Below are 144,179 nucleotides of genomic sequence, written 5' to 3'. Positions count from 1 at the left end.
ACATCAGAAGTAGGGAAAATAATACATTCAAAGCAAGGTGCTGCTGTTCAGTTCCACATGCAGAAACTTAGATGGGGTTTTTCCTTTCTTGTAGCCAAAGTTTTAGGAAGATGTTGTTCATGGCTGAAATTTCAGATTTATAGTTCATATTTTTCCAAGCTGGGGCTCGAAGTAATGAAGGCATCCTCTTGAAAATGGAACCTAAAAAGGGCAATTTGTGATATCAGTGGTGTGGACTGATGAAAACATTACTCAAACATCCATGCAGAGAGGCACTAGAGGGCTGAATGGTTAGACCAGCAGAGAAGACCCACCCCCCGAACAGTGCTATCATTTCCAGTTTGTTCAGAATATCCAGAAAGATCAGATGCAGCCTAAAAAAGTCCTCAGGCTGTGTACATGACATACATTTAAAACACATGTCTTCCCCCAAAGAATCCTGGGAACTGTAGTTTACCCCTCATGGAGCTACAGTTCCCAGCACTCTTAACAAACTACATTTTCCAGGATTCTTTGCAGGGAAGTCATGCATTTTAAATGTATGTAAGTCACCTAGAGACCACTAGGTATGAGGTGACTAACAAATTAAATAAATAATAAATAAATAATATTATGTATATGCAGCCTCAGTCTGCAAGTCATGCCCCTTCCAGGGTATTAAGTTTATTAGGGGTGACATGCCTGAAGGTATCCAAAATCCTGAAGCCAGCACTGCATCCAGGAAATAGAATTAAAAGCCTACTCATCAATTAAAATGAAATGTCCTCTTTTAAATCATGTTCTTGGATGAGGAGGTGCAGGGAGTGCTTATTAAATTTGCAAATGACACAAAATTGGGTGGGATAGCTAATACCCTGGAAGTGAACTTGATAGGCTGGAGCATTGGGCTGAAAACAACAGAATGAAATTTAACAGGAATAAAAAGTTCTACACCTAGGAAAAAGAAACCAAATGCACAGTTATAAGATGTGGGATACTTGGCTCAGCAATACTACATGTGAGAAGGATCTTGGAATTGTTGTTGATCACAAGCTGAATATGAGCCAACAGTACAATATGGCTGCAAAAAAGGCAAATGCTATTTTAGGCTGCATTAAATTTGTATAGTTTCCAGATTGCATGAAGTATTAGTTCCTCTTTATTCACCACTGGTTAGGCCTCATCTTGAGTACTGTATCCAGTTCTGGACACAGCACTTTAAGAAGGATGTAGGCAAACTGGAACAGGTTCAGAGGAGGGCAACAAGGGTGATCAGGGGACTGGAAACAAAGCCCTATGAGAGCAGAATGAAAGAACTGGGCATGTTTAGCCTTGAGAAGAGAAGATTGAGTGGAGATATGATAGCACTCTGCAAGTCCTTGAAAGGTTGTCACACAGAGGAGGGCTGGGATTTCTTCTTGATCATCCCAGAGTGCGGGGCATAGAATAATAGGTTCAAGTTACAGGAAGCCAGATTTCAACTGAACATGAGGAAAAACCTCTTAACTGTTGCAGCGGCACGACAATGGAATCAATTCTGTCGGGAGGTGGTGGGCTTTCCAACACTGGAGGCATTCAAGTATTCCAGCCACCTGTCAGGTATGTTTCAATTTGGATTCCTGCATCGAGCAGGGGGTTTGACTGAACAGCCTTATAGGCCCCTTCCATCTCTACTATTCTATGATTCCATTATTTTGTGATCACCATAATCATCTGAATTGTTTCAGTTATCACAGGAGAAACATAGCTAAGAATTTGTTATATCACTTTTAAATATGTCCTCATACTTCACAGGTCTGATTGATTGCTCAATGAAGAGGCATGTGACAATATAATTATACCCATTTCCTAGTGTTCTTTGGCAGAAATATTAAAATTTGCATCAGTCTGACAAAAAAAAAATTCTCATAGAAGATCCATGGATGACCTTTTACCTACTCTGCAAGCACATCCCTATGCAATAACTATAATTCTATCTGCCATAATAATGTCACTAAAGAAAATAAACCAATCTCTAATTACAAAGATTATTTACCTTGCAATTAAACCGGTGCCAGTAGCTCTGTTTTTTCTTAATATAATTCTCATCTGTAGAAAAGAAAAATTCTAACGGTAAATTCTCAGGCTAACAGGACAGAGAAAGTCTTTTGTTTTCCAATTGTCAAAGTGGCACATGAGCAACAACAGTAAGCTTTGAATGTTCTACCAAACTAAAACTTCAGGGTCACTCCTAGAAATGGGAAAGCAGTTTCTTTCCCAAGCAAATTAACAAGCAACCATTTGACAAAGCTGGACTGGATTTAGGAGAACTCAGGAGTATGTGGTTAGTATCATTGCGTAGTTTAGTCACTAGGTGGCACTGAACTAGCTGGGTGGAGTCAGTAGTTTCCTGTCCTGCCCTGTTCCTGCTCTACCTTGTTGCTGCTCTGTCTTGTTTAGCTTCCTGACCGGTGTGTCCTCTGAGCCGTCCATGACAGGAAGAAGATGCAACTGCCTTTCTCCTACATGTCCTACGCATGTTAACAAGGCTACAGTCAGTTCACCCATGCAGCCACATACCTGGATAGCTGTTTCTAATGCAGTCACAAACGCCTCCATCACTTTGATTCAGGGTAACAGGGCTTGTGATGGAATGACTGAAATCAAAGCAGTTGTATGTGTGGATCTACTATACACAGTGTACTATGTAGAGCCACACTGTTCCTTCTGTGGAACCAAAGGGAAGGGATTGAGATATTTCTGTCCCCAGGATTTGATTCGTGTTTTTCCTCTTTCCCTGCCAAACCACTACCTAAACCACTGATCCCTTGAGATCAGCCCAGGAATCTGGGTCTCCTCCCACCTACCCACCCTCCAAACCACCACCACCACCACTTACTGAGAATTGAGGTGAAAGATCCTGGACGTTACTTGAGGCAAATCTGATTTTTCCATTATGATGCAAATTCTATGAGACAACTGAATCCTCTACAAAATGCTTTTCTGACACATTTGAATATATCCCATAAATTACCAAGGACTATCTCAAATAAAAGACAGAGAATGTTACTTTGCAACACAAAATTTCTCCCTATGGGTTTGTAAAGACAATCCATGCCCCCCCCCCTCCATATATAAAGGATGAGTTTGCTACAACCAAGAGGAGCAGTAAATTAGGATTTATTATCACTTTTATCATTCCTGGCAATCCTTCCAGCAGACAGTCCAGTCCTTGAACTGTGTATGGCTTTCCCGGAGCTCACATATTCCACAACTTCAAATTTGGGAACTAAAATTTACAGCCTCTTGTCAGGCTGGTATGGAAGGGAAAGGTCACCTCCCTTGGTTCCTGGGACAGTTCAGCACACATGTGGAAGCTGAATAACTTTCTCTTTGCAGCAGCAAGAAGAATTCTTTACCCTGATGTTTTTGATCAATTCAGTATTGCAAACCACAGTGCAAAATTGCCATCATTTTTATAAATGTGTGTATTTCATTCCTTTCATGCACACCTGCAGACATGTAGGAGTCACTTCCCAGTGGTCCATTCCAACAGAGCTGAAGTAATTGTGTGAATGCCACATTGGTGTCTTAAGTCATATGGGTGTTTCCCACCCAACTGTCATTCAGCCTGCCCATTAGCTTCCAGGCCAAGTTCAGGGTTCTAGTTTTGGTGTACAAAGCCCTACACAGCTTGGGACCAGGATATCTGAAATATCATCTTACCCGTTATATACCCAGTCAATTACTACACTCTGCAGGTGAGGGCCTCCTGCAAATACCATCTTATCAGGAGGTCCATTCCGCACAACATAGAAAGCGGCCCTTTAGTGTTGTAGCAGTGACACTTTGGGATTCCCTCCCCTTAAATATTAGACAGGCACCATCTCTGTTATTTTTGTGGTGCCTGTTGAAGACCTTCCACTTTCAAGATCTTTTTAAGCAGAGGCCTTATCCCAGTGTGCGTCTGTTCTGGAATTGCTTTTGAATATGTTTTTAAAGTTGTTTTGAAAGATGTTTTAATATGTTTTATTTTAATAAGTTTTAAAATCTTTTGTTTTTAAGATGCTTTAAAGTCCTTTCAGTGTTTTTGTTTGTTGCACTCAGCTCCTTCTGGGAGAAAGGGTGGGAGGCCCTAGTCTTACTATGGAATGGTGAGACTCGTAGGGCCATTGACACAATCACTCCTGAGGGCCCTCTCCGGTCCCATGGAACCTGCCTTGCTCCTTGGTATACTGAGGAGCTGCAGTCGATGGAATGGACCGGGCGAGGGCTAGAGTGTAAGTGGCGCAGATCTTGCTCTGGAGCCGACCAAGCACATATTCAGCTCACGGTCAGGCCTACCACATAGCGGTGGAGGTAGCAAAGAGATCCAACTTTGCTGCCTACATTGCTCCCTCGAGGAACCGTCTCGCTGAGTTGTTCTATGTGGTCTGGAGGCTGATCACTCCTGACCAGGGCAATGGACTTCTGCAGCACGCTATGTTCAGCTGCAACCGGCTGGCTAAACACTTTGAGGACAAAGTTGCTCGGCTCCACAGTGATTTAGCTGCTACTATTGTGGAGTGCTAGCCAAGGTGTCCAATGCAACGTTGAACCCAGTGTTGTGGCATCAATTCTAGTTAATGCGGCCTGATGATGTATGATGCGACATCATTGATTTTTGAAATACCGTCTGGTCTAGACGGAGAGAAGTCATTTGGGCCAATTGTAATCCCCTTTATCCTGCTATGGGACTCTTTTGTCTCTCGTGAGGGTTGGTTTTGTGTCAAATGATTCAGACACTATTGAATTGGATGAATCCACTAAAAGGGACCTGCAGGCTGCCGACTCACTATGTTAGGTTTTAAGGATCGCAAAAAGGCAGAGGTCTCGAGGGCTGTTGTACCTTTGCACCCCATTTTCAGGCAATAAAACTGCAGGTGGACGGCAATCACAATAACAAAATAAACCGCCAGACTGCACTGCGGCATTTAGGGTAAGTGAAATTCCAGGACAGCTTATTTAGGTCAGCTTTGCTGAACAGTAACACCCTTGATAGTAATAGGTACCACTACACCCTTTCGAGCAGCACAGATAGTTGTTTGCTGGAACACAGCCCTCAAAAACAGATGTCTTGAAAATAAGTTAAGTTTCTGTTTTGGATGTTTGCCCCTGACCACCTGCTCATTAGATCCTAGTCCATTCTGGCTTATTAAAGCTAGCTGGTGTGGGGGGACTGAATGGGTCACAGGTGTAGTAAAATATCTTTATGTGATGGAGTGATGCCCACTGCCCTTAAAGAGGTGGTGGTGCGTCCACTTCTTAAACAGCCCACACTGGACCCAATGGAGTGTAACAACTATAGACCAGTCGCCAACATCCCTTTCTTGGCAAAGGTGGTGGAGAAGGTAGTTATAGAGCAATTGCAGGTATTCCTGGATGAGACTGATTATCTAGATCCTATGGCAATCTGGATTCAGACCTAGTTTCAGAACAGAATCAGCTTTGGTCGCCCTGATGGATGACCTTTATCATGAGGGAGATGGGGAGTGCTCCCCTGTTACTTCTGCTTGATCTCTCAGTGACATTTGATCCAATTGACCATGGTATCCTCCTGGACCGACTCAGTGGGATGGGTACTGGAGGCACTGTATTGCGGTAGTTCTTCTCTTATCTTCTGGGTCGTGTCCGGAGAGTAATACTGGGTTAGTGTTCCTTGGCCCCCTGGCACTAGTGCTGTGGAGTTCCACAAGGTACTATTCTCTCCCCTGTGCTATTCAACATCTGTATGAATCTGTTTGGAGCGGTGATCCAGAGTTTTGGAGCCAGGTGTCAGCAATATGCTGATGACACTCAGCTCTATTTCTTTGTAACATCTGAATCAGGAGATGCTGTGAATGCTCTGGACCAGTGTCTGCCTGCTGTAGTGGACTGGATGAGGGACAATAAACTGTGCTTGAATCTTGGGAAGACAGAGGCTCTTTAGGTAGGTGGTTCCGACGTCCAGGAGTTAGGCAGGTTACCAGTTCTGGATGGGGTTGCACTCTCTCTGAAGGACTGGGTCCATAGCCTAGGAATCTAGCCTCCTGGATTCATCTTTGTCACTAGAGGCCCAAGTATTCTCTGTGGCTAGAAACATCTTTTACCACCTTTCTCAGGTTTATCATCCATTCCTGGACAGGGATAACCTGACCTCTGTAGTCCATGCATTGGTAACCTTGAGGCTGGATTACTGCAGTGCGTTCTATGTGGGGCTGCCCTTGGCCCTGGCTTGGAACTCCAGCTGATGCAAAATGTGGCAGGCAGATTGCTGATGGGAGCACATGGCCACTTTTAAAACATCTGCACTGGCTGCCTATCCGCTATCGAGCCAGGTTCAAACATCAACACAAAATGGAGCCTTGAGTGTCATCAGCCCAGTTCTCTGGAATATTCTGCCAGCAGAGATTCAGCGGGCACCTTCTGTTTTAACTTTTGTGTGCCTGCTGAAAACCATTCTGTTTCGCCAGGCTTATGCAGGCAATTAAGAAGATGCTTCTTTCACAACAGTTGACCTTTTGTTTTTATTGTATTTTAAAAGTATTTTATTCTTGGTGGTGGTGGTGGTTTTTAATGTGTTGTAAACCTCTTTGATGTTTTTAATGAAATAGCTGTATACAAATATTTTTTTAAATAAATAAATAAAACCTAGTAAAGGTAAAGGTGTCCCCGCACTTATAGTGTGAGTCGTTTCCGACTCTTAAGGTGACATCTTGCGACGTTTACTAGGCAGACCGTATATATGGGGTGGGATTGTCAGTTCCTTCCCTGGCCTTTCTTTACCCCCCAGCATGTGCCGGGTACTCATTTTACCGACCACGGATGGATGGAAGGCTGAGTGGACCTCGAACCCTTTTACCAGAGATTCGACTTCCTCCTTCCATTGGAATCGAACTCCGGCCATGAGCAGAGCTTCAGCTGCGTTACTGCCACTTACCACTCTGTGCCACGGAGGGTCATAGAACCTGGAGAAAGACAAAAAATCAGGCTTCAAATTGGTCATGCCCATATGACTGACATATTCAGACTCCACATGCTGCAGCCATGTGAATCCCTGGGAACTGGCTCCCTAAGAGGAGTATGCACACATGGGTGGGGTGTGAGTATGTGTGTGAAAGACAGAGAAGAGAGCTATAATGCTTATGATGGGTCCAGCCCTTTATCCTCACCAGGATTCCAGAACATTCCTGATTTTAGGCTAGTCCAGGGTTAGCTAACATGGTGCCTTCCAGGTATTATTTATTTGTTTGTTTGTTAGATTTCTCTCCTGCCCTTCCTCCCAGTAGGATACCATTGTATTGATGGCATACAATTCCTATACTCCCTGACCAGCAGCCATGCTGGCTGGGGCTGATGGGCATCTGGAGAGCATCAAGCTGTCCACACCTGGGCTAGTCAGTTCCAGAGCTTCTACTGGACTAGTAGGACGGAAAGAGCAAGGGAGTACTTTAGATGTGTATCTGTATGCATCCAAAGATAACACTGCCCAGTGTTTGATGGCAGTTAAAAGCTTCAAGTGGTGCTTATCATTTTCGAAGTTTCCGCTGTACAGAGACACAATAAGAGCCTATACCTCACATTAGCCCAACTGGCCTTTTTATTTGCTCAACAGAAGTGGTAACAATATACTTGAATATTGGGTACCAGAAGAGGATTCTGTCTTCTACAGACCTATAGCCGTTCATTGATTAATTGGTTAGAAATGTAAAATCTTTTTCACCAATTAAAAAAGCATTGCCTACTAACCGGGCAATATTTTAGAACACTAAAAGTTAATTATTTTTTAACAGAAGTACTAGTAAAAACTGCAGAAGGCAGGTACCATTTTTAAAGAGGCATTCTCCCTTCAGTCTCTAAAAACAAAGAAAATATGCCATTTTAATTGATAGATTAATTACAATTAGTCTGGTTAATCAACTTGTATTTCTTTGATTGGGTGATAGGTCTAGTCTTCTAGAAAATAGTTATGATGAAGCCAAATCACCTTATGCAAAATACGGTCAGGAAGCAATTAGGTGAAGTCTTGTTACCCACTGGATCCCATTGGACTTCTTCAGTCATTATTATGCATCATGTCTATCAACAAGCCTTTTAAGTTGAGACCGTATCCCAGCCTGCATCTGTGTTGGAATTGGTTTTTAATATGTTTTTAAACCTTTTCTTTTAAAAAAAAAAATGTTTTTGAAGCCTTTTTAAAAAATGTTTTTAAAGATGTTTTGTTTTAATGTATTTTAAAGTCGCTTTTTATGATGTTTTAAAGTGTTTTTAGTTCTTTTGTTTGCTGGCCTGGGCTCCTACTGGGAGGAAGGGCGGGGTATCAATCAATCAATCAGTCAATAAAATAACTACATATTGGGACAGCGTGAAGAAGGCTACAGGTTTGGACTAAACCTATACTAAACAAGCACTGTGGTTTTGAACTTATTTGGAAGTGGACTGCCTTCAGGTCGATTCCGACTTATGGAGACTCTATGAATACGGTTTTCACGGTAAGCGGTATTCAGAGGTGGTTTACCATTGCCTTCTCTGAGGCTGAGAGGCAGTGACGGGCCCAAGGTCACCCAGTGAGTTTCATGGCTGTGTGGGGATTCGAACCCTGGTCTCCCAGTTCGTAGTCCAACATTCAAACCACTACACCACACTGGCTCTTATTTACAATCTTACAATCTAAACTTATTTACGTTACCATACTCACTGAAGTTCAAAAGAGATTCAGAACAAAGCTAATAGTTATATATCTGTAACAATTGGCCCTATTGCTCTATATGATGCGGCTTAATAGCTAGAATTGCAAATGCAGATGCAGACTTGTTGGTAATTTTTGCTTTGCTAATAACTGTTTCAGTTTCTTATGCACAGTCAGAAACTGCATGTAGCCTTTAACTGACTGTGACATAACTAGGCCTTGTTCTCATATAGATGACCATTCAGAAGATAATGGGAGAGGTTTTTGCAACCACTTCCCCACATTTGAAAAGCCTCAGTTTGAAATCAGCCTTTTCTATTAGGGATACCTCAAAGTTCATTTCATTCCTAATATATCCATTCGATCTGCAGATACCATCTTATCAGGAGGTCCGTTCTGCACAACATAGGAAGCAGATCTTTAGTGTTGTGGCACTGACCCTTCACAGTCCTCTCCCCTTAAATATTAGACAGGCACCATCTCTGTTAACTTTTTGTGCCTGCTGAAGACCTTCCTCTTTCAGCAAGCCATTTAAGTAGAGATCTTATCCCAGTCTGTATCTGTGCTGGAATTGCTTTTGAAAATGTTTTTAAAGCTGTTTTGTTTTAATATATTTTAAAGTCTTTTGTTTTTAAGATGTTTTAGAGTGTTTTTGGTCTTTTTGTTTGCTGCCCTGGGCTTCTTCGGGGAGAAAGGGCAAGATATAAATAAATAAATATGTCAGAGAATTCCATTGGAAATAGGAGCAGAAATTGCTGTAATTTGCATGTTCCTCTGAGGTCAGGAACAGAAATCTTGCAAGTGAGAGGGGTTTTTTAGCCCATAAACATCATATAAATCATTGTTTTCTGCATTGTTTTCATAGAATCAAAGAATCATAGAATAGTAGAGTTGGAAGGGGCCTATAAGCCCATCAAGTCCAACCCCCTGCGCAATGCAGGAATCCAAATCAAAGCATTCCCGACAGATGGCTGTCCAGCTGCCTCTTGAATGCCTCCGGTGTCGCAGAGCCCACTACCTCTCTAGGTAATTGGTTCCATTGTCATATGGCTCTAACAGTTAGGAAGTTTTTCCTGATGTCCAGTCAAAATCTTGCTTCCTGCAACCATGTCCTGCACTCTGGGACGATCGAGAAGAGATCCTGGCCCTCCTCTGTGTGACAACCTTTCATGTACTTGAAGAGTGCTATCATATCTCCCCTCAGTCTTCTCTTCTCCAGGCTAAACATGCCCAGTTCTTTCAGTCTCTCCTCATAGGGCTTTTTTCCCAGTCCCTTGAACATCCTTGTTGCCCTCCTCTGAACCAGTTTGTCTGCATCCTTCTTGAAGTGCAGAGACCAGACCTGGATGCAGTATTCAAGATGAGGCCTAACCAGTGCTGAATAAAGGGGAACTAATACTTCATGCGATTTGGAAACTATACTTCTGTTAATGCAACCTAATGCATTTGCCTTTTTTGCAGCCATATTATACTGTTGGCTCATATTCAGCTTGTGATCGACAACAATTCCAAGATCCTTCTCACATGTCGTATTGCTGAGCCAGGTATCCCCCATCTTATAACTGTGCATTTGGTTTCTTTTTGCTAAGTGTAGAACTTATGGTTTTTATGTTTCCCTTCCATTGAAATCTATTGAAAGTAATTACATAATTAATTGTGTGTTTTTTCAGCCACAGCAGATAGCAAGATAAATAACGCAGGTTGTAGCAGAAGCCAAACTGTAACAGAACAAAAACAACACTAATTGTGACAAACACATCCCTATTTCCCATTTAACAAACTCTTGATAGCTTGATGTGTGGTAAGTTTGAGAAGTGCACAGAATCCAGGGAGGAAGCCTTCATTCCAGAAACATATATATACTTTGAGCTGGTAGCTTTCTATAGCTTATTTTCTAAGAAGCAGAAACCATATCTCATAAACTCAGAGAAGACAACATCATGATGAAGATGGTTTCAGATTGCAATAGGTAGGTCTAAGTTCCTTTTGCAGCTGGTTAAAACTGTATTTTAGAAGTCAAATGTGCTAGCATTGTTTGTTTTGCAAGGAGATCATCATGAAGACAGAAAAGCCTCTATCGGTATGTGCTAAAATAATCCAGCAGAACCTAACAAACAGCTATTTTGCCAAAGATTTTCATAATACATCATACATTACTGATATGGTATCTTCAAGAAACATTTGCAAAATGATGTGAATGCAAAAAGTATTCATCATGCTTCCAGTCTAATTAAAAGACGCCGTTCCCCTTCCCACTGTTTGCTGTTCGTTGAACTATGTCCTAAGACCACTTGATTTTAAAGACATTGCAGTGCATACCAGCTACATCTTCAAAAAGCTGAGTTAAAAAATCTGAGTCAGTAATTGCCTTCTTCCAAGACTCACTGAAAAGATGACTTCAGTCCTCTATTAAATTTGTTTTCCATCCTCTCCTCCTGATGGAATGGAATAGAGTTCTTCAGAGCCAATTCACAGATTTGCAGTTCTGCTTCCATCATGTATATTTGACATCCTTGGGCTGAGTCCCACAAATGTACTAGAATCATCTTGAGAGGCTTGTAGGTATGAGATCCAGGATTACAACGCCTACAAGAATGCTAATCTTCAGCAAGCTGTGTGAATGTGAACCAACATTTGCTGACCAAGTGACAGAAAATAAACAATTACACTATGATCTTCTGAATTCAAAAGTAGCAACAAGAATCTAGATTCAACTGACTTTCACTGAATCCCCTCTGACTGGGGATTTGCATCTGCTGCAAAGGGTTGGTTGTGATGGTTTCAATTGCACGGTCAAAGCTACAGAAAGCCATCTTCCAATGCAGATACAGACAACCCATTCTAAACTACGAGCACCACTTTTGTTCATCTGAATCCATAGGGTGAGATGGGACCAATTTCAAGAGGAGAAAAAGCAGACAACTATATTTGTTTGATATTTTTATAACCTGCCCTTCCTCCTATCCTGAGCACGGGAGGGCTTCACATAAGAAAGCATGAAACAACCATCTAAAATAAGCAACAGCCATGAAATTGTACATTAAAAATAGAAAAGCCATGTAAAAATAACTAAACCAAACCACCAACATAAAGAAAATGATGACCCAAAAGCCTGGGTTAAAAAAAATAATAATTGATGTTTAAATGTATCCACTGTGTGCAGACCAAATATCACCTGGGAGAGACTCCCATAAACATTCCATATACTGCCCTATGCAAGGGAATCCCTCCAGCATAGTTTAAGTGATTAGCGAGAGATAGATCAGGTGATGTTTCACCAGCTCCTAAGACTTTCTGTGGACTGAGGACATTGTTATGCCCTCAGTGCCTTTAGTGCTGTTGTGCCCTTAGTGCTGTTGTGCTCATGTCCTGGCTTGTAGGCTTTGCCTACGCATCTGGTTTGGAACAGGATGCTGCAAAACATGAGCCTTTGGCAGCGCTCTTCTTATGTTCTTAACCTTCTTAACGCTCTCAGGTCAGGCTTGCTTGCTAGTCTGAAAATTAGGAAACGTGTTCATTTTAACCAACAGAATTGCTCCTTTTCCCACTCCAGGATTCACTTATCGTGACTTTGTCAAGGTGACAATAACTCTGTGCTTCAGGGCATTATTGAGCATGGAGTGACCTGCAGCCATTAATGCAACCTGAATATAATGAATCATTCATTGTGGCTGGCACCGAACAAGAAACAAACAGGCAATCGATTGATATGCCACGGCTCAGATTAACGCTGAGATGTTTGCTTGGAATTAAACAGGTGTTAGTACTGACTCTGAATCAGAGCATAACTAATTACCCTTCCCACTCTTGCTAGAGTGGTTTAGCCTCTTATTGATTTGTTGTTGTTTTAATTTTCCGTTTTCATTTGAGCAATACAGGCTATGCAAATCAAGACTCTGTGATTCTGCAGCTCGAAACAGGGAGGGGGAAATATTGAGTATAAGAGACCCTTGTATTTACCATTCTTTCTGTACTTTTTCAAGGATGAGCCCAGATAGATTGTTTGGAAGAAGGTTAATGAATTTAGATCATTTGTTTACAGCAGCAGCTGTCAGATGGGGAGAAGAATCTGCCTGAGGTGCAGTCTCGTCACGGTGCATGCTGAGAACAGTGTCTTCTTGCCAGGTCACACGAAATGCAGTTTATGGGATCAATAACCCAAGGGTCAGAATAGCCATATTTTGGAGAAAGTGAGACCTGAAGCAACATGTCGCCACATGGCATACTCCTATTCAGGGTTCCAGCCAGCCAGGACCATTTTCTAGGATATTTCATTCCATGTTCAGGATATTTCACTCCATTTCCAGGATGTTCCACTCCATCATTTCTCAGGATATTCCATTTTCTGGGACACTCCATTTTCCTCCCATCGACATCAGTCAACATTCCATAGTCACTGAGCATACTCAGTCCTCATTGGAGCTGTTTTTGGGGTGGAAGGCAGTTATTTATTTATTTTAAGTCTTGTTTACCTGATACATTTCCTGTTCTTCAGACGATAAACAAAGGAATTTCCAGAGCAGCTTACTGCCCTCAGATTTATAATCTGAAACATGACACAAAAGGAAAAAGGACTGGGATGACCTTTCTTCTGATGACCTCAGCAGTTGCAGTTGTTGCTGCTATTTCTGATGGTTGTACCTGGAAAAAAGGAATACACAGACGCGCATGCGCGCACACACATGCATAATGGTTCAAAAAATAAACAATAGAAGCCAACAAAATATAAAACACACCCATCTAGCAACAGAAGACAATATATAATCAGATCACATCAGAACTGAGCAACACTAATTGGCCATCCAGTGACAGATAATATTTAAATGTATGATATTCTAAAAGCAATAATTTACAACAATTACAGGTTGTCTCTTGCCCGTCTCGCTACATCAACTGAGAAAGTGAATGGTTTGAATGAAGCAACATATCCCACAAGCAATGAAGTCATCAGGCTCACTGAATAGCACAGAATTGTGTAAAGCAGCCTTCCCCAACCTGGTGCATTCTAGATGGCTTTGACTACAGCTCCCATCAGCCCCAGCCAGCATGGCTCTGTAGTCTAAAACATCTGGGAAACACCAGGTTGGAAAATGCAGGTGTAAAAGATCTGCTTTTGTTGTATGCCTAGATGGATTTTGTGTTCTTGATGTTACATTTGAACTTCACCAACATGTGGAAACTCTGTTCGTATTGCAGTACATGATGTCACCAAATTCCTTCCTTCCTTTTACAGAACAGGGCCACAGTCATTTTTATGCCTATAGGGCAGGCTTCCAAGGATGCCTCCCACCCACACACCAGCATCAGGATGAGTGAAAAATATTTATCGAGGGAAAGTCAATCTTCAACTATTTTTACTCGTAGCTGTGTTGGTGGAAATGCTTGGAATGGGTCTCACAATGGGGTAAGATTATTAGGTGAACTGGCTTCCCGTAAAACATTACCAAGTAACATCAGCATGGTTCAGAGTTGAATTTGGACCTAAGAGAACATTGAATATGCTCATCCACAGACTAGGGATGGGCAAAATTGTCAATTTCCTCATTTTTCCAAGCTTCAGTTCTCCATATTTCCACATCAGTTTGCAAAAAATAAAAAGCAGTCCTCATGAAAATGCACCAGCATTTTAATGTGAACTTCTAATATGTGTTTGTATGCCATTTTCCTAATATATATATTTTTGCAAAGCAGTTTCCCCAAATATAATGCATTTTTGTATGTTATTTTCACCAATAGATGCACTTTTATGGACACTTCACCCCAGTATATCCATTTTTGTACACATTATTTAGCTGGAGAATTGCATCAATTCTCAGTCCGTTTCAGAATGTGCAAATTAAGTAGGTGTGCCTTTAAAAGCAAACTGAATCCTATTTCTCCCCCATCCTCACCAGAGATAGCTCTTTGTCTGTGTGGCCTGGTATTTTGCACCACAAATACAAATCAGCACTCAGACTGTATCTTTCTAACTTGTTTTTTGATAATGTATCACTGAAAGTTGGGTCATGGGTTCACAGCACAAATATATGCTTGTATCCATTGTGCTGAGAATTGCACCAAAAGCCACAAACTCGGGGAAGTGCTACATTAATAAATGTATGGCCTTAGTTTCCCTTCTGTAATAAGAGAATTACAGCAAGCTAACTCCTTCATAGGCCTGTGCTCCAGATTCGACCAAGCTGAATTGGACCCATTTGGACATACTCGAGCTTCGGCTGAGTCAGGTTCTGACAGCTACGGATTGCTACAGGTTGATTCAATTACTCAGAGCAACCCGGGACTGTCAGGGGGCGGGGCACCAGTCAGGGAGAAGAGGCTGCCACAGCTGCAAAAAAAGGAAAAAGAAGGAGGGGCCAAAGCCAAGATCCTGGAAAATTAGAAATTTATTGTAATATAAGCCCAACGTGTTGGGTTTATGTTACAATAAATTTCTATTTATTGTATATAGATTTATTGTAAATAAATAGAAATTTATTGTAACATAAACCCAACACATTGGGCTTATATTACAATAAATTTCTAATTTTCCAGGATCTTGGCTTTGGCCCCTCCTTCTTTTTCCTGTTTTGGACGCTAGCCACTTTTTGTTGTAGACGCAGCTGCAAACCTGCATCATACAGGATCAGTCCCTCGACTCATCAGCTGCTGAGCCCAGGGAGCGATCCATGGGGAAGGGGTTGCAAGGCACTTTCCTTAGGAAAGCAGTTGCAGAGCATCACCCGCGCATGATCCCCCCCTCTGCTGATCAGCTGTTCTGCTGAGGCATTGATGCAGGGGTGAGACATGGCAGCACCCTGCAGAATTAAACCGCATCTTGGTTGGGGTGAGGAAGGAGATTGATTGATTGATTGACTGATTGATTGATTTGTTAAATTTGCCTTCCTCCCAGTAGGAGCCCAGATCCAAAGTCTTCTTCCCCTGCCCCTCTCCCAGCTACATGTTTAATTAGGGTTTTGAAACCTTAATCCAGGGAGGGGAGGGGTCGTGGTCCCCAGGTCAACTCACGGGTCAATGTGTAAAGCACTTTAAACTCCATGTGCTTTACTTTTGAGTAGACAGGTTTGTAGTACAAAACCGCTATATAAATAATCTCGTGAGGATTAACTGGGTTTGTAAGAATATTTAAATAACAGACATTTTTACAAACCTCTGTGGTATATAATTTGAAGGCTTGGACCATATTTGCACATAAACACTGGGCAGCAATCGAATTTAATCCAATGAAAAATTAGAAATAGTCCATTATTTTGCTGTGAAATTACCTGGAAATTGCCCTTGGCTGCATTTTTATCCATAGAGGTTTAGTTGGCGCAGCCAGATTCACAAGATCAACCATAAAGTAAAAGTTAATGTGATTATTTCACTTGCTCAAGATTAGCAGCACAATCAGCAGTTTCAAAACTGCTGCCTCAAATTGGCAGAGTGGAAAAGGGCACCCAAACTGGATCAACATTTAGTAGTGATTTTTTAAATAAATAAATAGATCAATAAATAAATCTGTTAGAGATTCCAACAGATGCTCGCGTAATCAGTTTTTTTCCCCTTGAATACTAACCGGTGACAAGGGAACAAAAATAGGGTGCTAATTGTCAACTTTCAAGGCTTTCTCACAACTTGCAAACAGGTGCCACTGTGGCCTTCTTAGAGCTGAACACGATTCCTTGAGATTCAAATTGCAATCTATAATGAGAGAGAGAGAGAGAGAGAGAGAGAGAGAGAAAGGCCAAGGATATATCAAGATGCCTTCTGTCTGGCTTGAAGAATCTGAGGTCAAAGTCGTCAGCAGCTGTGTCCTTCTTACTGCTGCAAATTTAGATCTTCTATGTAGCAGTCCATTAACACGTTACATTTTGCACTTGGATATGGATACCTGGGAACAAAATACTCAACAGTGCGTCAATTCTGAATGGCACACATACATTAAAAGGTTCGGGTCCAGACACTTTTTGAAGCTCCTAATACACTTTCTCCCCAGAATTCTGTTAGGAACATAGGAAGGTGACTTGTAGCAAGTCATAGCAATGGTCCATCTAGCTCAGTATTGTCTATACCAGCCATTGCCAACCTGGTGCCCTCCAGGTGGTTTGGACTAACATCTAGAGAGCACCAGGTTGGCAAAAACTGGTCCACATTGACTGGCAGTGGGTCTCCAGAGTTTTTCAGACAGGAGCCTAACTCAGTCCTACCTGGAGGTGCTGGGGATTAAACCTGGGTTCTTCTGCATGCAAAGCAGTTGCTCTACCACTGAGGTTCAGTGCTTCCCCCGAACTTAAGGGCCTGCCTTGTGCCAAGTCATACCACCGGTCCATCTAGCTCAGTATTGTCAGCACTGACTGGCAGCAGCTCTCCAGGATTTCAGGCAGGGTTCTCTCCCAACCCTACCTACCTGGAGATGCCACAGATTAAACCTGGGTCCTTCTGCATGCAAAGCAGATGCTCTACCATTAACCTGCAGCCCTTGCCCTAACATGTCATTTGGAGATACACATTCTCACTATAACAGTCTTTGAATATCCTAAGGGCTGTCACAATGACGTGGGGTGGTATCCAATCCTAGTCCTACTCAGAGTAGATCTACTGAAGTCAATGGATATAACTCGGGTTCACTAATTTCAATGGGTCTAAGAGCAGAGCTTGGAAAAGTTACTTTTTTGAACTACAACTACCATCAGCCCAATCCAGTGGCCATGCTGGCTGGGGCTGATGGGAGTTGTAGTTCAAAAAAGTAGCTTTTCCAAGCTCTGTCTAAGAGCCAGTGTGGTGTACTGGTTAAGGCAGCCTTTCCCAACCAGTGTGCCTCCAGATATTGTTGGACCACAACTCTCATCAGCCTCAGCCAGCATTGCCAATGGTCAGGAGAGATGGGAATTGTGGTCCAACAACATCTGGAGGCACACTGGTTGGGAAAGGCTGGGTTAAGGTGTTGGACTACTACCTGGGAAACCAGGGTTCAAATCCTCACACAGCCATGAAGCTCACTGCAATGGCAAACCCCCTCTGAATACTGCTTACCACGAAAACCCTATTCATAGAGTCACCATAAGTCAGGATCGACTTGAAGGCAGTCCATTTCATACTCTGAGTAGGACTTCTATTGGATACAGCCCATTGTCTAGATTAGCCTTTCCCAACCAGTGTGCCTCCAGATGTTGTTGGACCACAATTCCCATCATTCCTGACCATTGGCAATGCTGGCTGAGGCTGATGGGAGTTGTGGTCCAACAACATCTGGAGGCACACTGGTTGGGAAAGGCTGGTCTAGATGTTTGTTAGCATGGTGCTGTCCCCCGGGAATTTAGTGAGACATGACTTCCCTTTGCCAAAACTATGAGTGCAACACACACATTAATGCAATATATGAGTAGGGTCCTAGAGCTGCACTTGCTCACTGTGCTCCTCTGCCATGGTAAACTTGTTCCTCATGCATCTTCCCTTCCCCACCAATACATTTGGTGGGTTGCCTTCAAGCTGATATTCCAGGACTGTCCACTAGGGCGGCCACTTATATATCCTCCAGAAAGAGAAAACGCGTCACCATTAGAGGACACAAGTGGACATTGAATTGCAAATGCTAATTTATATGCATAAATGCAAATAAGTAATGGCTATAATTTAAATAGAAATACAGTACATCTCACTAGGAATGTGCTAGAATTCCTATAAATTCAGATTTGGTACTGAATTTCCAATGAATTCACTTATTCCTTATAGTTTCTATGTAGTGATTTTCTGCAGCTGTTTTCTGAAATGGATTTTTTTTTAAAAAAATCTGTGTCTAAAATATTGATATTAATATTGATATTTTTATTCATATATCCTTCAATTTATCAATATTTCCTTTAATTTATTTACCTTTCTAAATATCAATATTTGCTTTCAAAATATTAATATCAACATTTTTCTGAGAAAAAAAAGGATCAGTAAAAGCAGCAGATTGCAGATGAAGAACAAACTTGAATTAATACCAGCCTGTTAGGTCAACAGAATGCTTTTGAACCAGCACTTGCCAATGGATCCCGTCCCTACATCTCATTACAGTGGGACCAAGTACCCTGTGTGCCTGTGCAGTCTGCTGCCCAGGTGTTCATTCTTGATGAGCATCTTCAAGTCCCTGATTTCCTTTATTTTGGTTCTGTATCTTTAAGTCAGGGCCAACTGGACCAGACATCCCTTCAAACTGGAGGACTCCTTCAAATAGAGGGCTCCTGACTGTTCTCTGGCAGTTCTCCAAATAGAGGACTGTTCTCTGTAAAGGAGGACACATGGCCACTCCACCTGCTCATATTCTTTCACTGATAGGTTTGCTGTTAAGTAGGAAGGCCAACATCCTGAAGGAAGGAAGACTGGAATGCAAGGAAGGAGACCCCATCTTGTAGCTGCCAAACTGAAGACACATACTGAGTGACACAGGCACTGCTGTGCACTATGCAAGCTGCGATATGCACCCTGGTGATCATCAGGATAATGAGGTCAGTTGCCTGTTTCAGTCAAAGTGACAGAAACTGACACGATTGAAACATGAGCAAAACAGAGTAGGCACATCTTCCTGTTCTGGAATATGGGTGAACTGCTGTGTGAAAAATGATAACTTTGATCTTCATACACCTTTAATTTGTTTCAGGCAGTTATCAAACAGCCCAGTCCATGTGATTCTTCATGTGGAACGTAGACTAGCTTCTTGCTCAACCCTTGTGTCTTCAGCACCCTTCATTTATAGAGGATTTTATAGTAAAACCCATCTAAAAACATTTAGAGCATCTAAACCCATTTAAAAGCAATCACATATCCTCACAGTTAACTAATTTCAAGGCTGCCATGGCCAATATCTTTTAGTCATCAGATATCCGGGTAAACAGAAATGTTCTTAAATTTCTTCTGAAAGTCAATTGTTCTGGACTACAATTCCCACAAGCCCCAGCCAGCATGGCCTATGATGTTGGGGCTGATGGGAGCACAGATGTGCTGGCTGAGGGACTGTAGTCCAAAACATCTGGAGGAATCCAGATTGGCAAAAGCTGACATAGGCAGTGCCTGGGGATAGAAGCCGGAAAGAGAACTGGAAGAGGATTTCCAATTGTCAGCTGAAGGTGCTTCATTGTCCTGCTTAGCATTTCACTGCATCCTATTACTAACAGAAGCAGCCTCAATTTTACAAAAAATGTATATGTATGCAAATGTTCATAATCTAGACACATTTTGGAGTCCTTTTTTGTGTGCCAAATTTATGTTGTCTACACAGCAAAGATGCTCAATAACCTACACAGTTAATTATTTGTTTACTGTATGAGAGCCAGTGTGGTATAGAGTTGCACTGGGCCCTGAGAGATCAGGGTTCAAACTCGCACTCAGCCATGAAGCTTGCTGGGTGACCTTGGGCCAGTCACTGTTTCTCTGCCTGACCTACCTCACAGGATTGTTGTAAGGATAAAATGGGAAGGGGGAGAACCATGTACACCACCTTGAGGATAGGTGGGATATATATGTTGCAGAAGTAGTAGGAATGACAATAATAATAATCCTACCCATCCTTCAAAGAGTTTGGTGAGAGGGGCATATATAGTCTCCTCTTCCTTACAATGATCCTGTGAGGTAGGCTGATAGCGACTGGCCGAAGTCACCCAGCAAGTTTAATGGCTGAGCCAGAATTTTAACCTGGGCCACCCCCAGTCCAACACTTGAGCTAGCAGACTAAATCGTTTCTTCAAAAAATGATGTAAAAATATGAAATAAAAAAATCAGGGGAAAGCTGTATTATTCCTGTTGCAAATGTTTTATTTCTTCAGCTGAGAGGTGGAAAAAAATAAAACATTTCTTCAGCCAACAGTTGGGGAAAAAATCTGGTTGCATTCTAAACAGGAAGCACTTCTCACCGATCTTTGAAACATATCTTTGAGCACAAAAAAGTACATTTTCATATTAAAAAGAGTTAATCTTGTTTATCTAAACTCAAAGTAGCTATGTTTTAATATTTGTGATTAATAGCATAGAAACAAAGTGTCCTCTCAGTGAAACTGAGATGATTACCTTCAGTGTGCCAATCTGGGAATAGTTTATGGTTTCACAAAAGCTACATACATACTCTTCTGAACCTGATTAAATCAGTCCTTGACAGAATATGAAATTAAGATGAATGATAATTTAAAAACAGCGGTGGCTTTTTTCTGACAAGCTCTTGTCGCTAACAATGATCATATGAAACACGGTTGAAGAACTTGACGCAGCGTGACCACTTTTGATATATGCCTTGTTGTCCTGTTTTTTTTCAGTAATAGATGAGAGCCACACAGGACAGAATTCATTTCTGAGGTCTGTTGATTCCATTACTCTCTGCCTCTTTTCTTGCAATCTGCCAAATATTGATAATTGCTGAAGAAACAGAAGAAAGGGCTTGGGGCAAATTACCAAAGAATTTGGGGAATATTCATTTCCTCTGAATAGGGCAAGCAGCTGATAGATAACAACTTTTAAAAAGCATTTTTCTGAATGCCCCTTGATGTGAGAGACATGGTCCATTAATCTCTGGTTTAGGCTAATGCAGGGCCAGTTGTTTTGCCCTAGGTCAGCTTTCTTCAATTCTAGTGTTTCCAGATCTTTTCAACTACAACTCCCATCATGCCTGACCATTGGCTATGCTGGATGGGACTGATGGGAGATGTAGCCCAAAACATCTAGAGGACACTAGGCTGGGGAAAGCTGCCCTAAGAATTCTTTGCCATTCAAGGGCAGCCAGGGTTAGGGATAGTCAAATCAGTTTCCCCGCCCCCAGTCTATGTCACTTTTGCATGTATTCACACCCACAAGTCTGTTCCATCCCATTGTCACATTAATCATACTACACATCACATTAATCTGTGATTTTAAAAAATCTTGCACAAAAATTTACATTTTTAAAAAATAACTAAATACATAATTTAAGCTGGTTGATAAATAACAGTGAAACCCTATGCATGTCTACTCAGAAGAAAGCCACACTGCAGCCTAAGACAGCAATCCAGCCCTTTGTGTCAGGATGTTCTGTTCAGTTCTTTATTATTATTGATTATGACTTATGGCGACCCTATGAATCAGTGACCTCCAAGAGCATCTGTCGTGAACCGCCCTGTTCAGATCTTATAAGTTCAGGTCTGTGGCTTCCTTTATGGAATCAGTCCATCTCTTGTTTGGCCTTCTTCTTTTTCTACACCCTTCTGTTTTTCCCAGCATTATGGTCTTTTCTAGTGAATCGTGTCTTTTCATGATGTGTCCAAAGTATGATAACCTTAGTTTCATCATTTTAGCTTCAAGTGACAGTTCTGGTTTAATTTGTTCTAACACCCAATTATATTATAATTTATTTTTACCCCGCCTTTCGGCCAAATGCCCTCAAGGCAGCTTACAAAAAACACAAATATAAAAATACAATATAAAATACATCAATAAAACAATGCAATTTACAAAATACAAATTACAAAAGTTGAGTAACTGCTCTTAGGCTAACAATGTAAAATGCACGATATATAATTGTATATTATAGATTGTAGGGGAGGTTCTATTTGCTGTTTAAGGTGTTTTAACATGTTGTATACTACTTAGAGTTCCATTTAAATATAAATGGTATATATATTGTCTAAATAAAACAGACAGACAGACAGACAGACGATAGACGATAGACGATAGACGATAGACGATAGACGATAGACGATAGACGATAGACGATAGACAGATAGACAGATAGATAGATAGATAGATAGATAGATAAAGTATGAGTAACATTGGACGTAACTCATGGTGTGCTACAGGTGCTGGTGAACTACAACTTCCATCAGCCTTAGCCAAGGTGGCCAATGGTGAGGAATGATGGGAGTTGTAGTTCAACAATATCTGGAGGGCACCACATTGGCTATCCCTGCTATACTCACTTACTTGAGAGAAAGTCCCATTGAGCTCAATAGGGCTTGCTTCTGGGTAGACATGCATATGGGGCTTACACGGGTAATTTCTCAAGACCGGAAACCTGAAGTCTGACAACAAGAGCAATAATTTCCAGAGGAGTAGCCACATCAGACAGCTGCAGCAAAAGCAAGAAAGCATCTTGTGGCTAATAAATTTATTATGGCATAAGCTTTCTTGGACTACAGTCCACTTCCTCAGATGCATGAAATGTTATCCTGAGTTACTTGCATGTGGTTTTTAGAATGTTTTAACTATTTTATGGAATTGTATTTTTAAAATATATATGTACAGTATTTCATCACTGATATGTCTGCCGCCATCGGCTCCTGTGAGAGGAAGGGCAGGATATCAATCAAATTATTGTTGTTGTTGCTGTTATATACACAAGGTTGGATGGAGGGGGTTACACACAGTGAAGCCAAAAGGAAAAGAAATGTAGACTGTACAGAAGGTGGTAATTAATTATAATTTTAATAGTGGCCACACACACAAAAATACAAATGATTAGGAAGACTTCCCTAAAATTCCCCAGCCTGCTCACCACCTTGGGATGAAGGGGCAGTGTAATATATGATGAATAAAAAGGACAAAATTCAAGACCAACTAGGAAAGGTACCAGAAAAATCAAGAGAACCGCTTGCATTTCCTCTTTCCTTCATGAATGTCCGAAGATGCACCATCTGAACTCGTGAGCTTTGTGAGAAATAAAAGACTTAAGTGGTTTTAGAACGTTTTTTTTAAAAAACACTCTGTAGCTGCTGCTGCTGCTTCATTTTCATATGCTCTTTCTCACTTTGCTCGTGCAGTCAAATATAACATGTAGAAAAGGCCACGGTTTTAGATCTGTACAAGGAATTCTGCAGAATCCCTTTCCACTTCACTCATGAGCTCGTAGTGCCTAGGAACAGAAAAGATGTGTTGTATACCAGTGACATCTCCTTCCCTTGACAAGTCTCCTCTTTGTTAGAACCTGGGATGCTCCCATTATAAGCTCATTCACAGAGCAAGCTTCCGGCTACACGCTGCGGGGAACAAACAGGCTTGTAGCCTTCAGCCTCTGACAAAGCATGTTGTAAAACATGTGCGTGAATAACTAAAAGCAACACTAGCAGCCACATGGGAGTACATTCACAATTCAGAAGATTGTATTCCTGCACTTGAAACAATCTGGTGGCTTGCAAGAGTCTCAGTAAACCTAGAAATAACACTGCGGGATAAGTGGAAGACTCCTAAAAGAATGTTAACATTACTAATAGAATGCTGACCAGTCTACCCTTTTAAATGCATCATAGTACAGCTGTGATTTTTGACCTTTATATTTTAAGTTTTTACTCATTCAAACATTCATATACACACATGCACAAGTCAGATAGATAGATGGATAGATGATAGATGGATAGAACACATACATTGAAAATTATGGTTAGGTATATATGCATAGAAACGTTTTCATAGACTCTGTACTTTGCTCCTACCTTCTGTTGTTTAGAAGAACACAAACAAATCACTTCCTCTTCACCCCACCCCACAGATCAATGCTTCCTCACCAGATCCAATTAAGGGACACATGGAACTTAGGAAGCTGCCTAGAGGTACTGGGGATTGAACCTGGGACCTTCTCCATGCAGGGCAGATGCTCTTCCACTGAGCTACCTAAGGAGAGCCAGAGATGGAAATAGCACGTGTATCATTTGCTGGATCAGGAAGTGGGAGCCAAAACTAGAAGCATATTTTCTGCAGTCCTTCCAACTGAGAGGGGATGTTCCCCATTCTACCTGAAAACTCAATTATGTCAAAGACGGAATTCCTCATCTTTCTTCCCAAGCCTTCCTCTCTCCATGTGCTTTCATTATCCACTAATAATTTATCTTTTTGTTGCTTTTGAGTCACTTTGGTCGATCTCAGCTTAGTCACATTGGCCAACAGTGGTGGCTGGTGGCTCCATGTCACTGGGGCAGCAGAATCCACTCCTGGTTCTAGTCCAAACTTTCAAGGTGTTGCACCTTGGACAGCTCCTTGAAAGTGTCTACTAAAACCTGGAGCGGATTCCGCTGCTGCATTGACATGGAGCCACCAGTCGCCACAGTTGACCAATGCAGTTTTGCTAATCCCAACTAAATTCATATTTGCTGCCAGTGAATTGGGAGATGAACAGGCTGCCCCTCTCACCCAGTCCTTCCTATGTCTTTTTGGCCACTAACTCCGTCACCAGCTATGCAGCTGTGCACCTGGAGTTTTGCTTACTGTATAAGTTAAGGGCTCATTCACATGAAGGTCAAACTGGAGAAGTTAATAGAATGCTTCACAGCCTAACACTAACAGATATAGCTACCAAACAGCTTTTGCAGGAGCTCCTCTCTCAGTCTGCTTTTGCCTATGTACCCTTCCTCTAGGAGTTGTCTCTAATCTCTCATCCCTGTGTTTCCTGAAAGGAAGTGTCTCTAATTCATGACAATGGGCTCCTCCAGACATCCTTTTTATTGTCCATTCATGATGGTTTGTGTTCATGATGGCATCAGGGTGGTCATATGCAATCCTGCTTCCAATACTGTTTGCTCCTGCAAAAGTTTCAGTGCAGACATGCTGCTTTATTTCCAGTCCTGTAACATTCTATTGAAATCCCACCAGTTATTACACCACAAATATTCTGGCTTTCTGTTTTTTTGTCCTGCTTTGTTGGGCTGGAGTGCATGCATGCCCCTCCAAATTGCAACAATGCAATAACATTGGGGAAATATCGCAGAACAGCTAATAAGGCAGGATTATCACATCAATGAAATGTTGGAGAATACACGTGCAAAAAGTAAAAAAAACCAGTCTGGAGGGATCCAATCACAACACATACTAAAGTAGGTATTAAAGAAGCAGAGAAATACGCACCTTTAGTGTGGCAGCACCTTTGGAACTCTCCCGTTACATATCAGACAAGCGCCACCTCTATTGTCTTTCTGGCGCCTTTTGAAAATCTTCCTTTTATTTATTTATTATTTATTAATTATTTGATTTATATCCCTCCCTTCCTCCCAGCAGGAGCCCAGGACAGCAAGAAGCCTTTTAAGTGGAGATTCTTATTTTTATCCAAGTCTTCATCTGATTTGGATTTGAAATTGTTTTTAGATACATTGTTATTGTTGATGTTTTTTATGATGTTTTTATTGCTAAAACATCATAAAGCATCATTGTTTCTGGATGTTACACAGAAAGCGATTCATAAACAAATAAAATAAATAGGTAAACAGGCCAAACTAAGAACGAACAGGAGAAGTGATGGACATGAATAGGGAAAGGGCTGTAGCTCGGTGGTAAAGCATCTGATTCGCATGCAGAAGGTCCCAGGTTCAATCCCCAGCATCTCTAGGTAGGGCTGGGAGAGACCCCTGCCTGAAACCCTGGAGAGCTGCTGCCAGTCAGTGTAGACAATACTGAGCTAGATGGACCAATGGTCTGACTCAGTATAAGGCAGCTCCCTCTGCTGAATCTCCTATTAAAGCAGGGGTGGGGAACCTTTGGTCCTCCTAATGCTGATAGAATCCAATTCCCACCGGCCTCGGTCAGCATGACCAGTGGTCAAGGGTGATGGGAGCTGGAGGCATTCAGCAACATTTAAATGGTGCACTGTACAGGACAAAGTTAGGGATGGCCCAAGACATTTTGTTGTTCCCTGTGGCAAAGGATAGGTTTCCCCCCGCTATTCCATGTACAGAAGACAATCAGATTGGCAGTTGAGTCTGAGGGCCCCTCCAGATTGACATATATTTTTTTGCAAGTGTATTCTGCAGCATGTCAGTGATGCAAGAACAGTGCATTAGTGGTGCACTTCTAGTGGACTGTCCACCCGTTATTCTACGTTATTAGTTGTTCTGCAATGCTTCCCCAATGTTATCGCATTATTGCTACCTGTAGGGGCACTCTTGCACTATATCCAAAGCGGGACGAAAAATAAGCCAGAACATTTGTGGTATAAAAAGTTTTCAGCAGGAGGCTACATGACATGAACTGATTGGAAATGAACAAAGCAGCATGTCCGTCTTGAACCTTTTGCAGGCGCGAACAGGATTGAAAGCAGGATTCTGTACGGCTGCCTTGTAACCATCATGAGCACAACTTATCATGACTGTACAATAAAAAGCACTGGTGATGTGACAGCATCCTCCCATACATCTGAGGGCAGCAAGTTAGCTTAAGGGGTGCAAGGCAGTCTGTGCCTCTCTTCCTACACTGCTCCCAGCTCTTGAGCATCCACTGCATGAGGTGACTGTCTCTCTCCCTCTCCCTCAGCCTTTCCTAACCTTGTGACCTACAGCTGTTGCTGGACTCCAACTCCCATCATTCCCAACCATTGGCCGTGCCGCCTGGGCTGATGGGAGTTGGAACCCAAGGACATCTGGAGTACATCTGGAGTACTCCTACCTAATGAGCAGGCCGGCCCCAACGACGCCAGGTTGGTTCTGTCTCTGTTTTCCGTCTGCAACTCACAAGGATAAACCTGGGAAGGCATAAATAAATTACACCATTATAGATTTATAAAACAAGATATATCATGCTTGCAGCAGCAGTCCCACAAGCAAACCTTGATTAAATTATGGTCATTTCCAATTAGTCCCTTTGATCCAAGCAGCTGCACTGTTGCATTTTTTAAAGTTTTTTATAGAATGTTTTATTACTTTCACTGTCTGTTTGCTACTGAGAACCTAAATTAATAATATTTTGAACTTCAGTGCCATTGTTCTCCAGATGGGATGACGCTAAAGCAAGCTACTTCTGCTAAACTTGATTAACCTGATGTTGGTCTGTTTTTCTACTTTGGTCATGGTATTTTAAAATCAGAATGTTTTGAACCTGAAAAGAATAAAGTTGAATGTTGCTTTTAGTCTTTATCTTCCCAAAACACCCACCTGAGTCATTTTTCCAGTAGTATTTTTTTCTTCCTCCTCTTATGATTCAGTATTATGGATAATGGTCAAATTATGTTCAGAAGTGTTGACCTGAACTTCCCATCGTGACCCTGCTGATACCACTGGATCTCTCAATGGTATTCAATATCGTCAATAATGGTAATAATTCTTCTTCTTCTTGGGGAGCAGGCCTTCAATAGGTGGTGCTGAGAAACTAATGCTCTACCCCAGGGTATGATGAAGAACCAGAAATTTTAGAATGTGAGGTGAAAGCTGCTCTTAAAATACTTGGAAGAAACAAATCACCAGGAATAGATGGCATACCAATACAGTTGCTACAAGCTACTGAGACTGAATCTGTCCAAATTTTGACAAAAATCTGTCAAGAAATATGGAAAACTAAACAAAGGCCCACAGACTGGAAGCGTTCCATATACATCCCAGTTCCAAAGAAAAGGGATCCCAGGGAATGCAGTAATAATCGAATTATTGCCTTAACATTCCATGCAGGTAAAGTAATGCTCAAGATTCTACAACAAAGGCTCTTACCATATATGGAGCGACAAATGCCAGACGTCCAAGCTGGATTTAGAAAGGGAAGAGGCACCATAGATAATATCGCAAACATACGTTGGATAATGAAACGGAGCAAGGAATTTCAGAAGAAAATCACCCTGTTCTTTATAGATTACAGCAAAGCCTTTGACTGTGTAGATCATGAAAAACTATGGAATGCTTTAAACGAAATGGGGGTGCCGCAGCATCTGATTGTCCTGATGCGCAACTTATACTCTGGACAAGAGGCTACTGTAAAGACAGAATATGGAGAAACCGATTGGTTCCCAATCGGAAAGGGTGTGAGACAAGGGTGTATTTTATCACCCTACTTGTTTAATCTATATGCAGAACATATCAGTCTATCTGAAGGAGCGCCTCCAGAATCACCAATTATGTCGCCTGACAAGATCAGCCTCACAAGACCTTCTCTCGGTCCCACCGGTTAAAACAGCTAGGCTGGTGCGGACCAGAGAGAGGGCATTTTCGATTGTGGCCCCCACCCTCTGGAATTCTCTTCCTTTTGGTCTCCGACATGCTCCCTCCCTGATGGGTTTTCGCCAAGCCTTAAAAACCTGGCTATTCAGGCGGGCCTATGGGATTGGGGAGGATTGATTCTACAAGGTTTTAAATGGAAATTGGTTTTAATTTGATGATGATTGTGTTTTGTTTGTATATTATATTGTATATTATGTATTGCTTTTTATTATTGTAAGTCGCCTAGAGTGTCCACTAACCTGGACAGATAGGCGACCAACAAATAAAATTTATTATTATTATTATACGGAAATCAGGATTGGACCAAGATGAAGGTGTGAAAATTGGAGGTAGAAATATCAATAATTTAAGATAGGCAGACAATACCATACTACTAGCAGAAACCAATAGTGATTTAAAATGAATGCTGATAAAAGTTAAAGAGGAAAGCACAAAAGCAGGACTACAGCTGAACGTCAAGAAGACTAAAGTAATGCCAACAGAAGATTTGTGCAACTTTAGAGTTGACAATGAGAGACACTGAACTTGTCAAGGATTACCAATACCCTGGCACAGTCATTAACCAAACTGGAGACAATAGTGAAGAATTTATTTATTTATTTATTTATTAAATTCAATTTTTATACTGCCCATAGCAAAGCTCTCTGGGCAGTGTACATCAAGTAAAAACACTTTACATTCAATTTAAAACCACCTGGTCATCAAATCAACAATTTAAACATACAGCAAAAACTGAGATTAACATAATTAAACCCATTAAATACAAGTCAAAAAGTAATTAGAAAAAGATGAACATATAACTATCTTTACAACATTAAATACAAAATACTAAAATATTAAATATTAAAAATACTAAAACGCCTGGGTAAAGAGGAAGGTTTTCACCTGGCGCTGAAAGGATAGTAATGTAGGCGCCAGGCGTACCTCGTCAGGAAGGGTGTTCCATAGTTCGGAGGCCACTACCGAGAAGGCCCTCTTTCTTGTAGTCGCATTCCGGGCGTCTTTCTGAGTAGGCACCCGGAGGAGGGCCTTCGATGTTGAGTGCAGTGTACGGGTAGGTTCATATCGGGAGAGACGTTCATCAGGTATTGCGGGCCCGTGCCGTGTAAGGCTTTATAGGTTAAAACCAGCACCTTGAATCAGGCCCGGAAACATATAGGCAGCCAGTGCAAGCGGGCCAGAATCGGTGTCACATGTTCAGACCGCTTGGTCCCAGTTATTAATCTGGCCACTGCATTCTGCACAAGCTGCAGTTTCCGAACCGTCTTCAAGGGCAGCCCCACGTATAGTGCATTGCAGTAGTCCAATTTTGAGGTTACCAGAGCATGAACAACTGAAGCAAGATGTTCCCTGTCCAGATACGGGCGTAGCTGGGCTACCAGCCTAAGTTGGTAAAAAGCACTCCGTGCCACCGAGGCCACCTGTGCCTCAAGTGACAAGGACAGGTCCAAAAGGACTCCCAAGCTGCGCACCTGCTCCTTCAGGGGGAGTGTAACCTTATCCAGAACAGGTCGAACATCCATCTGGTCAGGGGATCCATTTACTAACAGCATCTCAGTCTTGTCTGGATTGAGCTTCAATTTGTTCGCTCTCATCCAGTCCATTATCGCGGCCAAGCATCGGTTTAGCACCTTGACGGCCTCACCTGAAGAAGATGAAAAGGAGAAATAGAGCTGCGTATCATCAGCGTACTGATGAGAACGCACTCCAAAACTCCTGATGACAGCACCCAGCGGCTTCATATAGATGTTAAAGAGCATGGGGGACAGAACTGATCCCTGTGGAACTCCATATTGGAGCGCCCAGGGTATCGAGTAGTGCTCCCCAAGCACTACTTTCTGGAGACAACCTGCCAGATAGGAGCGGAACCACTGCCAAGCAGTACCTCCAACTCCCAAATCCGCAAGCCTCCCCAGAAGGATGCCATGGTCGATGGTATCAAAAGCCGCTGAGAGATCAAGGAGAATCAACAGGGTTACACTCCCCCTGTCTTTCTCCCGACAAAGGTCATTATACAGGGCGACCAAGGCCGTCTCCGTGCCAAAACCGGGCCTGAAACCCGATTGAAATGGATCCAGATAATCGGTCTCATCCAAGAGTGCCTGGAGCTGGGATGCAACCACCCTTTCCAGAACCTTGCCCAGGAATGGCACATTTGCTACCAGCCTGTAGTTATTCAAATTATCTGGGTCCAGGGAAGATTTCTTCAAAAGTGGTCTCACCACTGCCGCCTTAAGGCAGTTCGGGACCACTCCCTCACATAGTGAGGCATTAATCACTTCCCTGGCCCAGCCGGCAGTGCCATCCCTGCTAGCTTTTATTAGCCAAGAGGGGCAAGGATCTAACACAGAAGTGGTTGCACGCACCTGTCCAAGCACCTTGTCAATGTCCTGAAGCTGCACCAATTGAAACTCATCTAATAAAATATGACCAGACTGTGCTCCGGAGACCTCATTTGATTCCACTGCTATAACATTGGAGTCTAAGTCCTGACGGATGCAAGAGATTTTATTCTGGAAGTGGTTGGCAAATTCGTCACAGCGAGCTTTAGAAGATTCAATCACGTCCTTAGGGCCAGAATGTAAGAGCCAGAATGTAAGAAATCAGAAGAAGGCTAGGACTGGGGAGGGCAGCTATGAGAGAACTAGAAAAGGTCCTCAAATGCAAAGATGTATCACTGAACACTAAAGTTAGGATCATTCAGACCATGGTATTCCCGATCTCTATGTATAGATGTGAAAGTTGGACAGTGAAAAAAGCTGATAAGAGAAAAATCAACTCATTCGAAATGTGGTGGTGGAGGAGAGCTTTGCAGATACCATGGACTGAAAAAAAGACAAATAATTGGGTGTTAGAACAAATTAAACCAGAACTATCACTAGAAGCTAAAATGATGAAACTGAGGTTATCATACTTTGGAAACATAATGAGAAGACATGATTCACTAGAAAAGACCATAATGCTGGGGAAAACAGAAAGGAGTAGAAAAAGAGGAAGGCCAAACAAGAGATGGATTGATTCCATAAAGGAAGCCACAGACCTGAACTTGCAAGATCTGAACAGGATGGTGCACGACAGATGCTGTTGGAAGTGGCTGATGCATAGGGTCACCATAAGTCGTGGTCAACTTGAAGGCACATAACAACAACAACAACCCCAGGGGTGGGGAACCTTTTTCAAACTGAAGGCAACATTCTCTTCAGGACAGCCTTCCAAGGGGTGCATGACAGCGGCTGATGGGGCCAGAGGCAAAAGTGAGAAGTGCAAGAAAATATGCTTTTTTTACCTTTGAATGGAAAGCTAGTTTTACACATTTTCACACACACCTCTCTATCCACCATCCAGGCATGTAGAGGCCTTATCAGAGTTCATAGACACAATCCAGCCAAGCAAAAAACACTCCAAAGAGGGTGGAATGTAGGTCCAGTGAGGGGCAGAGCCTTGGGCGGTGTAGCCTAGGGAGGGCGCTGATGGACAGATAGAAATGCTTGGAGGGCTGCGTTTGTCCCCCAAACCTGAGGTTCCCCCCCCACTACCCCATTGCTATTGGCTTATGTGTGCTACAGAATTCTATCATTCCCCCATGCTTTTAAACATCCGCATCAGGACCTAGGGACTTTGAGGGTTGCCTTGTCATTATATATGATATCTCCTGTACACTCTCATTAGCAATGCAGGAAAATTTTTATTCAGTTAGCATTTAAAGGTGAATCTAAATAATTCGCACTTTCTGAAATGATATATGAACTGAAACACGGTCGTCGTTCAAAACTGGCACTTCTTTGAATGTTGCAGTGCAGTCCTCCAGTCAAGTAATGTGTACAAAAATGCATATACTAAAGTGTGCATAGAAGTGCATTTATCAGTGAAAATAACGTACAAACATTATTATGTTAGGGAAACTTGCTTTGCGTGTTTATTTGGAAAAATGTGTACAAAAATGTGTATATTAGGGAAAATTTGCACTAAAATGCTGATGAATTTTCAAGAGAATGATGTTGAAATGTGGAGAACTGAATTTAAGACTGGAAAAATTAGAAACAGAGAGAAACTGAAACTGACAGATTTTACTAACTCTGATCAACGTTGATCAACTCCGATTAGGCCCTGCTCTACGTTCCTTTGCTGAGTGAGGTGTGGTAGGTAAGTACAAAGGACAGAGACTTTTCAGTTGTGGTGCCTGTTCTGTAGAAATCTCTCCATAGAAAAGGGCGTCCTATCACTGAACTCATTTCCATTCTCAGGTGAAAACCTGGCTTTTAAGGCATGTCATGGGTACTTTGGGTCTTATACAGTGTTTGCTTTACTTTGAGAACTTTTTTTGCAATGCAGTAAACAGAGAATAGCACTGAATATTTATCAGCAGCATCAACCGCATAGCCAAGCGATGAAACCAAAGAAGCATAATTATTGCTACAAGCTAAGCTGTATGCAAATGTTACTTTTCTTGTGAGACAGAGCTGATTGGGCTGACATATGGGGAAATTAAGCTTGGCTAATTCCCAGCAACATGCCTGCCCCATTGCTGTCTCTACTGTGTCCAGGGCCGGTTCTAAAGGGCGGCCAGGTTGGGCACTGGCCTGAGGTCCCCAGAGCTACAGGAGCCCCTGAGGGGCCCTCCGCTCCCCTTCCACGATCCACGCCCCCCACTTACCTGTCAGCCGGCTTTTTAGCATTGCCCTTAATGAAGATGGCGGCCACAGCTTCCCTAAGATACTTTTTTTTTTTTTTACAATAATTTTTATTCAAATTTTCATAAAACATAGAAAACAAAATCATAAAACATTCAAAGACAAAAAACAAAACAAAACAAAAATGATTAAACAAAAATAAAATAAAATGTTGACTTCCCATTTGTCACATATCAAATCAGTTATAGGTCTACAATATATAACAATCCTGTCTCTTAAATCATATTATAAAATCACTTTCCTCCAGTAGTTATCTTAATTAATCATCAAATCTCATAAACATTACTTTATTCTTTCCACAAAAAGTCAAAGAGAGGTTTCAATTCTTTAAGAAATATATCTATCAATTTTTCTCCAAATAAACATGTCAATTAATCCATCTCGTTAATAATTATAATAATCTTATTGTCATAACCATAGTCCAAATAAACATTTCGATTAATCCATCTCATCAGAATCTGTTAGGTCCAATAATTTCAATAGCCATTATTCCATTATCCCTATTAGTTCCATCTTCCATCTTCAATAGTCCTGTTAAGTCCAGTAATTTCAGTGTCCAATCTTCCATTATCAGTATTCCATAATAATCTTGCTGTTGTAGCCATAGTCATATAATAAGAGTCTGATGGGAATTTCCTCTATCCCAAATATTTTCTTGCCATCCATTCTGAATAAGTTGCTGAAATACTGTTGTAAAGTCATATCTGTGTTCTTCTTTTTTACAAAATGCACTGGCTCATCTCTTAAGAGTTTTTCCATTGTCACATGGCTGCAGTTAATTCCATAGATTTTCTCTATATCAAGCTCCATCACATCATTCCAGTCCAGAAGATTATCCAAGCCATTGATAACTTTATCTCTAATATCTTCATTAATTTCTTCAGAGATAACGTTAAATTCCAAACAGTAGATTTTATTTCTAAAATCCATAAACTCCAGATCTTTTTCCAATTCCACATTTGTTCCAATCTCCAGGGCTTGTATCTTCCCTTTATTTTTTTCTTTTCTCATCTCTGATCTCATTCTCCTCTCTCACAGGATCCCCTATTTCTTTAAGCTCCTGCGTCATTTTGCTCAGTTCAATTTTCAGCTCCTTACTACCCTGTCGCAGGGTTTGTTTCGTTATCTCAATCTCATCCATTATTTTCTGAAACATAATTACTTCCAGATTCTCAGCCACTTTCTTGATTGCCATTTTTAAAACCACGAAAACAAAGCAAAACAAAAATAAAGAAGAACCACTTCTTATTTCAGCAACAATTGGGTTAATATTCCAGGCTTGATGACATCACAGTATAAACAGAGCAACCTGCCTTATCTCTCTATGTTCAAGAATGCAAAACAAATTTAGTTCCCAGCATCAAAACAGTTAGTGGCGTCGTGAAGAAGCAGATTCGTCAAAATAAAATAGACCAAAAAGAGAATAGTCCCAGACAATATAATATTCCTCGGAATAGAAATCAGGAATAGAAATCCCTCTTCTGTTTATTATCTTTAGAATGCACTTCCAGGACAGCTTTTTGTGACAGAAACAGAGATAAGCTGTTAATTTCGTGAATAACAGAGAAGAGCTATATCTCACCCAGAAGTTGTCCAAAGCCGATCAATCTGACAAATCTCCTTTTGCTGCAACAATTTAAACCAAGTAAAAAAAATAATAGAAAGAAGGGTGCTTGCCTGTTAGTCCGTTCTCTCTTTAAAGAAAAGATAAACGTATCGCTTAAGCAGATAGAGCTTGTTAGGAAGTCCATCCGGCATTGTTGGCTGGACCTTATCTCATAAATTAATGAAATCCAGTCCTCCCAACAAAAACAGGCTTTTGAGGTTGATCTCTACGTTTCTCCCTGCCCGGGAGAAATTTCATCAGTCAAAAAAAAAAATGTTCTGACTGATTTATATCTGAATAAGCTTCTTTTGAGGCGGGAACCCGTCCCAAAAGCAGGCACAAGCGAAGTCACCCTTCCCGGAAGTCAGCTTCCCTAAGATACTGAAGCCGCTGCCACCATCTTAGTTGATGGCAGAGCTGTGAGCGCATAGCACGCACGTGCGCCATCAACAAAGATGGCGGCAGAGGCTTCATTCCCCTTAGGGAAACAGCAGCTGCCATCTTCATTAAGGGCAATGGTAAAGACTAGACAGGTAGGGGGGCCGTGGGGGGCATGCGGGGGGGCCACGTGCATGCGCACACCCTCCCACCCACCAGGGGGCCAGGGCAAGCTGATGCCCAAGGGCCCCCACATGCCTGGAGCCGGACCTGACTGTGTCCTGTTATTATTACTGCTAATAATTTGATGCTTCAGAGGTAACCCAATGAAAGTTTGCTGGATAACTGCTTCCATGTTGAAGGAAATGCTGTGTACTGAAAATGTGTTTTAAATTGTTTTTAAAATATGTTTTTAAATTGTATATTTGTTTTAATGTTTTTGATTGCTGTAAACTGCCCAGAGAGCTTCGCCTATGGGGCGGTATACAAGTGCAATAAATAAATAAATATATACTGAAAATGACAAATGGAATCAAATCCAGTCATTCTTATTATAGAATAATTGATTCAAATTCTGATTTTTTGTTGCTATTTTTTTGAAAGCATCGCTTTTTATTTTTTTAAAAAAGGAAAGAAAGAAACCTACCCAAGAAGCCAGAGAAGTCATTCTCCAATTATACCTATCAAGATTTTCAGGAGCAATAATAGTTAAAAGTGGGCACAGCACATCTGGATCACATTGGACAGAATATATACTTCTCTCGAGGCAATCAGATGTTCTGTGATATATGGATCAATTTTCTTTAATTTTCAACTATTACAATTTCCCTAGCGTTTTACAGTGCTCTGATAAGTTTGTAGATTTTTTTTCACAGCAAGTCAGTTCCTTATCCTCAGCTCCAACTGTACCTGTTTTGTCCCTGTTGCCTTGACTTATAGTTCCTCATGTGTAAAAGTGTATTGTACTCCCGATCTCTATGTATGGATGTGAAAGTTGGACAGTAAAAAAAACGGATAACAGAAAAATCAACTCATTTGAAATGTGGTGTTGGAGGAGAGCTTTGCAGATACCATGGACTGAAAAAAAGACAAATAATTGGGTATCAGAACAAATTAAACCAGAACTGTACTTGAAGCTAAAATGATGAAACTGAGGTTATCATACTTTGGACACATAATGAGAAGAGAGGATTCACTAGAAAAGACCATAATGCTAGGAAAAACAGAAGGGAGTAGAAAAAGAGGAAGGCCAAACAAGAGATGGATTGATTCCATAAAGGAAGCCACAGAACTGAACTTACAAGATCTGAACAGGGTGGTCCATGACAGATGCTATTGGAGGTTGATGATTCATAGGGTCGCCATAAGTCGTAATTGACTTGAAGGCACATAACAACAACAAAAACTCCTGCTGGTGCATACAAGGACCACCCCAGAGTGTTTAAGATGAGCAGATGGTTGGCACTCTCGGTTTTCATGGTACTGATTACCTGTGATTATACCTCTCACTAGATATGCTCTCCAAATGTTTCACTGGCAGCATGCTAGAGCCATAATCCAACAGAGCTGGGCACTCTTGATTGTTCAGTATGCCTAAGTCTGTGTTGTATTGCTCCTGAACCAGAACTTAACAGTGTGACAGAATGTGCTGGATTTTGAGGTGCTGAAAAAACAAACAAAAGCATTCTAGCTCTTGATTTACCATGTGTCAGGACCTACTGAGGCTGAGGAAGGAGCTCATCTGTGCATCACTGTATTATATGATAAGTCACAAAAACCACAGACAAAGTCAATGGGACCCATGAACAATATAAGGAATAATGGATGTTTTTCATGGAAATAGCAAGGCAATCTGTAGTAACCATTATACATAAAAACATGTCAAATAAATTACAACAGTGGTACATGAAAGAACATGTGTCATAGACTCATATTGAAGCCTCCAAAAACCCCACTGAATGAACTGAAGATACAAAACTCCCCTATGAAGCTGAATCTTCAGTTAAAATATTGTGGAGTTGTGATGAGTTCTCCAGATTGTTTTATATATACACACACACACACACACACACAAACACACACACATTGCTTTGTCAAAACTGACTTAGGAATGAGGAATGTCTGGTGGTTGGCAGTTGAAAATAGCCCTCTGGCCTCTTCCAAACAGTGTTCTCTGGTGTAAATCATCCAAAGAAAACTAAACCGGCAGAACTTCCCAAATGGAGTTGATTGTTCACCTCAAAAAGGATATTGTAGAGTTGGAAAAGGTTCAGAACAGGCCAACCAAAATGATCAAGGGGATGGAGCAACTCCCCTATGAGGAAAGATTGCAGCATTTGAGGCTTTTTAGTTTAGAGAAAGGTGAGTAAAAGATTATATGACAGAAGTGTCTAAAATTATGCATGATATGGAGATAACAGATAGAGAAAAGATTTTCTCCCTCTCTTAAAACATTAGAACTCAGGGCATCTGATGAAAGTGAATGTTGGAAGACGGGACAGACAAAAGAAAATATTTCACACACCACATAGTTAAACCATGGAATTCACTGCCACGAGCGATGGCCATGAGCTTGAATGGCTTTAAAAAGAATTAGACAAATTCATGAAGGAGAATGTTGCTGCTAGCCACAGTATCTATGCTCATCCTCCATGGTCATACCAGTTACCAGAAACCACAGGAGGGCAGAGGTGCTCAGGTTCTGCTTGTAGGCTTCCCATAGGCATCTGGTTGGCCACCATGAGAACAGGATGCTGGACTAGATGGCTGGACTAGATGGCCGCTGGCCTGATCCAGCAGACTCTCCTTATGTTCTTCTTGTTCCAAAGAAGTTTCAACACAAAAATCAGCTTCCCAGATTAGAAATTGGAACAGGGCTGCTGCCTGCCTGTACATCACTAGTCTCTCCCTGAACAGAGAAATGACCCACCCAGCCTCACCATTGCCTCTCCCCAACAGGGAGTGCTATAAAGGCTTCCTGGTCAGGGTAAGACTTCCCTGACTCTTACTTGTTCAGACTCTTGGCTTGCACCTTGGCTCAACATGACACCTATCCAAAGCTTGGCCTTGGCATTAAATGTAGCAGGGAAATAAAGGGTAGGGTTGACCATTTTTTAAAAAAATTAAATCCTGCTTTGTGACAGCAGCTTGTTTGTGCCACTGGCTCTTTCTCCTTCAGTTGTGAAGTTAATTTCAGGTTGATGTTTTTGAAGAAGAAGTACAGTATTCCTTATGCAAATCAAATTGCCCATAATAGCATAGGAACATAGAAAGCTGCCTTATATTGAGACAGATCATTGGTCCATCTAGCTCAGTACTGTCTACACCAGCCTTTCCCAGCTAGTGGGCCACCAGATGTTGTTGGACCGCAATTCCCATCTTTCCTGACCATTGGCAATGCTGGCTGAGGCTTATGGGAGTTGTGGTCCAAAAGCATCTGGAGGCACACTGGTTGGGAAAGGCTGGTCTACACTGACTGGCAGAGCCTCTCCAGGGTTTCAGGCAGGGAATCTCTCCCAGACCAAATTGGAGATGCCAAGGATTGAACCTGGGATCTTCTGCATGCAACACAGATGTTCTACCACTGAGCTACAGCCCACCTTCTGTTCCTGCTACTCTCACTGAATTTGAACTTCACGTTTCAGTCCATAGAAGCATTGTGCACTTGGCTGATTAAAGGCATTCTAAGATGCCATTAGCCTCGTTCCCTACCCTCCACTCAGTATCTCTGGGGGAAGGATCTATTTCCCCTTCTTCATTGTTGCTGGATTCTCCCTTGACTTCCCATTTGTTCGGGCAACTCAAATGCTGTTTTTTGTTATCTGCTGGCTTCTCTAGTGCCATTTATTCTCCTGAGCCTCTTTAAAGTGGATTCCCCCGATTAAAATCAGCTGTAGAACAATCTTTTCGTTCAGAATGTATTGAAAGAGTACACGGAGAGAAAACTATGTGCTGTATAATTTCCTTGATAATATCTCATACTGGTGAAATGATACCCACATCTATTTCATGTCCTGGTCATGTGATCTGCCCGGACAAGGTGGGCAGTTCAACGCTGGCTATTTGGCTTTTGTAATAACAATGGAGCCCTCTAACTCTCTTCTCTGCCAAACAGACTTTAGAAGCTATGGCATCACTTGTAAAAAGTTTCTGAAATTGATAAATGCTGTAAACTAAAGGTTTTTACCCACCAAAGCTACTCATACCTGTCAGCCTTGCTCAGGAAATGGATCTCTATTCAAGGAGTGGTATTCAATGCTAGTCTTATTCAGAGTAGACCCCCTGGAGTGAATTGACAAGGGTACCATAGGTTCATTAAGTTCAATGGGTCTACTCTGAGTAGGACTGAACTGACTACAATTCAGTGTTTTTTTTGTTATGTGCCAAGTGTTGAAGTTCTGAACACGTTTAGAATGGAGTGATTTTGTACAACCAGCTCATGACCTCTGAAACTACTTTCTGGGCAGAGGAAAATGGGATATTTTGAACTGAATCTTTTTTAAAAGTCTTTCACAGGAAAGAATTATTTTGAGTCCTCTGTGGATGTGGGTGGCAGAGATAAACAGTGTGCTTGCTACCTTTTATTTATTTATTTATTTATATCCTGCCCTTCCTCCCAAAAGGAGCCCAGGGTAAGTACCCTCTTGCACACCTAGTGTAGTAGAAAACACACGTGTCTATTTTGCAGAGGGCCAAATTCAGCGTTATGGCAGTGGACCTGGATCTTAGAACTAGGAATGGGCAAGTTTGCTCAGGCTCGCTTCAAACTGACCTGGAAATAGGGATGGGGGAGAAATTTGATTCGGTTGGTTTAAAGGTGAACCTGCTCAATTTACACATTCCAAAATGATACTCAAACTGAAACACAGCCATCCTTCAAAACATGGGCTTCCCCAGATTTTGCAATATAGCTCTTTAGCCAAGTGATGTGTACAACAATGCGCATACTAAAGGGCACATAAAATCAATGAAAATAACAGACAAAAAGACATTGTATTGGGGAAAACTGCTTTGCAAAAATTTGTATATTAGGCAAAACTGCATACAAAAATTGTATATTAGGAGACATTCACACTAAAATGCTGATTAATTTTTATGAGGATTTTTTTCTCCTTCAAATCACAAACTGATGTGGAAAATAGGGAGAACTGGAAAAATTAGAAACTGAGAAACCCTGAAACTGGCAGACTCATCCATCCGTACCTGGAAATGAACCACATTGAAAAAAAATGGAAATAGACTGCCTTCAAGTAAATCCCGACTTATGGCGATCCTATGAATAGGGTTTTCATGGTAAGAGGTATTCAGAGGGGGTTTGCCATTGCCTTCCTCTGAAGCTGAGAGGCAGTGACTGGCCCAAGGTCACCCAGTGAGCTTCATGGCTGTGTGGGGATTTGAACCCTGGTCTTCCAGGTCATAGTCCAGCACCTTAACCACTACACCACACTGGCTCAACAACCACATTATTTCTAGCAAAATCAGAAGAAGAAGAAATCCAATCCAAGGCTCAGAAAATACCTCCTACAGCTCTCTTCAATCGACAGAGCACCTTTCCCACATTTTCCCCAATATTTTATTTTATAGCATTTTTACACCACTTACCATTAGAATGACATCTCAAAGTGCTGTACGGGGATTAACACTGAAGGAAGGTATTCAGTAGGGCTGGTGAGGGATGTAGCCTGGGGGGAGTGTAGTTGAGAAGGGGGGTTGGGCTGGGGAGAACCTTGAGAGCTACATAGAGAGGCCTGGAGAGTGACTTTTGGCCCCTGGGCCAGAGGTTCCCCACACCTGATCCACCAGGTCTCTATAGGAGAAGGTGGTTCTTCAGCTAACATAGTCCCAAGTTGCTTACATGTTAACAAAATCTTGACAATCGCTTGGTGCCTAATTGGTAGCCAGTGCAGTTCTTTCAGCAGATGTAATTTGTGTGCACCCTGGCACTGCACTTAGTAGCCTGGCTGCCGAATTCTACACCAGCTGCAGCTTCCAAACCAGTCTCAAGGATAGCCCCACATGGAGCGTGTTACAGTAGCCTTGTCATGAAGTCACCAATGGATGGATCATGGTAGCCAAGTTATTACTTTTGGGCATTGCTGGCATACCAGAGGACTCATCCGAGGAGGAAGAGGAATGGGAGACCACAGACCCAGGGGACAAGCAGGGAGACAGCCGAGGACCCTTCACCAGACCAGACACAAGCCCCAGAGGGAGCCTGCCTGTCAGAATCGTGAAGTGACCAGGAGGCTGCCCCTTTCCCAGCAGAGAAAAGACACCAGAAAAGGTGTTGCAGCAACGAAGGCAATCAGCACGATTAAGGAGCAGGCGAGCTGGCAAGAACACAGGCTGATTGAAAGCACCTGGGCCAGCACGTAGAGTACAAAATGCTGGAAGGAAAGGGAGACTACTTGCTAGAATCAACATCAAACCTTGCTGTAGACATTATTCCAGCTCTCCTGTTAAACCTGTGTCTTGAATCCTGGTCTGCCTGGTTTCTGGACATTTGGACTCCCTTAAGGACTTCTCTGCCTCCTCCTTTGGTGCTTCACAAATGGTAAAACACACTGGCTGATCCCCTGGTTCCTCCTGCCTGGCAGATTTATAGCCTGGCTTTATCTGTTCATTAGCTGCATGCCTCTGTGAACTCCTGCATTTGACAAGCAGTTGCTTACAGGTACTCCTCACCACCAAGGTTTCTAGAGCCTTAAGTGACAATGATGAATCTAGATGCACCCCTGAACTCTGCTTTCAGGGGGAGTGCAACTCTCTTCAGAACAGGCAAACTTGCTCATTTCCAGGCCTAGGAACCCCTCACCTACAGAGTCTCCATCTTATCAGGATTCAGTCTCAGTTTGTTGGTCCTCATTAACCCCATCACTATATCCAGGTGCTGGTTCAAGTCAGGCACGGCCTGATGTTACAGAGAAATAGAGCTGGGTACATCAACATACTGCTGGCACCTTACTCCAGATCTCCTAAAAAACACTCTCAACAGCTTCATGAAAATGAAATGAACTGCCTTCAAGTTGACTCCGATTTACGGCAACCCTATGAATAGGGTTTTCATGGTAAGTGGCATTCAGAGGTGGCTTACCATTGCCTTCCTCTGAGGCTGAGAGGCAGTGACTGGCCCAAGGTCACCCAGTGAGCTTCATGGTAGTAGGGATTCGAACCCTGGTCTCCCAGTCCGTAGTCCAACATTCAAACCACTACACCACACTGGCTCTCAACAGCTTCATATAGACATTAAAAAGCATTGGGTACAAGATAGTACCCTGTGGCACCTCTCAGCACAACTGCCAGAGTGTCGAGGTATAATCACCAAGTGCTACTCTCTGGAACTGGCCCCATAATGTACAGCCCAATGAAATCTCAGCCATGTAAAAAAATGATTGACTGGTAACTAAACTGCCTAGCATTCTGCTCACAAACAATGACTGTAATAGTCACCAGGCAGGAGAAATGTTATTAGCCTCTCACCCAAAACCAAATCAAATCCAACAGTAGACATATCATCTGACAAAAACATATGCTTTAGGAACTGCCTTCATTTTTCTGGATGGGTTACAATCAGATAAAGTATCCAGTGGCTCGAAATCTTGAGAGGGGGAGAGAAGGGAGGGGAAGCCCATTCAGGATATACCATTGCAAAAATATCATCTGGGGAAACCGGCGCTATTTTGCCGAGTCTGTGATTTTCATTTCCTCATGTGGCTTCAGGTAGAGACAGCTCAGCTTGTGTTCCTAAGATAACGCTAACAGCCTCCTGTGGGTCACTTTTTGATTACCTAGTAATTTATTGCATGATTCAGGAAGCTTTAACAAGAAGAATAAACTTGTAGATCACAACCCATTAAAGCAGCGGTTTTCTATCAGGCAGGAATACATTCCACACCAGCTCAGCTGCTGAGAAGTCCCTGATGAACAAGCAAGGGAAAAAAACCCTACCTAACAAAAAGGATTCTGGGAAGGGAAATGGACCGATGGATACATATACTGTCCACATACCAGCCAGTCCAGTTGGGCCTCATTGTTGTCCTATGTGAACTGGTGTTATCCCTTGAACATATCCAACACTTCACCGCTGCTAAGGAACATTGGAACTGGTCATGTCTTTCAGGAAAATTTGCCCACCAATATTGTTTGTTCTCATTATGGAGGGTCTGATAAACATCCAATCAAAAGAAGGTTTAGGATGGTCACATGTCCTGCTTTGCAGAGGAGATTCCTTGGGCTATGAGAGAATAAAAAGAAAGAGCTTACATACAGTCATCAAGACTGAGATCCATTGATAATAATTCTCCATCAATGTGGCTAATCCCCTTTTAAAGCCATCTAGGCTAGTGACCATCATCACATCTTGTGGCAATGATTTGCACAGTGTGAAGAAGGGCTTTTTCTTTTCTTCTTTTACCTGTCCTGAATCTGCTGCCAAATGGTTTCATGAAATCACCCAAGGGAAGAAAGACAAGATGAGGAAATGAGAACACATCTCCTCTGTGTTCCAATGGCATTGCCTGCTCTCTGTTTCAAAGTACTTTAGCATGCATTTCTAAAATATGTCCAATAACTCACAAAATGTTTTCAGGTTACCGTATGCTAGGAATATCCATCTCTCCAACAAGCATTAGACCTTTTTCTTATTATTTTTTTAAAATAAATCTAAAGTTTATATTGCAAACCATTTTTTGCTATAGTACAGAGATGCAAAAATTCCCAAGGGATACAAATGCCAAAACAATTGCATGGCCCACAAAAAAGCGGATCATAAGTTTATACAAAGCTCTTGCATCCCTTTGATCAATGCTTCTTATAGGTATGTTGCGTGCATCTGAAATGTATGTGTGTGTGCTGTGTTGTATTTTAGCCTAAGTAACTCAAGATGATTACTCGACACTGCATTGGGGCAATGGCTGTTTTCTTCTCTACTGGTCACAGAATCAACATATCTTCATTTACCTCCCCGAGCTTGGACTTGTCACTTTTATCGATTGTGATTGGCTGTAAAGCCTGCAAACTGCAGGTGCTCCAGGGCTTTTCTTGACAGCTAACTCAGCCCCAGGCAAGCACAAGTAATCTCAGACTCAGTCTCCTCCAAACAAACATACCTGAGGCTTTCTTCCACTTCTTCCCCCTCCCATCCAGTCCCCCTACTGAGTGCAGTTTTGCATTAATTGTGTCTGATAAGGAGACTTTTAATTAGGAAGAGCAATAGAAACAAGGGTCAAATTGTCTGGCAATTATTGTGCTAAACACAAGTTGTGTTACTGCCTGCATGCATTTCCTCCAAGTCAAGGAGGGAGAGATCAGTGGCTTGGTCCAATCACCTGCAGCTCTGTCCGGGACTTGCCAGCTTCTATTTTAGCCTTCCCCAACCTGCTGCCCTCCAGATGTTTCGGACTACAGTTCCCATCAGCCCCAGCTAGCATGGCTGATGGACAGGAATGATGGAGGTTGTAGTCCAAGCCAACTGGAGGTCACCAAGTTGGGGGAAGCAGTTCTGTTGGACTTAGGGTAACAAACCCAAGCCAAGCCAACTCTACAACCCTGGCTGCAAAGAGGAATGAAAACCAACTGCTACCAAACAAACATCTATTAAAACTCTAGGAACATAGCAAGCCGCCTTATACCAATTGAGACCATTGGCCCATCTGGCTCAGTATTGTCTAAAGTAGTAGAATGGCAAATTCAGAAGTACAAGGTCCCTTCATGTTAGTCGCAGCCACGCCTCCCCTTCTTTTTGCTGCTGGGTTGAAAATAAGATCCTTGTTAATGCCTTTTCCCACAACAGATATCCCTAGGAGCCAATAAGCATGAAAGGGGAGAGTGTCAGCTGCTGAGAAGTGGTCTAAGACCCGCTGAGACCCTGGATGACTACACCCCTGACTGTCTACACTGGCTGGCAGTGGCTCTCCACGTTTTCAGACAGGATTCTTTCCCAACCCTATCGAGAGATGCCCGGGATTGAACCTGCATGCAAAGCAGGTGCTCTGAGCTACATGGCCCATCCCCATTTCTCATTTCCCTGCACTGGGTTTGAATGATCTAAATCTTGTCAGGTCCTGAATCTGTATATGCTCATCCCAGTGCATTACCTCTTTGAAATCAGTGATTTCAAACAAATTAAACTTTGAAAAGTAATAAAATCCTGTCAAGGAAAAATGTGTATGGTTGCCTCATTACCTGTAAGCCTTGGTAACTGAGATCACATATTATAAAGTGTAAGGCAAGAACTTCAGCCATCTTATTAAATTTATCAGAAAGCTTCTGTCCTGGAGCTCTGGGCATTTCTCCAAACAACAGCCAAAAGGAAAGGAAAAAGCAGCATAGCTGAATTCAAAGGCCCGAGAAAGTCTCCAACCTTGCAAAATGCAAGTCAGAACTGAGGATCATAACCTAGATGAGATGGTAAGTGGCTTTGGATGTTACAGGAAAGACTGTGAACCAAATGCATGACTCATCCATGCACCTCCCTTGCGGCACTTCCTCTGTAATGACAAAAGTAAAACAGCTAAAAGAATTCAGACCGTTATGACCTGGCCCACCATTTTTGCTTGACACACGTTTCGTTCCATGATTACAGGATAGATACTTTGCAATGGCCTGGATCTATGATCTGGAATAGTTCGGTCCAGTGGTGGCTGGTGCCCATTGAGACAGGTGGGGCAGAAAGTGGAATGGCCAACAGTAGAAAGAGCCAGAGCCAATGACAGGCAAAGCCAACTTATGCTAGTTTAGCTCCCATCTTTCTCCATGCTGAGTTCTACAATGGCAACACCGAGACTGAATGTAACTGCAGAGCTTGGAAAAGTTACTTTTTTGAACTACAACTCCCATCAGCCCTAGCCAGCATGGCCACTGGATTGGGCTGATGGGAGTTGTAGTTCAAAAAAGTAACTTTTCCAAGCTCTGAATGTAAGTAAGAAGGCAGACAAGTGGAGGCTGGCTCGGGCTGACCAAGGTTAGTGGGGCAGTGCTCCATTTGCCCTAATAAGCCAGCCACCACTGATTCTGTCTATGACTGAAGTGGGAGAGTAAGCACCAATGGAGCTGCAAGGCTGTGCTTTTAGCTCTGCCTCTGTTGCTGCTGTATTCACATTGCTCATGAGTTCATATGCAACTTCTGCAGCAGACAGCCTTTTCTAATCTGCACAACTTGCAACCCTGGAAGCAGGGCCACTGACGGACAGGTAGAAAGGGTCCTGGCGGGCTGGAGCCAGCAGGGGGCACACTTACTGTTGTGCCGGTTCCACTGTGTCTCTACCTCTCTTTTCTCAAAATGGGGGAGGATGATGTTAGACAAACACCGCCCCTTTATACCCTTAAAACCTCATGGGATCAGCTCCAGTGCATTTTTAAAAACCATAGCTTCGGGGAGGTTTTGCAACTGATTGGTAGATCAACCCCTTTGTCTTCCAGGTGTGGCCAATGGAAATGCTTTGCTGCAGGCTAAGGCAACGACAGTGATTGGCCCAATGCTTTGCTGTGGGTGGTCCTTAAAAGTCTGAAGTCACCAGTGGGGAAGGGAGGTGGGCCAGGCAGAGGGCAGTGTCACTTCAAAGCGCAACCAAAAATACCATTCTGGCTGCTGGTATAAATACGTGTTTGTTGTTATTGTTGCTCAGAGAGGTTCAGAAAAGGGCAACCAAACTGATCAAGGGGATGGAGCACCTCCCCAATGAGGAAAGGCTGCAGCATTTGAGGCTTTTTAGTTTAGAGAACAGGTGAGTCAGAAGCAACATAATAGAAGTATATAAAATTATGCATGGTATGGAGGAAGTGGATAGAGAAAACCTTTTCTCCCTCTCTCATAACACTAGAACTCGGGCACATCCAGTGAAGCTAAATGTTAGACAAAAGGAAGCACTTCTTCATACAGCTATGGAATTTGCTCCCACAAGAGGCAATGGCCACCAACTGTGATGTCTTTAAAAGAGGATTAGACAAACTCATGGAGGATAAGGCTACCAATGGCTACTAACCATGATGGCTATGCTCTTCCTCCATAATTGGAGGCAGTATGCTTCCAAATACCAATTGCAGGAAACCAGAAGAGGGGAGAGTGCTGTTGCACTCTGGTCCTGCTTGTGGGCTTCCCATAGGCACCTGGTTGGCCACTGTGAGAACAGGATGCTGGACTAGATGAACCATTGGCCTGATCCAGCAGGCTCTTCTTTTCTTAAAGAGATCAAGGTGGTGTACAGGGTTCTTCACATTTCCATATTATCCTCACAACAATCCTGTGAGGTAGGTTAGGCTAGGAGATAGCGATTGGCCCAAGGGCACCAAATGAGTTTCATGGCTGAGCAGGGATTTCAAATGCTTTATGCTCAAAAATGAAAAAGAAAAAAAAACTTGCTCTAGTTCTTATGAAGTATTAATAAATAACCACAGCAAATGAATACACCGATTGCTTTTTAATTGTTTAAATCTTGAATTTATCCAACCATAAGTATCTGAAAAGAATAGCTGTAAATCTTAAATCACTTTTCACCCCCTCCATCTAAAATTCCATGCCTGGTTTTGCACTGAATGTAGCACTGCCAGCGTAAATTCAGCAGATTAAAAACCCACACTGACATCACTAATTTACAACTCATGAAGCTTGCATTGATTAAGGCTGGTACTGAAGCAGAGCAGGGCTCTTGTGCCTTTAACAGCAATGTGGCAGGCAGGTATTAAACAGAGTAAGCCTTTTCTAGTATGGAATTACAATTATGGGGAAAGCTTTGCCTGTTGATATTCTGTCTGTTGGGCATCTTACTACTTCTGTGTGACCGCTGATTTATTTTTGGATGCTCCTCTCCTGACCTGCAAAAGAGGGTACAAATTTGCATCTGACATAAAGACTTTGTTTTGTGAGTGTAGCAGGGGGCGGGCAATCCACACACAGTATACTGGGCCCAGAAAATCCTGTTGGTATCTCTACCTGGAAGATCAGGCAGTTCCAAGTAGGGATGGACTAATCTTGCCATTCTTTTTAAAAAATATATATTTTAAAATAAAAATGAACAAACAGAAGCAAGGTCACAGAGTCCAATTACCTAGTTTACAAAATATTAGGAGATTTATATTTTACTCTCCTGAGCAATTACAGTTATTCATGAGTGATGTCTCCTTTGTCTCACATTACTTCATAGTCACAGAAATCTAGTTCTCTGACTTGAATACATAACTGCATCACAAAGTGACATGAGTAGTGGGTGAGGAGACAGTGGGCATGTTCTATTGACATATGCCAAAAAAGGGTACCATGTGTCATCAAATTTATCTCTGCATGGTTGGTCTCTGATACCACAGCTGTGGTGCACTAATTTTTCAGAGAGAGCTATGTCCCGTACTCTATCCAACCACCGTTTCAGGGTGAGATTCTCATCTTCTAATCTCTCCATTCTGATTTATCTCAGTTTCTCATTTTTCCAGTCTTAAGTTCAGTTCTACAAATTTCCACATCAGTTTGTGATTTTTTTTTAGCATTTTAGTGTGAATTTTATTTATTCATTTATTATTTGATTTATATCCCGCCCTTCCTCCCAGCAGGAGCCCAAGGCGGCATTTCTAATATACACATTTTGTATGCAATTTTACCTAATATATACATTTTTGCAAAGCAATTTTCTTTAATTTGATGCATTGTTGTATGTTATTTTCACAATATATGCATGTTATGTGCACACACCCACACCCACGTGCATTTTTGTAAGCATTACTTGGCTGGAGAACTGCATTGCAAAATTCAGAGAAGTGCAGTGCAAATTTCGATGGATGGCTATCCTTCACTTCTCATATTGCTTCAGAGAGTGTAAATTGCCTTGTAATGTGAACTAAATCAAATTGCCCTCCCATCCCTGTTTGAAGTCACACAAGGAACCTCCATGAGGGAGCCTCCAGAAGTAGAAAAGGTTCCTCGCTGCAGAGGCTGCAGCTTGTCATGGCCGCATGAGAAGAAGCCACATGATGAGCGGCAGAACAAGGGTGCCAGACTAAAAGCAGAGCCTGCAGTCCCTTTATGCTCACTTTCCCTTTTTGCACAAATTACAACCGGGGAGGGATCACACTTTCAGTTTTGGAATTCCCTTCCTAGGGAGGCCTGCCAAGTCCTCTCTCTGATGTCCTGTCATTGTCAGGCAAATTCCTCTGTCTCTCTCTGTCTCTTTCTTTTTAATTTAGAGAGATACTTTTTAATTTATGGCTCATCATTTTAGTGTGGCCACTGTTTGTGATTGGTTTTATCTGCTCTTTTGTTGTCTTACTCATGAACAGATTTAGACTGCTGAAACAATGGGATTTACATGTATAGGATTACACTGCCTTGAGCAAAAAGGGAGGATGTAAATGGAAATTATAAATAAATAAGTTTCAGGGCAGCTCTGCCCAATATCAAACTGGAACATAGGAAGCTGCCTTCTGTTGAGGATTTTAGACACGGGGATTTCTCCATCCTTTCCTGAAGATGTTGGGGGTTGAACTTGGGACCTTCTACATGGAAAGCAGATGCTGTACCACTGAACTACAGCTCTTCCCCAATGCACTGTAAGCTGCCAGGTGCTTGACAGCCTCTCTGTTTTTCAGTCCTGGGTGGGCAGCAGAAATTGGCTAGTTCCTGGGCATGTCAAATTTCCTTGACAGTTCTGGGGAGATCAGAGCATGTCAGAATTCAGAGATCTACAGTGTAGATGCTCAGGAAAGCCTGCCCATAGGCTTCAGCCTGTTCTTATTTAATGTGACTGTATGCACTGTAAAGTCAGGATCATTCAGACCATGGTATTCCTGATCTCTATGTATGGATGTGAATGTTGGACAGTGAAAAAGGCGGATAAGAGAAAAATCAACTCATTTGAAATGTGGTGCTGGAGGAGAGCTTTGCGCATACCATGGACTGAGAAAAAGACAAATAATTGGGTGTTAGAACAAATTAAACCAGAACTGTCACTAGAAGCTGAAATGATAAAACCGAGGTTATCATACTTTGGACACATCATGAGAAGACCTGATTCACTAGAAAAGACAATAATGCTGGGAAAAACAGAATGGAGTAGAAAAAGAGGAAGGCCAAACAAGAGATGGGTTGATTCCATAAAGGAAGCCACAGACTTGAACTTACAAGATCTGAACAGGGCGGTTCACGACAGATGCTCTTGGAGGTCGCTGATTCATAGGGTCGCCATAAGTCATAATCGACTTGAAGGCACATAACAACAACAACGTATGCACAAAATATAACCACTTGCTGGTACACGTTGGGTAAAACAATATTGTTCATCATTTCGGGGGTTGTTTCTGCTCCAAAAAAATCTAGTTCAGGTTGCAAGACACATTACTTGTGGAGATCCATAGACATGTTGCTGGTTATACAGGAGCCGCAGAGGCATTGACAGGAGAGAAAAGGCAGATGTCACGGGTGCTCAATCTACCATCGATTAACTTTCCCCCCTGCAACCAGGCTCTTCCCCTGAGCTCATGGGTAGGGAACCTGTGGCTCTCCAGGCCAGTTGTTGCTGGACTACCACTCCCATTATCCCTGACCATTGGGCATACTAGCTGGAGCCAATGGGAGTTGCAGTTCAATAACATCTGGAGGGCCACAAGTTCCCTACCTCTGCTGTTTTTTCCCCCCAAATGGGATTATTTCTGGTTATGCACTCCATGCTCACACACTGATTATGTCCCCAAATGTGCCCCTGACCCCATTAGTATCACATGACAAAGGTGGAGTCCAGAAATTTTATTCATCCCAGGGCAGTCATTGTTATATAAGCCCTGTTCCACAGCTTGCTAATTCAGAGTTATAAAGAAACCTGTCTGCTGAGACATGATCAAACCTGCCCAGAGCAAGTTTTTTCTTTAAATGCATTTGGAAAGTTAAAGCTAACTTGGAGCAGTTTTGTGCCCCTGGAAAGTACCTTCAGTTCTGCAAGAATTCTTCAGTCCCCCTACAGCAGCCAGTGAGAAGATTTCCCCTTCTAAGCTGATCACCTGGAGGCAAATGAGCTCCATTTGTAGCTGATGAGTGGAGATGTCACCTTTAGATATCATGCCCATCTTCCATCTCATTATTGTTTATCTTATTCACATTCCTAGGAACCAAAAACATTTTTTTAAAATGTGCATTGATACAGAACTAGGTGTAAGGAACTCAAAGAAGGAATTTTGTCACACATTAAGAAGGTAAGAGGAGCCCTGCTGGAGCAAACCAAAGGTCCACCTAGTCTAGCAGCTCCCAGTAACCAACCAGATGCCTTTGGGAAGCCCACGAGCAGGACCGGAGTGCAACTGTGCTCTCCCTACTTGTGACACCCAGCAAGTGGCATGCAGAGGTATACTGCCTCTGCCAGTGGAGGTACAACATAGCCTTATCCTGCAAGGATTTGTCTCATCCTCTTTCAAAGCCATCCAGGTTGGTGGCCATCATTACATCTGACGGGAGCAAATTCCATAGTTTAATTATGGAAGGAAAAAGTCCTCCTATCTGTCCTGAATCTTCTAACATTCAGCTTCATTGAATGGCCCTGAGAGAGAGAGAAACTACTGAATTAACACAGCTCCATAACTACACTGACCTTCCACTAATTGCTCCTGCTTGATATTTAACAGGTATCATATGGGTAACTGTACATTTCCCCCTGTGGGACAGGTTGCCATAGGCATTTTAACTGGGAAAATGACACAAGGAAAGAGATTAAAATAAAACATACCCCAGTGGCATACCCCCAGTCTGATTGCACGCATACACACACACACACAATCATGTACTTTTGAGGATCCTAATCATGGATCTCCCGCATCACATAGGAACCACTGGTCCATCTAGCTCAGTATTACCTGCACTGACTGGCAGCAGCTGCCCAGGTTTGAGACTGTGAGCTCTCCCACTCCTACCTGGAGATGCTGGGGCTTGAACCTGGGCCCTTCTGCATGCAAAACAGATACTCTGCCTCTGAGCTACAGCCCTTCCTCTAGGGCAGCCTTTCCCAACCAGTGTGCCTCCAGATGTTGTTGGACCACAACTCCCATCAGCCTTAGCCATTGGCAATGCTGGCTGAGGCTGATGGGAGTTGTGGTCCAACAATATCTGGAGGCACACTGGTTGGGAAAGGCTGCTCTAGGGAATCCTTTCACTTTCTTCTAGTCACCTCTAGTTATGCCCCCAGTTCCCCCATCTAAGAAATAAGATACCTTCATGGTGCTTTTTTGTGAAGGCAAAACAAAAAACAGGAACAGCTGCAGCATTAAGGAGACTGAAGAAGACCTGCCCTGGGAGTGAGTATCTGAGCATCTGGGTGCTTGCTGCTCACTCCTCTGGGTTGCTGTCTCTTGAGACAGCTGAAGTCCCTGGTAAGTGCTGCAAAGACTGGGACCCCCTGCCTGACCGTTGCCCCAGAGAGAGGCTGCAGTTAATCTTGCAGCCTCTGGGAGGCATAAAAGCCCAGGTGCCCTTGGGTGGCAGGTCTGCTGCTGGTGGGGTTGCCACCAAAGGGGTGACCCCAAAGGGTGTTGCCCCTTGGGGAGTTCCTTAGGTAGTCCCAAGCGTGAGGGTGCTACCCTTTTTTATTTCTTTTTTTTCTCTAACTGATCTAGAGGAGATTGGTAGTGGGGAGGACTTATGGCTCATGTGTAGTTCCTGAGCAGAGTGAGAGCCTGTGCAGTGAACTGAATGATAGGAGAAGGTCACCAGATGCCTTCAGAGTGAGAGTCTGTAACTGGCCGAACGCTGGACCTCCCTGGGTGTAAGACATAGGGGGAGTAGATGTGCCCTGTGTGATAAATATTGAGTGGGTCTGACTGTTCCCAATACTCGCAGAGGCCTACTGGGATAATTGGCTCAGAAAGATTTTGTTGGTGGGCTCTTGTTGGGTTCATATCAAGTGTTTAGGAGGAGTCTTAGTAAGGAAGAACATGGGTGATGCCACCCCAGTTTCAGTGATCACGGGTAGAGGGAAATATAGCCATGGGGGATGGTGAATTACCATATAAGACAGGGGCAATACTATCTACACCATGTTCTTCCCTCCCACTCTTCTCATGGATGGGTCCTCGTTGCGCATCTGCTGTGCCCACTGGCCTGTGTTTGTTGTTGTTTGACTCCAGATCAGTACACAATAAGACCATACTCATCCAGGATTTGATCGTGGATGAAGGTGCCGATTTGGTGTGCACTACCGAGACCTGGGTGGGTGAGCTGGGAGAAGTTGATCTGACCCAGCTTTGCCCACCTGGATACTTGGGGCAACACCAGGCTGCAGGGATGGGGGGTGAGTTGCTCTGGTCTACAGAACTTCCATCTCTGTCACCAGGAAACCATTCTGTCTTGGAGCTGGCTGTGAGGGCCTGCACCTGGTGTCAGGCCAAGGAGAGAGTAAACTAGGGTTGCTGCTGATGTACCATCCACCCAAGGCCAGTTCTAAAGGGCAGAACTGGCCCGAGGTCCCCGGAGCTACAGGAGTCCCTGAGGGGCCCCTAAGGGGCCCTTGGCTCCCCTTCCGCAATCTGCACCCCCATGCCCCCCACTTACCTGTCAGCCGGCTTTTTAGCATTGCCCTTAATGAAGATGGCAGCTGCAGCTTCCCTAAGGTACTGAAGCTGCTGCCGCCATCTTAGCTAATGGCAGAGATGTGCGCATGTAGCACGCACTTGTGCCATCAAGAAAGATGGCGGCAGAGGCTTCATTCCCCTTAGGGAAACCGTGGCCACCGTCTTCATTAAGGGCAATGGTAAAGACTAGACAGGTGGGGGGCCGTGGGGGGCCCCCATATATGCATGCGCGCGCACACACACACACCTACCGGGGGGCCAGGGCAAGCTGATGCCCAAGAGCCCCCGCATGCCTGAAGCCAGCCCTGCATCCACCCTGCTGCCCAGCAGTTTCTCTGACTGAGCTGGCAGAGGCCATCTCAGCTGTGTTATTGGAGGAGCCCAGAACGATAGTGCTGAGTGATTTCAATGTCCATGATGAGGCTGCCTCTAGTGTTCCAGCTTGGGACTTCATGGCCTCCATGATGACCATGGGGCTGTCTCAAGTTGTCACCGACCCGACGTGTAAGGCAGGGCACACCCTAGACTTGGTTTTTGCTCCAGATGGAGGAAGGGGTGGTCTGGAGATAGGGGGGTGGATGTCACCCCATTGTCATGGTCAGACCAATTCCTGGTGAAGTTTAGACTTATGGCTCCGATGCTTCCCTGCAGGGGTGATGGACAGATTAAGATGGTCCACCCTTGGAGAATAATGGAATCCACAGGATTCCTGAATGCCCTATGGGAATTCCCAGTAGATAGAGCAGATGATCCTGCTGAAGCCCTTGTCACGCTGTGGAACAGCAAGGCATGTTGGGCTCTTGACAAGGTTGCCCCCGAGTGCCCTCTCCAGCATTGTGGAGCCCAGTTTGCACCTTGGTACACCAGTGAGTTAAGGGCAATGAAAAATGCTGGACAACGGCTAGAGCGCAAGTGGTGAAAGACATGCTGTGAGGCTGATTGGGCACGAGTAAAACATCATAACCGTACCTACTGTGTGGCGGTGAGGGCGGTGAAGAAGGCCCACTTCTCTGCCACCATCACATCCTCAAGTAGCCATCCAGTGGAACTTTTCTGTATTGTCAGGGGTCTGTTAACATCAATTCCAGGAAATGGAGTTTTAGGCCCTTCTGAGGCCCACTGTGAAGTGTTTGCAAGGCACTTTGAAGGTAAAGTTGCTCACCTCCGTAGTAGTCTTGATGCCCCATCTACATCTACTGTAGTCCCCAATGAGGTGTCCAGTGCAACGTCTGCTGCAACTTCTTATAAACAGTTTCAGTTGATGTGGCCTGATGACATAACGTGCTTGCAATGATGCCTCTTGACCCTTGCTCTTTTTGGCTTATTAAAGCTTGCCGAGGGGGTTTGACCGAGTGGATCCAGGGTGTGGTGAATGTATCATTGCGGGAGGGAGTGGTTCCAGCCTCCCTGAAAGAGGTAGTGATCCAACAGCTCCTGAAAAGGCCCACCCTGGACCCATTGGTCTGCGACAAATACCCACTTCTTAAGGAAGGTGATTGAGAGGGTTGTGGCACAGCAATTGCAAGTAGTCTTGGATGAAACAGATTATCTTAACCCATTCCAGTCTGGGTTCAGGCCTGGTTATGGGACTGAATCGGCCTTGGTCGCCCTGATATATGAAATTTATCAGGAGAAGGACAGGGGGAGTGCAACCGTGTTACTCTTATTTGATCTCTCAGCGGCTTTTGATACCATTGACCATGGTATCCTTCTGGGCCGACTTGGTGACATGGGTATTGGAGGCACTGTTTTACAATGGTTTCAATCCTATCTCCAAGGTTGTTTTCAGAGATTAGCATTGGGTGATTGTCTTTTGGCCCCGTCAATTGTACTGTGCGGTGCCGCATGGTACTATCTTGTCTCCCATGCTGTTTAACATCTATATGAAGCCATTGGGAGTGGTCATCAGGAGATTTGGGGTGAGGTGTCAGCAGTACGCTGACGATACCCAGCTCTATTTCTGTGTAACATCTGAATTGGGAGAGGCCATGCAAGCCCTGGACCGCTGCCTGGACTTGGTGATGGGCTAGATGAGGGCCAAAAACAGAGTCTGAATCCTAGCAAGACGGAGGCACTGTGGGTTGGTGGTTCCCGAGTTCAGATAACTGGTCAGTTGCCTGCTTTGGATGGGGTCGTACTCCCCCTGACAGAGCAGGTCCGTAGTCTGGGGATGCTCCTGGATGCATCTTTGTCACTAGATGCCAAGGTGACCTCAGTAGCTAGGAGTGCCTGTTACCAGCTTTGGCTGGTAAGACAGCTGTGGCTGTTTTTCGACCGGGATAGCCTGACCACTGTTGTCCACGCACTGGTAACCTCCAGACTGGATTACTGTAATGTGCTCTATGCGGGGCTGCCCTTGAGGTTGGTCCGGAAGTTGCAGCTGGTGCAAAATGCGCAGCAAGACTGCTCACTGGGGCAGGGTATTGCCAACATGTCACCCCACTGCTGAAAGAATTGCGCTGGCTGCCCATTTGCTACCGGGCCAAGTTCAAGGTTCTAGTTTTGGTGTACAAAGCCCTATACAACTTGGGACCAGGATACCTGAAAGACCATCTTAACCCTTATATATCCAGTCGATCACTGTGCAGGATATAAATCAAATAATAAAATAAAATTTAAAAATATTGTAAATTTCTCTGCTAGGGAGAGAATATTATGCAGCTGATAAATAGTTATACTATATGTTTTATGATGGTTGTTGCCTTCACAGAGAGAGGGAGAGGGAGAGGGAGAGGGAGAGAGAGAATTCAGTGGCCAAATTGGCAGGCCTGATCTCAGCTAAAAGGCACAAACCTCCTTGACACCAGGTGGTGTCTCTTCACCTTAGAAGGCAAGAGGTTAAAACAAAAACATCTCCCACCATTCTCAGAGCCCCAAGTGGAAGCAGAATGGAAGTCCAATGCCTGAGGCAAACAGCTGGGAAGAGTCAGGCTCGTTCTACGGATGTTGTTTTTCAGCAGAGTAAACGTGAAGGGGAAACAATTACCAGGTGTTATTTGTTTATCAACAATATTTTTGTACCACCCTCTGACAATACATTTTTTGGGCAAGGTACAGAAAACCATCATTATAAACATGCAAAATTGCATTTATTTGTTGTCGATGATAATGTTATGGAGTTTTTCAAGACATCTCATAGGCATGTCAATTTTCAGCACAGTGGACCGCTCCAGAGGTCCTTTTTATTGTGCATTCAAGCTCATTTGTGCTCATGATTGTGTCAGGGCAGTTATACCTGATCCCATTTTCAGTACTGCTTTTGTCTGCAAAAGTTTCCGGGTGGACATACAGTTTCATCTCCAATCAATGCTTGTCCCATAACGTCTGCTGAAATCGTGTAACTTTTTATACCGCAAATGCTCCTGGGTTGTTGTTTTTGTGTCTTCCTTCCGTTGTGCTAGGGTGCCGCTCCAGATAGCAATAAAGTGATAACATCATTACATCCCCCAGTTATGCACTAGTATTGTGTCAATGACATGTTGCCAAATACACCTGCAAAAAAGAAAAAGGAAAAACACGTCTGGAAGGGCCCTGAGTCTTAAAAGAGCTACAAAGGAGGCTTCCCTTACCTCTGACAGAATGTGGTTCCCATCATGGGGGAAAAAAGGTTTCCCACTCCTTCCTTAAGAATGGACACTTTTTTTTATTGGCGTTCTCTGTGTCTGGACCCTTAAAACAGGCCATTCTTTTTGTCTTTTTCAAGGCAGCTAGGCTGCTTTCTAGAAATCTTCTTGGGCTTGCATTATCACATATGTGACGCAAGTGTGTGGGAAGCATCATGTGGCTTGGCCATGAAGTTCATAGGTCTAGGGGCAGGGCGATTCTACTGTTAAAACTGATTTGGACTTCAGTAGGGCTGGGACAGAGAGGCCAGGGAAGTGACTGGGCTCCTGTGTGCATATCAGTGTCATTATGTAGTTACATAGTTCATTCGCTAGGTGACATTGGACTTAGCTGCATCTGCGTGGAATCAGGAGATTCGTCTTCTGTTCTTATAGGAGAGAGTCAGTAAAGTTCTTGTCCAGGTCCTGACCTCTGCTAAAGGACATGTTTTCAAGTAACTCTTAAGGCCAAACTATATGCGTGCATGTTTAGAAATAAAGTGTGTGGGGGAGGGGGTGTTTCACATTTTTATGATTTATATCAGTGGCGGCTAATGTGATGCCCTCCCTTTTTTTCTGGACTCCCATCAGACCCTTCCACCATGGCAAATGGTGAGGGCAGTGGAGTTTGGTGGCTCCAATGTCAGTGGGGCAGTGAATGCGGTCTGGGTTTTAGCCCAAACTTTCAAGGAGAAGCACCTTGGACAGCTTCTTGTAAGTTTGGAATAAAACCCAGACCAGATTTACTGATGATGGAGCCACCAGTCTCCACTGGGTGAGAGGTGTTCTAGTCCTGAAAAAGAAGAAAATATGGGAAACTACACAGGTACAGAATTAATATTTTAATAATCGCAAGCAGAACCATCTCTTATGAAATTCTGCTTGAGCCCTGAGATCAGCAGGGAGGGGTGGGGAGCTGCTTGTGGTTTCACTGATGGGTGTGGCCTGTCACATCGGAGATAAGAGCAGGGCTTGCTTTGTGGTGGCTCCCCAGTCCATGAAAGCACAAATGGTCATGAAACTGATTGGCTTCCAGCACATAGTGAAGTCTAATGAGTTAGAGTGCAGCGTTTACACCTAGTTAAGCCCCCACCCATGCTTTCCCCCCTGCTCTGTAGAACTGGCTAAGGGCCCCCCACCCACTTTTTTCCCTGCTCTTTTAGACTGGCCTGTCAGGAATGGCCCTCCATGGCTTTCCTGAGCTGCCCCCAGCTGCCTCCTGTCTGCTGGGCTGCAAACTCCACTGTGACAGATTCAGGGCTTACATTTTTATTTATACAGACAGATAGAAATAATCAAAAAATAACCTCAAGACTCAATTATTGCAATGCGCTCTATGTGGAGCTCCTTAGGCCTCGTGCAGAGGCTCCAGATGGTGCAAAATGCTGCTGCTAGAACGTTGACGGGGACAGACTATCGCCAGCACTTAACTCCAGTGCTTAAAAGCTTGCAATGGCTGCATATGCTACCAGGCCAGGCTCAAGGTTCTTGTCCTAATTTACAAGGCCCTTAACAACTTAGGTCCAGAATAGCTCAAGGACAGCCTGATTCTTTATGTCCCTATCCAGTCACTGAGGACTTTGGAGGAGTAACTGTCAGTGGTCCCCCATGGATGGGATGCACATCTTGTATCCACCAGGAGCCATGCATTCAGTATTGTGGGCCCAATTTTATGGAACCCCCTTCCAGCTGACATCACACAGGCCCCCCTCCCTGTTGAACTTCCAACACATACTGAAGACTTTTAGTCCAGCAAGCATTTTAATTCATTTATGATTTTATGTTGTTGTTATATGCCTTCAACTCGATTATGACAAATGGCAACCCTATCAATCGGCGGCTTCCAATAGCATCTGTTATAAACAACCCTGTTCAGATCTTGTTAGTTCAGGCCTGTGGCTTCCTTGATGGAATCAATCCATCTCTTGTTTGGCCTTCCTCTTTTTCTACTCCGTTTTGTTTTTCCCAGCATTATTGTCTTTTCTAGTGAATCAGGTCTTCTCATGATATGTCCAAAGTATGATAACCTCAGTTTCATCATTTTATCTTCTAGTGATAGTTCTGGTTTAATTTGTTCAAACACCCAATTATTTGTCTTTTTCGCAGTCCATGGTATGCACAAAGCTCTCCTCCAACATCACATTTCAAATGAGTTTATTTTTCTCTTATCCACTTTTTTCACTGTCCAACTTTCACATCCATACATAGAGATTGGGAATGCCATGGTCTGTATGATCCTGACTTTAGTGTTCAGGGATACATCTTTGCATTTTAGAACCTTTTCTAGTTCTCTCATAACTACCCTGACCAGTCCTAGCCTTCTGATTTCTTGACTATTGTCTCCATTTTGGTCTAGTGTTAGTCTTTAACTGATTTTATCTTCATTGTATCTGTTGATCTCGATATACACTCCTTAGAGACAACTGTAATTAAGTGGTATATCAACTGTTGAAATAAAATCACCCATGTGTAGAATTAATATTTATTGTCCACATTTTCTCCTTTTTTTCCATACTAGTTGGCCCACCTCTCTTGTTTTTCTTGCCCAGGAATTGTAATCCAACAACAACTGGAGGGCATTATCTTGGCTTCCCTGCCTTAAGACATTTTTCCCTTAGCTCAGCTCCAACACTGACAGTGAGCCGGCTTGAAGAAGGGAGTCTTAGAGCAGCAGAATTGGGGGAGCGGTAGGCAAAGGAGGGGGTCAGGGTTTGCATCTCCCATGCACATATATTTAGTCTAGAAAGCGCAGGGAGCATCTCTGCTCTTTGGAGACTGGTGGCTCCATTGTCAATGCTTTCAGCACCGTGGACAGAGTCTTGGAAGTTCAGACCAAAACCCAGAGTGGATTTGTTGTCCCACTGACATTGGAGCCATCAGTCTCCCCTGCCTCTGCTTTAGAAGCAAGCCTACGCATGGATATAACTAACCTTGTGTGCCTCTGGTCTGGCCCTTAGAATGTTTTTAAATCTAAACACAGTCCTGGAACTTTTGACCAAGCTGCCTTATACTGAGTCATCTAGCTCAGTACTGTATACACTGACTGGTAGCAACTCTCCAGGGTTTCAGACCAGGCATCTTTCCCTCTCCTGCCAGCAGATGCCAGGGATTGAACCTGGGATATTCTGCTTCCAAAGCAGAGGCTGTACCACTGAGCGAGAGCCATTTCCCAGCAAGCAGGCAGCAGGATCATACTGGTTCAGCCCCACAACCTCCACATGTTCAGGAGCAGGTGTGAAAGAGGCCCCTATGCACGCACAGGAGTTCCTGTTGGAACATTGGCTGGCAGGCACAATGCCGCCTCCTCCACCACAGGTTCAATCTATGCACGATTGAAGGTGTGGAAGAAAGAGGATAGAAGAAAGAGATGCCATTTGCATGGATTGCTGAACCCAAAAATTGCAACCTCTTGGTTAGTTATTGGTTTATAATGTAGTGACTAAGAATACTTGTGTGTGGGAAAAGATAAAAGCAATTGTGCGTGTTTTTCCCCCTACCAACTGTACTTTTTCTGGTGTTAGAGGCTGGGGTAGAAGGCAGCTTCAGCTGAATGAGCTTTCATCTTTGCAGAGCAACTTCAGATTATTTAGTAGTAGTATTATTATCATTATCAAATTTATTTAAATCCCAGGGTGGGTTACAACAGTCTAAAATTTAATATTAGAAGCAATTAAAACAAATTACATTCACAGAATAGCATGGGTTCTGAAAACATACATCTCAGTATTATTAGAAAGAGAGCCAGTGTGGCATAGTGGTTAAGGTGTTGGACTACGACCTGGGAGACCAGGGTTCGAATTCCCAAACATTCATGAAGCTCACTGGGTGACCTTGGGCCAGTCACTGCCTTTCAGCCTCAGAGGAAGGCAATGGTAAACCCCCTCTGAATACTGCTGACCATGAAAACCCTATTCATAGGGTTGCCATAAGTCGGAATCGACTTGAAGGCAGTCCATTTCCATTCCATTATTAGAATATAGCATTGGTTTCCTTTCAAATGCAGCAGCAGGGATATCATCTTAGCTCATTTGTAAAGCTCTTTTTTACCATTTCTACTGTGCATATTTTAATTATTATTATTTGCTTTATTTTACCCTTTTAAGTTTCAGTCCTGCCTTTAGTTATATTGCTGAAATTCCATTGACCCCTATTTTAGTGAGACTTTTCTTCTGATACTTAGGATTGTCCAGGAACATAGCTATGGGGGCAGGGGTTCAGAGGGGTGGCCACTTCCAGGTTCCACCTTTGAATGTTGTTGTTGTTCTTTGTTTCATTTCAGAATTGCCTTCTATGATGCACTCCTGAGAGATTTCACAATACAATAAAAACATATATAAAGCAATTGCATATATAACAATGGTTCAAACAATTGCATGTTTTTTTTAAAAAAACCATTACATTCATAAAAACAATTTCGGATTCAATACAGATACCAGCTGGGATAAAAATCTCCACTTCAAAGACTTGTTGAAAGAGGAAAGTCTTCAACAAATGCTGAAAAGACAATACATACGTAATGGGAGGGAGTTTCAAAACATAGGTGCCACCACATTATAAAGATCTTATTCCAACACAATGTGGAACGGACCTCCTGATACTCTCCTGCAAAGTACAAGTGACTAGATGGGTATATAAGGATGAGACACACTTTTAGCTCCTGAGGATGTTCAGCTTTCATTTTTAAGATATAAGTTCATTTGCTCGTGCAAATGCGTCAAAAAGGGTGTTTGTGAAGAATTCGACCTAACTGCTCAATTCCTGTTCCTGTTTCCCATTGCTCTGGCCAAAGATTGCAAAGGTACTGGGAAGATTAACCTGGGCAATTTCTTCTTAATTGTTACCTGTATTTAGGTTTTGGCTGTTCTGCATTTTTCTCCACTCGCCTATTCCCAATGTACCCTTAGACTCCCGGACCGCAAAGCCTCTGACTGCAGACTTGGTCTTTTGGTCTGCAGTGTCCAGTCCAGAGTCCCTCAACATTTATGGAAATTTACCATTAATTAAAGGAGGCTGAGTGAAAAATGGAAGAATTCATGCAGTGTTTGGGTTGACCAGTCAACAGTCTGTCAATCAGGAAATTCCAGACATTTGCTCGAGTCATATCTTGTTAAACTCAAGTGAGACAGTTGAACACTCACATAATTCAGCCATTTGTAGGATTTTCTAGTTCAGGGTATAATTTATTGGTGTTTGTGTTCTACGAGCCACAGCATGACATAAACAAAGGAGCCCATGCAGTACATTGATTTGCCAGGAGGAATTCCGAGAACTAGCCTGCTCCACGAGCTGGAGGGAGCCCCAGCTGACAAAGCGTCAAGGCGAGTTAAGCAGCAGAGCGAGTTCGGCAGCAGGGCGAGGAGGCCAGGGCCCCCCACTCTGCCCGTCTGTTCCCTGACCTCAACTAAACCGCAGTCTCCAACCCATTGATGTAATAAACCTTAAACAAAACTATGCAGGTAAGAAGCCAGCAGGGGTGTGGGGGCTTTCCAGTGTTTTGCACCGCCTGCAGCATGTATGACTATCTGCCTGTTGGACAGAAGTCGTGGGTATGCTCTCGGTGCAATGAGCTCCTGGCTCTCCGGGAATGACTTCATTTCCTTGAGGCCAAGGTGGCGGACCTGGAAAAGCTGAGAGAGGCAGAGAGGTGTGTGGAGGAGGCCTTCAGGGACGTTATAGCTGTGTCCCACTCCAACGATGATAGCTCTCCTGCTATCATGGACAACGATGGTCTCGGGGAAGGAGAGCATCCAGCTGAGGAAGAGGGAAACGATCCCTTAGAAGGGACCCATTCCTTGGGGGATGAGCAGCTATCCTCTTGTGCCGAGGATATATCTCCAGGGGGTGGAGGGATCCTTGTAGTGGGTGATTCGATCATTAGGAACATAGACAGTGGGGTGTGTGATGGGCGTGTAGACCGCAAGGTGTTTTGCCTGCCTGGTGCGAAGGTTGCAGATATCGCCCGTCGTTTAGATAGTTTGGTAGACAGTGCTGGGAAGGAGTCAGTGGTCGTGGTGCACGTTGGCACCAATGACATGGGGAAATGCAGCCGTGAGGTCCTGGAAGCAAAATTTAGGTTGCTAGGTAGGATGCTGAAAGCCAGGACCTCCAAGGTGGCTTTCTCTGAAATGCTACCGGTTCCACGTGCAGGACCAGCCAGACAGGCCCAGCTTCGCAGTCTCAATGCGTGGATGAGACGATGGTGTCGGGTGGAAGGGTTCGGATTTGTTAGGCACTGGGGAACATTTTGGGACAAGCCGGGCCTGTACAAAAGGGACGGGCTCCACTTGAACCAGAATGGAACCAGACTGCTGGCACTTAAAATTAAAAAGGTAGCAGAGCAGCTTTTAAACTGACTGAGGGGGGAAACCCGACAGGAGCTGAGAAAGGTCCGGTTCGGAATAAACCTCCCCCCTGGGATAAAAACCAAAGAAATGATGAAATTTTAAAAGGGGTAGGCCTAGAAGTAGGCATTGTGAGAGCAGGGGCACAGGATATAAATTCAGAAGAGCAAAATTACCACAGGCCAAACCACAAGTGCCAAAGACACTTGAAGAGAGACACTGCTTACAAGTGCCTGTACGCTAATGCTAGGAGCCTGTGAACCAAGATGGGAGAACTGGAGTGCTTGGTCTTAGAGGAGAGCATTGATATAGTGAGCATAACGGAGACCTGGTGGAATGGAGAAAACCAGTGGGATACGGTTATCCCTGGATATAAACTATATCGGAAGGACAGGGAAGGACGTATTGGTGGCGGAGTCGCTCTATACGTGAAAGAAGGCATTGAATCCAGCAAGCTCGAAACCCCAAAAGAGGCAGACTCCTCCACAGAATCGTTGTGGGTGGTGATACCATGCCCCAGGAGAGACTTAATACTGGGAACGATCTATCGTCCCCCTGATCAAAATGCTCAGGGAGACCTGGAGATGAGATATGAAATTGAGGAAGCATCCAAACTAGGAAATGTGGTAGTAATGGGTGACTTCAACTACCCAGACATAGACTGGCTGCATATGTGTTCCAGTCATGAAAAAGAAGCAAAGTTTCTAGATATTCTAAATGACTATGCCCTAGACCAGTTGGTCATGGAACCGACCAGAGGGACGGCAACCCTGGACTTAATCCTCAGTGGGGACCGGGACCTGGTGCGAGATGTAAGTGTTGTTGAACCGATTGGGAGCAGTGACCACAGTGCTATTAAATTAAACATACATGTAACTGGCCAATTGCCAAGAAAATCCAACACGGTCACATTTGACTTCAAAAGAGGAAACTTCACAAAAATGAGGGGATTGGTAAAAAGAAAGCTGAAAAACAAAGTCCAGAGGGTCACATCACTCAAAAATGCTTGGAAGTTGTTTAAAAACACTATATTAGAAGCTCAACTGGAGTGCATACCGCAGATCAGAAAAGGTACCGCCAGGGCCAAGAAGATGCCAGCATGGTTAACGAGCAAAGTCAAGGAAGCTCTTAGAGGCAAAAAGTCTTCCTTCAAAAAATGGAAGTCTTGTCCAAATGAAGAAAATAAAAAAGAACACAAACTCTGGCAAAAGAAATGCAAGAAGACAATAAGGGATGCTAAAAAAGAATTTGAGGAGCACATTGCTAAGAACATAAAAACCAACAACAAAAAATTCTATAAATACATTCAAAGCAGGAGACCATCTAGGGAGGCAATTGGACCCTTGGATGATAAGGGAGTCAAAGGTGTACTAAAGAACGATAAGGAGATTGCAGAGAAGCTAAATGAATTCTTTGCATCTGTCTTCACAGTGGAAGATATAGGGCAGATCCCTGAACCTGAACTAACATTTGCAGGAAGGGATTCTGAGGAAATGAGACAAATAGTGGTAACGAGAGAGGAAGTTCTAAGCTTAATGGACAATATAAAAACTGACAAATCACCGGGCCCGGATGGCATCCACCCGAGAGTTCTCAAAGAACTCAAAGGTGAAATTGCTGATCTGCTAACTAAAATATGTAACTTGTCCCTCGGGTCCTCCTCCGTGCCTGAGGACTGGAAAGTGGCAAATGTAACGCCAATCTTCAAAAAGGGATCCAGAGGGGATCCCGGAAATTACAGGCCAGTTAGCTTAACTTCTGTCCCTGGAAAACTGGTAGAAAGTATTATTAAAGCTAGATTAACTAAGCACATAGAAGAACAAGCCTTGCTGAAGCAGAGCCAGCATGGCTTCTGCAAGGGAAAGTCCTGTCTCAGTAACCTATTAGAATTCTTTGAGAGTGTCAACAAGCATATAGATAGAGGTGATCCAGTGGACATAGTGTACTTAGACTTTCAAAAAGCGTTTGACAAGGTACCTCACCAAAGGCTTCTGAGGAAGCTTAGCAGTCATGGAATAAGAGGAGAGGTCCTCTTGTGGATAAGAAATTGGTTAAGAAGCAGAAAGCAGAGAGTAGGAATAAACGGACAGTTCTCCCAATGGAGGGCTGTAGAAAGTGGAGTCCCTCAAGGATCGGTATTGGGACCTGTACTTTTCAACTTGTTCATTAATGACCTAGAATTAGGAGTGAGCAGTGAAGTGGCCAAGTTTGCTGATGACACTGAATTGTTCAGGGTTGTTAAAACAAAAAGGGATTGCGAAGAGCTCCAAAAAGACCTCTCCAAACTGAGTGAATGGGCGGAAAAATGGCAAATGCAATTCAATATAAACAAGTGTAAAATTATGCATATTGGAGCAAAAAATCTTAATTTCACATATACGCTCATGGGGTCTGAACTGGCGGTGACTGACCAGGAGAGAGACCTCGGGGTTGTAGTGGACAGCACGATGAAAATGTCGACCCAGTGTGCAGCAGCTGTGAAAAAGGCAAATTCCATGCTAGCGATAATTAGGAAAGGTATTGAAAATAAAACAGCCGATATCATAATGCCGTTGTATAAATCTATGGTGCGGCCGCATTTGGAATACTGTGTACAGTTCTGGTCACCTCATCTCAAAAAGGATATTATAGAGTTGGAAAAGGTTCAGAAGAGGGCAACCAGAATGATCAAGGGGATGGAGCGACTCCCTTACGAGGAAAGGTTGCAGCATTTGGGGCTTTTTAGTTTAGAGAAAAGGCGGGTCAGAGGAGACATGATAGAAGTGTATAAAATTATGCATGGCATTGAGAAAGTGGATAGAGAAAAGTTCTTCTCCCTCTCTCATAATACTAGAACTCGTGGACATTCAAAGAAGCTGAATGTTGGAAGATTCAGGACAGACAAAAGGAAGTACTTCTTTACTCAGCCCATAGTTAAACTATGGAATTTGCTCCCACAAGATGCAGTAATGGCCACCAGCTTGGATGGCTTTAAAAGAAGATTAGACAAATTCATGGAGGACAGGGCTATCAATGGCTACTAGCCATGATGGCTGTGCTGTGCCACCCTAGTCAGAGGCAGCATGCTTCTGAAAACCAGTTGCCGGAAGCCTCAGGAGGGGAGAGTGTTCTTGCACTCGGGTCCTGCTTGCGGGCTTCCCCCAGGCACCTGGTTGGCCACTGTGAGAACAGGATGCTGGACTAGATGGGCCACTGGCCTGATCCAGCAGGCTCTTCTTATGTTCTTATGTTCTTAACTAAACTGATCCATGCTGTAAATCTTTATTTGGAGCAAGGAAAAATAAACCGAATCGAGGAAACAAGATTAGATTGAGGGGGTTGTACTGGAATTTAGGAGAGTTTGCTCACTTTCCCTTTGCGCCTGTCAGATGTCTATGAATACATCTGGAATCTGCAACAAATTATTGGAAAGATTCCTCAGCTGATGACTATAGCATGTCTGTGCTAATGATAAGGTGAGAGCCACTTACTCATGTCATGGAGGATTTCAAAAAGTGAATACAATGAATCACAGAAAGTGACATACACTCACTCATCTGGGAGCCAAATAACCAAGCTCTTATTATCTTGATGAAGAGTATATATGTATGAAAACTAAGCTTTGGGATTTATTGTTATGTATATGATTGTCTTTGAATCAACTTTTTAAATTTCTCTGATCACAAAAAGAATTAAAAGGAGAAAGAGAGGAAGGTGCCAATTTAATTGCAAGTGCTTTAAAATTGTTATAAACACTGTAAGTAACTTTGGGAAGTTTTTATTCTGAATGGCAGCTAATAAATATCTTAAATAAATAAATATGTTGTTTTATGAGCAACTTATAAATGATGGAAATAAATCAAGTAAATGCAGGAACATGGAAAGAGAGCCTCTAAGGCTGCAATCCAATGCCCATTTAACTGGGGTGAGACCCACTGAAATCAATGAGATACTTCTGAGTAATATAGAAGGTTGTGCTGTAAGTTGTGCTAAATCATAATTTATTCAGTCCATCGTATTTAGATTCAAGCCTTCAGCAGCAGTGCTAAAAGACGAAAATGACATTCTATGGACTCTGTAACAAAGTGACTCCTTAGCATGGGTGGGGAAGAAATGGGATGATTTTTTTAGAAAAAAATAAAAATAAAAAATAAAACAAAACAATTTGTGAGAATAACTATTGCTGTCGATCACTTCCGGGAAGGGTGACTTAGCCTGTGCCTGCTTTTGAGACGGGCTCCTGCCTCAAAAGAAGCTTATTCAGATATATCAGTCAGTTTTTTCTTTTTTTTTTGACTGATTAAACTTCTCCCGGGTAGGGAGAAACGAAGAGATTAACCTCAAAGCCTATTTTTGTTGGGACGACCAGATCTCATTAATTTATGGGACGAGGTCCAGCCGACGAAGGTGGGACGGATTTTCAACAGCAAGCTCTATCTGTTAAAGCGAACGTTCATCTTATCTTCTAAGAGAGAACGCACTAACAGGCAAGCACCCTTCTTTCTATATTTTTCTTTTACTTGACTTAAATTGTTGCTGTTTAAAAGAGATTTGCCAGATTGATCAGTTTTTGACATCTCACTGGGGAGCCATAACTTCTCTCTGCTACGCACTAATTAATAGCTTATCTCTGTTTTTGTTGCAAAAAGCTGTCCTGGATTTGCATTCTAAAGATATACACAGAAGAGGGATTTCTATTCCAGATTTTTATTTTGAAAAATATTATACTGTTTTGAGACTACTCTCTTTTTGGTCTATTTTATTTTGACGAATCTGTTTCTTGACGATTGCCATTAATTGTTTCGATCCTGGGAACTGCATTTTGTTTACTTAACTATTGGAGAGATAAGGCTGTCTGCACTGTTATACTGTGATGTCACCAAGTTTGGAGTATTAACCCAATTGTTGCTGAAATAAGAAGTGGTTTTCCTATATTTTTCTTTTAAAATGGCAATTAAGAAAGTGGCTGAAAATCTGGAAATAACTATGTTTCAGAAAATAATGGATGAGATTGAGATAACGAAAATTGAATTGAGTAAAATGAAGCAGGAGATTAAAGATATAAGGGTCCCTGTGAGAGAGGTGACCCTGGAAGGGGTCCCTGTGAGAGAGGAGACCCCGGAGATTGGAACAGGGGTCCCTGTGAGAGAGGAGACCCTGGAGACTGGAATAGGGGTCCCTGTGAGAGAGGAGATCCCGGAGATTGGAACCAACGTGGAACAGGAACAAGATTTGGAGTCTATGGACTTTAGAAATAAAATCTATTGTTTGGAACTCAATGTTATCTCTGAAGAAATGAATGAAGATTCTAGAGATAAAGTTATCAATGGCATGGATAATCTTCTGGACTGGAATGATGTGATGGAGCCCAATATAGAGAAAATCTATGGAATTAACTGCAGCCATGTGACAATGGAAAAACTTTTAAGAGATGACCCAGTGCATTTTGAAAAAAAGAACAGAGATATGATTTTACAGCAGTATTTCAGCAACCTATTCAGAATGGATGGCAAGAAAATATTTGGGATAGAGGTAATTCCCATCAGACTCTTACTATATGACTATGGCTTTGACAGCAAGATTATTATGGAATACTGATAATGGAAGATTGGATATTGAAATTACTGGACTTAACAAGACTACTGAAGATGGAAGATGGAAAATGGAACTAATAGAGATAATAGAACAATGGCTACTGAAATTATTGAACCTAACAGATTCTGATGTGATGGATTAATTGAAATGTTTATTTTGACTATGGTTATGACAATAAGATTATCATAATTAGTAATGAGATGGATTAATCGATATGCTTATCTGGAAAAAAAAATTGATAGATATATTTCTTAAAGAATTGAAACCTCTCTTTGACTTTTTGTGGAAAGAATAAAGTAATGTTTATGAGATTTGATGATTAAGTAAGATAACTACTGGAGGAAAGTGATTTTATAATATGACTTAAGAGACAGGATTGTTATATATTATAGACTTATAACTGATTTGATCTTTGACAAATGGGAAGTCAATATTTTACTCTTTATTTTTTATTTTTGTTTTTTTTTTTTTTTTCTTTCTTTTTTTCTTTTTGTTTAACTATTTTTGATTTTGTTTTTTGTCTTTGAATGTTTTATGATTTTGTCTTGTATGTTTTATGAAAATCTGAATAAAAATTATTGAAAAAAAAAAAAAAAGAGAATAACTATTGCTGTCAAAAGCAATTGAACAAATCTCACTTTTTTCTCCATATTCCAAGAACTAAGCATAGCAATATAGCCAGGTATGGAAATCTGACAATGGTAATGCAAGAGGGGAAATCTATTGCAGCACGATTTACTCACTGTAATCCATTCATTGCTTTGGAGACCAAAGAGCCTCTGCAGAGTGTCACAAATCCCTCCAAATGCTCCAGAGTCCTACATTTTATATATGGATTTCTGCTTTCGCTGACAGACATGGAAAAATGCATGTAGCCATGCCAGACAGTTCCCTGGTGGCTGCACATGAGCAGATGCTGAGGAGATCACATGGGTTGCAGCTGAGGTCAGCGTTAATGCATGCTTGAAATTAAAAGCTGAACTCCAACAAGGGGAGGGAGACAGAGAGAGAGAATATTTCACAATGTCACTGGCCGAACCAGGGAAACCAGAGAAGCCCAGGCACTATGAGAATTGCTCAATCTCCAATAGAGATGGGGGAGAATTTTTGTTCACGTTGCATTTTAACGCAGACCTACCAATTCTGCACTTCTCCAACCAGCACACAAAGCAAAACACAGCACTCCAGAATTCACACGTCTCCAAATTTTGCAATGCAGCTTTTCAAAAACATGTACATTAGTGAAACATTCATGTAACAATGCAGATATTAGTGAAAGTAATGTGCAAAACTGCATTCTGCTAGGGGGAAATTCCTTGCAAAAATACTTGTGCTAGGAAAAGTTGTGCATTACCATGCATATATTAGTAAAAAGGCACACAAAAACACGTATGAATTTTCATGCAGACTTTCCCCCAAAATTCACAAACATACGAGAAAATGGGGTGAACTGAAGTTAAGAGTTGAAAAGTGAGAAGCTGAGAGAAACTCAAATTTACGGATTCATCCATCCCTTCTCACAAATAGGATTATATTTTGAGGTTCCTTCCAACAACAGTCAGCAGTACTTAGGGGGTTTGTTGAAATAGCACCAGAAATGGATTGAACAACTCTGAAGGCAGCAGCAATAGCCAGAGTGTGTGCACAATCATCTGATTCTCTCTTGATGCCATTCACAGATATGGAGATGGTTTGCTTCTCTTTAAACATAACATCCTCACTGATATTGCAGCTCGCAAGTGTATACCCTACATTTATGACATACTGCTTAATGTAGAAAAAACACCATTCCAGAAGTCTAACTATTGCAGGAAGAGGAACCACGTACACACAGACACAATTCTGTTGCATGTTAGCTGCTTAGAGCCAATACATGCATTCTGCTTGCTGCACAAGGTAGATTTGCCATTGATTTTTCAGCTAAATCCATACAGTCTGAACCGAGTCAGGATTACTTAGATGCAAATCCCACTGAGTTCCATGGAAAGAAAATGAGCACAGGATTGAAGCCTAGTAGTCCAATCCTATAAAAATCTACTCAGAAGTAAGCCCCATTCAATTCAATGTGACTTACTCCCAGGTCACTGGGTATAGGATTGCTGCCTAAGACTCTAATCATCTACATCACCTGGGAGCAAGTCCAGTTAAGCATAGTCGGGCTTATTTCTGAGTAATCATGCATATTATTGCACCATAAATTTATCAGGAGGGTCCTCTTCATCTACAGATGAAGACATTTGTAGGGATTTCAATAATACTAGCTAAATTTCCCTTGGGTGTTTCCATCAAATTACCCCTAAAGCAAAACATCAGGTGAATTTGAAAGTGAATTTCTCAGGTGAAACATCTCTATCTTTTTCAGGGAAGTTAAAAGGATATTGGCAGGACTGGTGAAATGGGTTATTTATTTTACCTTTGCATGTTCTTATGTTTATATCCTGCCTTTCCTCCACCGTGGAACCCAAAGCAGCCTACATGTGGTTCCCAGATGGTCTCCCATCCAGATACTGACAAGGCCCAGATCTGTTTAGCTTTAGCAAGGTGGTAACCTCATTTGCCTTAGGATGGTAACCTATTAGTTCACACATTGTTGTTAATTTGAGGGGAGGGTTGAGGAAGGGAGGCTTGGAAGGAGATGGCTAATGGGCTGCTTTTAAGTTCCTTAACTCTCCTTGGGCCAGGTTGCAAGCCACATTTTTTTGTTGGGGAAACTGTTATGGAAATTTGTATATGCAGAGATACTCAGTGGTCTGAGCTGTGTGTGTGCATTTACCTTAGAAGCAGGCTTTTACCCTGCATTTAGATCACTGAGACTTAGTAAAATAAGAAAAGCTAATTTATTTATAGAGATACATAGTAGATAGGAAAGGCATACCTAGTTCTAACTAAGTTGGAGGTGCAATGCCCAGACTGGCCTCCCAGAGGTCTTCTGTATCTTTCAAAGTTGTGCAGGGGGAAGGGAGAATTACACCTTGTGGTTTTTCCCATTACAGTGTTGCAAGAACACCTGCACTTGGCTGACTTTCTCTTCTCCTAAAGATACAGGATCAGTCTCAAGCCATAGACCTGGCAACCCTAACCCTAACTCTATCTTCCTTCTGGAATACAAACAAAAGAACCCAAACAGGAGTTGTTCTTCCCCCAAATTCCAACAGAAACTACAGGTAAATGACCCACAGTGATTAGGAAAGATTGAGACACGTTTGAAAGGTGAGATCTATTTTTGCAAAGAAACACCTTTCTCTAAGTGCAGCTAAATGTGATTTAAACAAGGTGTGTGCAAGTATATGCAAGAGGGTGTGCAAGGTGTGTGCAAGTATATGCAAGAGGGTGTGCAAGGTGTGTGCAAGTATATGCAGAGGGGCCTCTCTCTAAAGAACTAATTTGGACAAATAGAATTGCTGCTGCACACTGGAGTATTAAGTTGGGCCTCCATCTTTTCTCAGCTTGTATGTTTCTAAATAAACCCAAGTGCTACAAAAACACAATACTCCTCAGATATGCCTTCTTTTTCTCTCACTGGTCTGGCACCCAGCAAGAAAACTGTGATCATTAGTTTATGGTAGGGTTGCCAGGTTCAGGGCATGAGACTGATCCTGTATCTTTAGGAGAAGAAAGTCAGCCAAGTGCAGGTGTTCTTTCAACACTGTAATGGGAAAAACCACAAGATAATCTTTAAAAGTTGTGCAGAGAGAAGGGAGAATTCCACCTTGTGGTTTTTCCCATTACAGAGTTGCAAGAACACCTGCACTTGGCTGACTTTGTCTTCTCCTAAAGATACAGGATCAGTCTCAGCCCCTGAGCCTGGCAACCCGCGTCTATGGGCAGGGGCACAGCTCAGTGCTCTGCATATCCTTTGCATACAGAAGATCCAAAGTTCACTTTTGCTGTCTCTAGTAAAAGGAACAGATGATGTACAAAAGTGAGAGCATCAGGCCCAAAGTTTATAATTTACACTATGTCTGAGCTGCATATATTGCCATGCTGCAGCAGGAGGGAGAAGAAACTGGCATGCTCTGTATCAGTATCATGATGCAAGCACTCCCCTCATCCCAGGTGCGTCAATTCAAGTCCTTGGGCAAGGCTGTGCTAAAAAAAAAAAAAGCAGAGCCCTGATGTTGCTCCCACAACAGTCTTAGACTGAGTCATATAAAGGAATAGCAGTTCAGTATCAATTATAGGCTCTGCCTTTACTGAAAAATGCTTCTTCTGTTAAAGTGGCGCTGCCACTCCAGCAGTCTTTTTGGGGGAGAGACTCTGGTTGTATTGGGGCTTATCCGATGGAGTCCTCTGAGGGCCCATCAATACGACTGTAAAATCAGCAGCGTTATAGCTTTGTGTCCTCATTAATGCAGTGTTGTCCACATAACGTTGCAAGCTAGTACGGATTTTTGCGTTCATAAATCTGCATTAGAAATACCATCGAAAGCCCGATATGCTTTCCTAAACCAACAATCAATCGCATTAACATCCGTGTGCTCAGATGCAATGCCATGGGCACTCTTCCTCCTCCTCCTCCTCCACTCCCCCTCCCACCTAGGAGAAAGTGCCTGTGCCGCTGCCATGTTTTGCTGCTGAGGCTAGAAATGTGCCTTAAACTCAGGGGGGAGGGTTAAAGTTATGTGGTACTTTAAATCCCCCCTTAAATTTAAAGAGCATTTCTATCCATGCAGCAGTGGTGCAAGTGCCCTCCCAGCCATCTCACCCATAGTGCCTCACTCTGAGGAAGGACCCCCTTATCTCTTCCTTGAGTGACAGGAGGCAGCAGAGAACCTGGCTGCATAGGTGGTGGTGACAGCAGGGCAGATAATGAGGCAAGCAAGTGGAGGCACAGTTCACCACTTCCCCTTGCCCACCATCTGAAGCAATTTTCTTGGCTTGCCTCATGAAAGGACCGGCCCTACTCCATGGTGAGTGCAAGAAAGCTAAACAACCTTTTGCATTCCTCAGTATATGTTTTCGTTCCCAGTCTAGATTCTGTTAGAAGCAAATAGAACACAGAACTTGAATTAGAATGCAGCCCCAAGCACTGGAAAGCAGTTTTTCATATTAGTGGTACAACTTTGGATGTGAGATTAAAACGAATCCAGGAAAAGATCTTGTGCCAAGAATATTGGGCACTATCATGTTTGAAATGTCTAAGGCATGTTTTCCTGATGATGGATCCTGGAGATGAATGCAGACACAGGCAGGCTGTGGGCACACTAGTTGCTTCAAAAGCAGCGAGAATGGTTTTTCGGGCTGTGTTTTGAAGCAACTCTACCCTCAGCCTTCCCCACTGCTGACTTCAGACCTTTCAGGGCTGCCCACAGCAAAGCGTTGGGCCCATCACTTCCTCTGCCTGAGCCTACAGCAAAGCATTTCCATTGGCCACACCTGGAGGGGCAGCAGGTTGACCTACCAATCAGTTGCAAAATCTGTCTGAAGCTGAATTAAAGAAAACTCACTGGAGCTGATCTGACCAGGTTTTAGAGTAGGAAGGGGTGGAGTTTGGCAAGCATCAGGTGCCCCCATTTTCAGAAAGGACAGGTGGAGACACGCTGGAACTGGCACAACATAGGAAGCAGGCCATTAGTGTAGTAGCACCTACGCTTTGGAAGACCTTCCTTTTTCAACAAGCCTTTTAAGTAGAGACCTTATCCCAGTCTGTGTCTGTGTTGCAATTGCTTTTTAAGATTTTTTAAAGCTTTTTTTAAAAAAAGATGTTTTAAAATATGTTTTGTTTTAATATATTTTATAACAACTACAACAACAGTAAGTGTGTCTCCACCTGCAGATTTAACACATCTGTTGTGGAGGTGCCCAGTGAAAGCACTTTTCTGCGAAGAGGTCCTAACCAGAATCAATGTGGTCCCTGGAGACAGATGTTGATATAAATGTTGTAATAGATAACATCACTGTAAAGTGGCCAGAGCTTGGAAAAGTTACTTTTTTGAACTACAACTCCCATCAGCCCAATCCAGCGGCCATGCTGGCTGGGGCTGATGGGAGTTGTAGTTCAAAAAAGTAATTGTTCCAAGCTCTGAAAGTGGCCATCCCTGTAAAGTTGTCTTACAGGGCCACATTGGTACCAAAGGGAATAATCGTCCAGCAATGGAAATAGCATTTTACACCTGATATCAAAGGATGAAGGCAAGGCCTCCAGCAGACAGCAGCACATGAAAAGGTCCTCTTTAGTGAACTACATAAAGAAGAGTAAAGTTTGTAAGATTTGGAAATGATTTTTAGAACTGTTTGTTGAAAAACACTTGATGCCCAATGACATGGAAGATGCATCGAACAAAGTGGAATGTTGTTGTTTCTTTTTCTTCCTCATTTTTTTTATTTTATTGTTCTATTGTTACTATCTTTGTTCGCATGTTTTATAGTTGGTGATATTCAACGAAGTCATACTCAGAGCAGACAACTGAAATTAATGGGCTTAAGTTACTTAAGTCCATTAATATCAATGGGTCTACTCTGTTAGTTTATTGAATTTCTACATTGCTTTCCACTAAAAAAAGTCTCAAAGTGATTTACAACCAAGTAAAACTACAATAATAAAATCACATAAGCGTTATTAAAAAATAAATTTAGCAATGCAGTAGCATATCATTGGTGCTGTCCAAATGCCTTAGGAAACAAAAGCATCTTTGCCTGGCACGGAAATGATGGGCTGGGCTTCCCTGGGGAGAGCTAAATAAATGGGATGTTACTTTCTCTCATTGCCACCCTCCAGAGGTGGCACACAGGGAAGGGCAGCATAAGATGATCTCAGGCTCCAGGCAGGTTCATATGGAGACAGATGGGCCTCACAGTCTGACTAATGTTGGATATCACCCGTGGTTTATGATGTACAGGGGTGTAGTAGTCCAGGGTCTTGAAGGGGGTCTTAGTCCCCTGCGTTTTTGGGAGCAGGGTCCCAATGTCTCCAGCATCCTACAAACCAATGAGCATGAAAAGGGAGTGTGTTAGTCACTGAGAAGAGTCTTCTAACATACTCCCTTGTCCTTTCGTGCTGATTGGAGCTGATCAGACTGAAAGGAGGTGAGTCAGCCACTGAGATAATTCTTTTCAGTAACTGACATTCCCCCTTTCATGCTGATTGGCTCCTAGAGATGTCTGTTGTTGTGGGAGAAGGCATGAGCAAGGATCTCATTCTCAACCCAGGAGCAAAAGTGTGTGTGGCTGTGACTATCATGAATGGACCCTACACTTCTGAATTTGCCACTACACTACTAATGATCTAAATATTATTCTTCCCCAGTTTAACCCTGTCACTGTATTAGAATTCATTTAAGTGTTTAAATTTGCACAGAAACAAACAATGTCAGGGAAGGGGGATGAGGAAGGGGAAATGTAAAGGAAAATGTTGCATGGAAGAGACAAAAAGTAATTCAAATAATTTATTTATTTTTTAAGGAGCAGGTGATGTGGAACACTTTTCCTTCTGGAGAGCCACTGCCAGTCGGATCAGAGTCAGACAATACTAATGCAGTGCTGAAATCTGTCTCAAAAGTTGTTTTCCTCTGTGAAAGAGGCTTCCAGCACCCTGCCTGTCTGTACTTCCTGATCTGAAAAAAGCCTTATGGAAGGAGTCATCTGATGATGTCTTTCCTGGGCTTTAATTGAAGTTCAAGCACCCAGGAAGACTACAGAGTGCAAACCACTGGTGAGATAATTTGCAGAATGAAAGGACACTCATAAAACCCTTTAGCTACCTCAAAATCCAGGTAACTACAAGAAAAACCTTACACCTCAGCCATGAGTTCTACCGAAAAATGGATCTCCCCTTTTTAATAATTTTCAAACGCAATTTATTTATTCATTAACTGATGAAGAATGAATAAAAAAGAATTACAGGAGAAGTTTTTGGCTCAGGACTAGTCAGTACTGCACAGAAAGGACCAATGGTCTGACTTTAGTATAAGGGAGCTGCCTATGCCTTAAGGATGCTTCCTTAACTTGTTGCTTTCTTGGCATAGGAAGACTTCTTGGGACAAAGCTTGAGTATCCCTGATCTAAATTATAATTGTGATCCATTCTGTTTCAACTACTGTAAGAAACATCCCTTCTAGAGTTCATGTATGAGATTCATAAATACAGCAACTTTTCTGGAGAGAGAAATGTGCTTAGTTGCAAGTGTAATGTGTGCCATTAAAAACGCCCACATCCTACTCAGTGCCAGTGTTCAACATGTAAACAGATGCCCATCCTACATTTCCACATTCACCAAAAAATCTGCAGTTTGTCTTATAAACATAGGTTCTGTAGAAATGATAGGATTTGTACTGAGAAGTGGTTCCATATGGGTGCACCCATCCAGGACCAACAGGAAACCAGATTGAATTTAGCCCAACCAACCAGAGATGCTTTCAGACTTGGAGCCATAACGTCTGGAAGTGAAATTCAACCTTGAAGGTAGCAATTGCCATCAATCTGCACCAGGAAGAAGGTGGGGTTGGTTATCCGCTGAAGAGTAATAAATCCCTCCAAGTCATAACAAGAGCAGAGGGACTGCGAACTTGGTTTGAAAACCATCCAAGGCAATATGCAAAATGTAGACTACAGGGACAGCAGGAATATCTGCATGGCAATGGTCCATGGCAACCTGGTGCCAAAAGCCTGACAACTGGAGGCAAGAAGCAAAGACCAAAATATATGCAAAAGACAGTGTTGGATTTCTAAGGATGTGTCTCCAGTAACTAAAAATCCATAAGCTTTTATGCAAATATTTCAGTCCTAACATCTAACTGTCTGACCCCAATTGTTTGGCTCTGTTGAGGAAAAGTATGGATGAGAGTCCACCACTGGATGCCTGAAATTCTCAGGACGGGAAGGGGATTCCATCCACCATCTGTAAGATGCTTGGATGGAGAAGGAGGGGCTTCAGAGCCTAGCCTGTTTTCCCCTTGCACCAAACTCTTGGAAAGAAGAGAGAGGAGCAGAAGTGGTGCTTCCCATATGGAGCTTTTTTGCATAGGATGAGGCCGAATGAAGGAAAAAAGAAACTCTGTTGACTTCTCCAGATGACCTGTTTGTTCAGCATTCATCCTGATTTGCTTGCTTGTTAGACCACATCCCATCTTTATGGAGCATTTGTTCGGTTTTGTTGATGGGGTAGTTATCAACAATGAACATCCATCCTGGTTTGTTTGTGGGGTGTTTACACATCTTCCCATTAATCACATTATTCACTACATTTCCCTGTCACTTCCCTAGCTGCATAAAGCTCAGCTCTTTTTTTAATTAAAATGGATTTGTTGAGGTAGGGCGGCAGAGCACATTAACCCTTGTTTTTAATAATGCAAACCTACTTTCAGGTATGCACTTGAATCCCTCCTACAAAAAAGTGACAATCCTTAGGCATTCTATGTCCTTCATATAGTTCTTTCCTAAAAATGGGACACAGATTTCCTTTTCAACAGAGTCTGAAATTTCACTGATGGACCTTACACAAACTTATTTACATCAGCTAAACCTCACAAGGGGAATGCCAAGAGCAGATTCAAGATGACCTTTGACATTCCTTTAAGGGATGTAAATACTAATTCAATACTAAACTTCTCAAAAAGTACCTGGCTTCACAGTTCCTGTCTTAGAGGTGTTTCATGGGTGCTGCCATGCACAGGTTATATTTTACTGGCTTGTAATTCCTTAAACACAGCCACAGAGATGAATCCAAGACATGATCATCCACAAAATCACGCTCCACTATTCCTTTGGTACTTGAAAATCTGAAAGACATGACAGGAGCTCAGAGTATTTCCAGACAGAGAAATTCACTAGAAGGGTCATTTCCTCACTCTTCTGACTCAGTAGATGAAATCGTCTCCGCTGTTTTCCCAGCGCTGCTTTTGCCAATTCAGATTGCTGTGCTTTAGTATTTCTCAAGCCAATGTGCAACTGTTTTTGTGTTTTGCTGTAGTGCAAGGGTGCAGAACCTGTAGCCCTGCAGATGTTGTTGGGATCCAACTCCCATCAGGCCCAGCCAGCATGGCCAAAGGTCAGGTATGATGGGAGTTATAGTCGAGAAACATATGGAGGGCTACAGGTTCCCCACAACTGTTGTAGGAATAGACCAGGAGTGGGGAGACTTTTTCATCCGGAGGGCCCCTTTCTCATTTGTGCAAACTTCTGAGGGCCATATGTCAGAGGTCTGCAGAGCCAAAGTCAAATGTGTGCATGGTCAAAGGCAGAAGCACGCAGAGCAGTGAACTTGTTTTTTTTTTACCTTAATGCAGTAGGCTCAGCTTCGCTACGCACTCTCACACACCCCTCTCTATCCTTCATCCGTGCAAGCAAGAGATGCGATCTAAGTTCAATGGCATATTCCAGTCAAGCAAAAAAACTCAAGGAGGGTGTGAAGCAGAGCCAGTGATAGGGGTGGCCTAGGGAGGGGTGTTGCTTGGAGATAATCCTACAAGCCAGATGCAGAGACGAGGGGACACATTCAGCCTCCAGTCCTGAGGTTCCCCATTCCTGAACAAAGCTTGCAATAAAGACAAAGATACTCTAAGACAGTAAGCATGTCATCACCCCTGCTCCACCAACCATGCCATTTTAAGTGCCTGCGGTTGAGACTCTCTTTGCCCTCCTCATTTATATGTTTGAATGCTGTGCACTCCTCTAGTGATTAATGATAGCTCTCTAGTCATTACTATTTTTTCATTCCCAGCAATCTTCACTGGCAAAGATTTTCCAAGGCAGCAAAACTAACTACAGATATTGATACAGCTATAGATATTTAGCTTCCCAGTGGTTTCCTATCCACCCTACTCGCAGCGCCTGATCATCTGTTTTCTCGGATTTGCACTGTACTGGAATAAAAAATGCCCAGTCCTGCACATTGCAGCCACCATACATAGCCAAGTGGCTAAAGGCAAAAAGCTTGCAGCATGCATGCTTTTCAAATACTGACCAGGTGCTCACTGGTTGTGTGAATCTGACCTGAGATTCACACACCAGGGGTAACCAAGATGGTCCCTTCCAGAAGTTTTGGACCAGCTCCTATTGTCCTTGATCATTGGCCATGCTGGCTAAGGCTGATGGGACTTGTTCAAAGTCTCTGGAGGTCACCATGTTGGCTACCCCTGCATGACACCAATGTTGGTCCAGAGCTACACACCTTAATCTGTATTTGTATCAAACACTTTGCACAAGGGGGTTTCCATTCAACCATTCAATGACTGATGAAGGCTTGTGCTCAGTAATGGGAACAGAGAGACAGGCTCTAATAGGGCCCAGTAACAGTCCTCAGAAAAAAGTAGTAAGGAAGCCAAGCCATAAATCACATGGTCTTCGATGTCTGTATACTAATACGCAAAGCATGGGAAACAAGCAGGACGAACTTGAACTCTTAATACAGGAGGGCAATTACGACTTGATAGGTATAACTGAAACTTGGTGGGATGACTCCCATGACTGGAATACAGCAATTGAAGGATATAACTTGTTCAAAAAGAACAGAAGGAATAAAAAGGGAGGTGGAGTCGCGCTATATGTTAAAAATATATATCCCTGCACAGAAATTCAGGAAGATGAGCTCGGTAGCTCCACCAAGAGTATCTGGATTAAAATTAATGGGGCAAGTAATAAAAGGAATGTGGTGCTTGGAGTCTACTACCGACCACCCAATCAAGGGGAAGACAGGAATGTAACTTTTGAAAAGCAAATTGCCAATATTTCGAGAAGTCATGATGTAGTAGTAATGGGGGACCTCAATTATCCCAATATCTGTTGGGAGACAAATTCTGCCAAACATGACCCCTCCAAGAAATTTCTGACTTGTGTTGGAGATAACTTTCTCCTACAGGAAGTGGAGGAAGCAACCAGAGGATCAGCTATCCTGGACTTGATTCTAACCAATAGAGATGATTTGGTGGATGAAGTGGCAGTTATGGTAACTCTGGGGGAAAGTGACCACACCATTCTTGAATTCTTGATTTTAACAGAAGCAAAAGCTGAGAGTAGCCATATGCGCACCCTGGACTTCAGGAAAGCTGATTTCAACAAACTCAGAACAATTGTAAGTATGGTTCCATGGCAAGCGACCCTAATGAGAAAAGGAGTCCAAGATGGGTGGGAGTTTCTAAAAAAGGAAATTCTAAAAGCGCAGTGGCAAGCAATTCCAACAAGGAAAAAAAGGGGGAAACAGCAGAGGAAGCCAATGTGGCTTCACAAAAAGCTTAGAGATGACCTGAAAACAAAAAAGGACACATACAGGAAGTGGAAAGAAGGCCAGGCCACAAAGGAAGAGTACAGATAGGTATCACGGAATTGCAGGGACGGTGTCAGGAAGGCTAAAGCTGAGAATGAGCTGAGGTTAGCGAGGGATGCTAAAAGCAACAAAAAAAGCTTTCTTCAGGTACGTCCATAGTAAAAGACAGAGAAAAGAAATGGTGGCACAGCTATTCAATGAGGAAGGCAAAATGATAACAGATGACAAAGAAAAGTCAGAAGTCCTCAATTCCTACTTTGGCTCAGTCTTCTCCCAAAAAAAGGTCTATGACCTCCTGGAAAACATGAAGTAGAAGGGGCAGGATTGGAGCTTGAGCTTGACAGACAAACAGTCAAGGAATACCTAATCGCTTTGAATGAGTTCAAATCGGCAGGGCCCAATAAACTGCATCCTAGAGCATTGAAGGAACTGGCTGAAGAACTCTCAGAACCGCTATTATCTTTGCGAAATCATGGAGGACTGGGGAGGTGCCGGATGACTGGAGAAGAGCTAATGTTGTCCTTATCTTCAAAAAAGGGCAAAAAGGAGGAACCGGGGAATTACAGACCAGTCAGCCTAACATCAATCCCTGGAAAAACTCTGGAGCAGATTATAAAGCAGTCAATCTGTAAGCACCTTGAAAACAATGCAGTGATTACTAGGAGCCAATATGGATTTATGAAGAACAAATCCTGCCAAACTAATCTTATCTCATTTTTGATCGGGTAACCTCCCTTGTAGACTGTGGGAATGCTGTGGACATAATATATCTCGACTTCAGCAAAGCTTTTGACAAAGTGCCCCAAGATATTCTGATTAGCAAGCTAGCTAAATGTGGGCTGGATGGAACAACTATCAGGTGGATCCACAGCTGGCTCCAGAATCGTACTCAAAGAGTGCTTATCAATGGTTCCTTCTCAAATCGGTGGAAGTAACGAGTGGGGTACCTCAGGGCTCGTTCCTGGGCCCCGTGCTCTTCAACATTTTTATTAACGAGTTGTAGGAGGAGGTACAGAGCATGCTTATCAAATTTGCAGATGATACAAAATTGGGGGGCATAGCTAATACCGTGGAAGACAGAAACAAAATTCAAAGGGATTTTGATAGGCTGGAGCATTGGGCTGAAAACAACAGAAAGAAATTCAACAGGGATGAATGCAAAGTTCTACACTTAGGAAAAAGAAACCAAATGTACAGTTATAAGATGGGGGATACTTGGCTCAGCCATACAACATGTGAGAAGGATCTTGGAATTGTTGTCGATCACAAGCTGAACATGAGTCAACAGTGTGATGTGGCTGCAAAAAAGGCAAATGCTATATTAGGCTGCATTAACAGAAGTATAGTTTCCAAATCATGTGAAGTATTAGTTCCCCTCTATTCAGCACTGGTTAGGCCTCATCTTGAATACTGCGTCCAGTTCTGGTCTCCTCACTTCAAGAACGATGCAGACAAACGAACAGGTTCAGAGGAGGGCAACAAGGATGATCAGGGGAGTAGAAACCAAGCCCTATGGGGAGAGACTGAAAGAACTGGGCATGTTTAGCCTGGAGAAGAGAAGATGGAGGGGAGATATGATAGCACTCTTCAAGTACATGAAAGGTTGTCACACAGAGGAGGGCCAGGATCTCTTCTTGATCGTCCCAGAGTGCAGGACATGGTTGCAGGAAGCCAGATTTTGACTGGACATCAGAAAAAACTTCCTGTTAGAGCTATATGACAATGGAACCAATTACCTAGGGAGGTGGTGGGCTCTGCGACACTGGAGGCATTCAAGAGGCAGCTGGACAGCCATCTGTCAGGAATGCTTTGATTTGGATTCCTGCATTGAGCAGGGGGTTGGACTTGATGGCTTTATAGGCCCCTTCCAATTCTACTATTCTGTGATTCTATGATTCAGCAAGATAAGTTCAAGTGACAAGGTGCATATAATTCGAGCACAAGACAACTTCCTAAACTATTAAACAGGAAGTACAGGAAGCAGTAGTTGGGAGGGAAAGTAGCAGGTTGAGTGAGGTTGTGTGAACTGTGCCAAAGACACTGACCTCACAATCCTCCTCCCATTGGCCATTTTTGATCCATTCCCCACAAGGATTCAACACCAGATATCTGATTGTCTCACTGCCATATACACAATATTCCACAAAGCCCATGTATCTGGGAGTAGTCCATGCTATACTATACAAATCCCGTTGCATTCCTAATATATCTCTTGAAGAGGTCCCACAGCTGTCGATCAGTGCAGCTGTTCAATCTGCCAGCTGTTTAGGATCCAGCCACTTAAAATGACAATGATAACAGCAGAACTCAGAGTGATACTGCTCTTTAGAACAATCTGGAACATGTAATTTGGCACATACCTGCATTGAGGCTTAGGTGGGAGTTAAGCAGAGCAACTGCCTTTTAAATCAGTGACACTCCAGAAGGCTATATGATGGAGCTGGTGTGTTCTCTTGTTCTAACACAGGAAAATTCAGACACAGCAACATAATAAAGGAGGTATTCAACAGTGGGGTCCTTAGGGCTATGCATCCGATGACTGCTAGAGAACATCTGAGCTTCATCCCTAGACCTTTTGGCCCTTTTGGTTGGCAGGCCCAGGAGGTACAGCACCACCGTGTGAAGCCATATCTGTACTATACATTTAAAAGCACTGAGATGCCACTTTAACAGTCATGGTTTCCCCCAAAGAATCCTGGAAACTGAGTGGTTTAAAAATCAATCCCTCTTCCCAGGGAACTCTGGGAACTGTAGCACTGTGAGGGTAGTAGGGGTCGCCTAACAACTCTCAGTAGTGAGTACCCTTAACAAATTACACTTCCCAAGATTCTTTAGGGGAAGCCATGACTCTTTATAGTAGTATGATCCCACTTTAAATGTAAAGTGCAGATGAGGCCTTTGTGGGTTACAGTTGTGTTTCACAGTTTTTGGATTCTGTAAGGCAAATGTAAGCAGAACTGTGAGCTCTGTTCATTTCCAGTTCTCAAAGCAGATTCCTACACCAGAAGGTGCTCAGAGGCATATTTTACACCTGCTCTTGGGGTTCTGAAAAAATAAACAAAGAAGATCAGACAAGCTTGAAGTCTGCCCACTTCTGTTTTACATGAGAGCATTCAAGTTATTTGAAGACCATTATCATGCCTCCCCTCAATGTTCTCTTCTCCATGTTAGACATACCCCCTTTTTCATTGTTACTCATAGGACTTGGTTGTTTCCAGACCTCATCTGTGGTTGCCCTCCTCTGGATATAGTAAGGTCACATCCACACCATACATTTAAAGCATCGTCATACCACTTTAACAGTCATGGAAAATCCTAGGAACTGTAGCTTGTTAAAGGTGCTGGGCATTGTAGCTCTGTGAATCAGCACCCTTAATGAACTACAGTTTCCAGGATTCTTTGGGGAAAGTCATGACTGTTAAATTGGTATAAGAGAGCTTTAAATGTATGGTGTGGATGTGTCCTTAGTCAATGTCCTTCATAAAATGTGGTGCCCAGAACTGGACATAATACTCCAGATGCAAGTTGGTGGTAGATGACCCTGTGGCCAGGGTAGGAGTGGACAGTCCAGCTGGAGCAGGCTTTGATGTCTTTTTCATCTGCCTCCTCCTCTTTCCTGGAATCCTCCCAGAGAAGCTGGTGTGCCACATCACATAGGCTCCCAGTTTCAATAAAACTATGAACTAGCTATTGATTTGTTCTCACTTGGCTATGAAGTTAGCATATGGGATTGCCCCAGGAATATCAGCTGGTTAGATCACATAGCACCTAAAGGTATGCTGTTTATAATCAAAAAATGGCTGGGAGCCAAGTCAGGTCCTGGGCACTCAAGTGCTTCCGCATACCCACTACAGTTTCTCTGATTTCCTCTTCCGAATGCACCTTCTTGGTCTACATCAAATGCCACTCTTCAGGGCCATGGAACAGGCAGAGGTGGGCAATTCTTTCCCTTGCATTCATTTCCAGAATTGCCCCTTGAAGATATTTACTTATAAGTATAAGAGTTTCAGCAATTAATGCCCATAAAATTTCCCCACCTTGGCTAATTGCAGCTTTGGGGAGATTTGGACTGGGGTTGTAGCATGGGGGCAATGAGGTAAACCCTCCCCCTCATCACAGCCCAAGTCATCACATCATGTGTTCTACGCTCCTGAAAAATCATGCTGAAACAACTCATTCGTCTCAGAAGGTAATGGGGAGAGGAAAATGTAAACATATCATTGTTTACAACCAAGAAAATCTCATCCCTCCCTTTGTTCGGTGGAATAAAGTATGCTAATCTCAACACACCTTAGCTTTTATAGCTCTGTTAATTACAAGGATGCCAGACACTGCCCTTTTTACTGCTCAAATTGCAGTGCTTTGCCAGGGACACTAGCTGTACATCATTAAGTCAAATGACAATGCAAGGCATGTTTGTATGTAATGAAGGCATCACAGTGAGTGTCAAGAGCTGGGATTTCAGTGGAGTTTCCCTTATTTATTTATTAAATTTATATCCCACCCTTCCTCCCAGAAGGAGCCCAGGGTGGCTAACAAAAACACTAAAAGCACTCTAAAACTTCTTAAAAACAGAAGACTTCAAAACATATTGAAACAAACCCTTGCACTTGGTTCTTTCCTTCTAGCACAATAACAGAAGCAAAGTTACATCAGTGCTACATTTTTCAGTGGAATCCCAGGTTTGGAAATCCAGGGTGCTTCTGGACAACCTGTTTATTGAGCTCTCATTTGTATTTGTTTCCAAGGAGATTAGATGATGTTGGCTATCAATTGAGCATTTATTCTGATTTGTTTGTGGGAAGGTTAGATGACATTGCATCAAAGCAAACATTATTCCATACTTTCCAGTGCATTTCCCCATCACTTTCCTTATCACAAATAGTCTGATCATTTGAGTAAGCAGGTTTGTGGCACAAAATTTCCCAATGATTGCACAACCAGAATTTGGTGGTATTTGGCTTAATCCCACCTGAAAATTGCAACAGTCTGGAAGTGCCCTCAGGCATCCATCACCAGCTGCACACTTCCAGGGTGAGAGTGCAATCTGAAGAAGATACCCTATGAATATAAGAGCCCTGTGGACCAGTCCAGCTTCCGGCTTCACACATTGGCGAACCAGATGCTTCTAGAAAGCCCACAAGTAGGACATAAGGGCCACTGCCCTCTCCAACTGGTGTTCCAAATCCAGATCTTTTCTGGGAATAGGGAGGTAGTATATAGCCATCATATACGAGAATTGGTTGGAAGGAGAGAGGGTGCTTCATCCAGGAGTAGCCAACATGGTGCCCTTCAGATGTTGCTGGACTCCAACTCCAAAGCATCAGGGCCAATAATCAGGGGTGGTGGAAGCTGAAGTCCAACAACATCTGGAGATCATCACATGGGCTACCTCTAGTTTAATCCTTTCCCCATCCAATGCTTCTCCTCTGCATCTCCATACCCCCAGCTGCATCCCCCCCCCGGGTCAGATTTCTAAATGTTCATTGCAATTCTGATTCACTTCAACAGAGACTCGAGTTCCCAGATCTAGATCTTCAGCATGGGCATTGTTAGATTTTTAGTCACAACACAAATCTGCATATGCTAATTTATATGAACAGATGCCTCTGGGAAATTAAGATGGTGGATGGCTGGGGTCTCACCAGGATAGCACTTTGAGGTACACACAGAAAACCTATAAGCAAAGTAAAACAAACAAAAAGGGGGGGACAAGGACAGAAAATCAGGGGCCACCACAAAAGACCTGGGGCTCACAATGCCCCTGATATTCTACAGAATATTGGGTCAAATCCAGACTAAGATAGTTGCACTTACCCATCAAAATTGATGTGAAAAGTTAGTCATGGCTGACTTAACTTCTTTTGATTTGTGACTGTGTTAGGCTACATACACACAACATTGTATTCTATATTCAATGCACACTGACATTTTTGCTACCTAATCCATGCACAGTCTAGATCTATGGCATATTTTATGCCCCTGAATAGTGCTTTTTCACAAACTAGTTTCATTCCAAAAATAAGCTCAAGTGCAGATTGATTGTGCATTACCCCCCAGTGTGCCCATCTGTAAATGGGTAGAGGCAATCCCAGCAATGGGGGAAGGGGTGTATTCACACCTGCCCAATGATATTGTGGGAGAGTGGACTGTATACGAAGATGGTAATCACCACTTCCTTTTTCATTCGCCTGGGCCATGCGCAAAGCAGAAAAGTTGTGAATAACCTAAGCAAGGTGAAAGTTTTCAAAAGTGTATCAAGTAACCACACCCATCCTTGTGGACCTAAAATCTAGAATCAATCAAGATTGAAAGCAGAGTGTTGAGGATGAGCGTGAATGATTCTGTAATGAAAAAAACTACTTCTTTGCACTACAAGTAGTTAAATGTGTACACAGCCTTCTTGTTGTTATGTGCCTTCAAGTCGACCACAACTTATGGCAACCCTATGAATCAGAAACCTTCAAGAGCATCTGTCATGAACCACCATGCTCAGATCTTGTAAGTTCAGGTCTGTGGCTTCCTTTATGGAATCAATCCATCTCTTGCTTGACCTTCCTCTTTTTCTACTCCCTTCCGTTTTCCCAGCATTATTGTCTTTTCTAGCAAATCATGTCTTCTCATGATGTGTCCAAAGTGTGATAACCTCAGTTTCATCATTTTAGCTTCTAATGATAGTTCTGGTTTAATTTGTTCCAGCACTCAATTATTTGTCTTTTTCACCGTTCACGGTATGACTAAATTGTATTTGCAGTTTTTAAGCACACTCTGTTGTCTTGGGCCATTGTCCTTCATAATGTAACACATTCTTACTGACAGCTTCTGCCTCTATGCTGAAAAGCCAACAGAAGCTAGCTAGCACAACAAGATGTGAACTAAAAAGCTAATATTTTGCACAGGATAATGGTATTGTTATTAAGACACAAATCTGAGTTGCTTTTATATGGGATTTTTAAATCATTTCATAAATGTCCTCTGCTTGTGCTTTGTCACACTGATTAGCATCATGTTTCTCCTTCAGGTGAACATTCCACACCCTTAGAAATAGGGAACCATCATGATAGCCCTGAATGGATCCTCCATATTTCAAGCCAGTGTGCCTCTGGTTACAAATAACTGGGATTGTATGCCTCTGCCATTTGTGGCAAAGTCAGAAGCACAGGGTCCCTTCATAATAGTCACCACTGTGCTCCCCCACAGCCACACCTTCTTCTAAAATTATACAGCCTTCTGAGATTATAGAATAATCTGGCTAGGCTTGAACACTGCTTTAGAAGACTCTTCTCAGTGACTAACATATGCCCCTTTCATGCTGATTGGTCATAGGACACTGGAAACATAGGGACCCTGGTAGGACTTGGCTCCCCCAAACTAAGGGGTCTAATCACCCCAAGACCCTAGATGATTATACCCCTGGTTGGTCACCATGAGAAACAGAATGCTGGCCTAGATGAGACCTTTGATCTGATTTAGCAAGGCCATTCGTAGCAGAAGACCCCAGGTGCTACTTATTTCTATGTTAAGAGGTTATGTTCATAAGTAACCTGAAAGCCATTCACAGGAACAGGAGAATGCACATTTACCACAATGAAGGCGGTTAGGCCATTCATATTTAATAGCCACATTTGTAGGGGCTGTCACTCTAATAAATATAATGCACAAAACCTCAGCACCCTTTGCACGCTAAACGAATGGATGCATGATTATCAGTAAGGATTGTCCTATCGCACATCACTATTACCATTCATTAATTTAATCCACTATAAATCTCCACCAGCAGTCTGTAAGCAAGCTGCTTGCAGGATACCCCCATCATTTGCCAAACCATGATCAAATAGCCCTCAAGATTCTGGTGAGGTGGTTTTTTATTTGGGTTTGAATCCAAATGACAAGAGAATTGCTTGGATGCAGCGCAATTAAGGCCGCCCAGTCATGATGGCCATTTAATGAGCTTCAGGCTAGGCAGAAGGGAGTTGGCACCACTTGTCTGAAAGGCGGAGGGAGTGGAATCTAGTGTACCCTAACACTAGCATGATAAATAATTGAAGCAGTGAACGACGAGTGGAGCTGAGAGCCTTTCTCACCAACTGCATAATATGGATTGTCATTCCGGGAGACAGCAGTTGAAAAGCGAAGTGGAAAAGAAAGAGGATAGCCCTATCTGACTGCTAAACAAGCCACAATGATGCTGCCTTCCTTCCAGAGGCACTCACAGGGCCTGCAAACAGAATGTGCCACATGTTTTTAATGCTGTGGTGCAGCAAGGTGTGGCCTCCAATGTCATGTCATTAGAGGGCTACAGCCCTGGAACAAAATGATGGCAACTCACAGCATGAAAATTATCACTGGTCCTGTGTGAAAGAGAAGAAACAAAGTGGTCCCTAAATTAGCCCAGTGGGGATATGAAAGCTATTCGAGAATGGAGATTTTCTTTAATTCATGAGAATAATTGGATATTCAAGGGAGGAGAGCATGCATTGCATTGTGATCTGTAAATGTCGTTTTAAAAAAGAAGGATTTGCAGAAGGATTATCATGGCCATTTGTATGCCTCTACCAGGGCAATTATCCAGTTGCTTAGTAGCAACAATGGCCTAAAACCTTGCCTTTAGGAAAAAGGACTCCTGACTGATCTTCACTGATCCAAAAGCAACAGAAGTTTGGCACATCTGTGTCAGGAAGGGATTGCTCAGGCTGCATTGTTCTAGTAACTTCTTCTGTCACTCCTGTAATCCAAAACTGACGCCAGCCACAGAAGGGGAAAAAGAAACGATGGTATGGTATCAAGGGAGCAGTACTTGAGGGGAGAAATGATGAAAGAACTGTCCACCATTAAGGAGGAAATGAGAAAATTAGCCTTGAGTTGCCGTCCGCCAGGAATCAAGGAGGGGAGTGAATTTTACATCTGCTGCAGTTTCCAAGCCCTCTTTCCTGTGGGGGGGCAAAATACATAATTCAGAGGCAAACACTCTTGTGTATATGTGTTCCCATTGTAAAATAAAAAAGCAACCCTCTGCAAGTGTTGAGGTAATTACATTAGCAGGTGAGGGCAGGAAGGGACGTAAGTGCAAGGGGGGCGGGGAATGTGCAGAACTTCCTGACTAAGGTCTGGGGTGTGTGTGTTTTTTTCAATTATAAAAGAAAAGTATTTTCCAATACCTGAGCATGCCCAGAGGAACTCATCTCTGAGCAGCTGTGAAACAGACCCTTTTTACTTCAGGGTTAGTGCGGGGAGCTCATTAGCACAGCCTCAACCTTCAGCTAAATAGCCTTGTTTGCATATTGAAGCAATAGGATGTGAAGGTGTTTTTTAAAAAAAATTTGAAGGAGGAAGAATTGCAGCCGCTACTCCTGACTGACATGTCTATCTGGGCTCTTGTGTTTACAAGAGAATAACGAAGCTGCCCCAAAGGCCCTACTGGGCCTGATTATTATGCAGAGGCTTCTTAGATTATGTATAATTGATATCCATTTTCCCTCCAGCTAACCAATGGCAGCTCTCAAGAGTAATGCTAATTCTCATGCATCTTACCAACCAAGTGAACACTGGCAATTGCTATCTTTCTCTCTGCTTAATCATATTTAAAAGGCCACAAACTGACATGTGTTCATTTCTTTTCTTTTCTTTTCTGAACATAGTATGGTTGCTTTACTAGTACTCAAGATATTAATCACTGAATCAAAAAGCAGAAATTGGAGAATCAAGGGACGTCCAGGGCAAAGAGCATAGGCAAGGAGCCATGCACACAGAGGCTTTCATAGAGGGGATGCATACGTGCACTTAGGGCAATCTATGGTCATCTAGCAAAGCAATGAACATGTGCACATGTGCCCAGGGAGCTTATGGCCTTTCCACTTCAGCACTCTGTATTTATTTGGAGAAAGTATAAAATGTAGTGCATTTATTTGACGGGAGGGAAAAGAAGTAAACTGACAAATATATTATTTATTTATTTATTTATTTATTTGTTAAATTTATATCTCACCGCCCAGGGTGGCAAACACTAAAAACATTCTAAAACATCTTAAAAACAGACTTTGATGTAATAATGGACCGCCTTCAAGTTGGTTCCAACTTATGGAGACCCTATGAATAGGATTTTCATGGTACGCGGCATTCAGAGGGGGGTTACAATTGCCTTCCTCTGAGGCTGAGAGGCAGTGACTGGCCCAAAGTCACCCAGTGAGCTTCATGGCTGTGTGGGGATTCGAACCCTGCCTGGTCTCCCAGGTCATAGTCCAGCACCTTAAGCACTACACCACACTGGCTAAAAAAAACCCCAAACTTTAAAATATATTAAAACAAAACATCATTAAAAACATATATGCATGGACCTCATTTGTGTGGGACACTGGGTCAGAGATGATGCATATAGTCCTACAGTTCCCATATAGGTTTCATTGCTAAAACATTTTGACATATTTTTGGTTGTTTTAGCACAATGTTTACTTGACACAGGTATCATAGCTATCTTCATAAACGAATGCAAAATATTTTGCAACAGTGCACAAGAAAGAACATGTATTGTGGGTAGGTCCATAAACAGCTTGGTGAACGACATCTGTAGATTCTGTGGTTATGTGCAAACATAAGCATTGTTTACTGAGCATCTATATCAGTGTTTCTCAACCAAGGAGGCATATGAAGATCGGGGGGGGGCTGTCATTCAGATGATACAATTTCTCCCTCCCTGGGCTACTTGCAAAGGGCTTTGCAAGCCTCTTCACTTAGCTCCTTGTGTTGTTGTTATATGCCTTCAAGTCGATTACGACTTATGGCGACCCTATGAATCAGCGACCTTCAATAGCATCTGTTATTTAAACCTTCAAAACTGGAAATTTAAAGGAACCGTGTGCAATAAAAGTAAAACATTAACAATCTTAAAATACAAAAGTATGAAATATTATATCCGAAAGGTGAGAATCATAAAATCATAGAAGAGAAGAGTTGGAAGGGGCCTATAAGGACCAACCCCCTGCTCAATGCAGGAATCATATGCAGCTTATTACATGATCTGCAGATCACATTCAGCTTATTACATGATCTGCAGATCTCATTCAGCTTATTACGTGATCTGCACGTCGTCACAGGTGTACAATAGTTTGGCATTAAGAGTGGAGCCAGGTTTTAAGGAGGGCATGAAATTGTTATGTTGGGTAAAAGGGAGCATGGGTTAAAACACATTAAGAAACATTGATCTATTCATTGCTTAAAGATTAGGACAAACACTCACAGAAACATGACCACAGACATAGAAGGAATGCTGAAGAAATATAACATGGTGTAGCACTGTTGGCTTATAGGAGCACAGGAGTGCTCCTATAGTTAAGGCAACAAGCAAAACCAAGGTTCCACAGAAATAACACCTGTTGAGCAACTGACTTGAAACTTGGCATACATGATCTATCAGATGAGGTCAGCAAATGTGTTAAATTTCAAACTGATCCAATAAAAATGCTACATTGAGTGTAAAAGTACTGGAAACTGACAGAGGTCCCATCAGCACTCTATCCTAAAGTGGCAGTATTATACCACTTTAAACAATCATGGAATCCTGAGAACTATATCCTGAATTTCATTCTCTTAGTTCCTCATTTTTCCAGTCTTAAATTCAGTTCTCCACATTTCTGCAGCAATTTGAGATTTATTTATTTTTTAAAAAATCCTCCTGAAAATTATCCAGCATTTTAGTTATAATTTATTCTACTAAACACATTTTTGTATGTTGTTTTCACAAATGTATGCATTTTTGCAAGCAATTTTTCCTAATGTAATGCATTTTTGTATGTTTTTGTATGTTATTCACTAAAATATTCATTTTTATGCACACTTTCTCCTAATATATGCATTTTTTGCAAACATTGCTTAGATGGAGAACTGCATCGCAAAATTTGGATAAGTGCAAATTTCAAAAGATGGCTGTGTTTCAGTTCTTATGTTGTTTCAGAAAGTGCAGGTTTGATAAACTCAGCTTTGAATGCAAACTAAATCAAATTTCTCACTCATCCCTTGTAGATATACACAAAAAAATAGCAAGCGGCCCCAAAGGCTACAAAGCTCTTATGGCATTTCTTATTTACACACACACACACACTTTACTCTTTTTTTCTACATAGGATAGCAGACAATGAATTTTCATTTTGTGGTTGTTTTAACTTCTTTTTTTAATGGCTTTGCTAAGAAGTATGAAAGTCTCATGGGGAATACGGCTTCCAAGGAAGAAGCTACTTATCCTTCCTTCTCCAATTGGGCTAATACTGTTTTGGTCCTGGATTCCCCGTTGGGCACTCCTGGACTTTTTATCTAGATTGTGTAACAGGCTGATCTCAACAGCGAGCACAATACCCTACTCCTCAGACATGTTTGCTAATCCCCCATATCATCTAACCTCTGAATGCATTTTAATTTCAGTCCACTCCCAGAGGGCAAACATAAAGAAAATCTATTAGTTGGAAATTCAAGTTCCCAGGGCAAGGAGGTGCACACAACACTTTATCAACCCATTAGAAATTGCAGCCGTTATTGGCAGGTTATGCGGTCAAATGGTTGTGTGCTGTTATTTTAAAAGGCCCCCAAAGTAATGTAAAATAAAATATGCTTAGAAACCCTGTATAATGCAAGATTTTGATCAGGGAGGAGTGCTGTATCCATGCTCAACTTCATATTCCACTAACAGAATGCTAGAACACCGAGTGGCTTACCTCAGTGGCATGAAGCCAGTTTGGACAACAGCCCAGAAAAAATAATAAAAATACTTGTTGGCCATTGTTTATTAGGATCTCAATGGCCCGCCTAATCATAAAATCTGTATTATTGCAGAAACTTGTTCCAAAATTAGCTTTGTTGTGCAGGGATGATGCAGCCTTCTCCAACATAGCCATGCTACCAGGAGCCAATGGGAGATGTAGCCCTGGAGGGCGCTCTCTTGGGAAATGCTGGTCTAATAATGTGGAGGCAGATCAAGTCTGTGCCTGTCAGTCCTGCCCATAACATCATGCATCATATAGTGTCTGTTCATTGAGTGCAGACATCTCCAAAGGCTACCTATGCACAAGGAGATGCTCACTCATACATGGTCCACCATCCACGTGATCAGAAAACCTGCATGATTGTGTAAAGCCTCTATGAACAAGCACCTGCACATGCATGAATGCCCTTTGCAGATATCCATTCTTGGTGTGCAGATGTCAGCGGACAGGACAAGTGGGGCACAATGTTCAGAGGCTGGCAGCAGTCTTGTTCCAATATATGAATAACGCTATGGCCAGAGTGAGAAACCTTTTTCAGCCCAAGGGCCACATTCCACTCTGGGCAGCCTTCCAGGGGCCACATGCCAGTAGTGAGCAGGGCCAGAGGCAAAAGCAGCAACGAATGTAAATTTTACCTTTGTACAGTAAACTAGTTTCCACACACAGTCACACACTCTCGATCTATCTCTGTCTTTTCTACCCTTCATCCATCCAAACAGGAGGTATCAGAATTCAAGGAGACGTTCCCACCAGGATAAAACCCTCCAGGTGCAAAGCAGGGCCAGTGATGGGTGTGGCTTGGGGTGCGGGTGTGGCTTGTGGAGAGATCTACAGCCAGACAGGGATGCCTAGAGGGCCCTCTGGGCCTGAGGCTTCCCCACCCCTGCACTATGGGCTTCCTGTATTGCTTTAACAGCTGTGAATGATAAGAAAATTGGCTTTCTGTTTTATGAATGTACAGTTTCTGCTTTGGCAAATGTATTGTTTTGAATTTGGGAGGCTACAGAAGCGTATCCTCCAACATGTTAGGAGGAAAGTGGGGACACGCTTACAACATCCCTCCACCAAGGATTGCTTTGCAAGCCAAACCAACTCCATTATTACAGATTACTTAGGGCCCTGCACTGCCTGCTATAGATTGTCTTGGTTTACCATGCAATTGTCTCCTCCACCACCAATTTAAAAACTGAGGTTTAGAGACACACTCACTGTTCTGCTGGTTCCAGTGAATCTCCACCTTTCTTTTCTGAAAATGGGGGCACACAACACAAAGTCAAATCCCAACCCTTTTTACTGTAAAACCTGGTGGAACCAGCTCGAGTACTTTTTTTTTAAAAAAAAATCAGCTTCAAACAGATTTCACAACTGATCGGTAGATCAACCCATTGCCCCTCCAGGTGTGGCCAATGGAAATGCTTTGCTGTAGGTGACTAGCGTGCTCATAGCCCAATACACTGATGTTTGGCTGGCTGGTTGATTGGTTTTTGTCAAAGACATACTAGATAAACATAATTATCCTGCAAGATATGTTATCAGCTGTTCCAAACATACCTCACCCACTAAAATTGCAGGCTAACTGCTACAATTAGGGTAGAAACACACTCACTGTTCTGCCGATTCCAGTGAGTCTCCACCTCTCTTTTCTGAAAATGGGGGCACATGACGCTAGTCAAACCCCGCCCCTTTTTACTGTAAAAAACCTGGTGGGAGCAGCTTGAGTGCATTTTTTAATTCAGCATCCAAGAGATTTTGCAACTGATTGGCAGATCAACCCAATTGCCCCTCCAGGTGTGGCTAATGGAAATGCTTTGCTCTGGCGATTAGCATATTCACAGCCTTGCTGTTTGTGTGCATGCATTTACTCACATGTGCACAAGAAAAAAGATGAATCTACTTACTCAGAGATGAAACTACTGTAGTCCCTAAAGAGGGGACTTTTCCGTTAAGAATGACCTTAGAGCAACTCAAGCACAAAACACAATTTTACTGTTTAAACCAAGCATTTTTTAATCTCACTTTCCAGTAAAAAAAAAAATCACTCAGAGTGGCTTAAAGATCATTTCAAAACAAGGGAGTCCCTGCCCTCAGGTTTACAATCTGAAAGACATGAAACAAAAGGAAAAGGGGTTGCAGAGGGAGGAGAGAAAAAGCAAACGCAGGCACCAATTGTCAAAAGTTCCCTTCTTTCCGTCAGCTGCAGCCTGATGGAATGGCCACTGTTAGGTGAAAGTTGAAGACAGAGCAAGGCATCCAAAAAAAGGCAAAAATATTTAAAATGATTTACCATAGGCAGGTACAAGAGAATAGGGACTGTTCCTAGTAAATGGAGTATCATCATTGCAGAGCTCCACATTCCTCCAGCTGGACGGGCCCTGAATAAGGTACATGTGGTTTTCCCCTAGGAACTTCATCTAATTCCTTCACCGTGTAACAAACGCCCACAATATTTCTTTTATTGTTAGGCGAGGATCCGCTCCCAAGTACAAGGTTTCAATACTACTCAAGGAACGACGAAACGATCTTAAAAGTAAAGCCAGAGTTTTATTGAAGCACTTGCAAGTGGAGAAACGAACAAAGCCGAGTCTGCCCCTCCCTGGTCGCAGCCAGGTCTTATACCCTTGGCACCACCTACATCATGCATACATTAACTGCCTGTTCAGCCTACTTCCTTATTCCCGATCTTTTCCATATAAGGTCTTTTTGGCTCTTGGCCACATTCCTGAGACAGGCGTTGTCTCTTCACTCGGTGCCATTGAAGCACTTGCAAAACCGGTTTTGCAGGCCAAGGTAACTTACTCAAACAAAGAGATAGCCATTTACACAAACAAAGAGATAGCCAGGCCAGCTTATGTAAACAGCAAAGTACGTGCCTATGGAATGTTCACTAAGTCACCGGTATTGTCTTTATTTTCCTAAAGCTAAGCAAGTTTTACAAAAGCAAAATAAGCATTAGTTCTAGCAACACTATTTTCTATTTCCTACAATTCCCCCCTCAAGAGCCCATTTTAATTTTACTAAATGGGCTCTTCCTTCTTCTCTCCTTTTGTCTCCCATGGATCTTCTTTATATACCCTTTGATACATTATTTTTCCATACAGTTGCATACTACTTCTTGTTGCTGCATTGTCTGCTATACTACGAATGCCATTCATGATTATTGGTAACAGACAGGGTAGAAGCATACATCCTACTAAAATTAGCATAACTAATATAACCATAGTCTTCATTCCTCCGAACCAGTTGAACCATGAATTCCAATTCCCAAGATCGAGCCCTTTCCAGGTTTGTACCGGTACGTGTGCAAGCTTCTTCATCCTATTTGCCACATCTTTTACAATCTCACCATTGTCATCTATTTTGAGACAACATTCCGTTAGGTTGAGGAGCCCACAGACTCCTCCTTCTTTTGCCAATAAGTAGTCCAAAGCTAACCGGTTTTGGAGTATCCCCTCTCTCATTTGAGTTGATTGATCAGCAAGCAGAATTAAGGAATTTGCCGTCTGATTGGTGAGAATTTCTACCACAGCTTGTAACCGGATCAACCTATTCAACAGATAAATAGGAGTCCTGTATCCATACATACTATCCTGTGCCCAGGAGGCTGGATCATATGTGGCGATGATGCGTTCAGGTGTCCATTCATCCCTCCATCCATTGTCCTGTCCTCTTGCTAAGTTAACATTTATGGAGCGTTTTCTCTTATCGGTTCGCTCCTCATCGAACACTGGAATTAAAGGATTAAAACTACCTCCTTTTATGGTATAGAGGGGTTGTATGACTCCAACATAACAAGTGCCGGTCCAGTTTAAGGGGAGAATGGCATACGCCTTACTCCCGCAAATCCAATAGTGTCCTCTGCCCCAAGGGGTCCTGTAACTATCCGGTACCCTCTCTCCTCATAACTGAATCTCCATATGCGGGAGTCATTTTTATAATTACAAATAGTGTAGTTATTAGTCTGATTCCATGTAGTCCAATAGTTGTGGAATCCCTTCACAACCGTTCCATTGAGGTGCGTCCACAACCAGCCCCAATCCTTTAAGATTGTGGGAATCGTTAGATTCCTCTCCTGACATTCATTCACTTGGATGTCTACATTGGGATCATCACATTTAGATCTGCATGAACTTCGATTGCGTGCATCAGGGATACATGGGCACCATGTACCATTGTTAAGTCGAATATGTGTGTTATTCCATTGAGAGGCCAGCCGAGTACAGTTGGTGACCGGACAATCCCGTATGATGCAGTACTGGCGCCATCCCAATGTCCAATTACATCTACTATTCCCAACTTGCACCCCTCCCGTAACATTTTGATGGATACAGTATTTGCCTACCCCTGCACCGTGTAACTTCCAGATATGGGGTTCTGTCCAGGCGCTTAAATTGACATGCACTTCACTTACATTACTTAAGAGCCACCGGGGTGCTACCGGGAATGCAATCCACGGCCACTCTGGAAAACCTTTTGGACTCCCACAAATCCAGCAGTTTTTGAGATAAAATACTTTGGACACCTGATGGGCAAGTTCAACAAATGTGTTTGTCCTATCCATTTCGATGGATGCGGACCTGATATTTCTCAACTGCTCATTGCGAGATCGAGGTTGGCTAAAGAAATTAACATACAACAATACAATTAAACTTAGGGAACATAAGAGAATCGCCCCCAATCTAAATTGTAATACAGGCTTCATGATTATAAACTGTCCCTTCTTCTGGAGAACTTGAGCTTCAGGTCAGAGCCCGACACGACCCTCGAAGACCACTTAGCTTCGGGTTCTTGATTGTTCACCCCGCCAGTTGGAGGGTCCTTCGCTACCCTCTTCTCTGGTTCCTGAATGGTAAGTGGTTCAGATGCTTTCTTTATACGGGAAACATGGATCCATTTGTCGCTTCCAAATACTTTTACGGCTGCCTCCGTCACGAGGGCGACTTGCTTCTCTGGTCCCCAGGTTGGTAGAAGGGGCTCCTTTTTCCACTGCTTGACCCGGACCCAATCGCCTGGACGGTAATTATGGATTGCCAAATCCAATGGAAGTCTCTGGAATTCTCGACTATGCCTGTGGAGAGAGGAGAGAACATCCTGCAAGGCAATTACATACTCTTTTAACTGTTTTGCACCCACATCCCCTGTTATGGGAGCCCTTTCTGTCTGGGGCCGTGACTCAAGGGGAGGTCGTCCGAAAAGGGACTCAAATGGTGTCAATTTAGTTTTTCCCCTGGGAGTGTTTCGCATAATGGTCAGAGTCAATGGTAAGGCTTGAACCCATTTTAGTGATGTCTCTCGACACACCTTGGTCAGCAGTGTCTTAATTGTCCGATTGGCGCGTTCTACCTGACCGGATGATTGGGGCCGCCACGGGGTATGTAACTTCCAGTCAAACCCCAAAGCGGAACTTATATTTTTCACAATCTGGCTGACGAAGTGGGGTCCTTGATCTGATTCAAAAGTCTCTGGTAGGGAATACCGTGGGATGATTTCCTTCAGTAGAACTTTAGCAACAGTATTTGCAGTGGCATTACGAGTGGGAAACGCTTCTGGCCATCCCGTTAGTTGGTCAACGATTACCAACAAGTACTTATAGCCTTGGTTGCGGGGCAGTTCTGCAAAGTCGATTTGTAACCGTTGGAATGGATAATACGCCCATGGTCTTCCTCCCATTGGCACAGGAGGCTTTGGTGCTGGGTTGACTGCCGCACAAATAGCACAATTGAATACGGCTCTTTTAGTTTCCTCATACAGTCCTGGTGCCACGATCTGGCGGATTAGGAGATCTCCCAGCGCGTTTCCACCCAAATGCGTTTGCGCGTGTAAATCCTGTATGAGTTGACGGAGGATCTGCCGTGGGATGATGAGTTGTCCAGTTGGTATCTGCCACCATCCGGATTCTAGTTTTATAGCCTTTTGACCTTGTGCTCTTTCCTCTTCTTTCTGAGAGTATTCTGGTACCTTGGTGGGAAGAGGTAGTTGGATTGCACACATTGTTGCCGTGTCGCTATCGTTTTCAAGTGCTGCTTCCTTTGCCTTTTGATCTGCAAATTGATTGCCCTGTCTCCATGTCGCATTCTTATCTTTTCCGTGAGCTAGCACATGCACGATGGACACTCTTTTCGGTTCCTGGATGGCGTCTAGAAATTTGATGATCTGCTCTCGATGTTCCACCGGCTGTCCTCCACTCTTCACATACCCTCTTTCTTTCCATATCATTGCAAATGCATGGGCTGTTTGAAAGACATATTTTGAGTCCGTATAGATGGTCACACTTTGGTCCTTCATCATCTTTAATGCCTCTATTGCTGCTGTTAGCTCTGCCACCTGGGCGGAATGCGTCTAGGGTAATTGGCCACTTTTAAGAACCTTCATGTTTTCACATACTGCATATCCTGTTTTCCTCTTCCCGTCTATTACCCGGGAACTCCCATCAATGAACACGTGTCTTCCATCTATTGGGTGGTCTGTCAAGTCAATTCTTGGGCATAGGGTGGTATCTAGGGTCTCAATGCAATCATGCTCGAGCTCTCCTGGCTCCGGTAAAAGTGTTGCTGGATTCAGGGTGTTGCAGGTTTTCAGTGTTAGGTCTGGGCGACCCAGTAGTTGCTGTTCATATTGAGTTTGGCGACTCGGACTTAAAACCTTTGATGCTGCTTCTCCTAAGATCCTCCGGAGGTCATGAGGGCCAAGAACTGTTACTGGCGCGCCCATCATGATTTTCTCCGCTTTTGTTAGCACCACTGCTGTGGCTGCCACAATCCTCAGACAAGCAGGCCACCCTTGGGCTACTGGATCTAACTTTGATGAGTAATATCCCACTGGGAGGTGGTCAGGTCCCATTTTCTGTGTCAGCACTCCCATTGCCATGCCTTTTCGCTCTGCCACATACAGTCTATAAGGTTTACTTCCATTGGGCAAGGCAAGAGCTGGAGCTTGTTGCAACACATTTTTAATCTTCTGAAATGATTTTTCACATTCTTTCGTCCAGTGCCACTTGGAGTCCTTCTTGAGGAGTTCATACATAGGTACGACGTATTCACTGTACCCTGGGATCCATTGTCGGCAAAACCCTGTCAGTCCCAGGAAAAATCTTAAAGTCTTAATATCCCTTGGTGGTGGGATGGCACAAAAAGCCCTCTTTCGCTCATCAGATAGCCGGCGCCCTTGGGTTGAGACCTGGTACCCTAGATAGGTCACCTCCTTCTGATTCCATTGGACCTTTTCTCTTGAAACCCGGTATCCGCATTTATACAAGTAATTTAACAGGTGCTTTCCATCTTCGGTACAGGCTTCTTCTGTCGGGCTACATATCAGCAAGTCATCCACGTAAACCAGCAGCGTCGATGGTCTCTTTTCTCTGTACCACCCAGCCAGGTACCTCTGCAATGCCTTGGTAAATTCGCTTGGTGAGCTGACGAATCCTTGTGGGAGCACGCCCCAAGTGAGCTGACAAGCCCGTGGTTCCTCCGGGGCTTCCCATTGGAAGGCGAATAGATCTTGGCTATCCTCATGTAGCGGGATGGAGAAGAAGGCATCCTTTAAATCGAGGACGGTAAAGGTAGTAGATGTAAAGGGTACATATGACAACAGTGTGTGTGGATTCGGTACAACAGGCACATCTTCCAGAACTTTTTCGTTGATAATTCTCAAATCTTGGACTAGCCTATACTGGCTTGGCCGTCCTTCCTTGGGGACTCCGAATATCGGGGTGTTGTATGGGCTAGTGGTCTGGTGTATCCATCCGTATTCCAAAAACAAAATGATCATTTTATGTAGACTTTGTCGGACCTCAGCCCTTAGGGGAAACTGCTTTACTGGCGTTGGGGCGGATCCGGGCTTCAATCGTACTTGGACCGGAGTAGCGTTCTTTGCCCTTGCCGGATTGTCTTTTCTTGCCCATACATCTGGGTGTACATTGGGAATCATGAGAGGCTCCGATTGGACATTCTTTTCCTTTATTCCTGCAAGTGCCATTTGGAAGGCACATTCGTTCCACTTGGGGACCTGTACGTGTAATTCATTGTCTTGGAATGTGATGCGGACTTGCAGCTTACTTAGAATGTCTCGGCCAAAAATAGGGAGTGGGCATTCAGATGATATCAAAAATTGATGACTAAACTCTGTTCCTTTATTGTGGAACCTGACGGCTAGGGGTTGTGAGACGGGTATCCTCTGCTTGTTGCCTTCTATTCCCATTACGGTGGCAACTTGAGACGTAAGGGGTATCTTTTGACAGGAACAGGTCCGGGGCATCATTGAGAAAGAGGCACCTGTATCAACCAGCCCTTGTAGAGGGTTTCCATTGATTGTTAACTGTAGCATTGGCTCTGCCTGCGGACCCCCCTTGTATCCCGTCCACCTTCATTCAGAATCATACTCTTCTGTAAATTGCGCCATTTCCTTGGGTGGGCCTTTCCGCATTGGCTGCTCTGCCCTCTTGCCCTCCTGCCATAACTGGTGGTCAGCTCCCCGTTCCCGATTCTCCGTGGTCCTTACTTTACAATCCCGAGCCCAGTGGCTGCTTTTGAAACACCGGGCGCATTGGTCTTTCTGTAGTGTGGGGCGGTCCCTGGCTCCCCGTTGACTGACGTGTCTCGGGGGTTCATACCCCCCTCTTGTACCTTGAGTGGCGTGGGTAACTCCCTCCACAATTGCGGCTGCCATCATACCGTATTCTTTCTTCCTAACCTTTCCTTCTTCCTTCTTCACTTGCTCCTCCCTATTTACATACACCTTGTACGCAATCTCCACTATCTGTCCCATACGCATGCCCATCACTCCCTCTATCTTCTGTAACTTTTTTCTAATATCTGAGCAGCTTTGACCAATAAATAGGGTGATCAGCAGTCTCTGATTATCCTCCGAATCCGGGTCTAAAGACGTATATTTCCGCATTGTGGTGGTTAACCTTTCCAGAAACAGAAGGTGATTCTTTTGTGTCCTGTTGTACCTGGTACAATTTAGACATATTCATAGGCTTTGGTATGGCATTCCTTACTCCATACAGAATGAGCCTTTTGTAATTTATTAACTGTGGATGAGCCACGTCCGGGGTGGGTATCCACCCCGGGTCCACTATGGGGAGGACCACTTCAGGTGCCAGATCTGCGGCATTATTTCCTGCCCTTTGGTTTCAGGTTGCCTCTGTCCGCGCCTGGGAAAGGACGAGGCTCTTTTCTTCTTGGGTTAACAACATATTTAAAAGTGTCTGTATATCTACCCAAATGGGATTGTGGTTGGCAAAAATGGAATCCCACATCTGGTAGTGTTTATCTGGATCCTCTCTTAGCCCTGGCATTTGATTCTTCCAATTGAATAAGTCTGAAGTGGAAAATGGGGCATGCACAAACGCGACCTGGGCATTTGCGTCCAACACCTCCCTCATTGGTGCCACAAAATTTATTTCCGAAACTGAGTTGGATCTATTCCTCCCGTATTGCTTTCCCCCTCTTAATGTCATGGGATCCTCCATTGTCTTTATAGCATTTATCAGCTCTTGTCTTTTCTTTGCAGTAGCCACGGGTAACTCCTCCCATTCCCTCTCTGCCAATTTCTCATAGAGTCTTAACATGTTCTCATGTGCCGCGTCACGTTCCCTTTGGGCCTGAGCCAACTCCTCCCGTAACTGTCGGGACCGAGCCAACTCCTCCCGCACTCTTTCCGCTTGGTCGGGGTGCTCAGGCGGAGCAGTTGGTGGCGGAGCCCCTGCCTGGTCAGCATAGGGAGGCGGGTTCCCTGGTGGTGGCTGCAGAGGGGGCACTATTTGTTGTGGGGGGTGGGGTGGAGCTAGAGCCGGGCCCTCACCTGCACCCTCAGGTGGTGCCGGTGGTGCCACGACCCTCCTCCTAATGGCCAGATCATTAAAATCATCGCTGTCCGGCAGGACAGGTTTTTCCCCTTTGGACTGAGTCATGACCATTTCCAGCGCACATTCTGTTGGCGGATTGCGGCTTACTGCCCTCCATCCCTCTGCATAATGCCAAGAGTCGGCCGTCTCTGGTAAGGCATCATACAGAGTGGATATTAGGCGTCTGATTTTCTTACTGTCCCAAGTCCCACCCGGTGGCCACGAAATTCCCAATTCCACCCAATCAATAAGACAAAACTGTTCTAATTTCTCCGGTGTTGGTACCGGATCCCCCGCCGAAACAACCCCAATTTTGAAGCTCAAGAAGTCACTCAATACACATTCAAGCGGTGTTTTACCCGGTTTTCCCTTTAAAGGCTGCCCACCCTTCCGCTTCGTCTTCTGGGCTGTCCCTTTGGCAACGGCTTTCGACGCACTTTGTCCCATGCTTGGGGTCTTTTTGTGACTGAGACGAAACGACCGTCCGACAGGTGACAAAGCCCACCCTGTCTGTCTGTAACTATTTATCAGGTGACCCTCCCGGTCCCTGTTTCCCTTGTCAAGTGACCCTTCTTCGGTCCCTGGTTCCCTTTCTTTATTTCTCAGAACACAGACAAGGACTTACGGACGAAAACAGAAAGGACAGACAACTTGCGCTTCCCTGCTGTCGTGGCCCGGCCTCTCGTGAGGACGCGGAAAACGCACTACTGGCCAGTCCGCTCTCGCTTCGGGATAACCGTTAGGATTCGTCCCGTCTCATGCACACCTCATACACACTCTTACATTCACAAATTTCTTCGGCCCTGTTCCGGGCAACTTACCCCTTCCGAAGTCTGGCTTTACTCGTTTCGATTTCTATGGAGAGGCTTGGCGCTTAACCCGGCGCCCCGGCGCGCCCGTCAACCACGTAGAACAGGCCTCAACGGGGCCCGGAGCACTCTTTCCGCTCGGCCACGTCACCTCCAGAACGCCATGGGGCGCTCAATTGCCTGTCCCTTCGTGGTCGCCACTTGTAACAAACACCCACAATATTTCTTTTATTGTTAGGCGAGGATCCGCTCCCAAGTACAAGGTTTCAATACTACTCAAGGAACGATGAAACGATCTTAAAAGTAAAGCCAGAGTTTTATTGAAGCACTTGCAAGTGGAGAAACGAACAAAGCCGAGTCTGCCCCTCCCTGGTCGCAGCCAGGTCTTATACCCTTGGCACCACCTACATCATGCATACATTAACTGCCTGTTCAGCCTACTTCCTTATTCCCGATCTTTTCCATATAAGGTCTTTTTGGCTCTTGGCCACATTCCTGAGACAGGCGTTGTCTCTTCACTCGGTGCCATTGAAGCACTTGCAAAACCGGTTTTGCAGGCCAAGGTAACTTACTCAAACAAAGAGATAGCCATTTACACAAACAAAGAGATAGCCAGGCCAGCTTATGTAAACAGCAAAGTACGTGCCTATGGAATGTTCACTAAGTCACCGGTATTGTCTTTATTTTCCTAAAGCTAAGCAAGTTTTACAAAAGCAAAATAAGCATTAGTTCTAGCAACACTATTTTCTATTTCCTACAACCGTACGCAGCAAAGTCCCTGGTTTGTGGGTCATGATGACAAACATCTCTCCCCACAAAAAGACCCTTGCTGCTCTTGAATTGACATGCTGTTAGATGTCAGGGTGCTGACAGTTGCTGTGAGACCGTTATTTCCCTCACAGAGCTTCAATTCCCAGAATTCTCTGGGAAGGGAGGCTGACTGTTAAACCGCTCTGGGAATTGTAACTCTGTGAAAAGAATAGGAGTCTCCTAACAGCTCTCAGCATCCTTCACAAACTACACTTCCCAGGATTCTTTGCAGGAAGCCATGACTGTTTAAAGCGGAATAATAGTGGAATAAATATGTAATGTGAATGTGGCCAGTGGCTAACACACCCCTTTCCTGCTGATTGGCTCAGATGTATTTATGTATGTATTACATTTCTACCCCGCCTTTCTTTTCATGATTGAAACCCAAGGCGGCTTACATATGGTTCCCAAGCGGTCTCCCATCCAGGCACTGACCAGACCTGATCCTGCTTAGCTTCAGCAGGGAGCTGGCCTCATGTGCCTTCAGACCATGACGCTGCAGACATAGGAACCCAGTTGGGACCTTGCTCCCAAAAAAGTAAGGGGTCTAATACCCCCGAGACCCTGGATGACTACACCCCTGTTTGGGTCTGAGCAGGAATTTTTAGGTCCAGCCTTTGGTCTACCTTTTTCATCTATGCCGTGCTGTGCTTAATTTGATTGGCTTATGGTGGGCTTGGGTTTGATTTGGCTGATAATTGCAATTGGCATTTAATGCAAGCACATTTGGCTGGAAGGCACTTCACTAGCCACCTCCTATCACCAACTGTCTTGGCAGACTACTTGGTCTGGTGTTCCTGGGGCCTGGCAGCTGCCACCTACTGAATGCTGAACAGCATGAGTGGTTGGCACCAGTCAGGTCACACACCCCATGTTTCCCAGGGAAATGGAAACTTTGCCTCGCCAGATTGGGTGATGGAGCTTCTCTGGGGTGGTCTGGCCCTTCACAGCAGGCAAGAAGTCTTTCTCGCTGCCTCCCTGCCCTTGTTTGATGAGTCTGGCACTTATCCTCATGGTCATATTTTAATGACTATAACCTTTATACCAACTACTATCTCACTGAGTCATTCCACATGTAGAGCAAAAAGTCCCTCTTCACAATGCAGTTCTACAGCAGTTCCTTCCAATTATCAAGGACATGTGAGCAATGAGTCTTTGCAAGGAATCATGGAAGAAACAGCAGAGAATTCAAGAAAACCTATGTTTTTTTTTAAAGGGGAGTCTCTGCCCCCAAAGAACTTACAATGTGAAATTCAACAATGAAAGAGACGTGACTTCCCAGGAGGATCCCTCCGCCTGTGCAGCCTCTGAGACGGGCTCCCATCTTGGATGAAACTTTTTCAGTTTTAAATCCAGTCAGAAGGGTCTTTTTTGACTGGGGATAATTTCTTCCGGATAAGGAAGAAACGTGAGATTTCCCACACAGCTTTGTTGTGATTGTTGGAGACTGGAATTCGTCAGAATTGTCTGTGAAAGAAGGTCTTCCAGCAGCTCGGACGGAGCGAGGATTTCTAGCTAGCTCAGCTGAATAAGTGACCCGTTTTTTTTTCTTTAAAGAAAAACGGACTAACAGGCAAGCATTCTCCTGTCTATGCTTATTACTTTCTTATCTATACAGCTAAAGAGATTTGTCAAAGAACCAGCAATTAAGAAAACCTGGGTGAGTCAAAACTTTCCTTCTCTTTTGCTCACGGAACTAAGGGGGAAGAAAATAAAAATAGCCTATCTTTTTTTTAATTGCAAAAAGCTGACATGGAAAATAGCATTATAAAGATTACAACGGATGAGGGGTTTCTGATTGGAAGAGAAAAGAAAATTCTTTTTGATTTATAAGACTTTTGTGTAATATATATCTGGGACTATTTTTTCTGATCTACTTTTTTTTTGACGAATCTGCTCATTCTTTCTGCTACTAGTTATTTGGACGCTGTGAACTAAAGCTGTTTTTGCACTTCTGGGCATATAAGAGATAAGGGCTGTCTAGAGTGTGACGCCAGTTGGTTTGAAAGATTAACTCCTTTGTAACTGGATAAAGAAATAAACTGCTCTTTGCTTGGGACATTGAAAATTGAAGGAGTTTTGTTCCTTTGGCTTTAAGAATGACAATTAAGAAGATCATGGATGTACAAGAAGGGACTTTATCTTTAGACATGTTTCAGAAAATAATGAATGGGATTAAGTCAATAAAACAAGAACTGAAAAATAATAGTCAAGCGTTGAGAATTGAATTTGACGAAATGAGACAGGAGCTGAAAGAAATTCAGGATTCTATGAGAAAGGAGAATAAAGATAAATCTGGAAAACCAAAAAAGGATGAAAGAGAAATTAAAGGCAAGGTTCAAACTATGGAGATTGGATTAAATATGGACATGGAAAAAGATTTGGATTTCCTGGTTGTGATGGATCCTGGAGACAAATATTACGGTTTGGAACTCAGCGCTGTCCCTGAAGGAATTGAAGAGATTGGAGATAAAGATATTATCGGTTCAAAAAAATTCCTGGACTGGAAGGATTTGATGGAACTTGAAATGGAGAAAGTTAACAGAATTAATCCCTGTTTTGTGTCAATGGAAAAATCTTCAAGAGATGTGCTAGTGTATCATGTAAAAAAGAGGAACAGAGATGCGGCTTTGCAACAATACTTCAGTGATACGTTCGGAATTGATGGCAAGAAAATATCTGTGATAAAGGAAATTCCTATCAGACTCTTATATGACTATGACAGCAAGATTATTGGGTGCGTAAAGATGGAAGATGGAAGATAGAACCAATACGGATAATGGAAGAAGAGCGATTTGAAATTACTGGACTTAGTAGACTTGATGAGTTGGATTAATTGACATGTTTATCTAGAAAAAAAATTGATGGACATATATCTCAAGGATTGGAAACTTCTCTTTGACTTTTTGTGGAAGAATAAAATGATATGATGTTAATGAGATTTGAAACCAATTAAGATAACCGCTGGAGGAAGGTGATTTTATAATCTATTAAGAGACAGGCTTGTTATATATTATAGATTTATAGCTGAACTACGACAAATCGGAAGTCAATATTTTTATATATTTTTTTCTTTTTTTATTGTATTAGTTATTGATTTGTGTTTTTTCTTTTTGTATTGTTTTGGTTTTGAAAATTTGAATAAAAATTAATTAAAAAAAACAATGAAAGAGACGTAAGAGGGAAAGAAAAGGCAAGGGAACAGGGGAGAATAGACACAAGAGATCAAGACTGTGTATACCCCCAATACATTTAAACCACACTCAAAGCACATGACTCCCCCCCCAAAAAAAAATCCTGGGAACTGTAGTTTACCTCTCACAGAGCTAGCACACTGAACAAACCACAGATCTCAGGATTCTTTGGGGAGACCATGTGCTTTAAATGTATGGTGTGCACACAGACCAATGCTTACTGATATTAAAGAGAAGGGGCAGAAGAGTTTATCCTATCAATAGAGGCCATTTTTAATTTATTAGTACAAAGGGGACTTAAAACAAAATGTTGCAGTGTGGGGTGCTTTAGTTCAGGTGTTCATTCCAGGTAGTCACACACAGGATACTTCATTCTATTTTCCTTCTCTCCCACCCATCCTGCTTTTCAATTTTCCTCTTCTAACAGACTCTCAGCATGCTCAGTCTTCATTGGACTGTTTGTTGGGGGGGATTTTCCCCCTTTAGGTTTTTTTTCCCCTACAGTTTGTTTTTGTTTCTCTGCAACCCTTGGAGTTCTGCAAAGCATGCTGATAGATACCTCCCTCTTGTATGTGAATGATGCCATTGATGTTACAAAAAGAGAACGAGTTTGTGGTGAGCATATATTAATATCTTCTCCATCATCAATATCTTCTTTTACCTGCCACTATCTGAATATGAAAGACCTGAATTTTGCAGAATCCTCACTGGTCATCTGTACTAGAAGGATGTCGTATTTATTCAGCGGTAGTTCATTAGTGGGGTCCTTTCAGTCACTGCTTCTATGATTGCGCACTGATGGTGTCGAGCTCACAAATGAAGCAACGGCATGAAAAATGACTGTGGGACATGATTATAGTGAGGAATAATTGAAGGAGTGGAAACCTCTAGGCCGGAATAGATTTCAGCCTGCCACTCACACACTGTGTGAGTGCTTGCGTGTGTCTTCATTAGCATTCATTGGAAATGCCACACATCCCAAATTTGCAGCAACCACGAAGAAAGTCTCGCTGGCAGACAGGCAACATAGGCCGAATGGCACATAGCAAAACCATCAGAATAAATGTTTAATGACAATAAAGCAGTGGTGTAAGGAACTAGGAAGCTATCAGGGGATGGTGTTGGGGAAAGCTTACTACTCTTGTGTGAGGTCAATGCAATTCTGTTTTGCTATTCTGTGACTGAAACCACTCATCTTTATTATGGAGGTACCAAAATTATGCACCACTGCAACCTACCAGACTGACAGTGGAAAAACATGCAAGGTTGCAAACGTTTTGCAGTCTGCAATCTCTACCTCACTGGGTCTACAGATGGAATGTCAGATTCTAAGCGCATTTGACAGTGACTTTTTTCTGATGTGATCGAGTCATCATGAGGAAAGGTTGCAGCATTTGGGGCTTTTTAGTTTAGAGAAAAGGCGGGTCAGAGGAGACATGATAGAAGTGTATAAAATTATGCATGGCATTGAGAAAGTGGATAGAGAAAAGTTCTTCTCCCTCTCTCATAATACTAGAACTCATGGACATTCAAAGAAGCTGAATGTTGGAAGATTCAGGACAGACAAAAGGAAGTACTTCTTTACTCAGCGCATAGTTAAACTATGGAATTTGCTCCCACAAGATGCAGTAATGGCCACCAGCTTGGACGGCTTTAAAAGAAGATTAGACAAATTCATGGAGGACAGGGCTATCAATGGCTACTAGCCGTGATGGCTGTGCTGTGCCACCCTAGTCAGAGGCAGCATGCTTCTGAAAACCAGTTGCCGGAAGCCTCAGGAGGGGAGAGTGTTCTTGCACTCGGGTCCTGCTTGCGGGCTTCCCCCAGGCACCTGGTTGGCCACTGTGAGAACAGGATGCTGGACTAGATGGGCCACTGGCCTGATCCAGCACGCTCTTCTTATGTTCTTATGTTCTTATGTTAGATTATCTCGCCTCATCAGTATCCCATGCTGAATACTTCTTGCAAATACATCCATCAATGATGAGAGTCAGTATTTTTCACATAAAGGGAAAGGCTTGAAAAGTAAACCCTGTGGGGCTGTATGCAGAACAAGTAGTCACCTTGAAACTGGTGAGGAGGATAATCTCAGGAGTCCCCTATCACAGGGATGGGGAACCTGCAGTCCTCCAGATGTTGTTGGATTCCAGCTCCCATCAATGCCTGCCAATATTGCCCATGATCAGGGGTGGTGGTGGGTATAGTCCAGCAATGTTGGGCCTCAGCTCCTCCGTGGGGGCCAGGAAGGGGGAAGGCATGAGTTTCAGAGTCCCCAGCTGTCAGAAGGAGCGGTAGATCCAGGAGTTGTTGAGTCTCCGCAGGATAGGGGATGTGGGAGTGAGTTGGAGCCAGGGTCAGTTCCAACGGATGGCGCTCTCTCTGAAGAAGAGCGTGCCCCACCCCCAGACCAAGACGAGGAGCCATTGGAAGTTGCTCCGGAGGGCGCGCTCCCTCCCCCTCTGCCTAGTGGTTCTCGGGAGGCGCCAGGAGAGCAACCTCCCCCTGACATCGAGCCTGTTGCCGAGGCCCTTTCGGACGAGCCATTGGGCACCCGCCCCCGTCACCCCACGCTCGTCGTCGCGAGAAACGGACTGGTCAGAGGCAGGACTTGAGAAGGAGTCAGAGATTAAGATCAAGGACTTTCCCTACTTAAACCTGCGGCTCCAGGGGAGGAGCTGCAGAGTCAACTTTCTTTATACGTTGCAGAGCATGTCTAGAGTGCAGCTAGGGAATTCTAGTGAGTTAGTTTAGTGCTCTCTATGAAACGTACTGCTTTTGATGTATCCATTACTCTAATAAAACAAGAATTAATTACACCTGCATCTCAGCCTCATGGATCCCACTCTGAATGGGACAAGCAACATCTGGAAGGCCAGAATTCCCCATTCCTGCTCGAACACATCAGAAAGGAACATGTAGCCCTTGCACTGGGGTGAGTTGGGTATGCATCCCTGAACTGTTTGTAGCCTGGAAGACTTTCTTGCTTAGTCTTATCTCCAAACTGGGAATATTAATAAGAATGTAAGGAGGTCCCTATCAAACCAAAGGACCATCTAGACCAGCATCCTGTTTCCCACAGTGGCCAACCAGATGCCTATGGGAAGCTCAAAAGCAGGGTATGAGAGTTATATTCCTCTCCCTCTGCTGTTCCCTAGTTGCTGGTATTCACTGGTGTCTTGCCTTTGATTCTAGATGTACCATACAGCCAGCATGACTAATGGCTGTTGGTAGCCTGATTCTCCATGAATTTGTCCAATCCCCTTTTTAAAGCCATCCAAGCTGGTAGCCATCATCATATGCTATGGTAGCAAATTGCATAGTTTAACTATTAATATTATATAATATTAACTATGAATATTAGGCAGGCACCATCCCTGCTATCTTTCCGGCGCCTTTTGAAGACTTTCCTCTTTCAACAAGTCTTTGAGGTTGAGACCTATCCCAGTCTGCGTCTGTGTTAGAATTGCTTGATATGTTTTTTAATAATGTTTTTAACCCTTTTTTAAAGTTCTTTTTTTAAAATGTTTTTAATGCTGTTTTGTTTTAATGTATTTTAAGATCTGTTTTTATGATGTTTTAAAGTGTTTTTAGTGCTTTGTTTGCCACCCTGGGCTCATGCTGGGAGGAAGGGCAGGATACAAACTAAATAATAAATAAATAAATAAATAAATAATGGTGATCTTAGCTGCATCATAGGATTACTATGAAAGTGTTGAGATGATCACAGCAAAGTGTGCATGCAGCACTCTAAAGAAATCTGTGTTGGTATAAGCATATTCTAAATACTCTATCCATGCTTTTGTAGTGCCAAATATCTCCAGAAAACATCTGGATGTGAGGGTCGAGGAGATAGTATGGCATGCCCAGAGGGTGGAAGATTACTTTTAAAAAGTAATAAATTACAATTACAGTTGCATGGCCCAAAAACTAGTAATTACCATTACAATTACAATTGCTCTAAAAGTAACTGATTACTTTATTTTTAGCAAAAGTAATCACTACAATTACATTTCAGTTACTTTTTTAAAAAATGCCTACAAGGTGCTGGCCTTGGCTGCTGCACATCTAAGTAGCCTAAAACAACATTAAAAATAAACACACACAAACAGAGGTAGTAGAATAATTATTTTTATCCATAAGATAGCAATGGTGGTCTCTCTGCTGGTAAGGGAGGTAGGGAGGGAGGCAGAGGCCACAGCTCTGATCTTTGCACATCAAACCAAGTGCAACTCCCCCCCCACTCAGCCAGCAAGCATAATCTCTCTCATTGAACCACCTCCCAGACCCTCCCCTGCCACCAACTAAGGAACAGTAACCCAAGCAAACATTTTCCCCTGAGATGCAAAAAAAGTTAAAATATTGCAAATGCAGCACAGTAGCCAGAGAGGGTGGTGGAGGCCAAGTGCAAACACAGTATACACACACACACACATATCATATTTCACCTTCACAGTTCTTTTATCTCGATTCTGCTGCTGCCTCCTTCTCCTCCTTTATCCATGCTCTTGCCCTCCGGCTCCTTTCTCCCTCCACTCCATCCTTCTCCACCAGAGTCCAATTTTTTAAAAAATTGTTTTCTCCAGTCCACCCCGTCTCTCTCTCCACCTCCTCCATTGTCGCCTCCTAAACACCCACAGAGCATGAGGGAAGAGCGACGCTGCACAGAAGTCCAGTTTGAGGCACATGATTTTCATCCACAAATCAGAGGAGCAGAAGACTTCCCCTGCTTCTCCGCCCCCCCCAAAGTAATGCCCAAAGGTAATGCTGGAAACATTACAATTACTCCACAAAAGTAATAAAATTACTCCTAGTTCTATTACAATCAAAATGTAAAGGAATTACCCACTTGTTACTCAAAAAAGTAATGCATTACAAGTAACAAATTGTAACAAATTACTTCCAAGCTCTGGGCTTGCAGTGAAGGGCCAATAAGAAATCTCCTAATCCAGTATTGGATGGCGACACTGAGGAACGGTCTCTTGCATATTGCCATGTAACAAATGCTCAGTAAATGTAGTATAGTTAAGGGGGCTTCCCCACAAGATCGTAATAAACGTTAATTATTTAGACTGTATATATCTGAAGGATATCCTTCCCTACTGATCCTCTCAGGTATTAAGAGCAACAGAGGATGCCCTCTTGGTAATTTTGCTGCCCTCAGAAGCATGGGGAATGGTGGGCCAGGAGAAGAGGGCATTCTCTATGGCACCTCCCAAAATGTGCAACTCCCTCCCCACAGAAGTACATCAATCAACTTCATTTCCGTCATTCGCTGAAAGCACATCTCTTTACCCTGGTCTGTGACAGTTAAGGCCATCTCTATTGCTTGATGTGTATTCTTTGCTTTATTTAAAATTGTTTTATTGGATTTTAATATAGTATGATTATATGGTTGTAATCTGTCCTGGGAGCTTGCAGTGAAGGGCCAATAAGAAATCTCCTAATCCAGTATTGGATGGCGACACTGAGGAACGACCTCTTGCATATTGCCACGTAACAAATGCTCAGTAAATGTAGTATAGTTAAGAGGGCTTCCCCACAAGATCGTAATAAACAATTACAGAAGTGCAAGAGGTCTTCTGTATCTTTAAAAGTTGTGCAGGGGGAAGGGAGAATTCCACCTTGTGGTTTTTCCCATTACAGAGTTGCAAGAACACCTGCACTTGGCTGACTTTCTCTTCTCCTAAAGATACAGGATCAGTCTCAGGCCATGAACCTGGCAACTCTAATTTGGACTCTATATGACTGTTGTATTCAGAAGCCTTGGACTCTTAGAAATAAGAAACTGGACTCAGAGTCTATGCTCTTTACATAACAGGTTTGTTTTAGAGTTCCTTCCTTGGTGTTCTTCTTCCTTTCAAAATTCCCTTTCCCCATGTCTGCCTGCTGTAAGTCCTGGGATGAGCTAGTCTATGCTTAGCCCAGAGCATTCTGGGATCTGGATCTGGATTAAGGAATGGATCTGTCATAAACATAACGGTAAGCTGGATGGTCTACTTTATGTTTTTTTTAGAAGACAGAAAAGAGGGTTAATGAGCTCAGTTACATATTTTGTTAGACTCCTTGTTTTATGTTTTGATAAGGTGCATAACGTACTGGCATGTATTGAAACCTGCGGGCCTATAAATGGATGAAAAATCTCTCTCTTTTTTTTAAAGTACCAGCTCTTGCACATAACTATCACCATAAGAAAACATGACCACCAACGGGGCTATCCACCCAGATGCTTAGGTGGAAGAGCACCTCGGACGGTGTCAGTAGCAGATGGTATAGTGGCAGTGCAGCACCAGTCACCTGGCCTACAATCTGTCACATTGCTGCTGCTTACCAGGAGGTAGAGGGGAAGAGGTGAGGAGGCTAGCATGGTGAAAACACACCAGCAGGCACATCAGATTGGCTATGCTGGTGCATTTGCACCATGCCGGCCTTGCCCCTCTCTTATACCTCCTGACCAGAGCTGACCAGAGCTTAGGTGAGTGGCAGCAATCCACCACACTGTCTCCTGGATGTCACACACACACCCCAGACCCTGGAACTGGCCCTGGAGGCAATGCAGAGGAGAGCTGGGGGAAAGACTGGAACTCAGCACTCCCTTCTTTCCTCGCCGTGTCATCCTGACAGGCACCAAATGCTATCAGCAAGCCAGACTTAGGATGACGATGAGATATCAAAGTGCATCATCTCCTCCTTTCAAGCTTCCCAAATCCCTGCCAGCTGAGCATGCCAAGGCGAGATCTGGAAGCTAGAGAGAACAAGGGCAATCATCACAGGCACTTATCACAGCGATGCTTTCCTGTGCAAAGGGTGGGGGGGCATCATCAGACAGCTGAGGATTATTGTTTTACCTGCACCTTAGTTATCATCCCTAGGCCTGCTCCAGGCCACAACACAGCACTACTAAATGCAGGTCACACAGAGCTCTTCCCTTGTGTTAACAGGGCATTGCTGCTGCTGGAGGTGTTGTCAGAACTTGGTGTCAAGGGCATCTGAGTTGATGCACAAAACACATCTGCCTGTTAAACAAAACATAGTGAGAGCAACTCCTTATTTGTTTGCATTCTGATTCATCTCCAGAAAACCTTGACTTTCTGTCCAAATAACCACTCGATTGAAAAAATGTTCCACAGACAAATATAAAAGGGAGGAATCAAAAGCCTAAATGTGCTTCTGCCTGGGCTGCCAGTTGTTGCTCAACAGGCCCATTTCAAGCAGCACTTCGTTTCTGCAGCAAATTAATCGCAAATGTCCTGGGTTTAGTAATGAAGTGTTATAGATTTTTAAGAGCTCTTTGGTCACTCCACATTGCTTGAAATAAAAATGAGGCGAGCACTTAGCATGTTGCCAGTGCATTTCATCAAGCCCCAAAGACCTGAAACAGCAGCAGCTTAATGATTATTACCAATGAGCAAATTTCCCAAGGCTTGAAGGCAGGGGAGAATTAACACCAGGGTAAACCGAGCCCAGCTCCTAGCCAGGAAGGTCCTGGATTATTATTTATTTCCTATTGATATCCTAGCCTTCTTTGGAAAGCAAAGGATCAAACTACACATTATATTAAGCATGCATTCTTACAAGTCTGCTTAGCAGCACATTCCTTTAAAACAAAAGAAGAAGCCATATGGAGGCCAATCCAGATAGGACCTGAAGCACATGGGGAGTGGGTTTAACCCTTTCTTTCCTGTGATTTTTTTTGCCCACCCCAACCCCAGCTTTTGCTTCCGAAAGTATATTCACCGTAAACAGCAACTTCAGGCAGAATTGCAGCTGAGGGGAAAGGGATTTTTGCAGAAAAATCACACAGGAAAGAGTTGACCCCTTTCCTCCTTCTCTACATGCTGCAGCCCTAATCTGGATTGGGGTCCTTCCCAAATGCTCCTATTTGAATCAGGAAGATTCAACATGCCAGCAAGAGCACCAGATTGCCTCCACTGCTGCGTTTGCACAATGCTGACCTCCCCGCCACTGCACCCCTCTATATTCTGGTATGCTGCAGCAACTCGGTCAGACGGAGGTCACGTGAGCACCATGGCCTCATCACACCATCCACTGCTGTACAAGGAGTTGCATTGCAGCCATGCAAAACTCATGTGTTTCTACATCATATACACACCCACCCATACATCTTTCCAACCTGCTTCTAGGCAAACAAGAGGCATAATCACAGTTCAAGGACGCATTCCAGTCAGTCAATAGCACTCAAGGAGGGGGTGGTCTGTGGGAGGGGATGTGGCCTAGAGGGAGTACAAAGGGCCACATAGAGAGACCTGGAAGGCCACATTTGGCCCTCAGGCCTAATGCTACCTTTGCATCAAGGCAAAATAAAAGGAGACTTGGGCCAAACAAAAGAAGTCAACAGTTAAGGAACAAGTCCATTAATACCCATTCCTCCAATAGAACATGATCTGGATCAGATTGGTACGTTTACCAAAATCTGAACCTCTCCCCGCCCCCATTTCTAAATTTGTACAATGTCGGTTTCTTTTTTTTTCCTTTTGTGGTGAAGAGAGTGTAGTAATGTATGTTAAATCAGAAATCTATAAACGTGCTACACTTAAAAGGCTGAGTGGGGCCTTTGCTAAGCCTTGTGGAGGCCATCACTCACGGCAAAGCCATAATAATTAAACAGCTGCAACAGCCACTTCACCCAAGACAGCACAGCTGCATTTTTTCAGTGTATGTCAGGCTTCAGGAAGACGGTATTTGCATCTACACAAGTTCCCCTTTGCTATAAAAGCTTCTGTTTTATTCTTCCAAGGCTATAAAATTAAGACCTGCTTTGCCAACTTTCATGAGATGGTCAAGGGAAGGATATACCACTACTGGTAGTTTAAATTATAATGGCAGGAGATTGATTCATTATTTAATATTTATTATTGTTTGACTTATGATAAAAAAAAATATATCCTGAAATAATAAAAAATAGAAGGACATTAAAACTTCATAATATACATATTTAAAACCAGCATAAAAGCAACTTTTAGAAAGGGTAAAACTATTTCAAGGCCTAGGAAAACAAAACAATTTTCTTTGCACAGGACCAAAAGATTGACAGGCAAATCTATTTGGACAGGGAGCATTCTAGAGTAGGAGGGGCTTATCACAAAAAAGGCCTTCTCTTACATTACCATCCACCTCAGTTTGGGTGGTAAGCAGGGCTGGCTCCAGGCATGCCGAGGCCCTTGGGCATCAGCTTGCCCTGGGCCCCGGCATGTGTGCGCATTCATGTTCGTGCGTGCACCCCCCCCACCTACCTGTCTCCTGTCATTTACTATTGCCATTAACCAAGATGGCAGCCACGGTTTCCCTAAGGGGATGAAGCTTCCATCACCATCTTTGTTGATGGTATGCGTGCGTGCTACGCGCATGCATCTCTGCCATCAACTAAGATGGCTGCAGGGGCTTCAGTACTTTAGGGAAACCACAGCCGCCATTTTCATTAAGGGCAATACTAAAAGGCAGGAGACAGGTAAGTAGGGGGCATGGGGGGCTGCGGATCACGTAAAGGGAGTGGAGGGGCTGCTGAGGGCCCCCCTGTTACCCTGTAGCTCCAGGGGCCCTCAGGCCAGTGCCCCACCTGGCCACCCTTTAGAACTGGCCCTGGTGGTAAGGGCACTTGAATGAAAGCGTTTGAAGAAGTTCTTAAGGTTTAGCCAGGGCCACAGGGAGGAAGACACTCCTTCAGGTATCCCTAGGCCTTATATAAATCAAAGGCTACCTTGGGCTCAGGTCTGGAGGCTCCAGACGGTGCAAAATACTGCAGCTAGACTGCTGATGGGGACAGACTATAGCCAGGACATAACTCTGGTGCTTAAAAGCTTGCACTGGCTGCCCCTACGCTACTGGGACAGGTTCAAGGTTCTTGTATTAATTTAAATGTAAATGTACTGCCTTCAAGTCGATTCTGACTTATGGCGGCCCTATGACTAGGGTTTTCATGAGGCTGAGAGGCAGTGACTGGCCCAAGGGCACCCAGTGAGCTTCATGGCTATGTGGGAATTCGAATCCTGGTCTCCCAGGTTGTAGTCCAACACTCTAACCGCTACGCCAGACTGGCTCGAATTTACGAAGCCTTTAACAACTTGGGTCCAGGTGGATGCCTTAAAAACTGCCTTGTTCCAAGCTTGGAAAAGTTACTTTTTTTGAACTACAACTCCCATCAGTCCCAGCCAGCATGGCCACTGGATTGGACTGATGGGAGTTGTAGTTCAAAAAAGTAACTTTTCCAAGCCCTTGCCCAGTTACTGAAATCTTTGGGGGAGTCTCTGTTAATGGTCCTGTGAATGGTTCATAACCACCAGGAGCTGTGCATTCAGTACTGCGGGCCCGATTTTGTGGGACTCCCTTTCAGCTGAGAACAGACAAGCCCCTCCCTCTTGAAGTTCCAGCTTTTCAGTAGCACTGAAACGTTTCAGTAGGAATTTTAAGTCATTTCTGATTTTATAGTTAGTTTTTAACTGATTTTTCTTCTCTGTTATATTTTATGAGCTTGCTGAACACTGTCTAGAGACCACTGCAATTAAGCAGTATATAAAGTGTAGAAATAAATAAATATTACTAAATATTATATAATGTGTGTCATTTGGGCATTCAACAATGTTTGCATACTGCAATAATTATAAATGAAAAAATATTTCCCTTGCTGAAACAGAAAAAAAGGTAGAAATACTGAAGTGCTAGAAGGGACTTCAAAATGAAAATGAAATGGACTGCTTTCAAGTCGATTCCGACTTATAGCGGCCCTATGAATAGGGTTTTCATGGTAAGTGGTAATCAGAGGGGGTTTACCATTGCCGTCCTCTGAGGCTGAGAGGCAGTGACTGGCCCAAGGTCATCCAGTGAGCTTCATGGCTGTGTGAGGATTCGAACAGTCCAACACCTTAACCACTACACCACAATGGCTCTCAAAAAGGAACTTCAAGTGGGCAGTAAATCCACACTCCTACTCTGAAGTATTCTCACTGCATCCCAAAGAGCTCCATGGGGTCTCCTGAGACAGGTGGGCTCCTCCTCACTTCCTCCAGCCTCAGGTCTCCTGAGACTGGTAGGAAAGACCTTTTCCTCCTGTAGCTCAAACCTCTTCTTCAAAGGCACAGCCTAGCCCACTCTGTCTCATCTTTAAAACAAGAAACATGAATTTCTACAAGGGTATGAAATGTATACCACGATTTATGAAATACAGGAAACGGAGGTGTGATGGAGCCAATGATGGATGGAATGCAACTGAAACACTATCATTTCATGAATATTCTTGAACTTCAGGGGTGCTTTATATGCAAGCACATAGTTTTTTGTTGTTGTTTTCCTTTTGATGTTTTAAAAAAGCTAAATTAATTTAACAGGCCTGGGTAGTTTAAAGAGGTTCCCTTCTGATTCCTAAAGACGTGCATGACTTGGCTTGTGTCCTGTTGCTTTTCATATTCTTTTAAATGGTTTCAAACTTCAAGAGGAAGTTTGACAGCTTGCCTTTCTATGATCAATAGCACGAGCGTGTGCTCACTGCTCCAGCTTGTATGATGGAATTGGCTTATTAGATTGTTAGCCCAGGTGGATCTTCCATGGGGGGCTGTTTGCTCTCTGTCCTGCTTAAGAGGGAAAATGGATGAGAATGGGGACAGAAAGAGAGAGAGAGCACGAGCCTGCAATTCCAAACATACTTACCAGAAAATAATTCCCCTTGAATCCAGTAGACACTAAGATCAGACTATACAAGAATCAGCTCTGCCATCATCCACTGACAGACTTTACGAGAGAGTTTCAGTCATGAACCTGCAGCTATAGTAAAGCCACATTAGCATTCTGAATTAATTAGGTCCAGGCTGTGGTCTGAAGGCACATGAGGCCATCTCCCTGCTGAAGCTAAGGTCTGGTCAATGCCTGAATGGGAGACCGCCTGGGAACCATATGTAAGCCGCCTTGGGTTTCAATCATGAAAAAGAAAGGTGGGGTATAAATGTAATAAATAAATAAATAATAAACAAATTAGAGATTTAAAAATGGAAATGGACTGCCTTCAAGTCGCTTCTGACTTATGGCTACCCTATGAATAGGGTTTTCATGATAAGTGGTATTCAGAGGTGGTTTACCATTGCCTTCCTCTGTAGAAATTTAAGGAAGATGAAAATAATTAGGCTTTATTTCAGTAGGAGTCCCCTACTAGAAGATGAGGTATAAGGGGTTGTGCCAAAGGCCTAACAAAAATGGTAAGCTTTGAGGCAGGATTTAGAAGAAGAGAGGAGAGATCACAAAGGTGCTGGGGAATGGGCATAGCTCAGGGGCAGAGCATCTGCTTTGTCAAGTCTCCAGCATGGACCAGTGATCTGACTGGGGATAAGACACCTTTGTCCTATGTTCTGTCCAATGTCCTGTGTTCTACAAAGATGTTCCTGGGATGGGTCAAAGAGCAGAGGTGTTTAAGGGAGAAGAAGAGTGTGTATAATCTCGATCGTCCCAGAGTGCAGGACACGGAATAATGGGCTCAAGTTGCAGGAAGTCAGATTTTGACTGGACATCAAGAAAAACTTCCTAACTGTTAGAGCCATACGACAATGGAATCAATTACCTAGAGAGGTAATGGGCTCTGCGACACTGGAAGCATTCAAGAGGCAGCTGGACAGCCATCTGTCGGGAATGTTTGATTTGGATTCCTGCATTGAGCAGGGGGTTGGACTTGATGGCCTTATAGGCCCATTCCAACTCTACTATTCTATGATTCTAAGAATATGTTGCAGAATACACCTGAAATAAAACGCCGGTCTGGAGTGGGGGCATGTCTTTTGTTCAGTCATTAAAATATATAGCAGTCATAGCAATCAAGAATAGATATGTTCTGGTAATCTAAATGGTTGTATTTTAATAGCTGAACATTTTCATAACAGCATTTTCAAATGCATTTAAAAAATAAATGCTTTGCTTAACCTTTCTGTGAATCAAAGATGAATCAGTCCATTCTAGCATTATAACAATCTTGCCCTGTTCCAGATTGCTCGTTTGTTTGTTTGTTTGTTTGTTTGTTACACTCACTTTCAAGAATTTCTTTCTGGGATTTTCTCAGGCTTCTCGCCTCAGCCACCCACCACTAGTCAATAGCTGGGACCCTTCCCTCAAGGGCTTCTTCCAAGTTCTGCTCCCAGAACTCTCTTCTCTAGTGCCAGCTTACCTCCTACTACTCCTATTCTTCTCTCACAACTGTCACTCACTCCAGCTAACTGCCACCTCTCCTGACTATCTCCTGCAGACCTTCATGCATTGCTATCAGCTCCCAGGATCTGTTTCAGACTCCGAAGAACAGAGTTTTGGCTGCATGGCCAACAGCTGGAAGACAGAAGATCAAGAGCGTGAACAACAGCTGGAAAAATGTAACTGGAGGTCATCGCAGAGCCCACTTTCACTTTTCTATTCTCGTAATCCCAGTTAACCTACATGCTGCAAATATTTCATTGAAATGACAAGCCCATCCAGCCTACCCTGAATTCCTATCTTCTTTGTTGAATTCCTAAGAAGCATAAAAATAGAGAAAATAAATCCCAAGAAGTGCTCCTGAAATAATACTATTAAGCATTTATACAGAGTGCTTTATGAATATTCCAAAAGCATTGCATACATTATCTGAACAAGCCTTACAACAACCCTGAAAGGTAGGTCAGCGTGATTATTGCCAGTCTGAGAAATGGAGGCTGAGACAGAGAGGAATCAATTGCCTAAGGACATCTACTGCAAGATCTGAAGTCAAGAGATCCTGATTTGTAGGCCAGAATGCATTAGTTTAGCATGGGTAGTTTCATCTTAAAGCAGCTATCAAAAGTTCTGCTGATGCTGAATATCAGATGTGGCCCATTTCATGCATCAGGCAAAGGCAAACCAGGTGTTCTATTAAGAATACACTCAGCTGGTAGCTGCAGCCAATCACAGCTAGAGATGGAGAGCATTTAATAAAGTTAATTTAATTTAATGCAAACTCCCCACATTTGCACTTCCTAAATCAATATGCAAAACGAAACACAGCTCTCCTTAGAAGTTTACACTTCTCTGAATTTTGCAACACCAGAAAGAAAGTCTCTTTTGAACTGAACGTCCAGTTCTGCCCAAGGTGGGCCTCACATTCACACTGCAGAAGCAAAGAGCACTTTTTAACATCTAGCGTGAAAATACTCTGGCTGCAATTCTACAGTGAGCCAGAGACCAAGTGAGGGGTCTTATGGACTTGTGTAAGTGCCACCACCCTAATGAGACAGCATCTACACTCCCAGAGGAGCCTTGGCACACTTACAGAAAGTTCTATGGGCGTAGACCAGGGATGGAGAACCTGCCTGGCCCTCCAAATGTTGTTGAACTCCAACTCCCATCAGCCCTAGCCAACATGACCAATGGCTGGGGATGATGGGAGTTGCAGTCCAGGAGCATCGGGAGGGCCAAAGGTTCCCATCCCTGGTGTAGATGAACCACTGGCATGGGAAAAGAGGACATATCAGGGGTGAGCCAGTGTACCAGTCTGCCTCTGAATACCAGTTGCTGGAACAGAGTGCTGTCATGCTCATGTCTTGCTTGGGGCCTTCCTATAGGTATCTGGTTGGATGCTGGACTATGAGAGCCGTCTGGCCTGATCCAGCAGGGCTCTTCTTGTGAGTTGGAGATGGCCCTGGATCCATGGAATCTAAAGCCCACTTGTTCTCCTGACACATCAAAAGAAAGGGTCAATGACTGAACCAGCCTCTGGTGTTGGTGTCATGAATTTTTTCCCTGTCGGTGTCAACGGGCGGGATTAAAAACAAAACTGGGAAGAGACATAAAGTAAAAAGTTCCCATCTCCCATTCTGGCAGCAATAAGCCAGCAAGGTATGGATTTTACCACCACCACCCTAAGTTGTTCTATTACATTTTTTCCTCACCTTTTTGATGACAAGGAGAGTGTGTGTAAAGTTGTTTCCTCCTGTGAGAAGCCTCAAAGGAAAGCGCTACTTGGACATTAAGACATTCTGAGCTGTATGTGTGAGTGGAAGGCATTTCCCCCCAAATGCCAGCATTTGCAATCAAAATCAAGCCAGCAAATTAAATATTCCCAGTCGTTGCATTAATTGTACAGGCACAGCATGGCAAACTTTCTTTGCTGCTTCATGAAGGCCTGTCATCTGCCTTTACAGAGCATCCTTCCTCCCATCACAGGCTGATCTATTTTTCTAGAGCAATTTTGTAAAAATAAAGTCTCATATGTCATTCCCCAAACAAAGGCAACAGAAGAGGCACAAAAAGGATGCACAACAGTCCTCAGACAGGTGTCAAAGCCTAGCAATGTACAGATGTTTACCCAAAGATCTGAATAGTTGGGCAGGTTTGTTTTGTTTTTTAGTTCAAACAAGAAAGTGTTGTTCTTCTGGAGGCCTATTACCATTTAGAGCAGGGGGTGAACAAAAGGTGGATCAAGATCTTCCAAAACAGGGGTAGACAGTATGGTGCCCTCCATCATAGCCAATGGTCAAGGATGATAGGAATTGTCCAAAGAAAATTTGGAGGTCACCACATTAGCCACCCCGTACAAGAAGATCCCTTGGGGTGCTTCCTGGCAGGTATTTATTGTGGGGCCAGTGTTCCTTATGAATGCAGGACTTTTGCAGCATCTACATAATATCCTTGTCATCAAAATGCCAGCCTATATTTTTTTTCTACATTTAAACCAGATTCACCCATTCTTGAGGAAATCCAATCAGTTGAAAAAATGTTGCCAACAACCTGTTTTTGACATCTCAACAACCCATTTTACAATATTAAGTCTTTCTATTTATTTATTTGTTTGTTTGTTTCATTTTTAAACCGCCCATAGCGAGTGGCTCTCTGGGCGGTGTACAAAAGATTAAAATACAGAATATCACAATAAAATCAACCTACCAACAGTAAACATAAACAGCAAACAAAAAAAGAGATTTAAAATTATAACATTAAACGCTTAAAATGCCTGGGAGCATAGCCAGGTCTTAACCTGGTGCCGAAAAGATAGAAGCGTCGGCGCCAGGCGTACTTCTTCGGGGAGGCTGTTCCACAGTTCGGGGGCCACTACAGAAAAGGCCCTAGATCGAGTAACTGTCCTCCTGGCTTCCTGATGGGTTGGTACCCGGAGGAGGGCCTTAGATGCTGAGCGAAGTGACCGGGTCGGTTCATAGCGGGAGAGGCGTTCCACAAGATACTGCGGTCCCACGCCGTGTAAGGCTTTATAGGTCAAAACCAGCACCTTGAATCTGGCTCGGAAACAAATAGGTAGCCAGTGCAAACAGGCCAGAACAGGTGTTATATGCGCTGACCGGCTGGTCCTCGTCAGCAGTCTGGCTGCTGCGTTTTGCACTAGCTGAAGCTTCCGAACCGTCTTCAGGGGCAGCCCTACGTAGAGCGCATTACAGTAATCCAACCTAGAAGTTACCAGAGCATGAACAACTGAGGCGAGGTCATCCCTGTCCAGATAGGGGCATAGCTGGGCTACCAACCGAAGGTGGTAGAACGCATTCCTTGCCACCGAGGCCACTTGCGCCTCAAGAGACAAGGAAGGATCGAAAAGAACCCCAAGACTACGAACCTGTTCCTTCAAGGGGAGTGTACCCCATCTAAAACAGGGTAAACATCCACCATCTGGGCAGGGAAGGCATTCACCAACAGTGTCTCAGTCTTGTCTGGATTGAGTCTCAGTTTATTAGCTCTCATCCAGTCCATTATCGCGGTCAGGCAGTGATTCAGCACATCCACAGACTCACCTGTAGAAGATGAAAAGGAGAAATAGAGCTGCGTGTCATCAGCGTACTGGTGGCAACGCACTCCAAAACTCCTGATGACGGCACCCAGAGGCTGCATGTAGATGTTAAAAAGCATGGGGGACAAAACCGACCCCTGAGGGACTCCACAATGGAGAGTCCAAGGTGTTGAGCAATGTTCCCCAAGTACTACCTTCTGGTGACGATCCGCCAAGTAGGAGCGGAACCACTGCCAAGCAGTGCCTCCAACTCCCAACTCCGCGAGTCTCCCCAGAAGGATACCATGGTCGATGGTATCAAACGCCGCTGAGAGATCAAGGAGAATCAACAGAGTCACACTCCCTCTGTCCCTCTCCCGACAGAGGTCATCATACAGGGCGACCAAGGCTGTTTCAGTGCCAAAACCAGGCCTAAAACCGGATTGAAACGGATCCAGATAATCGGTCTCATCCAAGAGCACCTGGAGTTGACCTAGGTGTTTTGCAGTCAATTGGAAAGGGTTTCTGACTACTAATTGTCAAACGTAGGGGTGGGGAACCTCCAGCCCACAGGCCTGATTAGGCCTGCAAGCTCTCTCCATTTGGCCCGTGAGGATGTTTTGGCTAAGCCACACCTACCAGCCCTACACAGATATAACACTACGGATAGAACTTTCTATTCTGTGTTCCTGCCAACAGGCATGGTTTGGGGTGCAGTGCCTCAAGACAGGACCTTCTTGGTGGCAGCACCATGGGGGAAGTGTGACCATCCCACAAGCTGTTAAGTTCAGATCTGAACTAAAAAAACATTTTTGTTTGCCTGGGCCTTAGCGATTTTCCCCCCTGGGGAAATGATATATATTATATTATTAAATGATATATAATGTTATTTATTTATTATAGTTCTGCTCTTTTTAATTATTGTTTTCATGTGCTGTACTTATTATAGTGTCATTCACCACCCTGAGTTTCATCAAGAGAAATAAATAAATTTGTTGTTGTTGATGATGATGATGATGATAATAATTAATAATAGCAGCAACTTTTAGAAATGAGCTCACAGTTTCCATGGAAGTTGAACAATTAAGAATTCCTAATACCACTACTGCAAGTTATGTATAATATTGAGCATGTCATTGCAAAGTGACTAAGCATCTCTGTAATGGCTGGGGAGAAGCATGGGGGGAGGGAGTCTGTAAAAGATCATTTGTAATGTTATCAACAAAAATGTAATTCTTTCAAGCCTTGATCATAAATTCCAAGTGCGCTGCTTTGCTCACTTGACTACATTTTGTGAGGTTATGAGTTTGGTCTTGTTTTCCTCAAAGCTAACCTTCTGTTGAAAAAGACTGTCCTGGAAAGGAATCAGAGGCCTATCTACAACAGAATATGTTTTGAATATACAAAAAAGAGCAATCATATGGCTGCAAACTCCAAATGCTGCTCTGTTATGTGCTGCTGAAAAAAGAAAAAGCAAGCGAACTGCTTGTATGGATTAAAACAGAATCAAAACAGTTTCAGCCTCCTCAAATGACTACAACGACTTAATTTAAGCCAGGGATCAACCAACTCGTTTGCAATCGCAGAAACTACAATTCAACCCTTGGAATGCGAAGTCATAATAAAACAAACACCATATTCTGAGCACATACAAAGTTTATATCCCTCCTCATCAAGTAATAAGGACCTTTTCAGTGGCTACACCCAGTCTGTAGAATTTCCTGCCCGGAGGAATCTACCTCTTCCCTGATGGGCTTCTGTCTAAGTGCAAAGACCATATTTAAAGGATGGCTTTTGATTGTTGGTGACTTAAGAGAACTTTGGTTGATGGGTTTTTAGTGAGCTTATGGCTTTATCTCTCTGAGTTTTGCTGATCAGTGTCTTCTTTTAACTAACATGTGGGCAACCTGTGGCCCAGTGGCCACATACATACAACCCTCCACCTCCACCAGTGTGCCAGAGAGAGAGAGAGAGAAGGTGTCACCCACCACATGGTATGTGTTCCCCTAACACTTCCACCAACAAAATGTGGAGCTCCTCCCAACTCAAAAAGATTGCCTACTTCTTTTGTAAGTAATAGTGCTGGTATAGCACAGTGGGGTGGAAAGCCTGGCTGGGAGTCCAGAGTCTATGAGTTCAAATCCCCGCTCGTGTCTCCTGGATGTCAAGGGTCAGCTAAAGATCACCCCACAGGGAGTGGCTCAGGGGTTACGTGCCCTGCCATCTCTGTAGCCGTGGGCAAGCTGCATAGTCCTAAGGAGCCCAGTTGCCCCCCAGCTGGCAAGTTGCAGACAAGGAAGGGGCTGGCTTGTGCAGCTGTGGCAAGCTGAGCAGGCCCTAGCCAGCTGGGGAGGACTAGCCTCAGAGGGAGGCAATGGTCAACCCCCTCTGAATACCGCTTACCATGAAAACCTTATTCATAGGGTAGCCATAAGTTGGGATCGATTTGAAGGCAGTCCATTTCCATTTTTTTGTAAGTAATTATGCTTGAGTTCTGTTATATCTTAGGCTGCGTACGCACTTACCCATTTGTAGCACACACAAAAATGTAGTTTTTCTCTGCATTCATGCTCATCTTCAACATGCTGCTTCAGTCTAGATTGACTGTAGATCCTGCTGTCCAGACAGGTCTGTGTGATTCCTTGATACCCATTTGAAAACCCTCCCTGTGATTAGATTATGAGTTTGAAAGCCCTTCCCTTGTGATCTTGGCATATGCCCATCCATAGTATCATTGGGCAGGTATACACACACACACACTGCTAGGACTGCCTACATCTGTGGCGTAGTGCAGAATCAATCTGCAATGAGTTTTCTTTTACAGAATGAAACCAGTTTGTCAAGAAATGCTTTTCAGGAACAAAAAAATATGCAATAGGTCTAGACTGTGTTGGACTAGATAGAAAAGACAAGAACTCAGTCTCCATTGATTCTAGAATAAAATGTTCTGTGTATGCAGCCTTAGTTGAATTGTTTAATTACCTTTAGTGTTGTAGCACCTACCCTTTAGAATTCCCTCCCCTGAAATATTAGACAGGTGCCATCTGTTATCTTTTCGGAGCCTACTCAAGACCTTCCTCTTTTAACAAGGCTTTCAAGTAGAGACCTTATCCCATTCTGCATCTGTTTTGGAATTTCTTTTTAAGATGTTTTTAAAGATGTTTTAAAGATGTCTTTAAGATGTTTTTAAGATGTTTTGTGTTTTGATATGTTTTTAATGTGTTTTTAGTGTTTTATCTTTTATTTACCACCCTGGGCTCCTTCTGGGAGGAAGGGTGGGTGAAATAGAAGTTTAATAAATAAATAGTGTGTGTGTATAGATATCGATATCTAATTTATTCATAGAATTGTAGAGTTGGAAGGCGCCTTATAAGCCTATTGAGTCCAACGGCTCACGGCTTCACAGCCCTCTTTGTCTTTGTCTGTCTCTTCCTCCCTCCACCTCCTCTGCCAATCTCCTGTTAGCTCTCCCTGTTGCTCACTCTGTTCGCTCACTCTCTGAGAGCTGGCTCGCTTGTATATCCTCTGGATCAGCTGACACAGCTCCCTCTGTTCTTTGTTAGCCGCCTTTTGGAGATGGTGGGAAACAGCTGTTTCAAATAAGGTTGCAGCCTAGGTGTCTCCCTTTGTAGAAATTAAATCCTGGACACATGATCTCTTGAGAGCCCACCGACGGGAAAACAATATACCCTTCCAAACTATCTGCCTACCACATTGTTATAGTGGGAAGGAGGTGGCTTTATTATACCAAGCTGTCTTCCTATATTCTCAGCATCTCAAAAGGAATGCATAAAGGCTTTGAAAAATGGAGCGAATGCTCTTCCAGAGCCACCAACTTTTTCAAGATGACAGTGGTAGGGAAATGTCAAGGTTTACTGAAACTAAACCCATAGAAAGCCAGTAAGTATAATTAATCACTGACTCGGCAATGGCTTTTAACCAGAGTTCAGCTGCTCAACCCCTCCCCCCCATGTCACTTAAGCACTTCTGTAATTTTACCCCAAGGCACAGTTCATGCAACTGGTTCCATTGTGTGCAGATCCCATGACTGAACAGAGCCTTACCCATTGGGAGAATATTTAAAACAAAAAAAAATACCTTGCAGAACCTCCTGCAAAATGAAAGACTCAGGACAAATATTTAATTGACAGAAACAGGAGGGAAGCACAGAAGAAATCTTCTGGTACTGGAAAGGGCTAGTTAAAAATCAAAGGCTGGGATCCAAATATGTTGCTTCCGTGTGTGGTAATCAGTTTCCTTCCTTATATACAGAGAGGCAGTTTTGCTTATGCAATGGTGAAAGCCACACACATGAAATCAAGGCACATCCAAAGATTTTCTTCCACGTATGGAAACGAAAGTTCTTTAACAAGTGTGGCCACTACTACTTTCAGATTTGTTTGCAGGAAGATTAGATTATGTTGGCTCTTCAGTGAGCATTAATTCTGATTTGTTTGCAGGGACGTTAACAGAGGTGTAGTAATCCAGTGTCTCGGGGATCTTAGATCTCTTACTTTGAAGTAAGGCCTGGCTGAAGCTGATGGGAGTTGTAGTCCAAAGCATCTGGAGTAGGGATGGGTGAGAAATTAAATTCCAATCACGTTTAAAGCTGAATCTATCAAATTCACACTTTCAGAAACAATATGAGAACTGAAACACAGTCATCTTTTGAAATTTAAACTTACTAGAATTTTGCAATGCAGTTTGCCAACCAAGGTTTATGTTAAGGGAAAGTGTGCATAAAAATGAGTATATAAGTGAAAATAACATACAAAAATGCATTATATTACAAGAAATTGCTTGCATAAATGTGTACATGAATAAAACTGCCTATAAAAATGTGTTTATTAGCAGAAATTTGCACTAAAATGCTGGAGAATTTTCATAAGGATTTTTTTTTAAAAAATCACAAATTGCTACAGAAATGTGAACTTAATTTAAGATTGGAAAAATGAGAAACTGAGAGAATGAAAATTGACATATATTTCCATCCCTAATCTAGAAGACATCCAAAAGCTGGTTTAGGCCCTTCTAAATGAGACAAGAAGTGTGTGGTTACATTACTGTATTTTTTAATTTTAGAAAAACATAGCAGAACTGAGGGGACCTGATCTGGATCAGAACTGTCTGTGTCACATGGGAAGGGGAAGGTTTAACCCTTCCCCTCTCTGCCAGTTCCCAGGGGAAATTCCCCCTTCCTCCCTGACAGGAAACATGTATCTTAACTAACATATTAGTTAACTGTGTTTGATGCTTGTGCAGAGGTTTTCACATACACTTGCAAAATGCTCAAGTGAAGGAATTGCTCAAGTCCTAAGTAAGGAACCATTTATCGTATGGCTTCATCTGTAGATTATCACCTTTGTATTTCGTGTTTGTCATCCTATAAGGAGTATCTTATGTGCTGTCAGCAGGGGGGCAGGATCCAAAGAGCATCATGAGCATTGCCCAAAGTGTTTCCATGTGCACATGGGACTTCTCCCAGGTGTCATGGCTAGTGTCAGGCCCCTTTTGCTGCTTCAGATGACACCTCAGAGGGTCTCCACCCACCCCCAATATTCAGAAGCTTTTCTACATGGTTTGCAAAGGGGTGCCGCAACAAGGAGTGACCTCAAAAACCCGATTCAAAAATAGAAGCCTATGTTCAGCCCTTTGTATCCCACCTACCTGTATAGGCTGATCAATTGGGGTGAATGGGGCACTGCCTCACCCACCTTGATCTGCCCTCAGTCAGCCCCTACCTGCCTATTTTTTTAGTTATAACCAGTCCAGGAGTGGCACTGCCTGTCAGCATCTACCTTCATTGTGTCACTGTTGTCCTTGTAGAATTCAGGAATGAGGAGGATGGAGACAAAGCAGAAATAACTGACTCCGCCCATCATTGACTCTGGCTCCTCCTACTGTTGACCTCTCTGCCTTCTTCCCTACCATTTCCCAATAGGCACCAGCCACCACTGCCACATCTATGGTTTACAGACTGTCCACCCTATCAATTACCTGATGTCACAATGATATCAGGTGTCTCATTTTCTTTGTGCATTTTGAAAGCAAACCACATGGGCAAAAGTACAGCACTTTGCAAGAGCCACTGTTTAGCCAATTACATATGATGTCAGGCATATGACAAGTGGGCCTGTCTTGGCCAAAACAGCTTCACGAACCGAATGGAGATCAGGCCAACAGGCCAGAGATTCACCAGTGATATCTTATATTGTAAGATCCTAAATGAAATGGCTCAACAAAATCATCTGACTTTATTTTATAACAAACCATTTCCCCATGATTATGGTTTTACTGACCAGCTCTTCACTGCAATTGTTTCAGGAAGTGTTGACTTAATTGCTACGAGTGTTGTTATAAATACACCATGCTACAAATGCATCTGAGTTACTGTTGTTAAAAGCAATTAACTGGGTGAGGTACTCTGTATGCATGCAAAATGCACAAATCCCCTTGCCTTTTTTAAAAGGGCATGTGCTTTAATGATAACATTGCTATGCTTATTATGGGGCATTTTTTTAAAAAAAGTAAGCACAACAAATAAATATTTTGCCTTCTACCAAATGGTAAAAACATGGCTCTTTTTTGTAGACTTTTGAGGGCTGATATCTGAGTTGACATCTGATGGCCTGTGCTGCAGGCCTTGCTCTCCAGCTATGGCTTTTACTTAGCACTGTGTTCCTTTGTAATTCTGTAGCTCAGGAATGGGAAATGCCTTAAACCCACAGATGCTATTGTACTCTAACTCCCATCAGCCCCAGCCAGCATGGACAATGTCAGGGAGGATGAGAATTGTAGTCCAACAACATCTGAACAGAGCTTGGAAAAGTTACTTTTTTGAACTACAACTCCCATCAATCCAATCCAGTGGCCATGCTGGCTGGGGCTGATGGGAGTTGTAGTTCGAAAAAGTAACTTTTCCAAGCTCTGCATCTGAAGCACCACAAGCTCCGTAGATGCATTTTTAATTATTGTTGGTTTTATTCTTTGTTCATTATTTTTGTCACCTTGCATAAAAAGGTTGATAAAGCCTTTTTATAACCCTTTTTAAAACCCTTGATAAAAAGGCAAAGTATAAATATTTTAACAAAAAAAGATTCAATTCAATATATGTGTGTAATATTATATTATATTATATTATATTATATTATATTATATTATATTATATTATATTATATTATATTATATTATAATAAATATAGAAATCTTAAATACATCCAAAAGCAGCCATTTCAAATTTGCTGATAATCTACTGCCCTTGAAATCTCTGGGTACTTTGAGACAGTCACTATTTTGCAAAAGGTATTCATCTACATACTGGAAATTAACATGCTCTGATCCTCTAGCATAAGAAATCCACTTTTTCAAAAAAACAAAACTGACTTTTTGCGGCTTGGAAAGCAACAGAGAAATGTCCTGACAAGTGTGGGATGAATGGATGATTAATGGGAAGACATGTCAACACCCCACAAGCAAATTGGGATGAACACTCAACAAAGTCTAACCTCCATGTACACTTCGTGCAACCAAATCAGGATGAACGATCAATAAACAGGTTGTCTGGAGGAGCCCTCTGCTCACTCCATTATTAAAATGTGATGACATTCAACAGCCAGAAGCTACTTAGTGTAATAGGTGCAGGGAAATAGTAGACAAGGCAGGGGTGGATCTGACCCACTGCCCAAGTTTGTAAGTTCTGAAGACTTACAGGAAAGCTTTGACAGAGTCATACTGAGAATGCCAAAACTGGGCTAATATATTATTTTTCTTCTTTCACCTACAGTTGCAAATCTCACGTTTCTTTCTCCATGCAGTTCCCCCCCCCCAGTGTCTCTTGTTCTTCCACCCTGCCCCTTATGCTGTCTATTTCCGGCACTGCAAAGACAGGTGAGCTGCAAGGCAAGGACAGCGTGATGTAACACTGTACAACTCAATATTCCAGACCTCAGCAACAAGCTGAGATTGCGGGCTTTAAAGATTTTTTTTTAAAAAAAACTCTGCCAGTTTTAATAGTAGGTGAATGCAGCTGCCACCATTGCTCCTCCAAATCCCCCACTTCCGAAGGCCTCCCCAGAGTGCCAGGAGTCAGCAGTCACTCATACAGGGAGAGCACGGCCTCGCTCCCAGGCATGCAGTTGCACAGCATCACCATCCAACTCCAATTAGGATATACTTGCCTAGGAGGAAAGCAAGCTGATTTATTCAGCCTGTCAAACTTCATTCAATGAATCCAAAGTTTCCAGGGAAAAGGGACTGGGAGAATGGGGAGGAGGAAGGCCCAGAAAGTTTCCTGAAGGGGCCCTAATGGTTTAACACAGGAATCCATACAATCCTAATCATACTGAAAACGGGCAGTTTTCAGATGGTTGCAACTGCTCGCGGCAGTGAGGTGATGCTTTTGGTTTCTTTCACTATCTGAGGGCGCTTCCAGACAGCCTGCTTATTGAGCATGCATCCAGATTTGTTTGCAAGGAGATTAGACAATGCTGACTGTTTAATGAGCATTCATTCTGATTTGTTTATGGGAAGCTGAGATGGTGTTGGATCAAAGCAAGTGTTATCCCACACTTTCCAGTGCATTTCCCCATCACTTTTTTTACCCCAAATCTTTTGGGGAAGCCAGTTTGTTGAGCGAGAACGCCCAGTCAACTATGGCTATGTACACACCATACATTTAAAGCACATGATTTCCCCAAAGGATCCTATAGGTTACCCACACACACACAAAGCTACAGTTTCCAGCACCCTTAACAAACTACAATCCCCAAGGTTCTTTTAGGGATGACATGTACTTTAATTGTATGGGGTGTATGCAGCCTTTAATTGCGCAACTTGAATTTGCCTGTATCCAATTGAATCCCACCTGAAAATAACCACAGCCCAGAAGTGCCCTGAAACATTTCCGGGCCAAGATGTGTCCCTTTTAGGAACATAATAGGAAGCTGCCCTATATGGAATCATACCATTGGATAGGTTGGCCATGTGTTCTTTTTTTACAGAGAATAACCCTCTATTTGAAAGGCTGCCAGAGGACAATCCTCTGTTTGAAGAACTGCCTGATCGAAGCTTGGCTTAAAGATAAAGAACAATCTGCAGGGAGAAGAGCAGGGCCCTTGAAGTCGCCCATCAACAGCACCTGGACAACAGACTGAGCAGGCACACAGCAGGTCACCTAACCACAGCCTTTCCTACTACGATGAATTGTATAATATTTCTATTTATAGTATTTATTTCTACATTTGCATCTGTACATATTAGCATGTGCAAATTTTATGCAAATCTGTGTCCCCTTTTGTCTTTTTTCTTGGCAATACTTAGTTATTGTGGTTGTTTGGTTGTTTGGTTGTTTGGTTGGTATTCCACCCTTCCTCACAAAGGAGCCCAGGATGGCAAACATAACAAAATAACAGCAACAAAAATAAATGTATAAGAGGGGGCCACCCTACTATGGGACCATCTATCTAAATATTGTCAATACTGACTAGCATTGATTCTCCAGAAGTTCAGACAGTAGTAATATGGAAATGGATATGGAAATGGGGGCATAAAGCCAACAGTACATGACACCTCTACTAAAACATCTGCACTGACTGCTTATATGCTACTGGGCCAGGTTCAAGGCTCTTGTGTTGGTATACAAAGCCCTGAACAACCTGTGTCCAGGATACCTTAAAGACCACCTGAACCCTTATACATCCCACCCCAGTCACTAAGATAATCCGGAGGAGTGCTGTTAGTTGTCTCCCATATTATAGAAGCCCAACTGGCCTCTACCAGAAATCAGGCATTTAGGGTCATTGGTCTCACTCTGCAGACATCCTTGCTTTTGACTTTCAGGCATCTCTTGAAGGCCATTTTATGCTGACAGGCCTATGCATCTGCTTAAAACTTGATTATTTTGTAATATTTTTAATGGTTTAATGTTTTATTGTTATTTGGCAACCCCCTTTTCTTTTTCTAGCATCATAAGGGGACATGTTTGGGCAGACGGGAGATAGCACAGGGGTGGGGAATCTTTGGTCCTCCAAATGTTACTGAACTACAACTCCCATCATCTCCGGCCATTGGAGATGCTTGCTAGGCCTGATGGGAGTTGTAGTGCAGCAACATTTGGAGGACCAAAGATTCCCCACCCATGTGCTATCTCCCGTCTGCCCAAACATGTCCTCTTATGATGCTAGAAAAAGAAAAGGGGGTTAGCAAAATTATCAACCAGCTACGGCAAAAGGATGCACACTTTTCACACACACACACACACACATACACAACCTTAAGCCCAAATGACTGCCAATTCACCTTGTGCTACCCAGGCTATGGTCTGAAGGAACATGAGGCCGGCTCCATGCTGAAGGTAAGCAGGGTCAGGTCTGGTCAGTGCTTGGATGGGAGACTGCTTGGGAACCATATGTAAGCCGCCTTGGGTTTCTATCATGAAAAGAAAAGTGGGGCATGAATGTAATAAATAACAATACCTTTTCAACAAGCTCTTTTAAGAAAGTTCATAGGAACACAGGAAGCTGCCTTACACCGAGTCAGACCTAGGGCCCATCTAGCTCAGTGCGGTCTGCACTGACTAGCAGTGGCTCTCCAAGGTTTCAGATAGAAGTCTCTCCCAACCCTCTCTGGAGACTCCAAGGACTGAGCCTGCAGCCTTCCACATGCAAAGCAGATGCTCTTCCATTGAGCTATGGCCCTTGCCAAGTTCATCCTTGGAGTTATGTACTTGGGTTCTAATTAACTCACTCACTTTCCACCTTTTCATCTCCAGCCTTTACATCTCCAGCTGCCAAGAAGAACATTTCCTATTCTTATGTTTTCCAGATTATCCATCAAGTTGCAGCAGGCATTAACTCACATCTCACTTCCTAGCACAGCCTTGCTTACTAGACTTGAGGGAAGGGGAAGGGTAGGAGGAGAGAAAGAAGAAACGACCTGGGAGGTGAGGGAGGTTGATCTAGTCATTTATTAATGCCACGCAGCTTCAGGCTACATCTATTCCGTGCGGGAGCAACATTGTTACTGCTGTCAGTCAATTGAAGCAAGTTCCCTCCACTTAAAGTTCTTTGGTTGCACAGACTTGCAGTGTAAAGATCCCCTGGACAGCTGCCTGCTGGCATCCAATGACAGAAGGAAATCGGGAATCTTGTACAACCCGCAGGGTAACAAAAGAGAAGGCTCTGTGACATCACGAAAGAGTTCACAACTCCCATAACAAGGAAATTCAGCAAAAGAGGATGGTAAAAGCAGGAGGAAATTGAAGTGTGCATGTCAGCAGTCTCTGATACACACAATGACCCAATTCTCTCTCTAGCATTTCCCATGAACATTCATTTTAACTGAATAATAGCTGTTGTCTAGGTCACTTTTGTGCTGTGGGGGTTTAGTGGCATAAACCTACTGGAAAAGTCTATTTTATTTCTGGTTGTTTTTTTGAATCTGCTCCATCTGTAGAACTGAGTATGGGCTACAAGAACTGCCCTAGCACAAATATTATGAAGGACAGTATACGGATGCCTCAAATAAATGAACACATGATCTACTCCAATTAAACAGATATGCTGCAACCTCAGGTTAAGGTGAGGTCATACTTTTATTCTTGTTGATTCCTTTGCCCTAAAGGTGTGAACTTAATGGAAAGAAAAGGAACTCAGTACTCAGGCATCTTTACTGAAGGTCAAGCCTTCAAAGTTAAAATTTTGCCTTTTCCTAAGCCGCTGCATTAGCCCAGAGTGAATTTCTTTCACTCATTTTGAAAAGATATTTAACACAAAAGAATTGGCAAGGAAAACCACACCTTCTGTGGAAAAGCCACCCCTTTTTTTCACAGGCACTTTTTTATTTGTGTCTGTCTAGCAACTGGAAAGATCATGTAGACAGAAATGTTTATTTTCTACAGGCAGTTAAGGTGGAGAGATAAACCCCTACCTAATTCCATTGCCTTTTCTTGAAAACAGTTGGTTACACACACCTGGAATGGCTCAGCCGGGTCAGTCTGGCACCAGTTGTCAGAGTGTTTGTATACCAACTTTGTTGAGGACTCTGAAGGCAAACATTGACCATTCAATCCTGGACTTGTTTGTCTGGGTATACACACAAATGGCCAGGGGTGGGAATACATTGATTTATTTTGTCACCTTTCCCTTAGACAAAGGACAAGGTTGCTCAAGACAAGAGTCTGGTTTATACACTCCAGCATCAGTTAAAAGAAAATAGTTACACTTGTTTTAGCAGCGTGAATAGGCCTGTGGAATACACACACACACAATTGTTTGGGGAAGGATCGAAGCTCAGTGATAGAGCATCCACTGAGAATGCAGAAGGCACCAGATTCAATCCCTGGAGATCTACTGCCAGCCAGTGTGGACACTACTGAGCTAAATGGACCAATGGCCTGACTAGGTATAAGGCAGATTCCTAAGTTCCTCTAGTTATTATTTTGCAAGGCTGATTAGAAGTGTTCCCAGTGGCTGCTCTTTGCCTTTTAGTGGTTAAGTGGTTAAGGTGTTGGACTACGACCTGGGAGACCAGGGTTCAAATCCCCACATAGCCATGAAGCTCACTGGGTGACCTTGGGCCAGTCACTGCCTCTCAGCCTCATGAAAACCCTATTTATAGGGTCGCCATCAGTCGGAATCGACTTGAAGGCAGTACATTTACATTTTCCTCTTAAGGCCAGTTAAACCCTGTGTCTTGATATCTTTTAGAAGTAACACAGGAACTTTGGCTTATATTAGGAGAGTGCACTATGACTAGGAGTCAAGCACATATGACGCAAGCACATATGACGCGGACATGAGATAGGGCCTTTTCGGTGGCCGCCCCTAGGCTGTGGAACTCCCTTCCGAGTGAGGTGCGATCAGCTCCCTCCTTGCCGTCTTTCCGGCGACAAGTAAAGACTGTTTTATTTCAACGAGCATTTGGGATAGAGAACAACCAGGATTAAGTGTCATAGGTTTGGTGATTACATTATATGATTTTATTATTTTAAATTGTCCGCTGTTTTTAACCTATATTTTATGGTTTTAATTTTTCTCATAGTTTAATTCTTTTTTAATAATATACTCTGTATGTTTTAATGGTGTTGTTTTTAGTTGTAAGCCGCTCTGAGTCCTATTGGAAAAAGGGCGGGGTAGAAATAAAGTTTATTATTATTATTATTATTAGGACTGAGCAAAGGGCTCTGTAGTGGCTGGTTTTATCTTTTAAAAATAAATCCAAGGGTGCTTCCAGATGGATTTCTCTTGTGGGATTGGTGCTCATCATGCCTTGCATTGTCTCCGCATGACTTCATTGTCATCAAAATGTCAGGCAGTATCCCCCCCCCATTTAATCCAGATTTACCCTTCTGAGTGAAAAGCCAATGCTTTTTTTAAAAAAAAATCATGTTGTCAACAACCAGTTAAGATTGTAAAGCCCTGCCTGGAAGCAGCTGTTTTTACAGCACAATCCTATGCATGTCCACTCAAAAGTAAATCCCATTGAGTTTAATAAAGCTTACTTTCATATAAGCGTGTATAGGATGTGCTGCAGTCCACACTTACCTGGAACTAAGTCCCATTGAATGCACTGGTCCTTACTTCTGAGGTAGACATGCATAATATTATGTTATTATTTACACTGGGTTAGAGCCAGATTAAGGATGCGCACAAATGAGATTTTATTCTAGAATCAATGGAGACTGAGTACTTTTTTTCCTATGTAATCTACACACAGTCTAGATCTATTGCTTTTTTTTTTGTCCCTGAGAAGCGCTCCTTGAGAAACTGGATTCATTCCGAAAATAAAAACTCATTGCAGATTGATTCTGCATTACCCTGCACTGTGTCCATTTGAAATCAGATGAAAATGGACGTGGGCAGTCCTGGCAATGGGGGGTGGGGAGTATCCACATCTGCCCAATGATGTTTTGGGTGGGTGTATACCAAGATCACAATCACGACTTCCTCTTCCATTCACCCGGGGCATGTGCAGGGAGGAAAAGGCATGGATAACCTAATCAAGGGGAGGGTTTTCAAATATGTATCAAATAACTACACCTACCCTTGTGGACAGCAGGATATAGAATCAATCTAGACTGAAAGCAGAATGTTGACGATGAGCAGAAACAATTTTGGATTGACAAAAACTACATTCATCTGCTACAAGTGGGTTAATGTATACACAGCCTAGGTTTTAAGGGTAGCTAACTTCGCTCGGCTCCTATCCTCTTTTAAAAAATATTAAATTGTTTAAAAGCTCTGCTGCATTGCAACATTTGTTTGCAAGCAGGCATGTGGTGGAACAGAGAGCAAGTGGCAGTGAAGGGATAGAGATCAGGGCTGTGTGTGCCAAACAGCCTGTCCTGAACCCCTTAAACTAGCCTGCTGTCCTCAGGTGCAGTGGAGGAAGTCATCCCATCATCAGTGTGGAAGTAAAGTTCAACTGCCAACTCCTTTAACTTGTGTATATGGAATGGGGAAGGAGGGCCAATTAGAGGGGAATGGCCAGGAAAGCCATTTGGCCTGGGTCTCAACCTCAAAGGTGTGGGGGCCCCCCTCAAATGTAGGCACTTCTTGTTGTTTTTTAATTGATAGGTTTCACAACTTGTTTTTATGCACATCGGACCAAAGTGTGAGATACACGCTCAGCTTAGAGGTGCAAGATATGTGATTTGGTCAAAACCTTTTTTGTTGTTGTTGTTCATCAATATAGATGAGTTAAAAATGAGTTCATGAAGATTAATAATGGAACAAGAACATTAGAATTGGCTCACCATGCTTAGCATCTACTATGACATCGCATGAAAGCTAGATCTTTCCTCAATAAGTGCATTTGCACAGAAAAAGGCTAGCAAAGCATTTGCTAAACATGCCTCACTTTTTTGTACCTTATTTTGTTTTTGCATGCCACTGTTTTTTATTTTCATTATGGTTAGGGGCCTCCAAGGTTGCCCAGGCCTCTCTGGACCTCTGTGAGAGCCTGAATGGGGGGGTCACCATCTTGTCCTTCTCCTTAGGCAAAAAGTGTTTGGGGCCAGTTCTGCTAATATGGCAAATCCCCTGTAAGTAAATGTATGTTGCCATGCTCCTTTGATTCCATAAAGGAAGCCACACACCTGAACTTACAAGATCTGTACAGCGTGGTTCACGGCAGATGCTATTGGAGGTCACTGATTCATAGGGTCATCATAAGTCGTAGTTGACTTGAAGGCACATAACAACAACATGCTCCTTTGTTTGTTTTCATCCATGAACTATAATGCAAATAAAATGTGCAATTAAAATGCAAATAAAATTTAAATATGCAAATAAAAAATGCAATTTCCCAATGAATAGTGCACTATAATGCAATTAAAATGTTCCTGGGTGTAAAAAACAGCGTAGAGGTCCTTACATTCAAGCGATAAATAAATTTTGTTAAATACATTTTAAAAAGCAATACTCAGATTCTCCCATATTTGTTCAACTTTCAGTGATTTCTGCAGCTGGCTTCATTTGCTGCTGCTGCTGCTGCTGTCTGTCTGTCTGTCTGAGTGCCTTCAGAGAGATTCTAGCCGGCAGCTACAACCTATCAAGCTCCGGCAGTTCCAGTGGATGCTTTTGCAAGCTGGCTGGGCTGGCAGGCAGAGCAAGGGCAGCTGCTGAAGCCCTGGCAAAAAGACAGATCGTCCTAGGGTCATCAACTTCCTTTCCCCAGCAGCCAGTGGGCCCTGGCATTTCATCTAGAGTGGCAGATGGTATTACAGGTCAGTTTGACCCGCACTGCAGCTGTGGACAGTGAAAGCACCCAACACAAGAAATACTGTTGTACTTGGTAACTGTTTGGTAAACAAAGCTCTGTGGTACGATGAGAAGATTCCTTAGGAAACCTGCATATGACTCACCAACCATTTACGGATGGCACATTGCCAATTGCAAGAATGTGCTTGACCACTGTGACAGAGAGGGAGTGGAGCCAACACTTCCAGGAAAAGTGTGATGCCATTTCACATGCATTTGGTCAAGGAAGCCTGGATGCCATTGTTCAACAAGACTGCAAGCAGCAACAGATCCTAAATGAAGCAAGTGGTCAGAAGCACTAAAAGGGAGCTGAATTAAGCAAGGCTGCCAATCTGTGGCAAAATCATATGAGGAATTATAAACAGAATCATGGATCAAAAGCACTAGACCTGGATATTGTATCTATTTATTAAAAGAAAATCTTTGAAAACATTATTTTTATCCTGCATTATCGTTTTCAAACCTTTCAGTAACTTCTTGGGTCATAATAAATCTGCTCAAAATGCTCTCCAATGATGATTAACTTCAGGTCTCATATTTTCCAATAGTTTTTGCACAATCTTTCATTAAGGCAAGCATCAATTGAATATGAAGAGCAGGAGTCCATGCTATCGTATGGAATCCACTGGAAGTAGGCAGGTGCAAAGTTACCTACAACAAATGCCCAAAGTCATAGGTCACATCCACACCATTTAAAGCACTCTTTCACCTCATGACTTCACCCCCCCCAAAAAAAAAATTCTGGCAACTGTAGTTTAAGGGTGCTGAGAATTGTAGCTCTGTGAAGGGTCTCCTAGCAATTCTCAGCACCCTTAACAAATGACACTTCTCAGGATTTTTTGAGGGAAGCCATAATGGTTACAGTGGCTTAAGAGTGCTTTACATGTATGATGTGGATGCGATCCTAGTGCCTGATTAAGTGCTGTTTATACCACAGAAGCCTACACGCTTCTACATCAATTGATGTTGGGCCAGCAACAGGCTTATTTTTTTTCTAGCTGAATACAGTTTCATAAGACTTGGAGTTATCCAGCAGTTACCCTCACATATAGACCTAAAGGGAGGCACACTGTCACCAGCCTGGAGACCTATAGCCACTGGGATGATGCACCCTCCTGCATCCCAGACAAGAGAGTAACCAGGATCTATACACCCCATGTCTCCCAGAAAAGACATAATAGAAAAGGGAGGACCAACCTGGTCCTATCTACCAGTCAGCAAAGATGCTGCTGTTCCAATTTTCTCTTTTTCTTCCTTCCCAAGCCATTTCCCTTTCGTATCATGTCTATTGGACCTGCAGGTGGGGGCTGTCTTATCTTTTAATATATGTACAGTGCTTACAAAATTTTACGTGCTTTACATGTGTATTAACAACATAAACAAACAACAACAACTGCACATTTGAATGGCTTATTGTTTATCATCTGAACTTGGAAATTGTCCCCCGGGTCAGGGACTTACTGGACGGGTGCCGGTCTCTCAGTTATCACTCCCAGTGGGACTCTCAGCTTCTTGAAATACAGAGTTCCCCTTGCAGGCCTGTTTCAGCTGAAGACTTCCTTCTGATCCAGGATTTGAATATCAGGATATAGCTAAGAAGAGGACAAACACAACTGCCTCCTCTGAAGAATCCTGCTTCCTAAGGTCAAACTCCTGTTGCTATCACTCTGGTCAGAACTATGTCCTGGAAAACCAACTCAGCCACCTTCCTCTCCTCACTACTTCTTATAGCTTTCACCTTCAGGTTGCGTACTAACTCGCTTATAGTACAAAAAATTAAGTTTTCTCAGTCTGGAATGGTTCATGCACATCCTCAACATGCTGCTTTCATTTTAGATTGATTCTAGATCCTGCCGTCCACAAGGGTGAGTGTAGTTATTTGATAACACATTTGATAACACCTCCCCTTTTCCTCCCTGCACAAGTCCCAGGTGAATGAAGAAAGAAATGGTGATTGCAATCTTGGTATATGTCCACCACCCTGGGCTCCTGCTGGGAGGAAGGGCAGGATATAAATCAATTTAAAAAAAAATTAAAAAATCATTGCTCAGGTGTGCAATACATCCCACAATGACAGGGTCGCCTGTATCTGTTTTCTTCTGTTTTCAAATGGACACACAGCAGGTAGTGCAGAATCAGATTGCAATGAGCTTTTATTTTTGGAGTGAAACCAGTTTCTTAAGAAACACTTTTCAGGGGCACAAAATATGCAATAGATCTAGATTGTGTGTGTGGACTACATAGAAAAATATAAGTACTCAGTCTCCACAGACTCTACAATAAAATATCGTGTACACAGCCTCAGTTCTGTCCAGATTTCTTCATCTGCTGACTACACTGACCCGTGACAGTTCTGTGACTGTCCTTTTATTCATTTTCAGTCAGGACCATCTGACCAATGACTTTGAATTACCTCTTTTTCTCTGCCAGCCTATTGGCCATAACTATGGACCAATGAGAGCCAATGGAGTGTTGATTAAGTGGCCTATCAAAACATGAGCTTTTGAATCTTCCTGTCTAGTACAAAAAAGTGACGTCTAACCATGAACCATTAATGCCTATAACAGCTTCCTTGTACCTTAATAATTGACAGAAAATTGCATGCAGAGCAAGAGTCAGATTTCAGCTGGAGATAACCTTTGTGCCTCTCACTGTTATACAACAATATTACATTTGTAACTATTCTTATTTTTATATTTACACTACATTTTAAAAACATTTCACCTCAGACTTTTTAGATGTTCCCCAGAAGCACATGTAAGATGCATTACTTATTTCTTATTTAGAACATCCTTATCCTGCCTTTCTTTCAAGGAACTTGGAGCAATGTCAGTGATTCC

Source organism: Rhineura floridana, chromosome 10 (assembly GCF_030035675.1).
Source record: "Rhineura floridana isolate rRhiFlo1 chromosome 10, rRhiFlo1.hap2, whole genome shotgun sequence".
Taxonomy (NCBI): Eukaryota; Metazoa; Chordata; class Lepidosauria; order Squamata; family Rhineuridae; genus Rhineura; species Rhineura floridana.
Note: the sequence above shows the minus strand (reverse complement) of the source record.